The following is a 143,360-nucleotide window of genomic DNA, read 5'->3' as shown; positions in this document are numbered from 1 at the left end:
GGCAAGAAGAATTTCACAATGTCTCTGAGCAGAGAGGCCTCTGCTCAGAACTGGCCAGTTACTGTTGCTCATGCTCTGTTTGCTAAAACAGGTCATGGGGCCAAGCCCGGCCTCCCACGGAGATAGAGAGTGAGAAAGTGGATACTCAATGAACAACTATCTAATATAGTAAAAAATATATAGGTTCAATGATCTCTAAAAATCTTTGCCAGTTTTGTTTTTAAAAATTCAAATTCTCTTATTGTGCCTTTTTATAATTCACAAATATTAAAATGTACTATTTTATTACTCATGATATCTCCATTGCTGTGAATTTGCAGATTTATAGCTATTGCTTCTTTACATATTAGATTGTTGATTATTGTTTTATTGATTGGTACAAGCATAGTCTATTAAGTTTATTATATGATATAAAAAGGGATATATTAAAATATTTCAAACTTTTCGTATGACTTTCTACTTGCTTTTAAATTTAAATCTATTTCATTTTTGGTATTCACAAGTTGGGATATTCAAAAATCATCATAATGTCAGATCTCTCAATATTTTTCTTTAGAGTTTCACCCTTTCACATCATGCTTAGAAAATCCATCCCTCTGTTCCCCTCTACTTTAACCTCAGCTCCTTTAAGGAGAAAGTTTGTTAGGGGTGGGGCGGAGGTCTCCTTTTCCCCAAGATGGGTGCACACACCCATCCAAGTATGCTGGGGAAATTCAGAGAAGGGAAGGACTTCATCTTTCATGGCTTTGTTGGATGCAGACACCCAACTCTCCATCCTATCAGGCCCCTAGGTGACTTGTACCTTAGGATTGGTCACGAGGGACCTCTGAGTGCTTAAGGAAATACCGCCAGTGGATCATGTGGCCCTCAGACAACTTCTAAAATTGCTCCAAAATGAGTAATTCAGTTACTCGGACTCACTACGCATATATACTCTCAGGACATTTTCCCTTATAATGGAAGCCACCTAATTAATGGTATGAAATTTGTCCCTGGTTTTAGCTGAAGTGATCACCACCTTGGCAATGGAAGACATTCAGGGCAGCTTCAGCTCACTGGTTCAGGGTTATTACGGATAATGGAATCTCTCTAGACTTCCTCCGTGCAGGCCAACGTGGAGTCTGTGCAATCACTAGTACATGCCGCCATTCCTGGATTAATTAAGGCCTCTGGACAAGAGGAACAGTCGATACAGAAACTCAAGTCACATGCCTTTCTAAAGTAGGCCCTGAGAGTTTATGTGATTTGTTCTGCTATTTGGATCAAGGACCCTTGGAGGCATGGCTGTGGTCAGTACTGCAGGTTGGCTTCATCTTGCTGTTTGAAGTCCTTTCATAGTTGACTCAATTCAATGCTGTATGAGACACACTAAATGAATTTGGTCCCAGCTTCTGTCAGTCAGATAAATAGTCTCCTCTGGGGAAATTCACCAGAAGCCAAGACAGTATAGAAATAAGGGGTGGATGTTGTTGGGAGGCATTTTTCCTGGGTCTCTAGAATTCCTGCACATCTTCTGAGCAGAAGCACTGGCTGCCTGTGCTCCAGGCTACCTTTCCAAGGATGTTTGTATGATAAGCAGCCTTGACAGGTATGGAATCTCAATATGGGAGAGGGCAGGTTTTCTTCCAGAATTTGAAGGTAAGGATAGTGTTTTCCACCAGGGCAAAGGTCAGGCAAGCTTACTACCCCTTATTCAAGATTTGAGTTTCCTAACCTCAGGGCTCTTCACCTGTCCTCCTCATGTTTTCAGTGGGAACTGAGGTTTGAGGAATGGGTGCAGGTGCCGATACCCTGACTATTGCTATTGCTGTCAGTGCTAACCATCCTGTCCCTGATCCAGGAGCCTCACGCCTCCTGCCACATCCATGAAACGATGGCAGGCTAGTGTGTTAACTTGTAAGCAGGGTAAAATCTCAGACTTGATAATGCTTGATAAATGTATTTCGAAAACAAGTAAAATGTCTGCCTTTCCCATTGGTTCACCTCATGCCCTAAATACTTTTTCCTGAGAAAGCTACACTGAAAGGACCTGCAGCACAACTGTTGTCTCAGGAGCCATGCACCCAGAATAGCCAGGCCACAACCCTGCGTGGGGTACAAGAGTCAGTGTGGAATGCGGTACCTGTCATCATGAAACAGAATGTCAGGTGACATATCACACCTCCACTCTGTCATTCCCAGACTCTGCCTAGATTTAGGGCCACCTCTGTGGTGGGAGAGACTTTAGCTCCTCCCGGGTCAATATTAGCATGAGGACCCCATTCTTTTTTTTTTTTTTTTTGAGACGGAGTCTTGCTCTGTCGCCAGGCTGGAGTGCAGTGGCGCAATCTCGGCTCACGGCAACTTCCGCCTCCAGGGTTCAAACGATTCTCCTGCCTCAGCCTGTCGAGTAGGTCTCTGAGATTACAGGAGCCCACCACCACGCCTGGTTAGTTTTTGTGTTTTTAGTAGAGATGGGGTTTCACCACGTTTGCAAGACTGGTCTCGAACTACTGACCTCAAGTGTCTGCCCACCTCGGCCCCCTAAAGTGTGAGCCACTGCACCCGGCCGAAGACCCCGTTCTTGAAGGACACACCCACCAGGCCCATGACCAGTTGTGGTTCCACCACAACGTCTCCTGATAGAGTTCATGCTTGTCTCATAGAAATTCAGATCTGGACAAACGCCTAAAGACCGCTTTCCATCTCAGAAGGGAAACTCGGAAAGAAAGGCCTGTCCTGACATGTCACAGCAAATGGAGAGGAGTCCTTATGCCCATCATTCTCGTTCGCATCGCGGGGTCCTGCTGACTGCGCAGCACCTGCCGCCGACCAGCTTGCGGCCACTGGGAGGCGCCGGAGGGAGGCCCAGCCAGGGCGCTTCTCACCTCCGCCTCAGGCGGCGCAGCTGCTGGGTTTCAGCGTCGCCCGCACCGCCTCCCTCCGCAGGCCCAGAGCTTCCTGGGGATACTTCTCCATGTGGTTCCAGTTCCCACCAGGCGACTCTCCTTTGTCCCTGCAGTGCTAGGGATTTGAGCAGCAACTTGGTGCTGAGGAGTCCTGGGTTGCCTGCTGTTTCCTGTTTGGTGTCTCAGCTATTCCAGTACCTTAGTAACCAGATCTATGCAACAGCGACTCTGACGAACCACCTCGAGTGGGCACGGGCTGCCTCCCCGCCTCTTCCCCTCCTCCTCCTCTCTTCCTTCTCTCCTCCTCCTCTTTCTCCTCCTCCTCCCCCTCCTCTTCCTCTTCCCCTCCTCCTCCATTCTCCTCCTCTCCCCGCTCCTCTTACCCCCTCCTCTTCCCGCTCTCCTCGTCATCCTCATTCTCCTCTTCCTCCTCCTGGCTTTTTTTTTTTTTTCCTGACTGGCCCCTGGCAGAAACAGCCATGATCAAGAATGAATTTTTCTAAACCCCGTGCAACAGTCATTCCAGAAAGCTGTGTTTTCTCTCCCTCTGCGGGTGTTACTTTCCTCAGTTTTGTTCTCTGCCTTTTTTGTACCTTTCCCTCTTCTTGCCTCAAGTTCCGTGGATACTTGGGAGCTGTCCTCCAAGACAGCCTTCTGGGTCTAGGGAGGGCCTGAATGAAGCTGCTGTTGAGAACATGGTCATGGAACACCCATCGCTAAAGCCATCGCTCGATAGAAAGACAAAATTATGTTTGTTGTGGGGAAACTGCAGGCAGAGAAGCAGCAGAGCACACAGCCCGGAGTTGGGCCTGGGCTGGCACAGCTGTGCTGGGCGCAGGGTGGAAAAGCTCCAGAAGCACCACGCCCTGTAAAGCCCTTCACTCTATAGGCCAAATGGCAACATCTGGGCAATTAGAAAACACTGGAAGCTTCCCGGTCAGGAAGTGGCCTTGTGTGGAGAGAAGCCTCTGAAGCTTAGCAGCTAGTCTCAGTGTGTTTTACGTTGAGCAATTCAGAAAGCTAAGCCAGCTCTCTGCTAAATGAGGGAGGAAATAAGGCCCGAGCTGATCTATTCAGTCTGCCTAGCCCTGCTTTGAATAGAGTTGTTATTTAAGTGTTTCTTATAAGACTATGTGCTTGTGCTACAAGCACCCAAAAGATAATTTGTGTCTCATTAATATATGAGTGTTCCTGTCCCCACGGCTGTTCTGCTGCCAAAGCAGCTGAGATTTCTGCCCTCATATTCAGCCTCTGAGAGCCCTGAGGGGGTCCCGGGTCTTCCTGGCCTCACAGCTTGACTGTATAGTCACAATCTTCCTTTCACAGCTGCTCCCATTGCACGTCTTAGGTTCTCCCAAAGCTGGCTTCCACCCCCGCTAGGGGCTTTATCCTGGTGACCCTTCCATAGATTAGGGAAAAGGAAGCAGCTTCTGCTCATCTGTGGGGAGTCAAGGTTTCCAAGGAGCAGCAACTAGGACTATTCAGATCTCTGGGAGGTCACCGAGCCAATGGTGCAGAGTGGCCTGAGAGCAGGGCTTCAAGGCCTGGGTCAACCTCCAAGGCTATTTTGAGACTGTGAACAAATCAATCCTATGTTACGCATCTACCAGGTTCCACAGAAACATAAGTTCCTAGAACAGAACCACTGGAGCCTTAAAAATGATGAGTTTCATCCATATCAGTGAATATGATAATTTAACTTCATATGTCAGTCCTAATTGAGTAATTTCATTCTACTTGTATTTAGGTACTTTACAGAAAAGCACCTAAAACGTTTGTAACCAAAACGTACCAATCAATAAAAATCTATTCAATACACATTCAGGTGTTGGGACAGATATAGAGCTCTGAGAAGTCAGCAATGCTTGGGTATTTCAAAAAGCAGGATGCCCTTTTTAATACTCAGAGACAGAACACCCATAAACTGTTTCACCTGTCAGCACACCTGTAATAAAATCTTTCCCAATAAAACTGGCTTTCCAAATCCAAAACTTCTGCTCACTATCTCCTTGGCCATGGGTTCATGATTCTCCCTGAGGCTGACTCTGATGGATTCATGTGCTTGCCCTGGATACTGGCCTGGAACCAGCCAAGATTTCTATCAGGTCTCTATCCCCCATGAGGAAATCAGTCAGGCCCTGAGATACCCATTTCTATACTATATCTAGGCAGCGCCCTGAGGAGGTAATGTTCTAGAGTACCTGGGCAGCGACCTGGGAATAGAATTTTCCTCCATGCTCCTTGGCGCAAATTGCATGTCTCCTGGGCCCTCTCACTCATCATGCTTCTGATGTGTCCCCACCACCTCTATTCCCACATCGTATTTCTCCTTCATATTCCCTACCTTTTCACAGCCTCCAAGAACCTCTGCCACTTCTAACTCCCTGGACACACACCTCCTTCTGCACCCCATCACTCAGGGAGCTGTGCGCTTCCCTCCAAGATGGTCCTCCTCCTTGTCTACCCCTTACCTTCCTGACCCCACCCTCCAGGGCACCAAGGCCTCTCCCAGAGCCATCTGCAGGAGCTCATGACTGGCCTCTCACCTCTGTCCTCTCACCTCCTGTCTCTGGGCAGTGCTCCAGCCGTCTCCTTGCTAATACCCTTCAGGGGCTCCCTGTGCCCTTAGGCAAAGCTCAAATCCATCAGCCAGCAAGGCCCTGTGTGCTGTGCCTTCTCCACACTCCCACTCTAACTTTGCTGAATGTATTTCCTCAAAGTACCCAGGACCTGCCAGCTCTGAATACTCACTGCTCCTGGATCATGTGTATATGATCTTCCTTAGTCCAGAGTGTGTTCCCACAGGCTGTGGGCACCATGGCCTGCTGTGACTCCCAGTGGCTTCTTCCCTAGACTGTGGCTTCCAGAGCTAACACCTCTGTTTTTTTTTTTCTGCTGGATTCTGGTTGTCTAGCACAGTGCCTGGCATATGGTGAATGAGTAAATGCACAATGAATCTTCACCTGTATTTCCCGCCTCACTCTACTGCATTTCAATCCCAGCAATAGCATTTGCAGTTTGTGAAGGCAGGCCTTTGCTTCTGAGAGCCTCTCAGCCCCTCAAGCTATGACTTTTTTTCGACCTCTATTTAATTCCTACGTTCCTCCTACACCCAACAGAAATTCCTTCTTCATCTAAACATTCTCAAATTTCCCCAGCTTGAATTTGTAATTTATTAGTTGAATTGAATCCAAGATTGAATAAGAGACCATAGAGGGAGAGAGGGCTCTAAGCCCTGTTCCTTGGATCATATTAAGTGTGGAAGCTGGGGAAATACTCCCCCAGTCCTGCTTTCCTCTGGGAGGTTCCCATTGGCCTGATAAAGCCTAATGGGTTCCCTAGGGATGTGGATGGAAATACTTAATGCTGTATTAGGATACTTAGAAGACTGCAACACCACACTCACCACTGGCAGAATTGGCCAGCCTGACTCTCTGCATCTCCTAGTAATGTTATGTCAAGCCAGGCTCCTATTGACTCCAATGGAATGGCACCATGTCTGAGAAGACAAAGAAGACACTCAGAGACAGTGAATGAGACATAGGGTTTATTGGGGGAACTTACATAGGGATGGTCCAGTAGCAGTGGGCTGGACAAGAGAACCACTACTGTTTGTAAAAAGCATGCAGTTTATATAGCATTTTCACTTAGCACCCTCCACCCAGCAACCACCATCTAACCCAAAACAGAAGGCTTTCATCCCCTGTACAACCTACGTTCCAAAGGATGGCTGGGGGTTCAGGTGTCCTTCACAATTAAGGTATGAAACTCCCGGTTGGCCACTCCTGGATTCCTTAGCTTGGGACTCCGAACACACATTCTTCTTAGACCATAATGTCATTCTCAGTGTATTTGCTTAACTTATTATCTTGTTATTGCTGTCAGGTGCGTCTGCCATAAACAGTGCCTCTGTGTATAGTATATAAGGCCTTGCAGGTGCTGCTTACAGCCAGCAAGTACCCAGGACTTTATATCATTGCATCTCTTCTCCCTTCCCTTGGTTAAAATAATTGCCTCAGGCCCAGTTACAGTTTGCACTCTTGGAAGCATCAAACCCTGGTGCTTCTGAACTTGAGAGATGGCAAGGGAGCGACTGTACCATTTCAAAATCCAGAATCTGTGTGGTAAACACTCTGTGGAATGGCCAGATATGCTTTGGCTGGGCTGACAGAGAGCCAACCAGTGCAAACATGCAGAGATTAAAATAAAGCAATAAAATGAAGGCATGTGCATAGTGATGACAGGACAACCAAGCTTTATTAAAATTATTCTGATATTATTCTTGGTAAACATATTTTTGAAAAAGCTAATTAAATTTATATGAAGAAAAAAGAATATTAGATCAATTTATTTTCAAATTGTACTTTGACTATTGATAATTTGTTTTTAATTTCTGCAGATAGGTGCATTTCTCTTCTCATAAAAAGAAGACAAGAATTCCATAAAGCTGTGTTTCCTAGGTGAAATGGTGGGGCAATACCACTGTGCAGTGTTTAAAGTTTGACCATGAAGGTTGAGGATTCCTCTTGGTGTGTTTAGAGTTTAAAATATTTGGATTTCAAAATTAGAAGATAATTATATAGAAGCAAGGATTGCTGCATGGAGCTTCGATATTAAATAAGCTATCTTTAGAGACATTTGGGATAATAACCTGGCGCCCATGCACAGAGGACTGACTTGGCCAATAACTGCCATCAAACACTGGGAAAGGATTTACAGGTAAGTCCTCTCCCACGTGGGGAAACAATAGTGTGAGAGCTGATTGGTATAGCAAAGGGACTCAGGAATTTGCAATGACTTCTAGCAAAGTGACCTCAGTGTTTTGCATCTTCTTGTGTCAATGAAGCAGGAAGCTCTCAGCCAACATTTGTCCTCTTTTCAGTGTCCTCTGGATTGTTCCGCAGCCTCAGCTTTGTTTCCAGCCTCTGCTTCCATTCTTCTCTGAGCCTGAAAATAGAAACCAAACACACAGATGGAGCATTCATTTCCATGGCTCTTGGTTCAGGAGAGCTTTCTTCCTGTCCTCCCAGCCCCTGAAATTGCGTGTATGTGTTCAGGTTTTAAAAGGCATGCAGAGGACATGCAAGTTTAAATATATATATATATATATATATAATTTATTCATATTTATTTATTTATATAAGTGAGAGTAAACAGGCTCTCATTTTTGTTAGAAGTACTTAATCTTAATTATCTGGATTTTCCTTTGAAAATATATTTAAAGTCAGGGAGAGTAAACCTGTCAGTCTAGACTTCTTTACACAGCAAACCTATCTTTCAACAGCAGAGGTGAAATAAAGATATTTTTAGACATATGCAAACTGAAAGAAATCACCAGCAGACTGTCACTACATGACATGTTAAAGGAATTCCTTCAAACAGAAGGAAAGTGACACAAGATGGAAATCTGGATGTACACATGGAATGAAAAGCATCTGAAAAGCAACGATGTGGTTATATATTAGTACTTTTTAAAACTACTTAAATAGCTTTAAAAATAGCCCACTGTGGTCAGGTACAGTGGCTCACTCCTGTAATCCCAGCACTTTGGGAGGCCAAGGCGGACAGATCACAAGGTCAGGAGTTCGAGACCAGCCTGGCCAATATGGTGAAACCCCGTCTCTACTAAAAGCACAAAAATTAGCTGATCATGGTGGCGGGTGCCTGCAGTTCCAGCTACTCGGAAGGCTGAGGCAGGAGAATTGCTTGAACCTGGGAGGAGGAGGTTGCAGTGAGCCGAGATTGCGCCACTGCACTTCAGCTTGGGTGACCGAGTAAGACTCTGTCTCAAAAAAAAAAAAAAAAAAAAAAAAATAGCCCACCGTTGAAAGTAAAACTATTAATGACGTACTGTGGGGTTATAGCATATGTAGAAGTAAAGTTGTACTTTGTACAACAGCATAAAGGCCAAGAGGGGAGAAATGAGAATATACCATTTTAAGGTTCTTATGCTACACAAAAAGTGATAAAATATCGCCTGAAGGCAGGCTGTGATAAGTTAAGGATGTGTATTATATATCCTAAAGCAACCACTAAACACAAAGAACAATAGTTAAATAGCCAACAGAAGAGATAACATGGAATCATAAAAAATACTCACTTGATCCAAAACAAGGCATAAAAAGAGAAAAGGGGAATAAACAACAGATGAGAGAAATAGAGGACACATAGCACGATGGCAGATTTAAAACAAATCATACCAATTAATGTTAATGGTGTAAACAATGCAATAAAAATGCAAAGACTGTCAAATTGGATTTTTAAAAGACAATATCCAAATATATACCGCTTATAAGAAATCCACTTTAAATATGAAGACAAATAGGTTAAAAGTAAAAGGACGAAGAGATAGTCCATGCTAAACCTAATCAAAGAAGGCTGGTGTGGTTATATTAATATCAAAGTAGATTTCATAGCAAAAAATATTACCAAAGGGAAAGAGGGTCATTTTGTAATAAGGGGGTCAATTCATCAAGATGATATAACAATCTGAAACATTTATGTACCTAATAACAGAACTTCAAAATACATGAAGCAAAATGTGATAGAACTGCAAGGAGAAGTAGACAAATCTGTATTTATAGCAGAGATTTCAATACCTGTCTTTCAATAATCAGTAAATGATAAGGATATAAAACACTTGAACAACACTATCAACCAAGTTGATATAATCAATATTTATAGAATATTCTCCCTAACAACGGCAGAACACACATTCTTTTTCAAACATACATGGAATATTTACAAAGATAGAAAATATTCTGGGCTATAAAACAAGTCTCAATAAATTTAAAAGGGTTCAATATGTTCCCTGTCTGCAATAATTAAATTAGACTTAATAACAGAAAGATATCTGGAAAGTCCCCTAAACATTTTGAAACTAAATAACAAATTCTAAATAACCCATAAATCAAAGAAACAACCATAAATTAAAATTTAAAAAAAACAATTATAATAATATCAGAAATACAAAATAGAGGTAAATCTGACAAAAGATATATATGACTTATGTGCTGAAAACTGCAAACCATTGCTGAGAGATATTAAAACAGACCTAAATAAAGAGACGTATATATTGTGTTCATATATCAGATACTCTAAATATTATTAGGAAGTCATTTCTCCCTAAATTGACCTGTAGATTCAATTCCATCCCAATCAAACCAGCAGGCTGTTTTACATAACAGAAATCGACAAGTTGATTCCAAAATTCATATGAAAATGCAGATAACCTAGGATAACTAAAACAATTTTGAAAAAGTTGTAAAACTTACACCACCTGACTTCAAGAATTATTATAAACCTAAGTAATCAAAGCAGTGTGACATTGGGCCAATGGACAAATAGATCAATGGGACAGAAAAGGTCCAAAAACATTCCTACACATAGATGAGTTATTAATTTTCAACAAACGTGCAAAGACAATGTAGTGGAGAAAGGATAGTCTTTTCAGCAAATGGTGCTGGAACCACTGGATATGCAAAAAAAGTGAACTGCAGGCTGTACCTCACATTATATTAAAAATTAAGTCAAAAGATATTATTAATCTAAATGTAAAACTTAAATTCATAAGACTTCTAGAAATAAAACAGAAGACAATCTTTGTGACCTTGGGATAGGCAAAGTCTTCTTAGATACAACAAAAGCAAAATCTGTAAAAGAAATTTTTCTCAGCTGGGCGCGGTGGCTCACACCTGTAATCCCAGCACTTTGGGAAGCCGAGGCGGGCGGATCACGAGGTCAGAAGATTGAGACCATCCTGGCTAACATGGTGAAACCCCGTCTCTACTAAAAAACACAAAAAATTAGCTGGGCATGGTGGCGGGAGCCTGTAGTACCAGTTACTCAGGAGGCTGAGGCAGGAGAATGGCACGAACCTGGGAGATGGAGCTTGCAGTGGGCCAAGATCGAGCCACTGCACTGGGCGACAGAGTGAGACTGTGTCTCAAAAAAAAAAAAAAAAAAAAAAAAGAAAATTTTCTCATAAATCATAAATTAGACTTGATCAAAATTGAGAACATCTCTGCAAAAGAATAAACCCAAAGAAAATGAAAAGAAGACAATTATAAAGATGAAAGAAGAAACTAGTAAAATAGTTCTTATCTATTAAGGAGATATGGATATCAATTCAAAGAGTAAGAAAAAAATAGAAAGGAATACAGAAAAGGGAAATCATAAAGCACTCTAAGTAACTAAGATGGTAGAAACAAGCCAGTTACAATAAATGAAAAAGGACTAAACTCACCAATTTATACTAAAATATGTCGGATTAGAAAAACATCCAATCCAACTATGTAGTTTTTTTTTTTTGAGAAGGCGGGGGTCTCTGTTGCCCAGGCAGGATTGCAGTGGCACAATCATGGCTCACTGCAGCCTCGACCTCCCGAGGCTCAAGTGATCCTCCTATTTCAGCCCCACTCCCCCTTTCCCCCCCAGTAGCTGGGACTACAGGCTCGTGGTAGCATGCCTGGCCAATTGTTGTATTTTTTATACGGACAGAGTTTTGCCATATTGCCCAGCCTGGTCTCAAACTCAAGTGTTCTACCTGCCTTGGCTTCCCAGAGTGCTGGGATTACAGGCATGAGCCACCGTGCTCAGACAACTATGTGCTGTTTAAAAAAGACACATCTAAATTATAAGGACAGAGATAAGTTGAAAATAAGAAAACGGAAAAAAGATATATAAGGCAAATGCTAATAAAAACAAGGTTGGTTTGGCTATATTAACAGACTTAATATAAAGTCTGTTAATACAGTTATAAAGTCTGTTGATAAAAAGATCTTCAAACAAAAAATCATCAGGGATAAAGTCACTGCCTAATAATAAAAAGGTTCACCTCACCGTGAAGATATTACACTTCTAAATATGCATGCACCTAATAAAGCAGCCTCAAAATACATACAGAAAAAATTAATGGAACTACTTGGATTGTGAAGAGGTGGTGAGGAAGAAGGGAAAGGGAAATTGCACTCTTTTTTTTCAAGATAACGTTTTTTAGAAAACCTTTATGGTAGAAGATTTCAAGCATACAAAAAAGTAGAGAAACCAGTAATCTAAGAACTCCCCTATAGCCACTCCCCAGCTTCCTCAGCTTAAGGCTGATCTTGTTTCCCATATCTCCCTTCTCCTGCGTGTTAAACAAAATAACTGCATTTAGCTATTTTGTCCTTAAATATAATAACTCCTTTAAAAAGAAACTACCTTGCCATTATCACACTTAAAAAATTAACCAGAGGTACTTGATATCATCAAATAAATATTCCATTGGTTCACAATTCTGATTGTCTTTTAATGTTGAACGTTAGGTTGGTTGAATCAGGACCCGAATAAAGCACATACATTCCTATTTGTTGCTATATCTTTTAGGATTTCTTTAATCTGGAAATTCTCCCTCATCTTTCCCCTTCCCTTGCAGTTTTTGTTTTCTTTTTTTGAAACCAGATTGTCTGTTCTGCAGAGTATGCACAGTTTGAATTTTGCTGACTGTATTCCTGTGTGACTCTAACCCATTCTTCTGTTTCCTGTATATGCTGTTAATTAGTAGCTAGCACTAGAAGTTTGATTAGATCCGGATTTTTTTTTTTTTGACAAAACTACATTACGGGTGATATAATGGACGGCCATCAAATCTGTCTGGTTATAGATCACTTTTTTTGATGTTAGCAGATATTAATGATCATTAGATCCAATTTACTTTCATTAGGTGTTGCCAAATATCAATAGCTTCTTTCTACCAATCCCTTTTCACTTGTGTTTGGAGCCTGGAGTCATGGGGGAGTTGGCTCTGCAGCAGGAGCTGTAGTCCAGGAGAGATGAAGTCACTGCTAGAAAACAGGACCCAGGGCAGGAAGGGTGTGGGGAAGAAATAGGCAGACTTAGCCTCCAGTCCTCTCATCTCCTGTTGACAGAACCTAGCCAGAAGCTGAAGGACTGGTGATTCAAGGACTAGCATGGGAAGAGGGGTTAGCTGAGGGAGGAGAATTGATGGGGGTGGGGGTCAAAGGAGATCAGCCTGGCAAGGAAGCCAGGAATGGGAGTGAGTGCTTGGCCAAAGTAAGTAGGCAGCAAAGACCCATCCAAGAGCCAGTTCCATGGTTTTCTTGGATCCAGTCAAGCATGCTTTTCTTGAGCACTTATTATATGTTCAGCACTGCAGTAGGGACTTTGGAGAATACACGAGCAATATATTAAAATGGTGGTTTCTCCATTCCACAAATAGGGCAAGCTGTTCCCTTGCCTCGGGGTGTTTGCACATGGCATTTCTTCTGCCTAGAATGCTCTTGTCCATTCTCCTACATTTGCCCAACTCTCTCTTCCCTGAGAGATGAGATTGGAGGGTGCCATGCTAGTTACCTGGAGGGCTGGACCTCAGAGTGCGGGCTGCCAACCAGCATGCCAACACATCTGCACAGCAGCTCAACAAGCTGCTGGTGCCCAAGGGCCAAGTGAACCAGCTCTGAAGCTGGGACCCCCAGAAGACTGCAGAAAGAAACGCTCAGATCCTGTAGTGGACAGGCGGGAGATGGCAGCATCTTTGTCACCTCCCTGACCAGTTCCAAAATGGGGGAGGTTTGTACACACCCCTGTGTGCATCAGTAGCCCAGGTGCTCCATCTGCTAATGAAAGAAGATCAAGTCTACACTCCCTCTGCCCACACTCAAAGGGCAGTAACTCTCCAGCATCCCTCTTACTTCTCTTAGTGTCTGTTTCTCTATGATGAAAATAACAATGAGGACACTGAGACCCAGGGAGATTTGGTTTCTCACCCCAGGGACCCAAAAGGGTGAGCCCAGGCAACCAGCTGCAAAGTCTCTGCTGTTCACCACTATTCTGAGCTTGTTCCCACCCTTGCCCACTCTTGCAATTTTGTTTTCATCTTGTTTTTCTCCTCTAAGGAATGTCTTCCTTTGGCGTATTGCTGCTGCCATATTAGATCCTGGATTGTTAAATGGGAGTGCAGAAGAGGGAGGGGAACTAACATTCCATTTTGTGAAGGGACAACATAGAGTATTAATTAGAGCAGAGCCTCTGGAGCCTGGCTACCCGGAGTCAAATCAGAAGAGGGTGAGGAGAACAAATAAGCTAAAGTCTTCTGCCACCCTATCAACCAGAAAGTTTATCTCCTTGCATTCTTTTGTTATATGCATAGATAGGTACTGCATATGTGTGTGTGTGTGTGTGTGTGTGTGTGTGTGTGTGTGTGTGTGTATTTTTTTTTTTCTTTTTGAGACAGAGTTTTGCTCTTGTCACCCAGGCTGGAGTGCAATGGCAAGATCTCGGCTCACCACAACCTCTGCCTCCCGGGTTCAAGTGATTCTCCTGCCTCAGCCTCCCGAGTAGCTGGGATTACAGGCATGCACCACCACGCCTAGCTAATTTTGTATTTTTAGTAGAGATGGGGTTTCTCCTTGTTGGTCGGGCTGGTCTCAAACTCTCGACCTCAGGTGATCCGCCCACCTCAGCCTCCCAAAGTGCTGGGATTACAGGCGTGAGTCACCGCACCCGGCCGCATGTATATATTTTTAATGTTTTAACAGTCTGCACAATTTGCTTCAGAGGCTGTTTTGTTCACCCCTTGGCTTGTGCCTCTCTTGGAGCCTTTGGTTTCTGCATCTTCCTTGGGCCAGTTTCACTTCACCTGAGGCCTTTTGCCTGCTCCCCAGGGAACCCACAGATGGTACAGGACTCTGAGCGGCGTAGCCTGGGGGACGAAGATGGCAGGAACTGCAGAAATGACTGGCCACCCAAGTCAGCTTTCTATGTCCTACTTCTGTGCTTCAGCAGGTGGGATGGTAGTAGGGAATAAGGCTGAGCAGGTCTCTATAAGTGGGAGGCTGGGTTCCCCTCTAGGGCTCAGGAGAGGCTTTGGGAAGGCAGCAGTAAGTTTACCACCTGTGAATTAAGGCATGCCATCAGTCCAGTGGCCATGGAGTCAAGGGCCCTGCTGTCTGGACAGCACACAAGGTCTCATACTCCCTTACCACACATAAGCCATGGCCTCGTCAGACAACTGGCTGAGCTGTTCCCTTTGAGGGGACAGAGCTCAAAAGGGCGGTCCCTCCCTGCAGCCCATGATGGCTTTCTGCAGTGTGTGTGTGTGAGGGCAGTGAGCCTGCACTGCTTCCACAGCAAGGTGACCCTCGTTTGCCCACGGGAGTCACTGCACTCCACTGCTCGGCAGACTCACTGGGCCAGAACAGGGATGCACACAAGGGGAGACCCCGCCTTCCCCTCCAGGAACCACGCAGGCCATCTTGTGTTTTCATCTAAATGGGCGCTGAGAACTGGGCGCTGCTTCCTTTGCTTGATTGCTTTTCACAGACATAGTGTTTGTACCCCCACCCCTGCCCCATTTAGTGTAACCCTCATGTGCTAGAAGGTGACATGGTGACAGAGAGGAGAGAGTTTTCCGGTTCATAAAGATAAGAATTAAAGGAATGTAAGCATGGAAAATTAAAATAATTACCTCCTCTAAGATGCCCATCTGGCATTCTTCTGGGGAAATTAATTTTGCTCTTACAAAACAGACAAGATAATAATGACTTGAAAGTCAGTGAAAGCTCATCGACAGTCACAAAGGTACCACTGGTGCAGATGTTGATAGTGGGGCAATTGCGTGGGGGCTCAGGGAACTCTTAGTACCTTCTGCTCAATTTTGCTGTGAACCTAAAACTGTTCTAAATTATAAGATGTATTTTAAAAATTAATTATTTCTAAAAAGTAGACAAACAAGCCACATACTTTCTCAGTGCGCTTCTTCCCAGACGACGTTCCTCTGATTCTCGGTAGTAAGTCTGTTTGCCAATTTCCCTTTCCCAGAAACGCTTGAGATCATGGCAGGTGTTCCGGCAGAAGACCTCCCGACGGGTGTATTGATTGTTCATCCCCTAAAAAGGAAAATAGCCATACAAATAACCAAAAAACATATGAAGAAATGCTCAACATCACTCATCATCAGGGAAATGTAAATTAAAACCACAATGAGATACCTACCATCTTACTCCAATCCACCTTACTCCAATTTGACTGTTTAAAAGTCAAAAAACTAATAGGTGTTGGTGCAGATGCAGAGAAAAGAGAACACTTATATGCTGTTGGTAGGAATGTAAATTAGTACAACCTCTTTGGAAAACAGTATGGAGATTTCTCAAAGAACTGAGAGTAGATCTACCATTTGATCCAGCAATTCTGACTACTGGGTACCTACCCAAAGGAAAAGAAGTAATTATATAAAAAAGACACCTGAATGTGTTTGTTTATCACAGCACAATTCACAATTGCAAAGATATGGAGTCAAACTAAGTGCTCATTAACTTATGACTGGATCAAGAAAATGTTTTATATGTGTGTGTGTGTGTGTGTGTGTGTGTAATGGAATACTACTCAGCCTAAAAAAGAACAAAATAATGTCTTTTGCAGCAACTCGGATGGAACTGGAGGCCATTATCCTAATGAAGTAACTCTGGAATGGAAAACCAAATACTGCATATTCTCACTTACAAGTGGGAGCTAAGCCACGGGTTTATAAAGGCAAACAGAGTGGTATAGTGGGCATTGGAGGCTCAGAAGGAAAGAGGTTAGGGATAAAATGTCACTTACTGGGTGCCATGTACACTATTTGGATGACAAGTGCACTAAAAGCCAAGACTTAAACACTATACAACTTATCCATGTAACCAAAACCCACTTGTACTCCTAAAGCTATTGAAATAAAAAAAAATAGAAGCCGAACCCCCATAAACCATGATCCCTGAGACTCTGCAGGGTATAGGCATCCTGACCCTGCTGTTGACAAGAGACAGACCTGGCCAGCCACAGGACCTCTGCAAGTGGGAGGACAATGGTGGCCTCAGTGCTTGCTACTGGCTGGTTGTCAGGACACAGTGAGATGTGAGTGCAGACCTTCCACAAGCTGGCACCTGGCCAACGCCTCTGCCCTTCCTTCCTCCTCACAGAAGAATCGTTTCTCAACTTCCAGTAGCAGGAACATGCACCAGGAATTTTGTGCACCTAAGTCCATTTCGTTATCACAACATCCACATGAGATGGCCATGACCTTCTTCATCTTTTAGGTGAGATATTTGAGGAGTGACAGGCTTCAGACTTCTGAAAGTTTCCAGGCCCTTTACTAAAGGGGTTTATCAGAGAAAATGGTTCCAGTGCCTGACACCCCCAGAGCAAGCTGCTTTGAGGTGTGTGTGTGTGTGTGTGTGTGTGTGTGTGTGCATGCACACATATGGGCTCTTGTGTGTGGAATTATACATATCAGACACTCAAAATGCTCACTTATTACATGCAGAAACTCTGCTTAGCTTTCAGACCAGCTGAGTGGATATAGTAGAAAGCTCAAAAGCAGGGGCTGCAGATGTTCCTGTCTGCTGGTGGGAACCCCTGCAGAAGAGTGTGGGGAGATGGGAGCCTGGAGAAGCTGGCCTGGCATGCCCCAGAGAGGATTTGGACCTTATCCCAGGAAGGGCTTTCAGTGGGGAAATGGTGGGTCCAGACAGGCATTTTGCCAGATGTTCTGGGGGCAGAGACTGAAGAGGTGAGAGCGGATGCAGGGGGAGGAGGAACTGGGCTGCTGGAGGAGCCCAGAGAGATGCTGTGACCAGGGCGGGAGGGGCAAAGATGATGAAGAGTGGACAGATTCACAGGAAACTCTGCGTGGAAAATGAAGGAGAAGGGGTGTCAGTGGGTACTGCCCTGGCTCTGCCTGTGCACATATGGGAAACGGAGGAGGAGGAGGGCTATGGGGAGTGGGCTCAGGCTGTGCTGGATGGATGGAGTTTGAGTTTTCTGGGTGCCGACCCCCAGGGGGAAGCACTGGAGGGGCGCCTGACACATGGGTCTGGAACTCAGCGTAGAGGTCTGGGCCACAGCTCTCAGAAAGACAGACCGGGACAGTGGGGCAGGGTAGAAGGAGAAAGGGGTTTGAAGCCAGATGTTCACTCCAGACCTGTGTTTCCACTGCCTTGATGCGCCGTCTGTTTGTCACGTGGGTTCTCCTGGCCTCAGTTTTCTCATCTTTAAAATTTCTCTGAAGACCGAGTTTGACCCTAAGTGTGAAAGTGTTCTGCAGTTTATAAAGTTCTGAATAAATATAACTGATGAGCTTGGTCCTGGCCCACTCATTTTTCTGACTGTTGTCTGGCATAGGGATTCATTAGTCTGGCATAGGGACATCATTAGTCTGAGCTAATTAAATGTCATTGACAACCTTGAATAAGTGTGAATCTTTATTTACACACAATATTGAGTGTGTGGCTTCTTGGGTATATGACAGATTCATTTATCTCTATCCTTGGTCTGTTGGCCACCATTTAGGAAAGCTTGGATGACAGTAGAAGTTCTTAAGTTGAACCATGTCCTATGTAGGGCCATACCCAGAGGAGCACTGGGTAAGAGCGTTTGTCCTGTGTTCTTTCACTTCTGATACGTCAGAGATAAGCCTCACCATGCCCACTCACTGGGAGGTGTCCCACATGTGTAAAATGGGAGATATATGTTTTTCTAAGAAATAGCAGAGCTCCCTTTGGGTTGAAGAGTGACATCCATCTCTACCTCCATCTGCATAATGTTATTTTACAAACTAACCAGCTGTGTGTGTGTGTTTTGCTGGAAAACGCTGCTGACACAATGGTGAAAACAAGTAAAATCTCTAAGAAAAAATGCATTTCACTTTTAAACAAACTACCTTGTCTTCTTAACTTGTTTTAGTCATTGTCCTCACTATGAGCAGAACTGTAGTGGCTACTATCACCAATTTTGTAGCTTCAAAGAAACACAATTAATAATAACTTTAGAAATACACTTTTAGGAAAAGATAAAAATAAGGCAGAAAGAGGGGATTAAATATATTTAGGCCGGGTGCAGTGGCTCACACCTGTAATCCCAGCACTTTGGGAGGCTGAGGCTGGAGGATCACTTGATCCCAGTAGTTTGAGACCAGGCTGGGCAACATACAGAGATCCTGTCTCTATAAAAATAAAAAATAAAAAATTAGCTGGGCGTAGTGCTACGTGCCTGTGGTCCCAGCTACTCAGGAGGCTGAGGTAGGAAGATTGCTTGAGCCCAAGAGGTCAAGGCTAAAGTGAGCCATGTTTGTACCACTGCACTCCAGCCTGGGGGACAAAGCGAGACCCTGTCTCAAACAAACAAACAAACAAACAAACAAATATCTAATACCCCATCCTTCTTCACTCTAAAGGGCTGACACTGGGATAAGACAGGGCCCCTCCTCAGGGGACTTCAGATAACAGGGAGTGAGGCACTGGCACTTCATGTGACAGGCACTGAAATGGGACACACAAGGAGGGTGCCCTGACCTGGCCGAGGGTTTGGGGCTCCTTCTAGGGGGAGGGACTTGCAGGATGAGCGGGCAGGAGCACCCAGGGTGCAGGAAGTGACCTGTGCAGAGACCTGCAGTGGAAATCTTGCAGAACAAAGAGTTGCAGAAACAGATTGGGGATTGGCTGAGGTCGAGTTGGGGGAGGGGACTGAGGGCAAAGGAGCATGGGGGCACTTTTTAGGGTAATGGAAATGTTCTGTGTCTTGTTATTTATTTATTTATTTATTTATTTATTTATTTATTTATTTATTTATTAAGAACGAGTTTCACTCTGTCACCCAGGCTGGATTGCAGTGGCACGATCTCAGCTCACTGCAACCTCCACCTCCTGGGTTCAAGCGATTCTCCTGCTTCAGCCTCCCCAGTATCTGGGATTACAGGTGCCTGCTACCACGCTGGGCTAATTTTTGTATTTTTAGTAGAGACAGGGTTTCGCCATGTTGGCCAGGCTGGTCTCAAACTCCTGACCTCAGGTGATCCACCCGCCTTGGTCTCCAAAAGCGCTGGGATTACAGGTGTGAGCCACTGTGCCCAGCCTGTGTCTTGTTTATAGTGTTGATTATATAGCAGTATACAATTGCTAAAACTTACCAAACTCTACATTTTATATGAGCGAATTTCACTACACATAAGTTATTCCTCAGTAAACAAAGGTAAAAAGCTTCTTCTGTCTTTGGACTAGAAGTTCAAGTTCCCTGGCTCTAACCTACTGGGAGACTGTTAGCATCTTGTCATTAGGGTTTAGCCCATTCCTTCACAGGTAACGTGTTTCCGTGAGTATTTGTGTTTCGGTTTCCTGGTGTCTACAATGAGGACAACTGCTCCTCCTAGTAGAAGTGTGATGAGGAGACTGTCCATAGTTGGAAAGCTCTTGGTAAGTAAATAGCTCTATTCCTCTGTATCCCCTCTGCCCAAAACACCATCTAATCTTGTACTTGAGAGAATTCGTGCTGCTGCGTCCAGTGAATCAGCACCAACTTGGACAAACCATAACCTCCATAACCATTAGGAATTTTACTTCACAAAATCAACAAATTAGTTAACACTTACAGAGAACAACCGCATGAAGGGATGTGAAGACATTGATTCAGTCGAACCAAATGTGTCGCACTTGACCGCCTGTGAGGCATCTGTGCTGCCCCAGGAGCCAATTCACGTTCAGCAAATCAACAAGAACAAAGGAACATTTGTCCCTCGCAAGCCTTAACGCTGTGCCGGCAATTTGATTTCCCAAGTCTCAGTTACCCAGAGTATTAAACTCAAATTGAGAAATCTGAGAGTTGCTTTTTTAAAAGAGGCTTTTGGCTTACACTGAGCGTGCTTGTGGCTCTTGGCTAGGGAGGTTCAATGCACACCAGCTGACTGTACACACTGCTCATGTACTTCTTGCCTATTCAACACCTCCTGAGAGCAAGTATTTCATGATTATTTTTCACATATCCAAAAGTATGTTTAACCACCTTTTACATTTTTCTTTATGATTAGGGCTTGAAATAGAACAGAAGGGTTCCAGTTCCAAGTAAGATGGAGGAAGCATACCCTAACCTGTCCCTCCAAATAATGCAGCCTGGACAGAATGTGTGGCGCAGCTGTTTCAGGACTCTGAAAAGTAAACAGCAGCAGGTAGATTAGAGGAAAAACCCCAGAATTCCAATTACCATTGAACAGTGCTAAATTTTCTATTTTTACTCTGGTATCCCCAGTTTAGACTCAAGGCAACCCAGAAGTGGGAACAAGGGTAGAAAGAGCTCTGAGAAGTCCTCTGGTTCCAGGGAGAAAGGGAATTGGAACTCTCACACATTGCTGGCAGGACTGCAGACTGGTACAGGTATTACTGTGAAAAACAGTTTGGCAGCGGTTTCTTTTCTTTTTTATTTAATTAATTAATTTATTTATTTTGAGAAGAAGTTTCCCTCTTGTTGTCCAGGCTGGAGTGCAATGGTGCAATCTTGGCTCACTGCAACATCCGCCTCCCAGGTTCAAGCGATTGTCCTGCCTCAGCCTCCCAAGTAGCTGGGATTACAGGCACCCACCACCACACCTGGCTAATTTTTTATATTTTTAGTAGAGACGGGGTTTCACCATATTGGCCAGGTTGATCTTGAACTCCTGACCTTCGGGTGATCCACCCACCTAGGCCTCCCAAAGTGCTGGGATTACAGGCGTGAGCCACTACGCCCAGCCGGCTGTAGTTTCTTATAAAGTTAAACTATACTCACCATATGACACAGCAATTCTACTTCTAGGTATTTAGACTAGAGAAATGTAAACTTGTATTCAAGCAAAAACTTGCACACCTGTACACAGCTCTATTCGTGACTGCCAAAAAGAAACAACCTAATAGTTCTTCAATGGATGAATGGATAAAAATCTGTCAGACATTCATACAATGGAATGTTGTGCAGCAATAAGAGGGAACAAACTATTCAACACATGCAATAACTTGGATGAATCTCAAAGGCATTATGCTCGGTAGAACAAGGCAATCTCAAAATGGTATATATTTTCTTTCTTATTTTCTTTTCTTTCCTCTTTTTTTTTTTAAACTGAGACAGAGTCTCACTCTGCTGCACAGTCTGGAGTGCAGGGGCACGATCACGGCTAACTGCAGCTTTGACCTCCTCCAGCTCCAGGTGATCCTCCCATCTCAGCCTCCAGAGTGGCTGGGACTACAGGCGTGCACTACCACACCTGGGTAATTTTGGTATTTTTTGTAGAGACGGGGTCTTGCCATGTTGCCCGGGCTGGTTGGTATACGTTTTCTGTGATCCCATTTATATGGTATTCTTGAAAAGACAAAACTATCATGACTGCCTGGGATTAGAGGTTGGGGAGGGTATGACTGCAGAGGCAAAGCATGAAGGAACAGTGGGGAACCTGATGGAATTGTTCTGCATTCTTCATGGCGGTGGTTACGTGAAGCTGTATGTATGTTAAAATTCATAGAACTGAGTACACACAAAAGAATCATTTTTTACTGTGTGTTAATTTAAAAATAAAAACTTAAAAATCAGAACAGAAAATGCTTTTGGTAAAATGCATTTTGACTCTGCTGATTTGATAAGATTCAGGCATGGAAAAGTCTCAAAGATTATATACTGTCACTAAGACCCCAGTGAGCCCTGCCACCCGATTGTCCCGTGAACCAGCAGCACTGGCATCACCACGGAGTTGGTACAAGTGCAGAATTTATCAAGGCCCAGATCGGAATCGAACCCTGCATTTTCATCTCATCCCCAGATGACTAACTCCTGTGCATGACTCCTGTGCAGTTTAAGCAGCTCTGCTTTAGAATTACAAAGGCCGAAGCTAAGGTACAGCCTCCTCAGTGCTAGTCTCCCAAGAAGCCCACTGTGGTTGAGCATCTCTATTTGAACATTCCTTGAGGGTGTTCATTTCTTTGGGGTATTGGCATCTCACAATCCATATGTACTATTTTTCTCAGAGCCTGGTTAAGCGGACACTGGCACTGATTTCTGGCTTTCTCACAGTTTAACTTGTTTCGATTGCATCATCTAATTATATAAATTAGATATGGAAAAGCCCATTAGGATTTGTGAGTCATTCCCAAGCGGATGCAAGCAACGGGGTTCCGGGGGAAAGCTGAATCTCAGCCGCTGAGAAAGACAGGTTTACAGGCTTACAAGGGGCCCATCCACTTCCCTCCCTGCCGAAGAGTGAGATGAACCTCCGCCAGGTTCCCATCCACATCAAGTTCAACATCCTTTACCTTTGAGATGAATCTGCTGCTGCCTTGATGTGTTGTAATGGAAGGCAAGTATTGTAACTCCTGTTTCCTCAGCTCTGGGGCTCTCAGAGGCCACGACCTGGTCCTGAAACCTCAGGGTCTTAATCTTTTATATGCAGAGCGGAGGAGTTACAGAAATGCCTTCACCTGACAAGGTTACACACACGAAATTAGCACTAGATTCATAGAGATCTTATTCCAGGGACAAAGTGTTAAACAGTCCCCATCCCCTGCTCCCTCTGCCCACCCCGGGGGCAGGTAAGCTTCTGCTCTGGCAGGTTCCACAGAGGCCATGACTTGGCTGGAAGTAAAGTTAATGTTTAGAACATGCCCTGGATCATCTGTGAGCATGAATCCTTGGTGCATCAGGCCAGGCTGCCCTCCACGGCTCAGGGGGTAAAGAAGGCGGGATGGTGTGACAAGTCACACTTCGGGGTCACCTTACAGGATGACTTAGAGAGGCATGTTTTTCTTTGGAGCCGCCAATCCAAGGATAGAGCTGGGTGAGGACATTTCACAATATGCTCAGTCCTCCCCCAATGGGGGCAGGAACAGTGACCATTTTCCAGTAAAATGCATCAAACCAAAAAGTGAACCAAACTTTCACTTCTCAGTTGAAAATGCCCTTTAGGCATTTCAAGGAGCATGGTATGTTCTTGCATGAAACTTCTGGGGTGGTGCCTTGTCTGGAAACAGACCCAGTTCAGGTCATGATCACACCCTGCTTTGCCACTAATAAGCCTGCTTCTGACTTAGGTCACAGGAGTCATAGTGCTGATACTAAGGGCAACACTGATATCACTGGAATATAATTAAAGGCAACACAAATACCCACTTTGCTTTTTGATTTTTTTCTGCTGATAAATGTTATACACAAGCAGACAGAATAGGATAAACATGTTGTTTAAATATTTCTACTGTAAGTTTAAATACCCATTTCCTCTTTAAAAAATTAACAGTGCAACTGAATATTTAATAGGTAGAAGATCATCTTGAAGAATTGGGTTGTTTTGTTTTTGTTTATTCAATGACATGCTAAATGCTGGGAAAGTCTTTTTCATTACATTAGATTCCTTAAACTTTATTGAAGCCATTAGCAAGTCCTCCAGGAAAAAGCTTATAAAATTAAGCTTAAGTGTTGCTACTCCTCTTGGGCTCACAAATGATAAAAAAAACAAAAAAACAAAAAAACAAACAAAAAAACCCTAATCCACTAGCAGGAATTTCATAGCCTCCATAATTTGTTTACTTCAAAGCACAAACATTTACAGTTTTCCCAGTTCAGCTGAATTTTGAATCAACAACTTTCTGAATTTCCAAATTTTCATTCTGTTTATAATTTATTTAATGGACAGAGACTCCTACAAGGGTCTTCTCATTCAGACTGAAGCCAAGTATCTTATTTAGAGTTAGAGTATGTCTTTAATCCATGTTACCCACAGACTTTCTCTGAGAAGTTTAAGAAGACTCCAGAGACAGAAGAAAATTTCTCTGTGGCGGTGGGAGTGGGCTGTGGCTGATTCTGTGTCTCCGTAGTCAAAGTCGTTCCCTTGGACCTGTTCCTGAGGTGCTCTCTCACATTTCAGGGTTTACAGTCATATAGGGATGGAGGGAGAGATGTTTAGCGCAAGGTCCTTCCTGCTCTGACACTAGTGTTGTTCACATTATAGGCTAGGAAGCATTTAAAATTGTACTTAAAGATCTCACAGCTTGGGAGGGGCCTGGGTGATAATAGGGCATGAACATTTCCCAATTTAGCAAGCTCCCATCTAGCTTTGTGTGTGTGTGTGTTTTTTAATTTTTGCAACGTTTTGTATTTGCCGCTTCATGGCTTGATTTCAAATAGTTCTGGTTAGCTCAAGCTATTTACCCCACTGGAAACCAAGCTCCTACCTAATGAGAGGGATCCCACTAGAGGAGGGAGCTGTAATAAACAAAGTGGACAGGCCCTTTTCTTCCCCAGCTAGTCCTGGCAGTGTCAAGGTTCCTTCCCTGATGCCCAGACCCATGTGGAACAGGAGACCCTTCCTGGCACGCTTCCTGGACAGGGGATGTGGTTGCCTTTGCTAGTACTCACGGACATTTCTGGCTCCCCTCCCTCTTCCGGACACAAAGAGGATTGCTTTACCTGATTTCCGTGCAGAGCCATGGGACTGGTTCTAGCAAAGGCCTGGAAAGGAGGCAACTTGTCCCCTGGTGTGAGATTTTCCATGCTTGCTCCTCCTACTGCTGTGAACCCCAAAGCCTCAGGTTGCTGGAAGATTGCATAAGCCTGGGACTGAGTAAGACCTTGGATGGCCCTGAAACGTTGACTGCAAGTTTTGGGAACAAAAAATAAACTGCCACAGTTGTATGTTTCAGAAAACTTGGTGTTGCCTATTATGGCATCATAAACCAGCCTTTCTGACCGATACACACATATATCAAATATAATTGTCAAAAACTAAGTATGCTCTGGCTGAACCTTTGTAAGATTTGTGTTGTTGCCATGGCAAAACTCCGTCTCTACTAAAATACGAAAATTAGCTGGGCGTGGTGGTGGGTGCCTATAATCTCAGCTACTCAGGAGGCTGAAGCAGGAGAATCGCTTGAACCTGGGAGGCGGAGGTTGCAGTGAGCTGAGATTGCGCCACTGCACTCCAGCCTGGGCGACAGAGTGAGACTCTGTCTCAATAAATAAATAAATAAATAAATAAATAAATAAATAAATAAATAAAATAGATTTGTATTGTTGCTTAGTTTTAAAATTGACTACTATTTTGTCTGTTGATAAGGGAGTGTCAAAGAAGAAGGGTGCTTTTCATGGTGGGAGGAGGATACTGGTTAGTACCCAAGAGCCACTGTCCACTTCTTTCCTGTGACTCAACCTCGGTTTTGCTCGGGTAACCCACCCTTCTCCACACAGCCAGATGCTTCACTGAGCCAGTCATGACAGTCCATGGGCTGGTGACACAACTCAAACTAAGGCACTGGCTAAGATTTCCCTTTCTTAAAAAACACATGTTGGCACGAACTCCCGAGTCTTGACCTTCCTCCCCTCTCCGGGCTGCCGGGACAACTCGGGGCGGCCACTTCTTGCCAGGAGGCGTAAATGTTGGATGACAATAACCATCTTATTCAGTGTATAATGGACTCTCAGAATAAAGGAAAGACCTCAGAGTGTTCTCAGTATCAGCAGATGTTGCACACAAACTTGGTATACCTTGCTACAATAGCAGATTCTAATCAAAATATGCAGTCTCTTTCACCAGCACCACCCACACAGAATATGCCTATGGGTCCTGGAGGGATGAATCAGAGCGGCCCTCCCCCACCTCCACGCTCTCACAACATGCCTTCAGATGGAATGGTAGGTGGGGGTCCTCCTGCACCGCACATGCAGAACCAGATGAACGGCCAGATGCCTGGGCCTAACCATATGCCTATGCAGGGACCTGGACCCAGTCAACTCAATATGACAAACAGTTCCATGAATATGCCTTCAAGTAGCCATGGATCCATGGGAGGTTACAACCATTCTGTGCCGTCATCACAGAGCATGCCAGTACAGAATCAGATGACAATGAGTCAGGGACAACCAATGGGAAACTATGGTCCCAGACCAAATATGAACATGCAGCCAAACCAAGGTCCAATGATGCATCAGCAGCCTCCTTCTCAGCAATACAATATGCCACAGGGAGGCGGACAGCATTACCAAGGACAGCAGCCACTTATGGGAATGATGGGTCAAGTTAACCAAGGCAATCATATGATGGGTCAGAGACAGATTCCTCCCTATAGACCTCCTCAACAGGGCCCACTACAGCAGTACTCAGGCCAGGAAGACTATTACGGGGACCAATACAGTCATGGTGGACAAGGTCCTCCAGAAGGCATGAACCAGCAATATTACCCTGATGGAAATTCACAGTATGGCCAACAGCAAGATGCATACCAGGGACCACCTCCACAACAGGGATATCCACCCCAGCAGCAGCAGTACCCAGGGCAGCAAGGTTACCCAGGACAGCAGCAGGGCTACGGTCCTTCACAGGGTAGTCCAGGTCCTCAGTATCCTAACTACCCACAGGGACAAGGTCAGCAGTATGGAGGATATAGACCAGCACAGCCTGGACCACCACAGCCACCCCAGCAGAGGCCTTATGGATATGACCAGGGATAGTATGGAAATTACCAGCAGTGAAAAAGTACTTACATTCCAGTAGCCAGTATCTATTAGCAGCCATATTGTCACCTCAGCACTGTGGACACCTCCCTGTGAAGAGATCCTTCCATTCCATCTAGTTTTTGGAAAAACCTTGTGGATAAGTGGCTGTTTCATCAGTAAGCAGCCTTTGTGGTTTAGTTATAAAAGGCTTTAGTAGCTCAAAAATACTCTTGATTTCACATTTCTACTCTAGATGGCAACATTGGACAGAAAATGCAATGACATAACCAATTTGTAATGATTTTGGAACTGTGTTTCAAATGAACTGTTACAGACTGAAAGGTGTGAACAGCTTTGTATGTTTATGAAGGGTAAGGGAATTTAATACTTTTCCACAGATTTTTTTGTAAGGGGAAGAGGGAAATGTACACTTTTTACAGCAGCAATATTTTGTATATTATGTTTATTTCATGTGGTGAATATGCAAGGCGGTACACTACGCACTGGACAGAATCAGAAATCCTCTGTTAATGTGGACTGGAGCATGGTAGATGCTTGATTGTTTTGGTCTCAAAATGGTGTGCTATAAAGATAAAGGTGAGGGGAAGACAAAGCACACCATATGTCCACTGTTCTGTTCTTATAGAGGAAATTCAAATCCCTTTTATCTATTAGATAATCAAGGGCACTGTGATACAGTTTTGAGTAAAAAGACATTTTTTAAAAGCCTTCCAGTTTTGTGGATTAAACCTTTTTATAAAGATCATTTATAATACTGTTTTAAAATGTGAGGCAATAAGAATTACTTTGTGTTGGATCTGAGGAGGCTTTGGTAAAACAGTTTCATCTAAATGAAAGTGGTAATCCTCTTCTAAAATAGCAATAACTGAAAATGAAAGTGTTAATTTTACCTTGTTTGAGTTATCAGGGAACTTAGTAAGTAATATCAAAGCATTTTATAAATGATATCAAAGAAGAGTCAACATTGATCCAGTAATTTTATTTTGTAACATTGAGGGATAATTGGTTATTAAACTGAATAGTTCAGGAGACTTTACAAGCCTTTGTTTCAACTTTCTTATCTGGAAATAATATCATTTATAAAGGGACACTTTTATGTTTTTCCCTTTTTTATGTTGGTTAATATAACACAAAGAGATATTTAGGAAAATGGTTATTGATGAGGTTTATTCTATCTGTTTTTAAAGCACAGAGGTTGCATTCTAGATAACCTTGTTTATTAGCATGGCATATTTTAATCATTATTTGAGACTGTCCTGTGCCTGATTATTTTAGCTAAATTCAGGGAGATTGCGTGGGGCAGGAAAGCATGCATTGAAAAATTTCTAACCACAGTTATTTAAGCATAATCTGAAAACATCTAGCCCAAAGGTAAGTTGCTATTTTCATCACAGTTGCCTATGCCCAGGGAATAAGATGTATTCTTTATAATTGAATTGGTTTTTCCCATGTCTAACTGGAAACAAAACAGAAGGGGTGTCATAAATTTGAATAAGCAGAACATACTGTTCTCAACATACTGTAATCAAAAGGAGGAATTTCAGTGGGTCTCTGTGTGTGTATGAGAGAGAGAGTGTGTGCTTGTGTGTTTCAAGGTCAGAACAGGTTTTTTTGTTTTTGTTTTTTGTTTTTTGTTTTGAGATGGAGTCTTGCTCTTGTCGCCCAGGCTGGAGTGCAGTGGCGCAATCTCAGCTCACTGCAACCTCCGCCTCCCAGGTTCAAGCAGTTCTCCTGCCTCAGCCTCCTGAGTAGCTGGGATGACAGGCAACCGCCACCACACCCAGCTAATTTTTGTACTTTTAGTAGAGACGAGGTTTCGCCATGTTGGCCAGGCTGGTCTCGAACTCCTGACCTCAGGTGATCCACCCGCCTCGGCCTTCCAAAGTGCTGGGATTACAGGCGTGAGCCACCGTGCCTGGCCAGAATAGGTTTTTTCTTTCAACTTGATCAGTAGAAAATGGACATCAAGTTTGAACAGATAAATCATGGACAGCCTTATTGTGATTGAAATGCTTGTAGGTTCTGTGCCAATTTTCCACCACTGTGTACTTTGTTGCTATTTAAAACTGTATCAACTCTAACAGAAGAATAAATTATTTGTGATTAAAAAAAAAAAACACATGTTGGGAGTAGTCTTCCTTCTCCTTTGGATTTTGTTGTGTGGAAATAGTGCAGTCATGTTGGGACCACAGTGGGAGCTAAACCATCGCTAAAACCGGCAGAGCAGAGAGACAGAAAAACCCATGTTAGTGATGACATTGCTGAGCCACTGAATTCACCAGCCCCCAAGGCTCCCAAACTTGGACGTTCATGGTAAGTATAAAAATTAACTTACTTTATAGTTTAAGTCACTTGAGATGTTTTTTTACAGTGTGCCCTTGAACAACTTGGGTTTGAACTGTGCAGGTTCACTTACACATAGATTTTCCTCGTCTCTGCCACCCCTTAGACAGCAAAACCAACCATTTCTTCCTCTTTCTCCTCCTCCTTAGCCTACTCATTATGAAGGCAGTGAGGATGAAGACATTCATGATGATCCATTTCCACTTAATAAATAGCAAATATATATATTTTGTTGTATTTCATTAATTTAATTTTTAAAAATTTATTGTTTTTTATGAAGACATTTTATTTTATAAAGATTTAAAAAAAATTCTCATTCTATTGCCCGGGCTGGAGTGCAGTGGCATGAACATGGCTGACTGCAGCCTTGAACTCCTGGGTTCAAACAATCCTCCTGTCTCAGCTTCTTGACTGGCTGGGACAACAGACATGTGCCATTATGCCCAGCTAATTTTTGTATTCTTTGTAGAGATGGGGTCTTGCTATGTTGGTCAGGCTGGTTTTGAACTGGCCTCATGTGATCTTCCTATCTTGGCCTTCTATAGTGTTGGGATTATAGGCATGAGCCATCATGCCTTGCCAATAAATTTTATCTTATTTATGATTTTCTTAATAACATTTTTTCTCTATTTTATTGTAATAATGTAGTATATAATACACATAACACACAAAATATGTGCTAATATACTGTTTATGTTACCAGTAAGGCTTTGGGCCAACGGTACACTTGCAGTAGTTGAGTTTTGGGGGAGTCAAATGTTATAGGCAGATTTCGACTGCACGGGCCATCAGCACCCCTAACTCCTGTGTTGTTGAATGTCAACTGTACAATCTTTCTTCCTGGGATAGAATTTATTCTTTTTCTTTTCTTTTTTTTTTTTTTTTTGAGATGGAGCCTCGCTCTGTTGCCCAGGCTGGAGTGCGGTGGCACGATCTTGGCTCACTGCAAGCTCCGCCTCCCAGGTTCAAGCAATTCTCTGCCTCAGCCTCCTGAGTAACTGGGATTACAAGTGCCCACTACGACGCCCAGCTAATTTTTGTATTTTTAGTAGAGACGGGGTTTCACCATCTTGGCCAGGCTGGTCCTGAACTCCTGACCTCATGATCCACCCGCCTCGGCCTCCCAAAGTGCTGGGATTACAGGTGTGAGCCACAGCACCCAGCCTAGAATTTATTCTTTGTCCTTTTCTCTGCTTTCTGGATTTTTTTCCTTCTTTTGCTAGTAAGGTATCCATAGAGACTTAATCAAATAGGCATATTGAAAAGGGCATGAACTTTGTCCTGTGACTAGTGGGCCCATGCTAGTTAATTAGTTTTGCCAAGACCCAGCTTCTTCATTGTAAAATAGGAATGTTAAAACTTGTAGAGAGATATAATAATATTAAGCAGTTGTTTTTATGAGTATTATAAATAACAACTAATACTAACTCTTTCTAGGTGTCTGGTACTGTTCTAAGCTACATATACATGCACACCTCACACACACAGAATAATCCTATGATATGGGTACTATTATCATCCTAATTTCATAGATAAGAAAACTGAAACACAAATGGGTAAGCACTGTATCTAAGATTTTGTGAATGGTGACAGATTGGCCTTTGAATCCAGTAGCCTGACTTCAAAGTCGTAATCCAATGTGAGCTCCAGCATTTAGAGTTGATCCTGTGCTTAAAGGCTACACCCAGACTCTTGTGTGTCTCTGCCCTTGTACTTCCACCATCTGTTCCTACTGCTAAGATGCATGAAGAAGGGGGATGAGATCCCATACAAAGTTTTGAGAGTTGCAATAGTTTGGATGATTGTCCCCTGAAAACCTCATGTTGAAATTTGATCCTCAGTGTTGGAGGTGGGGCCTAATGGGAGGTGTTTGTGTATTAGAGACAGATCCCTCATGAATAGATTAATGCCCTCTCTCCAAGGTGAGTGAGTTCTCACTCTATGTTTCCACAAGAGCTGGTTGTTAAAAAGAGCCTGATTACCTCTTGCCCCGCCTCTTGCTTTCTCTTTTGCTGTGTGATCTCTACACACACCAGCTCCCTTCCACCATGAGAAGCAGCCAGAGGCCCTCACCCAGTGCGGATGCTGGCACCATGCTTCTTGTACAACCTGCAAAACCATGAGCCAAATAAACCTCTCTTCTTTATAAATGAACCAATTTCAGATATTCCTTTATAGCAACACACAATGGACTAAGACAGGGGTTATGAGACAAGATAAGACAAGATGACAGTCTGAAGGATAGACTCCCCACAGGACATCTCTTGGGAGCAGAGTCACCAGTGGTATAGCAGGGGAGTACACACAGGCTTTGTCTTAGACTTGCTTTTTTTATTTGTTTTCAACTTTGTGTTTTGGAATAGTTATAGATTTACAGGAAGTTGCAAAGAAATGTACAGGGAGGTCCTGCTCACCCTTCCTCTAGTGTTAGCTTCTTGCATAACCATAGCACAGTATCAAGAGCAGGAAATGGACATTTGTACTATCCGTAGGGCTTCTTCGGGTTTCTCACATGTACTTGTTTGTGTGTGTGTGTGTGCCTGTATAGCTCTATTCAACTTGGTCATATTGTAACCAACCGGTGGGTTCATTTTGCCTGCTGCCTAGATAGAGCTGATTTATCAAGACAGGGGAATTGCAATAGAGTTTAATTGCAAGAGTTTTGTACACATAGAGCTGGCTAAGTGGGAGACTGGAATTTTATAATTACTCAAATCAGCCTCCCCCAAAATTTGGAGGCTAGGGATTTTCAAGGATTTTCAAGGATATTTTTGTGGGCAGGGGGATAAGAAAGGAGGAATACTGATTGGTAGGGGATGCAATTAAAGGGGTGTGGAAAATGGTCCTGGTGTGCTGAGTTTGCTTTTGGGTGGGGCCACAGAGGAGCTGCCAGTCCAGGAGGAGCCATCGAGTCACTGGAATGCAAAAGCCTGAAAAGATATCTCGAAGGCCAATGTTAGGTTCGACAACAGTGATGTTAATTACAGGAGTATTTGGAGAAGTTGCAAATCTTGTGACCTCCAGAATAATGGCTTGTAATTATTTAACTATCTTAGAAGAATTCAGGCTCCTCTTGTAATGTGGTAGCCTTTCATGAGTTTTACAAAAGAGGTTTAATTTTGGGAAGGGGTATTATCATTTAAACTGTAAACTAAATTTCTCCCAGAGTTAGCTTGGCCCATGTCCAGGAATGAACAAGGGCAGTTTGAAGGATAAAGGCAAGATGGAATTGGTTAGGCCACATCTCTTTCACTGTCATAATTTTCTCACTGTTATGAGATTTGCAAATGCAGTTGCAGTATGTGTAGATTTGTGTATCTATTGCAGTCAAGCTACAGGCCCATTCCATCACAAAGGTCCCTCTGATTGCCCTTTTAGAGTCATATCCTCTTCCCTCCCTTCCTTTCTCCACATCCTCTAATAGTAGTTTCAGAGCACAAAAACTACAAATCTGCGCTCTGCAACATTTTGAGAACGTTATATAAATAGAATACTACTGTGTGTGACCTTTTTTGAGCTTGACTTTTTGTACTCAGCATAATTTCCTTGAGATTCATCCAAACCGTTGCATATACGAATAACTTGTTCCTTTTTATTGCTAAGTAGTATTCCACAATGCGAATATACCAGTTTGTTTAACCAGTCACCTGTCGAAGGATGTTTTGGTTGTTTCAAGTTTTTGAGTATTACCAATAAAGCTGCTAGGAACATTCACGTACAGGTTTTTAGTGGACATAAGTTTTCCTTTCTTTGGGATAAACACCCAAGAGCTCAATTGCTGGGTCATATGATAAGCACATGTTTAGTGTTTTAGGAAATTGCCAAACTATTTTCCAGAGTGTCTGTACCATTTTATATTCCCACCCTGCATATATCCTACTTAATATCTTCCTTTTCACTTGTCATGTTTTGCTTTGCTTTTTAATAAACTTGCTACTTTAAAATAATTTCACATTTAATAGCAAAGTTTCAAGAATAGTACATAGAATATCCTTCACCAAGATTAACCAAATGTCATTTTGCCACCGTTGCTGTAGCATTTCCTGACTCTTTCTCTGTCTCTTGCTATACCCACCACCTATCTATCCATCTAGTTCTGTTTTTGAGTCGTTTGAAGGTAAGTTGCAAACAACATGCCTTTTTACCACAAAATTCTTCATTGTGTATTTCTTAAGAACCTCTAGAATAACGGCTTGTAATTATTTAACTATCTTAGAAGAATTCAGGCTCCTCTTGTAATGTGGTAGCCTTTCATGAGTTTTACAAAAGAGGTTTAGTTTTGGGAAGGGGTATTATCATTTAAACTGTAAAATAAATTTCTCCCAGAAATTTAGGCCAGATCTCTTTCACTGTCATAACTTATATAACTACCATATGGTGATCAAAATTAGGAATTTAAACAAATGTTATCTAATATACAAATACTTTTCAGATTTGATGCAACTTATAGCAATTCTTTTTCCTAGGATTCAATCCCAGATCACACACAACATTCACTCGTCATGTCTCTTTAGCCACTTTTAGCTTAGCACACTTCCTCAGCACCTTTTTTTTCTTTTCTTTTTCTTTTTTTTTTTTTTCAGACGGAGTTTCACTCTTATTGCCCAGGCTGGAGTGCAATGGCACGATCTCAGCTCACCACAACCTCCGCCTGCCGGGTTCAAGCAATGCTCCTGCCTCAGCCTCCCAAGTAGCTGAGATTACAGGCGCACACCACCATGCCCAGCTAATTTTTGTATTTTTAGTAGAGATGGGGTTTCACCATGTTGGTTAGGCTGGTCTCGAACTCCTGACCTCGTGATCCGCCCGCCTCAGCCTCCCAAAGTGCTGGGATTACAGGCATGAGCCACCATGCCCGGCCTTTTTTTCTTTTGTGACACTGACATTTTTAAAGATCACAGGCCAGCACTTTGTAAGATGCCTCTTAATTTGGTTTTGGTTGATGTTTCATCATTACTAGACTCAGCCTGTGGATTTTGGGTGTGAGTGCCACTGAAGTGATGATGTTTCCCATTGGGGCATCCTCACAGGAGGCGTAAGATAGCCATTTGTTCCTATATTGGTGTCAACATTGATCACTTGATCAAGGTGGAATCTACCAGTTTTCTCACTGTAAGGTGACTATTTCTCCCTTCACAATGAATAAGCATCTTGTGGGGAGATGCTGTGAGACTAAGCAAACATCTTGTTGCCCGTCAAACTTTCAGACTCTAGTTTTAGCATCCACTGATGATTCTTGCCACCACCAATTTTTATTATGATGGTTACAAATGTAACTTTCCTTTATTTTATTTTATTTATTTTTTTTGAGACAGAGTCTCGCTCTGTCACCCAGGCTGGAGTGCAGTGGCTCGATTTCGGCTCACTGCAAGCTCCGCTTCCCAGGTTCACACCATTCTCCTGCCTCAGCCTCCCGAGTAGCTGGGACTACAGGCGCCCGCCACCACGCCTGGCTAATTTTTTGTATTTTTTAGTAGAGACGGGGTTTCACTGTGTTAGCCAGGATGGTCTCAGTTTCCTGACCTTGTGATCCACCTGCCTCAGCCTCCCAAAGTGCTGGGATTACAGGCGTGAGCCACCACACCTGGCAACTTTCCTTTATTTTTAACTTATTATTTTTTAGAGATGAGATCTCACTCTGTCACCTAGGCTGGAGTGCAGTGGCGCTATCATAGCTCACTGCAGCCGTGAACTCCTGGGCTCAAGGGATCCTCCCGCCTCAGTCTTCGGAGTAGTTGGGACTACATGTGTGCACCACCACACCCTGCTAATTTTTGTATTATTTTTTTTCTTGTAGAGATAAGATCCTGCTATGTTGCCCAGGATGGGCTCAAACTCCTTGCCTCAAGTGATCCTCCTGCCTCAGCCTGCCAAAGTGTTGGGATTACAGGCATGAGCCACTGTACCTGTCCACACATGTAATTTTCTAACTCCATCTTTCCTTCTTCATTTATTAGTTGACATCCTACAGTAGAGAAGTTTCCTCTTCTCAATCATCAGCCTATTGATCTATTTACCTAGATATCAATTTACTATCAGTATGAACTTATAAATTATTATTTTATTTAATAGCTTGTAAGTCATTATCACTTTTTTTTTTTTTGAGACAAAGCTCACTCTGTCACTCAGGCTGGAGTGCAGTGGTGGGATCTCGGCTCACTGAAACCTCTGTTTTCTGGGCTCAAGCCATCCTCCCATCTCAGCCTCCCGAGTAGCTGGGACTATAGGTGCATGCCACCATGTGCGGCTAATTTTTGTATTTTTTGTGGAGATGGGTTTTTGCCATGTTGTCTAGGCTGGTCTTGAACTCCTGGACTTGAGTGATCCTCCCATGTTGGCCTCTCAAAGTGCTGGGATTACAGGAGTGAGCCTCCGCTCCCAGCCATATCGCTTTTAATTTTGATGCTCAAGTTGTCTCACATTTGGCCAGTGGGAGTCACTTCAAGCTGGTTTCTGTGTCCCTTTGAGGTGTCCCCATCATTCTTTGTGCACATCTTTACTTTCTGGCACAAGATGCTTTAGTGTCATCTTGTATTTTCCCTGTCCCAGCCCTGGAATCAGCCATTTCTCCAAGGAGCTCTGGCACCTTTTAGAGGAGAGAGGAATTTATAAACAAGACCGGACACTGGGTGTGCCTGTGCCATGGAGGGGTCCTAGCTTCCAAGTCCTTTCAGTGCTTGGGTCTTGGGCTTTCTGAAGTGAGTCAGGAGGACACTGTAGATCCTGGTGCTGTGGTTGCTTTCTAATCACATTTACTACTGGGGCAGCCCAATACAACGGGCAGGGGACATTTTCTGGGTTGAGGGTTTCATTGACTCCTATCGTGGGCTCTGTTAGGCCAGTGGCAGCTGCAAGAGCTGTGTGGCTGAAGCAGTCCTTGGAGGACAGGAGAGAAGCAGGGGCCATAGCCGAGGGTGTCTTGTAAAATGCCCACAGGCAGAACATTTGGAAAATAAAGCTCCTGTCCCCGGGAGGCCCTGATAGATGGAGATTTTGCTTCTATTACCATTACTAGTGTCATTGCACAGAGCCTTTCTTCTTTCTCTTCTCTTGGAAATGAGAGATTTATGCTGCTTAAATGTTTGACCATGGCTGTCCCCAAACAATGGAAGAAAATTCCAGGGTTTGCCAAGGCCCAGGTGGATTTTGAAGCATTGCATTCAGCACGGCATATACTCTTGGCTCTCAGAGCTGACTGATTAGATGTGGTAGTGGGAGCGGGCAGGGGGAGAATGGAATAAATGGAATGAAAAGACGCCTGTCCTGTGGAAGATAAGAACCCAGGTTGTAAAAACCCTCCACCAAATCAGCTAACTAAAACCCAGCCTGCAAACCAGGAATCCTAACCATCGAGAGTTGATTCAGCTGCAAGAAAGTAGGAAGCTGGTCCACCTAGCAGATTCACATATGAGACTTTGCAAGTCATCCCATTCATATGGCAGGGGGCTGCTGGACTGAGTATGGGGACTGAGTGGGAGCAGAACAAGTTAGAAGTTGTTGGTCAGAAAGGGCTGGCAGGAAGCATGCTTGCCATCTAGTCTGTGGACATTGAAACAGCCCCAGGAAGGGCCATCTCTATCCTTTGTGATGGGAGCTCTGAGAAATCCCTCGTCAGAGGAAGAGGCCTTTGTTCACTGCTGAGATGCCAGGACAGCTCCTCAACGGTGCTTAGACCTTTCATAGGCAAGTTCAAGGTCAGTATGCCAGAAGCTAGGGGGTGCGAGGAGCCAACTCACTTCTTCAGCTGATTCCCACCTCTTAGTAGTGTTGGTTTTGTGACACTGGAAGTATCTATATGAGCCACACGGTGCTTCCAGCCTTCACTTGGCTGCTTTTCTGGCATAGGCTGACCAGACCAGGAAAGGCCTCCCCAGGGTTGGTAGCATGGACCTTACTATTAACCTAACGATGGTCTTTCTTCCTAAGGCTCCATAGGGTGAGCTCTGTTCCCTGCAGGACCCTATGATGACGTGACATTTACACATGACATATTAGTTACCCCATCACATCATAGTTGGAAGGAGAGTAAAAATGGTAAAAAGAATGTTTAAATTTAAGCATAGGAGATAAATTTTCTATGAAAGGGAGAAAGAGGAAGATGAAACTAATGTTTATGTACATTGTATCGTGAAGCACTGTATGTTATATTGTACTCTTCTCTGAAAGTCTTTACACGAGGTTATCTTCTTCTTCTTTTTTTTTTTTTTTTTGAGACAGAGTCTTGCTCTGTTGCCCAGGCTGAAGTGCAGTGGCGCAATCTTGGCTCACTGCAACCTCCAGCTCCCAGGTTCAAGCAATTCTCTGCCTCAGCCTCCCAAGTAGCTGGGATTACAGGCACCTGCCACCACGCCGGCTAATTTTTGTATTTTTAGTAGAGATAGGGTTTCACCATCTTGGCCAGGCTGGTCTTGAACTCCTAACCTTGTGATCCACCCACCTCAGCCTCCCAAAGTGCTGGGATTACAGGCATGAGCCACCGTGCCTGGCCTATCTTCCCTGTTTTAAAGGCATGAAAACTGAGACTGAGAAAGACTGAATCACATGCCTGTAACTGAATCACATGCCACAGCTTAAATGGCAGAGCTGGTACTCAAATCTGTCTGATCTCAAAGCATGCAAGTGCTCTTGAAGCTGTTATGCTTGTATCTTGTTGAAATTGATCCGTATGCTAAACACACTAAATATCAATGGTAAATATCCACATAAAACCTTATTAACATTGTGTAATTTGAACCAGACTTGACAAAAACATGTTGTCATTTCTAGTCATCATTTAACAGGGAGGAGGTAGGAAATTCAAAGTTAAATCTTTGATACTTAAATAGAAAATAACTATTAGCCAATGTGGTCAATTAAAAACAGATGACCAAATAAATGGCCAACTAAAATGGGATGGCTGAGCTTTGCTCAACAGAAAGTGAAGGAGTCTACAACTTGGAGTCTGCAAGTGTAGGTTCTGGAATCCAATTTACTCCATGCAACTCTTGACAGCTCAACATCACTAGCTGTGAAATGCAGAGCAAGGGCTTCATCTCTGTTATGATGTGGCCTGGGATTGACTGGAAAGCAAGAAACCCTCATGAATGTACAGCCCAAAAGACCACATCACCAAATATAGACAATTAGAAGATGCACATAACCAAGATGACAAAGGTATGGTCACCATTCCACCCAGCATTTTGAGGACAGACTTAACTACAGATATTCCAACTTCTTATCCCTGAAGGATGCTACTACTTGAAGATCATGGTATCTTTTTTTCTTGGTTTCTAAAAGATGGTCACCATAAGTAAAGAAATCTCTGGGCTGGGCAAGGTGGTTCACACCTGTAATCCCAGCACTTTGGGAGGCCGAGGTGGGTGGATCACCTGAGGTCGGGTATTCAAGACCAGCCTGGCCAACATGGTGAAACCCACTCTACTAAAAATAAAAAAATTAGCCTGGCGCAGTGGCTCATGCCTGTAATCCCAGCACTTTGGGAGGTCGAGGGGGCGGATCATGAGATCAGGAGTTCGAGACCAGCCTGGCCAACATGGTGAAACCCTGTCTCTACTAAAAATACAAAAATTAGCCAGACGTGGTGGTGCACACCTGTAGTCTTAGCTACTTGGAAGCCTGAGGCAGAAGAATCGCTTGAACCCGGGAGGCAGAGGTTGCAGTGAGCTGAGATCGTGCCACTGAACTCCAGCCTGGGACACACAGTGAGACTCCATTTAAAAAAAAAAAATCTCTGGATGGCTAGGCCAGATCCAAGGGAAGTCAGGAAATAACATCAGTGACTGACCAAGGGGCTGTGTCCCTTACTCTGCCATATCTGGGTGGCTTTCACCTTGGGCCATCTTGGGCCCCCTTCACCAAGACCATGGGGGACTGTTAAATAGGAAGCAGCTGAGCATCTGTTGTCTCCCTCCATCCCTCAGCAAGCCCCTTACCAGGCTGGACTCCTGGTCAAGAGTCCTGAGTCATGATTGTGAGTCTGCAACGATAAAAATTTAATACAGACTTTGTAGAACACTTTTTAGTTTACAAAGTGCTTTCAATTACATTATCTAATTTAATCAGTTATCAATGAGGATTTTGAAAAAGTGTTAAGAAATGCAACAAATATAATGAAAGACATAGACAGGCAGGGGAAGGCCCCCAAATGATGCTGCTCCTATTTCAGAGGGGGTGATGAGAGAAGAGCAGGAGGCCTGCAGGGGAGCAGGCCCATGTGTGCTGGGCCACCTGGGCAGGGCACTGGACTTGACAGAGGGATTGGGCAGAGTCGCCGACCCGCATACCCCACTCCCCCTGCCCACCACAGACCCCAACTGATACAGTGCCAGGAACTGGAGCTCCTCTGAGAAGCATCCTCTGCAACTCTGACAGAAGCCTCCCTCTGAGGCTTTAAGTGTCTTTGAGTGTTCTGGGAAGACTGTACCACTTTGTGATGCAGAAATCTGTGAGTAATTGGAAGTCTGTGCCACTGGTGATTTATCTTCAAGGACCTCATTTAAAATTGTGCATGGCAATGGATACGAATTGTGAAATTGACATGGCCTGGGCTTGTGTCTCACTTGGCCTGACATTTTCCAACCCCTTTATAAATTGGATCCATATTCCATTACTTTCAGATAAGCAGTTCCTGCTTGGCTGTTGAGGTGGATACTAGTTAGTAAGCCACCCTGGATTACACTAGCATTTTCACTGGAGTGTTCCACGTCATTCTCTGAAGAAAACATGAGATCGGGGAAGATTCTCCAGCAGTACTGTTGGGTAGATTATTTTGAGCAAGAGACTCTTTGGGGTCTTTCCAGACACTGAGAATGAGGCTACTGAGTCCAGTCAGGTCTGCCTGGGCACGTCCTTAGGTTTCAAAGTATACAGCTTGGAAAGGGTGGAGGTGGATCACAGAGCAGCTCTCTTGTCAGCCTCGAGGCGGGCTTCATGGAGAAGGGATCAGGCTGCAGTGACCACGGAATGGAACCCCCTCCACTCTGCAGCCCAGGGGTGGGTGAACAAACGTGTTCAGGTCATGGCGCGAGCTGACATCCTGGGTCTGGGGTGCAGCCTGTGATTTGTGAGTGACCACGGCACCAGCCAGGGCAGCTGCTGGACAATGGGGGGTGCCAGCAGTTGGACTTGAGGGCTTTGAGGACTTCCACCATTAATGCAGGATCGGTTCTTTCCAGGCTCCTCCCAGCTGTTCTACTAGGGTCTAATTACTCTTCTGTCAGTTAAGGACTTTTATGTTATCTCCTGATGAACAATGTGTCATCAGGGGACAGCCTAGGGGACTGGGAGAGTCCAGGGGCCGAGTTAAGACATGCTTTGGTGGAGTTGTGGCCTTGGAAACGCTTATCATTCTCAACCCTCCTATCATTCTAGATTCATCTGTGAAATGAGGGGATTTCAGGTCATCTCCACACATTTAACACACAGTGATTTCTGAGAGGGTTCCTAAGCCGAGGTCCATGGACCATGGATGGGTTTCAAGGGACCCATGAACCCTCTGAGCCTACATGTGCTCATCTTTGCATGCTCATATCTGCACAGGGCTCGGTGACAATGATACTGGCCGAGCATTCTAGGGAGATACCATTCTCATTCTTCAAATGAATGAACTCACATCCAGTCCTCACCTCAGCCTTCAGGGGCACAGAGAGGGTAAGTGATTTGCCCGAGGTCACACAGTGGGCATTTGGGCTCTGTAGCCCAAGCTTTTGTCCGCTTTACTACCTGTGGGTAAGCAATGGTCTTTCTTTTTTTTTTCTTGTGTCTGATAAAAACCTTCTCTTTTCACCTGAGGAGATGCTATAAAGACTAACAAGGTGTTTTAAGGTTAAATTCCTCTTCCGATTTAAATCACCAGTGCTGACTTAATCACTAATAATTAAACCATCAATACTGATTAAAATCATCGGCAATAAGTTAATTGTAATGCATCAATTGCAATAAATCAATGATTTACATCATTAATAATGAAACTTTATTAAGAGCTATGGGAAAATTGGTACATGAAAAGCAGTATATATGCATGACTTTCACACAATTCTTTTTTCACAGTAGGTGACTGATCTCAGATAATCACTATTTTTACAGATTCCTATAATTTTCAATTAATGTCCTATGGAAACCAGTCTATTTTATTCTTCACAAAGATGGTTAAAGATATTCCCAGGTCTTGCACTGGCAGATTAGTTTTTCTGTAGTAAAAATATATTAGCCTGTGGTCTGCTGTTACCCAAGAATGTATCTATAACAAAAATAAGCAAATTAAAAAAAAGGAGACATAAAAGATTACTCATTACTCATAAAATGTTTTTCTGTAAACACCCAACACGGGACAATTATTTCATAATAGTCAAGCCTGACAGCCTCTCTTAGCTTTATGTTTTTATGTGTTTATTCTGGAGGCAGTTTGACTTCCTCTTTACTAATTTGGATGCCCTTTCTTTCTTTCTTTTGTCTGATTGCTCTGGCTAGGACCTCCAGTACTATGTTGAATAGAAATGGTGAGAGTGGACATCCTTGTCTTGTTCTAGTTCTCAGGGGGAAGGAATGCTTTCAACCAAAAGCCAATTTTGACTTTTCTGAAGATGAAATGCTACAATAGCAATGTCAATTGTTCTGATTAATATGATGTAATGATTTATCTAACCCTTAGTTCTTCCTTTTTTCTTTTTCCAATTGAAAATAAATCTGAATGGGGACTTTATAATTTCCCATTTGCCTTTGATTCCTAGCATTGGCGTCTGCCATGGAGAGCTCACTATACGGAACTGGGACAAATCTGAGAACTACTGGTTTACACCACACAATCAGCATCAGAAATACCTGTGCAGGTCAGAAGTGCTGTATCACCAAGGAGAAGAATGTGAGCTCCCTCTTCTGTTTTCATTTCGCTCTCTCCCTTCTTTTTCCTTTAGACCAGTGTTGACCCCGGGGATGCGGCTGGCCAGGTCTGCAGGGAAGCACAGAGACTCCTAGGGGGTGACCAGACCTGACAGGGCCTGCTTCTCCTCTGAAGGAGCTCAGCCTCTGCACTGCCTTGTTCTTTCTTTACCATCTTCCCCGTGTTGGGGGATGTAGGAGACAGTCTAAGAAGTGCTAATTATTACATAAGAGGGTCTTGTCACTGTTAATGAGGAAGACCCTCTTCTTGCCCATCTCCTCTCTTCCACCTTCCCTCTCTCCCGCTCTTCCTTTTATCTTTCCTTCTGCCACTTATCAAGCTTCTATGAAATGGCCCTAGGATTCTCACAGCCAGCACACAGGTACCGAGGATGCGTACAGACCAGTCAGGCTGACAGACTTGAAAACATATCAGTGTGATGGAGCATAATGGAACCTAGAAGAGACTAAAGGTACATGAGGGGATTCAGTGGGGGCTCACAGAGTGGACCTTCTCCGATGGCAAGGGCAGGGGTCCGGGAGGTAGGAAAAGTAGGACGGGCATGTGGGAGCCCCAGACTGTGTTTCTCCCTCCCAGATGAGGATGCTTGTATTATACCCGTGCCAAAGTAGGCATTAGATTTAAAAAAAAAATTTCCGTAGGTTATTGGGGTACAGGTGGTATTTGGTTATATGAGTAAGTTCTTTAGTGGTGATTTGTGAGATTATGGTGCACCCATCACCTGAGCGGTATATCTTGCACCCTACTCATAGTCTTTTATCCCTCTTCTCACCCTTCTCTCCAAGTCCCCAAAGTCCACTGTATCATTCTTACGCCTTAGTGTCCTCATAGCTTAGCTCCCACTTATCAGTGAGAATATACGATGTTTGTTTTTCCATTCCTGAGTTACTTCGCTTAAAATAATAGTCTCCAATCTCATCCAGGTCGCTGCAAATGCTGTTAATTCATTCCTTTTTATGTCTGAGTAGTATTCCATCTACTGTTTTTTGATTTTTTGATTATGGCCATTCTTGCAGGAGTAAGGTGGTATCACATTGTGGTTTTGATTTGCATTTTCCTGATCATTAGTGATGTTGAGCATTTTTTTCACGTTTGTTGGCCATTTATGTATCTTCTTTTGAGAATTGTCTGTTCATGTCCTTACCCACTTTTTGATGGGATTGTTTTTTTTTCTTACTGATTTGTTTGAATTCGTTGTAGATTCTGGATATTAGTCCTTTGTCAGATGTACAGATTGTGAAGATTTTCTCCCACTCTGTGGGTTGTCTGTTTACTCTGCTGACTGTTCCTTTTGTCGTGCAAAAGCTCTTTAGTTTAATTAAGTCCCAGCTATTTATCTTTGTTTTTATTGCATTTGCTTTTGGGTTCTTGGTCATGAAATCCTTGCCTAAGCCAATGTCTAGAAGGGTTTTTTCAACGTTATCTTCTAGAATTTTTACAGTTTCAGGTCTTAGATTTAAATCTTTGATCCATCTTTAGTTGATTTTTGTATAAGGTGAGAGACGACGATCCAGTTTCATTCTCCTACATGTGGCTTGCCAATTATCCCAGTGCCATTTGTTGAATAGGGTGTCCTTTCCCCACTTCATGTTTTTGTTTGCTTTGTCGAAGATCAGTTGGCTGTCAGTATTTGGGTTTATTTCTGGGTTCTCTATTCTAGTCCATTGGTCTATGTGCCTATTTTTATACCAGTACCATGCTGTTTTGGTGAGTATGGCCTTGTAGTATAGTTTGAAATCAGGTAGTGTGATGCCTCCAGATTTGTTCTTTTTGCTTAGTCTTGCTTTGGCTATGGGGGCTCCTTTTTGGTTCCATATGAATTTTTCTAATTCTGTGAAGAATGATGGTGGTATTTTGATGGGGATTGCGTTGAATTTGTAGACTGCTTTTGGCAGTGTGGTCATTTTTACAATATTGATTCTACTCATCCATGAGCATCAGATGTGTTTGCATTTGTTTGTGTCATCTATGATTTCTTTCAGCAGTGTTTTGTAGTTTTCCTTGTAGAGATCTTTTGACTCCTTTGTTAGGTATATTCCTAGGTATTTTATATATTTTTTGCAGCTATTGTAAAAGGGGTTGAGTTCTTGATTTGTTTCTTTGCTTGGTTGCTGTTGTTGCATAGAAGAGCTACTGATTTTATATACATTAATCTTGTATCCAGAAACTTTGCTGAATTCTTTTATCAGTTCTAGGAGCTTTCCAGAGGAGTCTTTAGGGTTTTTGAGGTAAATGATCATATTGTCAGCAAACAGTGACAGTTTGACTTCTTCTTTGCCGATTTGGATGCCCTTTATTTCTTTCCCTTATCATATTGCTCTGGCTAGGCTTCCAGTACTATGTTGAAGAGGAGTAGTGAGAGTGGGCATCCTTGTCTTGTTCCAGTTCTCAGAATGAATGCTTTCAACTTTTCCCCATTCAGTATTATGTTGGCTGTGGGTTTGTCATAGACGGCTTTTATTACATTGAGGTATGTCCCTTGTAGGCCAATTTTGCTGAGAGTTTTTTTTTTTTTTTTTTTTTTTTTTTGAGACGGAGTTTCACTGTTGTTGCCCAGGCTGGAGTGCAATGGCGCGATCTTGGCTCACCGCAACCTCCGCCTCCCAGGTTCAAGCAATTCTCCTGCCTCAGCCTCCTGAGTAGCTGGGATTACAGGCATGCACCACCATGCCCGGCTAATTTTGTATTTTTAGTAGAGACAGGGTTTCTCCATGTTGAGGCTGGTTTCGAACTCCTAACCTCAGGTGATCCACCCGCCTCGGCCTCCCAAAGTGCTGGGATTATAGGCATAAGCCACCGTGCCCGGCTGAGAGTTTTAATCATAAAGAGATGCTGGGTTTTGTCTAATACTTTTTCTGCATATATTGAGGTGATCATTGATTTTTAAAAATTCTGTTTATGTTGTGTATCACATTTGTTGACGTGCATATGTTAAACCACCCCTGCATCCCTGGTATGAAACCCACTTGATCATGGTGGATTATCTTTTTGACATGTTGGATTCAGTTAGCTAGTATTTTGTTAAGGATGTTAGCATCTATGTTCATCAGGGATATCTGCCTGTAGTTTTCTTTTTTGATTATGTCCTTTCCTGGTTTTGGGATTAGGGTGATGATGGCTTCATAGAATAAATTAGGGAGGGCTCCTTCTTTCTCTATCTTGTGGAATAGTATCAAAAGGATTAGTACCAATTCTTCTTTAAGTGTCTGGTAGAATTCTGCTGTGAATCCATCTGGTCCTGGACTTTTTATTGTTGTAATTTTTAAATTACCATTTCAATCTCGCTGCTTGTTATTGGTCTGTTCAGGGTATCTAATGCTTCATGATTTAAGCCAGGAGGGTTGTATTTTTCCAGGAATTTATCCATCTCTCCGAGGTTTTCTTATTTATGTGTGTAAAGGTGTTCATAGTAGCCTTGAATGATCTTCTGTATTTCAGTGGTGTCAGTTGTAGTATCTCCCTTTTCATTTCTTAATGAGGTTATTTGAATTTTCTCTCTTCTTTTTTTGGTTAATCTTGCAAACAATTTATCAATTTTATTTATCTTTTCAAAAAACCAGCTTTTTGTTTCATTTATCTTTTGTATTTTTTGTTGTTGTTGTTTCAATTTCATTTAGCTCTGCTCTGATCTTGGTTATTTCGTTTCTTCTGCTGGGTTTGGGTTTGGTTTGTTCTTACTTCTCTAGTTCCTTGAGGTGTGACCTTAGATGTCAGTTTGTGGTCTTTCAGTCTTTTTGATACTGGCATTTAGGGCTGTGAACTTTCCTCTTAGCATGGCCTTTGCTGTATCCCAGAGGTTTTGATAGGTAGTGTCATTATTGTTGTTCAGTTTAAAGAATTTTTTTTTTTTTTTTTTTTGAGACGGAGTTTTGCTCTGTTGCCCAGGCTGGAGTGCAGTGGCGTCATCTCGGCTCACTGCAAGCTCCACCTCCCGGGTTCACGCCATTCTCCTGCCTCAGCCTCCCGACTAGCTGGGACTACAGGTGCCCGCCACCAAGCCCGGCTAGTAGAGACGGGGTTAGTAGAGATGGGGTTTCACTGTGTTAGCCAGGATGGTCTCGATCTCCTGACCTCGTGATCTGCCCGCCTTGGCCTCCCAAAGTGCTGGGATTACAGGCATGAGCCACTGCGCCCGGCCCAGTTCGAAGAATTTTTAAATTTCCATCTTGCTTTCCTTTTTGACCCAATGATCATTCAGGAGCAGGTTATTTAATTTCCATGTATTTCCATGGTTTTGAAGTTTCCTTTTGGAGTTATTTCCTGTTTTATTCCACTGTGGTCTGAGAGGGTACTTGATATAATTTCAATTTTCTTAAATGTATTGAGACTCATTTTGTGGCCTATCGTATGGTCTATCTTGGAGAAAGTTCCATGCGCTGTTGAATAGAATGTATATTCTGCAGTTGTTGGATGAAATGTTCTGTATATATCTGCTAAGTCCATTTGTTCCAAAGTATAGTTTAAATCCATTGTTTCTTTGTTGAGTTTCTGTCTTGATGACCTGTCTAGTGCTGTCAGTGGAGTACTGAATTCCCCTGCTATTATTGTGTTGCTGTCTATCTCATTTCCTAGGTCTTTTAGTAATTGTTTTATAAATTGGGGACCTCCAGTGTTAGGTGCATATATGTTTAGGATTGTGATATTTTCCTGTTGGACAAGGCCTTTTACCATTATATAATGACTCTCTTTGTTTTAACTGCTGTTGCTTTAAAGTTTGTTTTGTCTGATAGAAGAATAGCTACCCCTGCTCGCTTTTGGCGTCCATTTGCACGAAATGCCTTTTTCCATCCCTTTAAGTTTATGTGAGTCCTTATGTGCTAGGTGAGTCTCCTGAAGGCAGCAGATAGTTGGTGGGTGATTTTTTTTATCCATTCTCCAGTTCTGTATCTTTTAAGAGGAGAATTTAGGCCAATTACATTCAATGTTAGTATTGAGATGTGAGGTACCATTTCGTTCATTGTGCTATTTGTTGCCTGTGTGCCTTGTTTTTTTAGTTTTTTGTTTTTGCTTTATAAATTGTATATTTGTTTTATAGGTCCTGCGTGATTTATGCTTTATAGCGGTTTTGTTTTGATGTGTTTCCAGGATTTGTTTCAACATTTAGAGATCTTTTTCAGCAGTTCTTGTAGTGGTGACTTGGTAGTGGCAAATTCTCTCAGCATTTGTCTGAAAAAGACTGTATCTTTCCTTCATATATGACGCTTAGTTTTGCTGGATCAAAATGCTTGGCTGATAATTGTTTTGTTTGAAGAGGCTGAAGAAAGGGCCCCAGTCTTTTCTAGCTTGCAGGGTTTCTCCTGAGAAATCTGCTGTTAATCTGATAGGTTTTCCTTTATAGGTTACCTGGTGCTTCTGTCTGACAGCTCTTAAGATTCTTTCCTTCGTCTTAACTTTGGATAACCTAATGACAATGTGCCTAGGCGAGGAGCTTTTTGTGATGAATTTCCCAGGTGTTCTTTGTGCTTCTTGTATTTGGATGTCCAAGTCTCTAGCAAGGCTGGGAAGTTTCCTCGATTATTCCCCCCAAATATGTTTTCCAAACTTTTAGATTTCTCTTCTTCCCCAAGAACACCGATTATTCTTAGGTTTGGGCATTTAACATAATCTCAGACTTCTTGGAGGCTTTGTTCATATTTTCTTATTTTTTTTTTCTTCGTCTGTGTTGGATTGGGTTAATTTGAAGACCTTGTCTTTGAGCTCTGAATTTCTTTCTTCTACTTGTTCAATTCTATTGCTGAGACTTTCTTGAGCATTTTGCATTTCTATATCTAATGTTTCCTGAAGTTTTGATTGTTTTTTCTTTATGCTGTCTATTTCCTTGAATATTTCTCCCTTTACTTCTTGTATCCTTTTTGGATTTTCTTGCATTGGGCTTCACCTTTTTCTGGTGCCTCCCTGATTAGTTTGATAACAAACATCCTGAATTCTTTTTCAGGTAAATAAGGGATTTCTTTTTGGTTTGGATCCATTGCTGGTGAGCCAGTGTGATTTTTTAGGGTTGTTAAAGAGCCTGTTTTGTCATATTACCAGAGTTGGTTTGCTGGTTCCCTCTCATTTGGATAGGCTCTCTCAGAGGGAAGGTCTAGGGCTGAAGGCTGTTGTTCAGATCCTTTTGTCCCACGGGGTGTTCCCTTGATGTAGTACTCTTCCCCTTTTCCTACGGATGTGGCTTTCTGAGAGCCAAGCTGCAGTGATTGTTATCTCTCTTCTGGATCTAGCCACCCAGCAAGTCTTCCAGGCTCTGGCTGATACTGGGGGTTGTCTGCACAGAGTCCTGTGATGTGAACCATCTATGGGTCTCTCAGCCATGATACCAGCACAGTATTTGGGGTGTCTCCCAGGTCCTGCAGGAGCAGTCCACTTCCTTGAGAGGGTCTGTGGGTCCTCTCGGGATTGCCGGTTTGTTTTTGCACTCGTTCTGGAGCTAAAATTCACAATGTGAGCCTCCGCATGCTACTGTGTCCATCCGAGTTGGAGCTGCAATCTCAGCACTACATTTTAAGGCTCATAACCATTTCGTAAGGCCTATTGACATCCATGCCAGCTTTTAAAATGTGGGCTGTCTTTGCTGTGCTCCTTGAACAGCCTGTGAGGTTGTCAGCCCTGGGGTGCCAGTGGCAGCCCAGGATGCTTTCCCATTGTGTGTTGTGGGCTGCCTCTGATTAAATGGGGGTTCAAATCCTTTAGCTCCTGACTTCTCAGCCACACTCGCCAGGTTGGTAAAGCTTCCTCCACCTTCAAGTCTTCTCACGGGTTGTTCCTCCTTCCTCTATCTGGTCCTCAGGTGCTCATCAGGGCTGACCCTCAGCTCTTTCCTTTCCTTAGCAAACAGTCATAGAGGGCTCATCCCTGAGCTTCCAAGCCCTACCCTTGGCTCTAGTGCTGCCTTCCCCAGGGCCTCCCCTCCATTCCTCCTGTTGGCTCCTTTGATGAAATTTGGTAGTCTCTTTTTATTCTTTTTAATTAATGAGTGCATGTGCAATAGCTGACAAAATCTGTACAGCTGACTACTCTCCAATGTTGGTAGAATCAATGTAGGGCCAACTGGTTTTGTCAGCTGTAGAAATGTTTAAAGGTGAAGCTTTTACAAAATGATAGCTCCAAGATAAAACAGTGAGCTCACAGGTAACTGCATTCTTCCTGTTTGCTCATAGAAGGCACCTGGAAACTCCCCACTGGCTGGTAGAATTTGGAATGACCGTGTCCCTGCTCCCCCATTTATAGAGGGGACAGACATGGACTGTCACCCATGCTCTGGGGGCGCTACAGATGGGAGATGTTCTTGCAGAAAAGTGTGAAGAGTCAGACTCCCTGGGTTCTCCCCACGCAACCTTTTTTTCTTGTTTTGTTTTTTTGGTTAAGACTTTGCTGAGGCCAGAGAGGAGCCCTACCAGAGAATGTTGACAAATGGGAGTAGTGCATGGCTCCTGATTAATGTCTAAGCTAAGAAAGAAGCAGTTAAACATTAACTGTTGCAGGATTATTGCAACAGCTAAGTCCTGAGGTGACCTGTGAAATGGCACATATAGTTTCATAAAATAATACACAGTTGACCCTTGAGCAACATATGTTTGAATGGCATGAATCCACTTATACACGAATTTTCTTTCATCTCCACAACCCCTGAGACAGCAAGGCCAACCCCTCCTCTTCCTTCTCCTCCTTGGCCTACTCAACAGGGAGATGATGAGGATGAAGACCTTTATGATGACCCACTTCCACTGTATGAATAGTAAATATATTTTCTCTTATGATTTTCTTAATAATCTTTTCTTTTCTTTAGTTTCAAGAATGCAACACTTTATTTCAAGAATACAACATATAATACACATGACATACAAAATGCGTGTTAACTGACTGTTATCGGTAAGGCTTCTGGTCAACAGTAGGCTATTAGTAGTTAAGTTTTGGGGGAATCCAAAGTTATACATGGACTTTCAACTAAGCGAGGGGTCAGTTCCCCTAACCCCTGTGTTGCTCAGGAGTTAGCTGTGAGGTAGAAGGATAATTGTGGAGCACAGAAGTTGTGATCAGAGAAGCTAAATGTTCAGTTATTGAAGCAGCACGGGCCAGGCAGTATACATGTGAGAAGGTCATGGGGGCACTCCTTGGGGGTGGATTAGAGCATGTTGGCTGCTCCTGGCTTAGTGTCTGTCTGGGACTCACCCTTGACTGACAGGAACTGCTGAGGCCAAGGAGGTGCTTCCTCCCAGGGAAGACTCTAATGCTGTGGGGGTACAAAGTTTCAGCTCAGGTGATCCACAGGGGTATATTTTGGTACTCCCTGCCCAATTTGAGCTTGAGAAGGGCATGGGAATCAGGGATTTAGACCCCCTAGGGATGAAGGTTTGGTCACCCCCACCAGGTAAGCCACATACGAGAGCAGAGGTGCTAGCTCAGGGCAAGGGGAGGCAGAATGGGTACAGGAGGGAGATGTACCTCAGTTCTCTGTTGTGCTCTTAGATCAGCTGCAGGAGAGGGGACTGTAGTCTGCCCCACCAATCCTACTCTGTTAAAGTTCACCCAGGAAAACTGATCATTCAGAATCCTGGAGGAAATGGAACCAGCAGCATGAGCGGTGGACTGTGATGAGACCCACCTTCCCCCAGAGGCTGGGGGTGTTAGGTATGAACTGTCCTTAACTCAAAGGAGTCCACTTACCCAAGGCCATGCGCCCTCCCGGGGGCAGCTTGTGCTCCATTACCATTGATGCGTGGGGGGGGGGGGGGGGGGTAGAAAGACCTGGTTTCTTGCTTCAGCTGGGGACAACTCTGAAGGGCCACCCCAGTTCCAGAACTCCCCATGGCTCCAGAGCTCCCCATCACACACAGCAATGCAGGTGAGGTGTCTGCTGACTGCAGCATCAGTGTTGCCTCTCCCTGGCTGGCAAGGGCTGCACCCAGGGCACTCCTCAAGAAACCCCTCTGGGATGAGTCTCTTCAGGAACCTCATCTCAGACACGTTCTAAAGCAACTGCTTCTACCAGTGTTGCGTTTCCTCTAATTTTCTCTTTTTTTTTGAGATGAAGTCTCACTCTGTTGCCCAGGCTAGAGTACAGGGGTGGGATCTTGGCTCACTGCAACCTCTGCCTCCCAGGTTCAAGCGATTCTCCTGCCTCAGCCTCCCCAGTAGCTGGGATTAGAGGCACACACCACCACACTCAGCTAATTTTTGTATTTTTTTTTTAGTGGAGATGGGGTTTCATCATGTTGGCCAGGCTGGTCTCAAAACTCCTGACCTCAAGTGATCCATCCACCTCGGCCTTTTCCCAAAGTGCTGGGATTACAGGTGTGAGCCACCATGCCTGGCCTCTAATTTTCTTTTATTTAACATGCTATTGTTGTTTAAAAAATTTTTTGTTAAATTACCCATAATTATCCTATTCAGAACTGACCGCTTTAATGTTTTTATGTTTCTTACCTTTTAAGAATTCTAGTTGAGATCATACTGTCTTCTCCCTTTAACACCTGACATAGCATCTTAAGTATTTCTCCAGAGCATTAAAAATCCTTTCTAAAGATGATTTTTTAAAGGTGATGTAATATTCCATGGTGGAGGCTGAGCTCTGATAAGTAAACCATTCTCTGATGTCAGGCCTTTAAAACAGCACCCATTGGCTGGGCATGGTGGCTCACGCCTGTAATCCCAGCACTTTGGGAGGCCGAGGTGGGCGGATCACAAGGTCAGGAGATCGAGACCATCCTGGCCAACACGGTGAAACCCCGTCTCTACTAAAACAACAACAGCAACAACAACAAAACCCCAAAAAGTTAGCCGGGCATGGTGGCGGGCGCCTGTAGTCCCAGCTACTTGGGAGGCTGAGGCAGGAGAATGGCGTGAACCCGGGAGGCGGAGCTTGCAGTGAGCCGAGATTGCACCACTGCACTCCAGCCTGGGCGACAGAGCGAGACCCCGTCTCCAAAAAAAAAAAAAAAAAAAAAGCTTGACACATGCTACAACATGGATGAACCTTGAAGACACGATGCGACACAAAAAGACAAAGAGCGTATATCTCCCCCTACTGGAGGTATCCAGAACAGTCAAATTCAGAGACAAAGTAAGTGTGGTTACCGAGGGCCTGGGGAAGGGCAAAGGGGTAGTTAATGTTTAATAGGTAGAGTTTCAGCTTGGGATGATGAAAAAGTTTTGGAAATAGATGGTGGTGACTGTTGCACAACAATGCAAATGTACTTAAATGCTACTGAACTTACAAATGATTAAAATGGTAAATGTGATGTATATTTTACCACAATAAAAGTTGATATAAAGAAAAGCATAAGCACAGATGATGTGGCTTAAATCAAGAACCCACCTCTGTAAAAAATAAGCAAAATTAGCTGGGCGTGGTGGTGTGCTCCTGTGGACTCAGCTACTTGGGAGACTGAGGTGGCAGTAGTGCTTGAGCTCAGGCAGTCAAGGCTGCAGTCAAGACTGCTGTGAATGTACCACTGCAGTCCAGCCTGGGGGACAGCATGAAACCCTGTCTCAGAAAAAAATAAATTCTATTTATGGCCCCAAAAATGTTTTTAAACCCTCTGTGGTAAATATGCAGGTAAAAAGAGAAGAAAATGTGACATTTATTGAGAATCTATTTTGTATAAATGTTTTAACTATTTAACTATTTTATGTCACTTAGTTCTAATACTGTGATGTAGGCACTAATCCAGATTCAGATTAGGAAGCTGGGTCCCACTGTCAGTAAGTGGCCAGACCACCTTCCAAATTCAGCCTGTCTACCTCCTGATTTTGTGCTTTCTGGTACACCTCACTGCTTCCTGCTTATTCCATTTTACTTTCTTTCCATTGGGCATTGTAAAAAATGTCACCTATTTGGCAGTTTGCATCTGCAGGGAATTAATTTGGAGAAACACAAATTATGGTACCTAAATAATAGAAGCAAATCTTGTCCTTCACAGAAGAACACACACGTCAAAGCTAGAAACAGAACTGAGCACTCACCTGGGACTTGGCTCTTCTGGTTTCCTCTGTTTTGAGCCAGATGTAGTTACCATATTCCATATGAAATCAGTAAAAATCAATAAGGTGAAAGGGTTTTGTGACCAGTCATGGTAGGGTATGGGGAGGGAGTTGCCAGGGACTTTTAGGACCCTGGAAAAGATATAACACATCCTCACCATGGTACTTTGGAAAATGCAAAAAGGGCATTGAGACCAAAAACCTACCACCATAAAGCACCTCACCACCTAGAAATAACCAGTTCACATTTAGGTCAATATAGTTTCCATTTTTACTGTGCATACACATATATACAATGTATCTTAAAAATGGGCTTTACAATATGTAGTTTGATCACTTGGTTTACAACTAAATATATTGTGAACATTTTCTCTTCTACAACAGTTAAAGAATTGAATAGCTTGGAGGAAACACAATTTATTAAGCAATCTTGTTGGGGACATTGAGGTATAATTTTTTTTCTAAGGAGACTTCATTCTTTTTACAATGCCTTTGGGAAAAAAAAGGGGAGTTCTTGTCTTATATAGCTTTCTATAGATGATGGAAACTTGCCCTTCCATTTAGCCTTTTTACTTGCTTCTCTACCACCACCTAATCACCAATCAAGTAACCCATTTTGTTTTTCAACCTCTCTTCTATTTGCTTCCTCTTTCCTACCCAGTCTCCCTGCACACACGCAGGTGGACTTCCATTCCTTCAGCACTCTTGTTCCTCCCCTTAAAGATGTTTTCTTTCCTTTTAAAGAGACTATTTTAATTGATTTTGATCAACTCTACTCAAAACTGTATTCTAAGGTCCACATTAGAATTAGTCTTTAATAATCTGAAGATATAATTCAATCATATAAAAGAACATATTAAGAAGACCTTGGTAGAATTACATGTATCAAGAAACACCAGGCCTTGCACAGTTGCTCACGCGTGTAATCTCAGCACTTCGAGAGACCGAGGTGAGTGGATCACAAGGTCAGGAGTTCGAGACCAGACTGGCCAATATGGTGAAACCCCCATCTCTACTAAAAATACAAAAAAATTAGCTGGGCATGGTGACACATGCCTGTAATCCCAGCTACTTGGGAGGCTGAGGCAGGAGAATGGCTTGAGCCCCAGATGCGGAGGTTGCAGTGAACCAAGATCGCGTCATTGCAGTCCAGTCTGGGTGACAGAGTGAGACTCCGTCTCAAAAAAAAAAAAAAAAAGAAACACTGGACTTGGGCACAATGGAGATATGGCTGACTTTCTTTTGAAAAAAGAAGTAGTTTTTTGGGAGAGGGCAGGGCAAAGAGGTAAGAAGTAGTTAGTTCTGTAAGGAAATGTTAGAGACCATTTTGGAAATGTATTCATTATTTTAAGGCAACTACAAATGATCATCTTTCAGTTAGGACATTGTAGCAGCAGCCTTTACTGGTCATGAAATTTGCATGATATCTAAAATTGTATTTCTGGAAATAGGTCAATGTCGATTAATAGTAGCTTTGTATAGAAAGGCAGATGCCAACTAGCATAAAAGTGGTAGTACGTGCAGACGGTGGTAGTTCTGGAGTCCTGGAAGCCACGAGGTGCTCATCCATCACAAGGCCATCTGGAAGGTAGGGATGCTTGGTCATTAAAGCAAACCTCTCTGGCAGTTCATCCTGCTGCCCACAAATGTGGCATATCTATACACCTACTGTGAACCTGCTCTTCTCAGGACACTCACACCTGGAACCTAGCCCAGTGGTGATGCCTTCACTTGCAGGAATGAGCACAACCTGGTTAGATTCTGATTGGGCCCCATGTTCCAGGAAGAGAACATGTTCCCTACACATCCAATCACCCAACCCACACTTATCAAACACCTATCCTGAGCCTGACACCCAGGATGCAAATGGCAAAGACACAATCCCTGTCTGGATTGGGGAATTCCTTCCTGTTCTCAGTGAAATGTTTGCTTTCATTTACTTCCTGGACTTGAATATTTTCCATTTCTAACATCTCCAAGGCCCAGAACTATAATAGGTCTCTGAATTTGGGGGGCCCTAGAAACCTGGCTCAGGCTAGGGTGGAGAGAGGACTGTTGCCTCTTTTCCTCTCCAGGTGCTGCCCTTCTTTTCATTGTATTCCTCAAATCAGTAAAAATCAATAAGGTGAAAGGGTTCTGTGACCAGTCATGGTAAGGTATGGGGAGGGGGTTACCAGGGACTTTTAGGACCCTGGAAGTTTCTAAAGGACTAGCAAGGGGCCAAGCCTCTGATAGAATTTGTCGTCAGGGTGGGCTCTAAATGAGCTGCCCATCCTGGTTTGGGTCCCCCTACCCAAAGGAAAGGAACACCAGAGAACATCTCTTGGTTAAACAAGAGACCGAGACTTGTTTATTTTCCTCAATAGAAGTTCAGACCATAAAATGTCAAATAGACTTGAAATACATCTCTATCTGAAAGGCAGCAGGACTAGCCAGGTTCCCGAGGAAATAAATATCAAAGAGGCCAAGGCAACTATCTCATCAGGAGTCTGCGATGCTTTTATAAGCAGAACTTTGGCTGCCAGGCTCTAGCAAGACAAGAGGTACTAGGAGAGCCTGCTAACTAAGCACCCCCCAAGGCAACTACGTAACTTCAAAGGGCAAAAGAAAGAGAACCTCCGCTTACCACAGCCGGGTAGAAATGCCTGAGGAAAGCAGCGGAGCTGACCGTGCCAGCATTTACACAGGGAACACTTCTTGGGCAGCCAGGTGTCATGGGGCACAGACCCACAGTTCCTAAGAATGAACAGGTAAGGCGATAGCCTTGGGTCTGAAATTTCCACTTCCCTTTCTCTCTCCTCTCCACGGCTCCCCGCCCCTCTGAATTGCTTACTCTTTGCGCACATCGTGCTCACAGTTCCGTCCGTAGAAGGAGGGAGGGCAGGCACAAAAGGACCCCAGCATGCAGGTTCCCCCATTCAGGCAGCAGGTTCTGTTTAGCTCCTTGCCTGAAAGGTAAGAACAGATGACTGAGGGTGTAGGGATGGAAAAGTGCAAGGGCAATTCCTGTAAGCGAAGGTTAATACAACACTAATGTGTTGTATCAGAGTAAGACTCCGCGCCTTTGAGCAGAGAAGTCATTTTCATGCATAGGCCAGTGGTGGTTCTGGGTTCCCCAGCGTGAAGTGGACTCAGGTGAGGAAAACTGCACTCCAGGGAAGTAAAATACACAATCCCTGTCTCACTTCCAAAACCAAAAGCAGTCCAGCACCTGCCCAGTTCCAGAACCAGGTGCCCTTTTAGGTGAAAGAGTGTTGGAAAGATACTCAGGAGACACATGAAGGGCCAGGGCAGAAGCATCGAAGTCAGGCAGTTCTTACTGTGCTGTATCCCCATGGGCGGCACACGCTGGGAGGACCGAGGCCGAATTGCAGGCTCCTCCTGGGGCCAAATGCTGTCGTCTCTGAAGGCCAGGTCTCCCCGAGATGGACGAGCAAATTCCTGATGGCCCAGGCCTTAACGACAAAATCAATTCATGGAGTCTGTATTTTAGGCCACATAAAAATTGAGAGTGATCAAAAGAACAAAAGGTCTCTCACCGGCAACTAATCCCAGTTCAAAGGCTTTAGAAATGGCCATGATCCAAATCACACTAGGAAGAGGAAGTCAGACACGAGTTAGCCAAACAAAGGACATAAAACCTTACAAGTTAACACCTGGGTCCTCTCATCACAAGGACAAGACCACAGATCACTGAAAAGAAACTGTGGAGCACCATCTTTCTTTTTTTAATGGCTAATTCATGTAACAAAGAAAAATGTTGAAAAAAAGTCACCAATATCCAAGTCTTTTTAATATATATTATTATTTCTTAGGCCCTGTCCTCACATAAGTACCTAATTTTAAGTAGGTATATGTCTTTTATCTTCTATTTCACATGTTTTCCCCTGCATACAATTTTCATATAAGGATTAAAAAATAGCTGCATCCCATGTTACCGATGAATCATTTTACAAACTATTGTATTTATTTATTTATTTTTGAGACGGAGTTTCGGTTTTTCACCCAGGCTGGAGTGCAATGGTGCGATCTCGGCTCACTGCCTCCCCTCCCCGGTTCAAGTGATTCTCCTGCCTCAGCCTACAGAGTAGCTGGGATTACAGGTGCCCGCGACCATGCCTGGCTAATTTTTGTATTTTTAATAGAGACGGGGTTTCGCCATGTTGGCCAGGCTGGTCTCCTGACCTCAGGTGATCCACCCGCCTCCGCCTACCAAAGTGCTAGGATTACAGGCGTGAGCCACCGCACCCGGCCAAACTATTTTAACCAATCACTTAAAAGGTTTTTAGGTAAAAAATGTGGGTTTTTTTTTTTTTTTTTTTTGCTATTATCTTAATGGTTTTGCCAAGTATTGAATCTGCTTATACCTTTAATCTTTTCGGAAGATTTTAAATTTGGTTGTAGTATTAACCTTTATTTGTACAAGAATAAAGAAACACTATTTCATAGGCAGAGTCATTAACATAAAATGAAAATTAACATTAACACGAAAATGTTAAAAGCCAATGGCAAAGTTAGAAGTAACCATGTGAAATTCCAGGTCTTTCAGGAAAAACAGCAGTGCCGTTGGCAGCTCTTTTAAGGCTTGAGCAAGAGAAAAATCAAATGACAGGTGTAGAACATTATTTCCTAAGCTGGCAATCTCTAGCAATCAAAAAAAGTTCACATTCAAGATTAGCTCATACCTGTAAGAGAAGCGGGCCATCTTCCTGCAGTCCATAGCTTTTAACAATTAGGGAGAAAAGAGGCGTTAGCATCGCTTTAATTCAGAGTCATTGCCAAAACAGCCAAAGGAAAACATTCATCTCCTAAAGCGAAAATGGCAATTTAAGAAGAAAATGAGAAATTCGCGTTCCCCAGAAGGTCGTAGCAGAAGCAGGAGCAAGGCGTCCAGGGGAAACTGGAGGGCTTTCGGCCTTGGACGTTTTGACCTTGAGCTGGAGACTCAGCCTTTCCGGGGATTCTCCTTCTTCAACAACAAACCCCAGTCGGGGCGGGGAGACCTTTCAGGTGGGCGGGACGCCCACCAGCATGACAATGGCCCACACGCGGGGAGAGGAGTCTTATAAAACTGTGGTTAACTAGCCCTAATATCTCTATCATTAGTTGCAGGCTAAAATGATCAGATGTACTCTTTTGGGAAAAAAAAAAGAAAAAAGAAAAATCAGTTTCTCTAATCAAGTTGGTGATTCCAGATTGGAGGGGTGGTGGAAAGTAATTGCTTTAATTAGGAAAACCTGAAAATGTATGGGTCTCAAGGCATTCGATATTTTATTTTATTTCAGGAAGTTTTACTTCCTGAAATTTGCTTCCATCTTTGTTTTTCCAAAAGGGTGTTTTGAGCCCCGTACTCCCCCTGGGGGATACCCGGGTGGCCAAGGAAGGGGTGCTCTCCGCCTGAGGAGCTAGGTGTGTGTGTGTGGGGAAGACTAGGAAGCTTGAAACTGAGATAGAAGTTCAGGGTCAGGAGGGGTTCCTTGGGGGCTCCAGACTTGAAGTGCAAATTCCAGGCGGACGTGAATTCCTGAAAGGACGCGGGAGCCGGCGCCAGGTGCCCGGGAGAGGGGAGGGGCGGCCAGGGGCGCAGCCGCTGGGGCTCTCCAGTGGGAGTGCCGGCCTGTTCCAGAAAAAAGTTCTAGAACCACGGCAGTCCGGCATGGGAGGCCATTTCAGCCCCCAATCACGAGAATTTATCTCAGCCTCCCAGCTCCCACAGGGCGGCCTCTTCCAGCCCCTCGCCGTCCTGGCCCCACGACACCGAGAATTACCCCCGGATTCTGATGTGCCGCTTGCAGGGGTAAACGTGTTTATTGAGTGGTTCCACTAAGCGCCAGACGCCCCAGATGGAGAGGCGCGTCTATGAACCGGAGTCGCCTCACCTAACATTTCAATCCTCCGGGTTATTTCATGTGTTATTAAATACGCCCAAGGTCGTTAATAGTTTCTAAATCGCATTTAATTCCAATTTCTAAAGGAAAGCCTGACGGTTACTTAATGTTGCCAGGCACACAAATGCGAAACTTTTATTAGATAGTTGTTTCCATCCATCTCTGTTTATTGGATTTAGGCCTCGGCAGAAGGAATTGGTAGCATCTGAGGCCATTTCAGCGTCAGTGCCTACCTGTGTGAATGCCATGGATCCACAGGTGCTGGGAAGAGGTGTTATTTACTTCTACACATGATTTTTTTTTTTTTTTTGAGACAGAGTCTCCCTCTGTTACCCGGGCTAGAGTGCAGTAGCATGATCTTGGCTCACTGCAACCTCCACCTCCTGGGTTCAAATGATTCTCCTGCCTCAACCTCCTGAGTAGCTGGGATTACAGGCGCCCGCCACAAGGCCCGGCTAATTTTTGTATTTTTAGTAGAGAGGGGGTTTCACCATGTTGGTCAGGCTGGTCTCAAATTCCTGACCTCGTGATCCACCCGCCTCGGCCTCCCAAAGTGCTGGGATTACAGGCATGAGCTACCGCGCCCGGCCTTACACATGATCTTGGGAGAAGCAAACGTAAAATAATTTGTACTGTGGGAGTGAGGCCCCATCCAGTCAATGGTGGGATGCAGCAACATTTCCAACTCCACAGTTGACTGTTTCATTCCTGCTGCGCTTCGCCTCCTCCCTGTGTGGCCTTTTCAGGTGAAACGCTTCAGGTAGCATGCTGAGATTCACAGGGGACAGGGGAACATGGCCTGAAGCTCTAGGAGGCCGGAGGTGGGGGAGGGCTCCGCAAAGGAGAAGGCTAGCCCTGGAGCTGCAAGGAGGTTTAAAGATGTTACTCAGTGTGGTACATTTGTAAGGTAGCTTGTGCACCACAGTCCTCACCAGTCCAAGGTGCTAAGTAGATAAGTAGCGCCCACAATATTAGTCTCACTTTATGGACAAGACAACTAGTTCTATTTGGGGATTTGAATATCTTGTCTTTAGAGACTGGGCAGGCCTGTGGCAGAACTGGCAACAGAACACACCCCTGCGTTGCTATTTCCTTATCTAAAGCTCTTGCGGAATTTTTAGAGCTTAAATAGGACCCCTGGAAATCACTGCATTTTCAGAGGAAGTAACTGAGGTCTCCAGTCTGGCGATGTTGGCATTGACGGGACCAGAACCCCAGGATGCCAGCTTTTCAGCCACACAAAATCCCTTCTCTAAGGACCAGAACCCCCTGAAGAGATCCCCATTCCCCATAGGTACTGACTGCAGAGGAAGCCAAGTGGATCCAGGGTAGTCAGAGCCTGTGCCAGGTTTTGGGATGCGGGGTGGGGAGAAGCGGAAGGGAAGGGCTGTGGTGTTTAAGAGAGGTTAGATATTTGCCTTTGGGCTGGAGATGTAAGGGCTATTTAACAGGTATTTGATGTCTACTACTGGGCGGCCTGTAGAATGGAGTTTGGCTCTAGAGAAACAGTTGTGAGAAGTGACCCCACTGTGAGGCTGGAGAGAAAGAACAGTAATTGTTGATTCTAATTGTACTAACTGCAAAAAGTTGTTGCTGCCTCCAGGTGGGGGAAATGAATGACTACCCTAAGATGGCCACTGGTCACCTCTGCTTGGTCACTGTTGAAACTGGGCTGCTGGCCAGCCTCCAGGCCAATGAGTGCTTTGTGTCAAAAGGTCAGGCCTAGGATTGGGAAGTGCTGTGCAACGGGGGTTCCCCAATCACAGGCAGCCCATCTCACCCCTTACGAAAGGCACTGAGAGCAGAAAATGAAAAACAATGCTCTTGGTGTTGGCCATTTCTTGGTACTGCCCTTGAGACATTGTGTATTAAAAACTGGGGCAGAATTGTGTTTAAAAATCACACAAATAAGCATTTGACTTAAAACCATCCAAACAAGAATGGTGGAATGAAATACATCATAATCAAAGGACAGACTTCCTGTGTCTGCCTAAAATTCAAGGAAGAAAATAAACTTGGAGAATGGGATCAATTTTAGCTATCAAAAGCCAATTCGACCTTGTTTAAATGGTTGAGAACACGTAGAACAAAATTCCAACCAAAGAGTTAACAAAAGAATGCCATGTCTGCACTACAATGACGGTATTTCAAGGTAAAAGCCTCCTTTTATCATAGGGCGCTTAGGTCTTACCTCTGTCATTGTTCCCTTGAACATCCAGGCAGGCCAGAAGATAAGAGAGAGCAGAGGGGGCGGGGGAATTCTGTATACGTATGTACCCTCCAGCTGAGGAATGCTGGGGCCTCTAATTTCATCAAGCTTAGCTTCTGTTAACACCTGAGCTACACTCCTGCGGAAGCATTATCCACCCAGTGTGTCCTGGCCACACTTCATTAACAAGTTAATGGCTTTCTGTTTTCACTGGCAAACTTACAAATTGCAACTGGAAACTTATTCTGTATTTGCCAAAGGTCTCCGTGTGGGACATAAAAGGACAGATTCCTGCATTCAAAAATCTGCAATTTCAGTGGGGAAGACATGCTCAAGCAAGTCATTTTAGAGCCATATTGTTACATAAATGGCGTAAGAGGAATGGAGAAGGGCTTAAGAGAGGACTTCATTTTTTTTCCGTGCGCCATGGGGGCCATATCATATTTCTTCCTATGTAGACATAGTATACATTATTTTATCAATGAATAGACATGACATGTTTCCACGTTTTGTGGTGAACTTCCTTGTACATATATCTTGGTGAACGCTTGAGAGCATATTCCTCTTGTAAATTTCTAGCACTGGAATTGCTTGGTTAAAGGTTGGACGCTTCCAAATTATTTTCGAACAAGCCTGCACCAATCTCCTCTCCGCCCCTCCTCCCTCCCCCTTGAGTTGGTATTGAGAGCTCATCTCCCAAGTACTTACCAGGTCTGGCTGCAGCAAGCATCTTAAGTTTAGCTAATACAGTATGTGAAAAGTAGTATTTCATTGTTGCTTGGTTATTGGGTGTTTGTATTTCATTTTCTATGACCTGGCTGGTCCTTCTTACAAAGCACTTGGACTGGCTTCTTTGAGACTCAGCCCAAATTTCATTTGCTCTGGGAAGTCCTTGCTGAGACCATCCTCCCTACTCCAGCTTCCAGCTGTTCTGAGAGCCCTGTCCTGGCAACCACTGTCCCCAGATTTTATCTTGTCTTCACTGCATATATATATATACGTATATATATATATGTGTATATATATATACACGTATATATACGTATATATATATGTATATATATATACATATATATATACGTATATATATATTTTAGATGGAGTTTTAGATTTTAGATGGAGTTTCACTCTTTCTGCTCAGGCTGGAGTGCAATGGCGCGATCTCGGCTCACCGCCCGCCTCCCAGGTTCAAGCGATTCTCCTGCCTCAGTCCCCTGAGTAGCTGGGATTACAGGCATGCGCCACCACACCTGGCTAATTTTGTGTTTTTAGTAGAGACGGGGTTTTATCATGTTGGCCAGGCTGGTTTCAAACTCCCAACCTCAGGCAATCTGCCTGCCTCAGCCTCCCAAAGTGCTGGGATTACAGGCATGAGTCACCTTGCTCGGTCTCACTGTATTGTAAACTGCTTTGTGTGTGTGTGTGTGTGTGTGTGTCTTTCACCAACTCTTCCCCCTATCCTTTATTCCCTTGGACTAAGAGGTCCAGAAATCTGGTCTTCCAGAAACCTCAGCTTCTCCAACCTCTAGCGCAGTGTTTACCTGTGCTGATTTTCTTTTGGCTTAGTCTTTCTCCACCAGCCACATCTCTGACAGACACATATTAAATCTCAGCCCTATTTTCTAAAATGGGGGTGGGGCGAGGGCAAGGTCCTTGAGAGGTGCCACATGAAAACAACTTGTTTCCTCAAGCCTGATCCTAGAAATAAAACAAAGAATACCCTCTTCCCCCAGCAAAGAAGGGAAAAAAGACAAATTTGAAATATGTAACCCAAACCACCACTGATATTCTGGGCTGAATTCTGGGCAACTTGTTAAGAGTATTTACCATATACAGCCGGGCGCGGTGGCTCACGCCTGTAATCCCAGCACTTTAGGAGGCTGAGGCGGGCAGATCATGAGGTCAGGAGATCGAGACCATCCTGGCTAACATGGTGAAACCCCGTCTCTACTAAAAATACAAAAAATTAGCCGGGCGTGGTGGCGGGCACCTGTAGACCCAGCTACTTGGGAGGCTGAGGCAGGAGAATGGCGTGAACCCGGGAGGCAGAGCTTGCAGTGAGCCGAGATCGCGCCACTGCACTCCAGCCTGGGCGACAGAGTGAGACTCCATCTCAAAAAAAAAAAAGAGTATTTAACACATATAAGACAAGATAATTTTGATGTACTTACTGGGAACCATGTTAGACTATGGAAAATCTGATTTAACCTTTTTTTTTTTGAGATGGAGTTTCACTCTTGATGCTCAGGCTGGAGTGCAATGGCACGATCTTGGCTCACCACAACCTCTGCTTCCCAGGTTCAAGCGATTCTTCTGCCTCAGCCTCCTAGATAGCTGGGATTACAGGTGTGCGCCACCATGCCCGGCTAATTTTGTATTTTTAGTAGAGAAGGGGTTTCACCATGTTGGCCAGGCTGGTCTCGAACTCCTGACCTCAGGCAATCTGCCTGCCTTGGCCTCTCAAAGTGCTGGGATTACAGGCATGAGCCACCGTGCCAAGCCCTGATTTAGACTTTTAGACATAGCTATAATTTAGAATTCTTTTACACCAAAATCTTATTTTTTTTCAATTAAATTCAACAAATATTTACTGATCAGCTATCTGTGCTTAGCACGATGGGGTAGACAGAGATTTCCAAGGTAGGGCTCCTGCTCCCATCTTCCCTCCCCCGAGATAAGACAAGCCCAGTAATCTAAATGAAGTGCGATTTTACTGTGATCAGTAAGCTGCTGATGGTGAGAAGGTAGTCACTTCCTAATTTCCTACCAACCAAGTCAAGGCCATTTGGCCCCAGCAGACAAATAGATGGACAGACAGACTCCCAGGAGTTAGACTTGGGAGGCAAACTGGGGTCTCACTTGGTTTTCATGACCTGGACAATCTCATTTAAAAGTGCTTCTTAAGCCGGTGGGGTGGCTCATGCCTGTAATCCCAGTGCTTTCGGAGGCCAAGGAAGGTGGATCACCTGAGGTCAGGAGTTTGAGACCAGCCTAACCAACATTCAGAAACCCTGTCTCTGCTGAAAATACAAAATTAGCCAGGCGTGGTGGCGGGTGCCTGTAATCCGAGCTACTCAGGAGGCTGAGGCAGGAGAATTGCTTGAACCCGGGAGGCAGAGGTTGTGGTGAGCTAAGATCAGGCCATTGCACTCCAGCCTGGGCAACAAGAGTGAAACTCCATCTCAAAAAAAAAAAAAAAACAATAAAACAAAAAAACAAACAACAACAATTAAAAAAAGTGCTTCTTATGTGGTGGATTTTGTATTTGATCACGTACAGCTCTTAATGGCTATTTTATTTTTTTGAGATGGAGTCTTGCTATGTTGCCCAGGCTGTAGTGCAGTGGTGCCATCTTGGCTTACTGCAGCCTCTACCTGCTGCTGGGTTCAGGTGATTTTCATGCCTCAGCCTCCCGAGTAGCTGGGACCACGGGCACGTGCCACCACGCCTGGCTAATTTCTTTTCTTTCTTTTTTTTTTTTTGAGACAGAGTCTCAGTCTTGTCTCCCAGGCTGGAAGGCTATGACACAATCTCAGCTCACTGCAACCTCCACCTCCCAGGTTCAGATGATTCTCCTGCCTCAGCCTCCTGAGTTGCTGGGATTACAGGTGCCTGCCACCATGCCCGGCTAATTTTTTGTATTTTTAGTAGAGACAGGGTTTCACTATGTTGGACAGGCTGGTCTCGAACTCCGGACCTCAGGTGATCCACCTGACTCGGCCTCCCAAAGTGCTGGGATTACAGGCACGAACCACCACGCCCAGCCCTACTTTGATTTTTAGATCCCACAAAGAAGTGAGAACATGGGATGTTTGTCTTTCAGTGCCTGGCTTATTTCACTTAACATAATCATCTCCAGTTCCATTCATGTCATTGCAAATGACTGGATCTCATTCTTTTTTATGGCTGAATAGTATTCCATTGTGTATATGTACCACATTTTCTTTATCCATTCATCTGCTGATGGACACTTAGGTTGCTTCCAAATCTTAGTTATTGTAAACAGTGCTGCAACAAACAGGAATGCAGATATCTCTGATATACTGATTTCCTTTCTTTTGTGTGTATATCCAGCAGTGGAATTCTGGCTCATATGGTAGCTCAATTTTTAGTTTTTTGAGGAATCTCCAAACTGTTCTCCATAGTGGTTGTACTAATTTACATTCCCACTAACAGTGTACAAGGGTTCCCTTTCTCCACATCCTCACCAGCATTTGTTATTGCCTGTCTTTCGGATATAAGCCATTTTAACTGAGTTGAGATGATATCTTATTGTAGTTTTGATCTGCATTTCTCTGATGATCAATGATGTTGAGCATCCTTTCATATGCCTGTGTGCCATTTGTATATCTTCTTTTGAGAAATCTATTCAAATCTTTTCCCAGTTTTTTTTTGATCAGATTGTTAGATTTTTTTCCTATAGCGTTGAGCTCCTTATATATTCTCATTATTAATCTCTTATCAGATGGGTAGTTTGCAAATATTTTCTCCCTTTCTGTGGGTTGTCTCTTCACTTTGTTGATTTTATCCTTTGCTATGCAGAAGCTTTTTAACTTGATGCAATCCTATTTGTCCATTTTTGCTTTGGTTGCCTGTGTTTGTGGGGTATTTGTGTTGTTGTGGCCTGTGGTTATGGCATTGACCAGACCAAGGTCTTGGGGATTTTGCCCAATGTTTTCTTGTAGTAGTTTCATAGTTTGAAGTCTTAGATTTAAGTCTTTAATCCATTTTGATCTGATTTTTATATGTGGTGAGAGATAGGGGTCTAGTTTCATTGTTTTGCATATGGATATCCTGTTTTCCCAGCACCTTTTATTGAAGAGACTGTTCTTTTCCCTAGTGTATGTTCTTGGTTCCTGTGTCAAAAATGAGTTCACTGTAGGTGTGTGGATTTGTTTCTGGGTTCTCTATTCTGTTCCATTGGTCTATGTGTCTGTTTTTATGCCAGTACCATGCTGTTTTGGTTACTATAGCTCTGTGGTATAATTTGAAGTCAGGTAATGTGATTTCTCCAGTTTTGTTCTTTTGCTTAGGGTAGCTTTGGCTATTCTGGGTCTTTTGTGGTTTCATATAAATTTTAGAATTGTTTTTTCTATTTCTGTGAAAAATGTCCAGTATTTTGATAGGGACTGCATTGAATCTGTAGATTGCTTAGGGTAGTGTGGACATTTTAGCAACATTGATTCTTCCAACACATGAACATGGAATGTTTTTCAATTTTTTGGTATTTTCTTCCATTTCCTTCATCAGCGTTTTATAGTTTTTATTATAGAGATCTTTCACTTCTTTGGTTAAGTTAATTCCTAGGTATTTAATTTTATGTGTGGTTATTGTACATGGGATTACTTTTTAAATTTCATTTTCATATTGTTCACTGTTGGCCTATAGAAATGCTACTGACTTTTTTTTTTTTTTTTTTTTTTAGACAGGGTCTCTGTTTCCCAGGCTGGAGTGCAATGGCACAATCTCGGTTCACTGCAACTTCTGACTCCTGGGCTCAGATTATCCTCCTACCTCAGCCTCCCAAGTAGCTGGGACTACAGGTATATACCACCATGCCTGGTTAATTTTTGTATTTTTTTTTTTTTTTTGTAGAGATGGGGTTTTGCCATGTTGCTCAGGCTGGTCTCAAACTCCTAGGGTCAAGCAATCCACCTGCCATGGCCTCCCAAAGTGCTGGGATTACAGGTGTGAGCCACTGTGCCCAGCCTGCTACTGGTTTTTGTATGTTGATTTTGTCACTTGCAACTTTACTGAATTTGTTTAGTTTATCAGTTCTAATAGTTTTCTTGTGGAATCTTTAGGTTTTTCCAAATATAAGACCATATCGTTAGCAAATAGATAATTTAACTTCTTCCTTTCCAATTTGAATGCCCTTTATATCTTTCTCTTGTCTGATTGCTCTAGCTAGGACTTCCAGTTCTATGTTGAATAACAGTGGTGACATTGGGTATCCTTGCTGTGTTCCAGATATTAGAAGAAGGGCTTCCAGTTTTTCCCCATTCAATAAGGATACCAGCTGTGGATCTGTCATATATGGCTTTTATTATGTTGAGGTATGTTCCTTCAAAACTCAGTTTTTTTGAGGGTTTTTATCATAAAGGAATGTTGAATTTTATCCAATGCTTTTTCAGCATCAGTTAAAATGATCATATGATTTTTATCCTTTATTCTGTTAATCTGATATATCGTGTCAACTGATTTGTGTATGTTGAACTATCCTTGTATCCTAGGCATAAATTCCACTTGGTCATGGTGAATGATCTTTCTAATGTAGTGCTGAATTCGGCTTGCCAGTATTTTTGTTGAAGATTTTTGCATCAATATTCATCAGAGATGAATTTTGACCTGTAGTTTTCTTTTTTTTTTTGATGTGTCTTTCTCTGGTTTTGGTATCAGGGTAATACTGGCCTATAAAATGAGTTTGCAAGTATTCCTTCCTCCTCTATTTTCTGGAATAGTTTGGGTAGGATTGGTATTAGCTCTTCTTTAAATGTTTGGTAGAATTCAGCAGTGAAGCCATCAGGTTCTGGGCATTTTTTTACCGGGAGACTTTTTATTACAGCCTTGATCTTGTTACTTGTTATTGGTCTGTTCAGGTTTTGAATTTCTTCCTGATTCAATCTTTGTAGGTTGTATGTACCTAGAAGTTTGTTCATTTCTTCTAGACTTTCCAATTTATTGGCATACAGTTGCTCAATGAGTGGATTTTTAAAAGTAAAAGAAGGAGACAGAGAGGGATTGATATGAAGTTATTTGTTATGAATTTTCATTGGTTTACAGAAATAACATTGATAAGTGATTGGCTATATATCCTTTAGCTATAGGGTGTGGTTATAGTGTCTGGCGTGTTGCTATTAGGCTAATTTACGCTACTTGTGACAATAGCAAGTAATTTCAAGAGATGAAGACATAGCTCAAAGAGGGGAGTAGGGCATGAGTGCAGTTTCATTTTAATGTCTCCTTGGGCCTGATAATGAAAAAAACTTGCATTTCTCAGATAAAAGTCCTTTTTTTTTGAGACAGAATTTCACTCTTGTTGCTCAGGCTGGAGTGCAATGGTGCGATCTTGGCTCATTGCAACCTTGGCCTCCCGGGTTCAAGCGATTCTCCTGCCTCAGCCTCCCCAGTAGCTGAGATTGCAGGCGCCTGCCACTACGCCCAGCTAATTTTGTATTTTTAGTAGAGACGGGGTTTCTCCATGTTGGCCAGGCTGGTCTCAAACTCCCGACCTCAGGTGATCCACCTGCCTCGGCCTCCTAAAGTGTTGGGATTACAGGCGTGAGCCACCGTGCCCCACCAAAAAGCATTATTTTCAAAAGGCCAGGCACGGTGGCTCATGCCTGTAATTCCAGCACTTTGGGAGGCCGAGGTGGGCGGGTCACCTGAGGTCAGGAATTCTAGACCAGCCTGGCCAACATGGTGAAACCCCATCTCTACAAAAATACAAAAATTAGCTGCGCGTGGTGGCAGGCGCCTGTAATCCCAGCTACTGGGGAGGCTGAGGCAGGAGAATCGCTTGAACCCGGGAGGCGCAGGTTGCAGTGAGCCGAGATCACACCACTGCACTCCAGCGTGGGCGACAGAGTGAGACTCCTCTCAAAAAAAAAAAAAAAAAAAGAAAAGAAAAGAAAAGAAAAGAATGCTTTTTAAGGAAATGAATTTTAGAAGTATGACACATATATCACACAAAAGGTATTTTTCAGTTTAGGCTAAGGGATATGAGGAGCCATTGCCATTAAGGATCAGGACGTGGTCACATGGACTCCTGGGAGCAGCCAGGGAGTTGATTACTGATTATTAACTTGTCATATTTTCACGATGTCCGCTATCAGCAAAACATATTTGGCCAATTAGTAAAGTATCTAAAGAGAACCTAAACTCACATACATTTTAGGATATTAAAAAGATAAAATGTAACGGTGAATGTAACGGTGAAATTGAGACCTTCGATGTCTGCTGCTTCCAACACAGAAAACACTTTTACATTCCCTTGGTCATATGGCTTTCAAAGCCTGCGTCTGGCTGGGTTCCCAGCTTAGCGTGCTGAGCACTCGGAACCTGCTCCCTTCCATTCCACACCCTCCGGGATCTCCAATGTGAAAATGTCTGGCCCTGGGTAGGAGGCTGCAGATAGTCCCTGGGCCGGGGCTCGCGCTGGCCGGCTGCAGCGCGCAGGGTGCCAAGCCCTCCCCTACGAAGTCTGTTTTGTATCAGGCTGGGCTGAGTCACATAGAATAGATAGATAGTTGATTTAGCACATGTCCTCCAGATCATATTATCCGCCTACAAATATAGCCTGTTAGCGCACAGGCACGGGAGGCTTCTTCCGGCTCGGCCGTGCTGCTCAGCGGGTGTAAACAGCCTCTGCGGTGTAAACAGCCTCTGCGGTGTAAACAGCCGCGGCGGGCAGGCCAGGACTGTCAGTGCCCGCCCCTCGGGGCAGGTAAGCGCTGGGCGTCCGAGGTGGCCGGCGGGGCGGGAGCGGGGGCCTTGCGCTCCCGGTGGGAGGACGCGGGCGGATTGGCGGTGCCCCGGGCGCTCAGTTGTTTAATCCTTCCTCTGTGCCTTGGTGACCTGCAATCTGCCGGAGCGACAGGGGTAAACGTCCCTAACCGGACAGCGGCTGGGGCTTAGGCATCGACCGGTATCTGAGGTCCAGGACTATGGTGGGATGGCGAGAAAGGAGAGAGCGTGGGGAGGCAGGGGTCCCCGCGAGTGAATCTTGCTCCGGCTTAGCAGTTGCCCTGCGCGTACTGCTCCGGCGCCCAAGGCTGAGCCCAAAGCTTTCTGGTCCAAAGCGCTGTCCAGGGGAGATAAATCAACTTTGTTTGTGTCCTGAATGGTATGATTGACACATGGCCCTGGCGGGGAAGTCTTTTCTTCCAGCGTCTCACGCCCCCTGACTTGGGGTGGGGACAGGCCTGAGGCAAGGGTGGAAAGTGACTGGAGACCCAGAGGAGGAGGAATTGTCTGGCTTGTTAGCGGCTCTGCCCTGTTGCTAGCTCTTCTGCTGGACCAAACCCTCTCCCAGAACTCAGGGACTGGGGGGTTCACCCATTATTCACCCAAAGAACCTCTGCTAATCATGCCAGGTGGAGGAAAAACCCTCGGACGCTCACATACCTCTTGTTTTTGTCTTACATTTAATTGGTGACAGGGATTCTTAGTTTCCTTTCTTTTTTCTTTAAATGATTGAACTTTTTTTTGACCTTACTAGGTGCCAGGTATTGTCTTAAGCTCTTGACACAATGATCCTACGTGATGTTCTCGCCAACCTGTGAGCTCAGTGCTGTTTGCTCCATCACGTCCACATGAGAACATCAGGCTCAGAGAGGTTAGGCCGTGTTCTCAGGGACATGTGGCCAGAGAGTGGGTAGGCAGGGCTCCAGCCCAGGCAACTTGGCCTTGGAACTGCCCTCTTAATCCCGTCTGGACCCTCTGCCTCCCCTGGCTGGATTTTCTAGCTTAACAAATTACAATAAAATTAATCAGAAGTCCCCAGGGAAACTCTGATCATGTGGCATAAATGTCATTTAATTCAGGATTTGGCTGACTATACTGACCTTACTTGACTATTTAGCTCCTATTTACCCCCGTTTCTATCAGAAAACTCACTGCGTTCATTCCAATGCTGGTGTCCAGGCAGTGGCCTTATGTGAGGATAGAATGGAATTTGTGAGTCACCAAAGCTCCTTGGTTGTCATATTATTGCCCATTGTATCTTGGTGCCCCCAGAAATTCCCATGGGTTACAGTGGTTCTCTTGGATACCGCAAGGCTGATGATAGAGGTTTTCCTTACATTGATGACATGCCTGGAAGGGTGCTGTGGAGGGCTTGGAGCTGGGCAGCCTGGGGTGGAGGGGTCCTGGGAGTTCTGAGGGGCAGGTGTGGAGGAGAGAGCCTCTCTCTGCATGGCTGGTTCAGGTGACCTCTGGCATCAGCTCCATCCTCCTCTCCTGCTCCATCCCTTGCTCCTGTCCCCCTCCCAGCCTCCCAGTGGGAGTGCCAAGAATGGCTTGGCACCTGCATGATGAGGTGAGTCTCCTCCCAGACTTTGTTGAGTCTCCTCCCAAACTCCCCCAGATCCTTCTTAGGATGCTCTGAGAGGTTAACCCTGCCCCCACTCCACACCTCCTACCCAGCAACCTAGTGTAATTTGACAAGAAGGGAGAGGACTAGGTGACCGGAAAACCCCCCCTCCCCCTGGCATATGACTTCTGAGTGGAGACTAGTGCCCTGGTGCCAGGGGACATGTTTTTCCAGTCATGCCCTCTGGCTCTGGAAAGTGGATGGCTCTGTAAAGTGGTTCTGATATAACTGGGTTGGGGAGGGGGGTGTGGAAAGTTATTCAGCCAAACCTGCCCTGTTAGCCCTTTCCCCTTCCTCAAGGTCCCTGCAGGACTCTCCCAACCCCTCCCCCACCCTTTCTCTTTTGGCTTCTACAGGGGTTGGTTCAGCCTCTGTTGTCTAATGAACGTGCTGCGCTCAAATATATCCTTTGATGCTCTCCCCTCTAGTTTGGGAACTTGGAGGCATGGACAAGGCTTCTGTCTTTCTGCATTTAATGAGTGTCCATAAATGTCAGTTAGGGTTCCTAGGCATTGAAAAACAGAAATACACACTAAGTACACTGGCTCAGTACACACGGTTTCTGTGTTGAGGTTCAGAAGCAGGAGACTGGCATCTGTAGCCCTTGGACTACTCAAAACCCCCTCATTTGATGGCCATAGCACACCTCTGTCTGCAGGGGCTTGGACAAGGTGATGGAGAGGCCCCTGCAGTTCCCATCGTATGCTACAGTATGACCTGCTCAGCTGAACTCATGGGGGCCAGTGTGTGAACCCAAGTCTGGGGACTCCCAAGTGGCTGCTCCTGTCAGTAAACTGTGGCTCGTCTATGGCTTGGTCCATGGATAGACAAAATATAATGAATCAAATACTTTAACTTGCACGAAGTATTGTGATGCAAATAAACAGTAGACTGAGAAATAAAATAACAGGCGGGTTTACTTTAGATGAGGAGGCTGGGAAGGCCAGACAGGAGAAAACATTTAAGGTGGGTTCCAGGGGTGTGGGGAGGAAGCCATGTGACTTGGGGAGGAATGCTCTAGGCTGAGGGAGCAGTGTGTGCTGAGCTCTGAGGGGGAAGAGGCATGGGGTGGATAAGCACAGAGGAGGGGAGCAGGAGGGGTGAGGTGGGATGGGCTGGCCGAGGGCAGACCATGCCAGGGGCTCACTGCCTCTGTGGAAAGCTGGGATCTCATTCTCATTTCAAAGGCAGGCCTTGGGGAGATTTGTGCCAGGTGGTGGCATGATCTAGTTCTCATTGGAAAGTGACTCTCACTATTGAGTAGAAGATGGTTTGGATGGGGTTGAGTGGGAAGCCAGGAGACCAATTAGGAGGACTTTCCCCAACTGAGGCAAGGCGTGACACTAGTTGGTGGTGAGAAATGCATGCCCTCTAAGACGTAGGTGATAACTGGAGGTGTGGATGAATGTGTGTGTGTGTGTGCATGCACGTGTGTGTGTGTGCTTACTGTCTGCATAGTGGGTGGGCAGAGTGAGGAAACGAAGCAAAAGAAGTGACTTCTGGCTGAGTACAGTGGCTCATACCTGTAATCCCAGCACTTTGGGATGCCGAGGCGGGCAGATCACCTGAGGTCAGGAGTTCGAGACCAGCCTGGTCAACATGGTGAAACCCTATCTCTACTAAAAATACAAAAATTAGCCGGATATGGTGGCTTTTGCCTGTAATCCCAGCTACTCAGGAGGCTGAGGAAGAATTGCTGGAACCCAGGAAGTGAAGTTTGCAGTGAGCTGAGATTGTGCCACTGCACTCCAGCCTGGGTGACAGAGTGAGACTTCATCTCAAAAAAAGAAAAAAAGAAGTAACTTCTAGATCTTCTAGATTATGATGGAGTCATTCCTGAGGTGTGGAATTAAGGGAGGCCTAGGATGGACAAACTCTAAAGGAGCAAGTTTGGAGAACATCATGTTTCTTTGAGATATGTGTGAGACATCCAAGTGCATATTCAAGGAGGCAGCTGAACATGCACACCAGATGGCACCAGAAGTTAAGACTGATTTTTAAAGTGTCTTTTATAAAAATCCACTGTCTTGGTTATTTATTGCTGCATAACGAGTTAACCCCAGGCATAACAGTTTAGAATAACACACATTTATTATCTCACAGTTTCTGAGAGTCAGAAATCCAGGGCAGTTTAGCTGAGTGTTTCTGGCTTAGGGTCTCATGAAGTTGTGGTCAGGATGTCCACAGGGGCTGCCGTCATCTGAAGGCTTGACTGGGGCTGGAGGATCTGCTTTTAAGACAGCCCCCTCTCACGGCTGTTGACAGGAGGCCTCAGTTCCTCTCCTTGTGAAGCTTTTCCACAAGGCTGCTTGAGCATCATCATGACATGGCAGCTGACTTCCTAGAGTGAGTGATCTGACAGAGAGTGAAGACCTAGTCTCAGAAGCCACACACCATTACTTTCACCACATTCTAGTCATTAGAAGTGAGTCACTAAGTCTAGCCCATGCTCAAGGGGGGAGGAATTAAGTTCTACCTTTTTAAAGGGAAGAATGTGAAAGACTTTGTGGATATAGTTTAAAACCATCACATCCACCAAAGCAAAATATTTTACATTTTATTGTCCACTAAAGCTAGGATCAGTAAACTATAACCTGCAGGCCTGGCACCTGTTTGCATATGGAATGTGGGCACTGCTGGAGCATCTGGGGACCAAGCTGGAGTATTTTCTTCTGTTTCTATTCCCCCACTGCTCTCAGCTCCTGTCCACCTGGCCAGCTGTACCTTGCTGCAGCCCAGGGCCCACCCTGGTTGCCATCTACACATTGGAGACTCTATTGTTAGCAACCAAGCAATGGAATCTCAGTTCAGGAGCTGGTGACTGAGTAGGTCACCTTGCCTCCAGCCAGCTGTCCAACTTGTGATGACTGGAGGAGAGAAGGACACACAGGCACCTGTCTGGGTGATACTGGGGCAGAGAAAGAAATGGACTGCAGCAGGCTCACTCCCCGGCCCCTTCCCCTGCCAACCTCTCCCCTCTCTTTTTGTTTTTTTGAGACCCAGGCTGGAGTGCATTGGTGCAATCTCAGCTCACTGCAACATCTGCCTCCCAGGCCCAAGTGATCCTCTCACATCAGCCTCCTTAGTAGCTGGGACCACAGATGCATGCCACCACCCGGCTATTTTATTTATTCATTTTATTTTTTATTTTTGGTAAAGACAGGGTTTTGCCATGTTGCCCAGGCTGCTCTCAAACTCCTGAGCTTAAGCAATCCACCCACCTCAGCCTCCCAAAGTGCTGTGATTACAGGTGTGAGCCACTGCACCCAGCCACCCTGCCCCTTTTTCACCATACCTACTAGGCCTTTCCCTCTTGGGCTAGTCCCTCTTGTTCTGAGAATGTTTTTGGCAAGCAGCAGCTGGACATGAAACATGCTAACTACTCTGGATGGTTCTCTGGAGGCAAGCAGGGAAAGGCTCACCAGAGGGTTCTCCTTTGTTATGTAAACGCCTACATATATCTTCAATTTTGCTTATTGGCCTGCGAAACCTCTATTATTTACCATCAAGTTTTCTCAGCCCTGCACTAAAACAAAAGATTTTCCAGGCATTATTTTCCTTAATCCAACCTTTGAGAGTGTGCTGATGGTTAACATTTTCACTCAGGAGCGGGAACACTAAGTGTCTGGGAGTCCTTGGACTGGAGAGGAACATGGCTGATGACACTTTGTGGCCCCAGTGTTCTTTCCTTTACAGTGAGAGATGCCACCGTTCTCCTTCTGTCTCATCATTGCAGGTGTTTTCTTCTCTGGAAGATGCTCTGTGACTGTGGACAGTGTAGCCCAAATCGAGGGAGGCTTGTTCTCATAATTCTGCTACAACCACACAAAACCAGACCCACAGCAGGGAACCGGAATCAGATGCTGTCTTGGAACCATGACACTTTGCTGTCAAATTCAATGAGGGTCCAGGCTGAAGCTTTACACTTAGGCTGCTTTGTAGAATCTACTTCGTTGTAAAGTTTCCTATAAGAGGATATTGCTTTGTTTGTATTGAGGGTCTCTTGACTGGATCCCGTAGAGGTTAATTTTTCCCTTTTCTGTGTTGGGGTAGCATATGATGATGACATTTCTATAGTCCTAGAGAAAGTTAATGCTTAGGACATTGCATTCTATGTCTTTGCCTGAAAGATTGTGTTGACTAGAGTTTATTTTACAAAGAAGAGATTAGCTTTGTAAATTTGTGAGGAGATCTCTCCCCTGAGCTGCTGAGGGACTGGCACCTGTGTCTGTCCCTGACAACTGTGTCCTATGGGCTCCCCAATGTGGTTTCTCCCCTGGATGGAGGGTCTCCTACTTACCCTGGACTGACACATGGACTCTCATTTGAAACTACTTTCTCAGTCTCAGAACCCACCCATGAACTACTACCTTCTAGGTTAAGGTAAAATTTGTCCAGTTGTCTAGAGAGGTCTGGACTTATCTCTGTCCTACATGGGATGCCAAGGGCTGGGCTGGACCTGGCACTTAGGACCTTGTATGTCATAGCTTCCCAGCACCTCTGGACATCACATGTAAATCTCTAGCAAATGTGGTCATCACCTACTGTTCTTAGTCTCCAGTTTTCATTATATATGTTTGCAAACAAAAGTTCATCTTATAGGCAAGATGCTGATTTACATCCTGGCACATTCAACGCCCCCTTAATTGTATAAGAGAACTTCTTTTCCTGCTTTTTAAAAACACAGGGAAAATGGTGAACATGGTTAGATGACAGACAGAATATGCTCTTTCCCACCAAAATACCAAGAGTAGTAATGACTTGTAACTACTTAAAAATATGTCAGGGCCTTTGGTAATTAAATTTCATAATTCCAGGAATTTATCAAAGATGATTAAGCCATTTTTTGTTGACATGATCAAATATTTAGAACACAAAGACATTAAGAAGAGACCATTCCTCTAAGATGGGAACTAGAATTACATTTCTCTAAGTTAATAAATAGAAATTCATAAGCAATGATTTTAAAAATGTAGGGGCAGTTAATGTACAGCTCTGGCTACTTGCCAAGAGCTAACTGGCCTGAGGAAATGAAAGAACCTCAACAACAGAGTCTGTGATGTGTCTGGTTGATATAGAGAACACGAGCCCTGTGTGTAGGGAGTAATTCTTCCAGCTTCAGTTACTGTGGCTGGCTGGGCTGCCCACACTGCTCAAATACAGTTAACTTTACTTTGGCTTTTTGGTTTATGTGTAGACTTGGGATCTGTGCACAGATTTCCTCAAAAAAAACTAGGCTGACTGATTCTCTTATTAATGTTTCTTCACCACTGGTTGTGGACTTTGATCTTTATTTTCAGGATGATGCGTAGCGTTCCTTTATGGAGACTTTTAAGTCGAAAGCCATAGCCTTAATTAAGATCTTTGCAGGTTAGATACTCCTGAGCTGAAGATAACAGAGTAAGAAAAGTGGTAAAAGAAAAATTAAATGCACTTCTTTTACCTATCATTTTTATGGTAGACATTTGAAATTTACCCTTTCAGTGATTTTGAAATATGCAATACTTTATTATTGACTATAGTCGCCCTGCTATGCAATAGATTTCAAAACATTCCTCCTACCTATCTGAAACTTTGTACCCTTTGACCAGTAACTCCCCATTCCCTTCCTCCCCGGCCCCAACCTCTTTCTACACTCTACTTCTACGAGTTCAACTTTTTTAGATTTCACATAAAGTGGGACATGCAGAGAACCTTCCTTTTCTGATTGGAGGAGCTATAGCCCAAAAGAGTGGAGCAAACCGTCACGCTTTCTTACTCTCTTAAATCTTCGCTGCTTGGCCGCGACTTGTGGGTGCAGTTGTAGGAAGTGCACGGCAGAGCAGGGTAACTACAACACAAGTTTTTGGCCAGAGGCCCGAAAAAGGGAGCCCAGCGATCAGGAAAGGACCAGGGAGATCACAGAGAGGGAGGAATTTGGAGGAAACAGCTCCGTAAGTTTGTTCCTGGGCTCCTCCCCGAGCTGCGCATGCGTGGATCTGACCCTAACCAGCACTCCAAAGAAGTTAGACCTGAGCACTGGGATAGACCTTCAGCCACGCCGTAGACTGGCCACTGGGTGGCGCACACGGAACATAGCTGAATAGCACCACGAAGACTGAAAACTGACCTGACATGGGGCTCACACCCCACAGAAGGCAGGTTGGAATTTGAGGTCAGAACTCAACCAAATTGGTTACCCACGGTGTCAGTTATCAACTTACTGCTTCTCAGCTTTGAATGCGCCACTCAGTAAATATACCCTGTGTTATACAATGGCATTCCTTTAAATATTGGCCCTTTAAAGTGAGCGCAGTGCTGTGCTTTCTCAGTAGAAGGCACTGGAGGGGCAAGGTAGTAGGAAGAGGCTTCCTGCCTTTTTTTTGGCGTGGGTTGGGGATCAGCAGTGTGCATGTGAGAGTATCCATCGGAACCTGCCCCAAGCATGGGCTCAGAACAGTCCCTTTGCGACTTTGCATCTTTGGCCTTGCAGTCACCTTTCTACAGCTCTCTTGAGCCAGAACACAGAGCCCTTGTGCAGCCCACGTGCTCTGAAGAACTCCTGCCTGTGCTTGTATTTCGACTTTCTTCGCAAGCCTGCATATTACCTGCACACGGCCGCCTGTGCCCCTGAGGGTCACATGCCAACCTGCCATGCCTTCTGCAAGTGCCTGTGTGGTCCACACACTCTGAAGGCCATCTGGACTTCCATCACATGCCCATGCCACCAGTTGCTGATTGGCCATCCCTACCTGCACTTGAGGGGTTCTCCTATTAGTTACCCAGCAACTCCAGACTAGCCTGCCCAAACCAGAGGACTTACCTGCTATCTGATGGGCTGAACCCCTTCCAAGTTGGCCCTTCCTTGGATACGCTCCCTCAGCCCTGGGGTATGAATGGAAAGATAGAAAAATATCAACAAAGAAACAGAAGATATAAAGAACTAATTGGAAATTTTAGAAATAAAAAGACAATAATTGAAATAAAATACTGGATAGGCTCACAACATAATGGAGATGGCATAGGGAAGAGCTAGGAAACTTGAAGTAGATTACTGGGTTTCATGCGCGTCTGTGTGAAGAGACCACCAAAACAGGCTTTGTGTGAGCAATAAAGCTTTTAATCACCTCGGTGCAGGCAGGCTGAGTCCGAAAAGAGAGTCAGCGAAGGGAGATAGGGATGAGGCTGTTTTATAATATTTGGGTAGGTAAAGGAAAATTACAGTCAAAGGGGGTTTGTTCTCTGGCAGGCAGGAGTGGGGGTCGCAAGGTGCTCAGTGGGGGAGTTTTTGAGCCAGGATGAGCCAGGAAAAGGGACTTTCACAAGGTAATGTCATCACTTAAGGCAAGGACCGGCCATTTACACTTCTTTTGTGGTGGAATGTCATCAGTTAAGGCGGGGCAGGGCATTTTCACTTCTTTTGTGATTCTTCAGTTACTTCAGGCCATCTTGGCATATACGTGCAAGTCACAGGGGATTCAATGGCTTGGCTTGGGCTCAGAGGCCTGACACTGGGCATTACCAATCTGAAACAAAAAATAGAAGAAAAGATTTATCTGAAATGAACAAGCCCTCAAGAATCTATGGAACAATACTGAAAAGTCTAATATTTGTGTCATCAAAATTCCAGAAGGAGAGGAGAAAGAGTGTAATGCAGAAAAAATTTTCAAGAAATAATGGCTGGGGCTGGGCGCGATGGCTCACGCCTGTAATCCTAGCACTTTGGGAGGCTGAGGCGGGTGGATCACAAGGTCAGAAATTCGAGACCAGCCTGATCAACATGGTGAAACCCTGTCTCTACTAAAAATACAAAAATTAGCCAGGCGTGGTGGCACGTGCCTGTAATTCCAGCTACTCGGGAGGCTGAGGCAGGAGAATTGCTTGAACCCGGGAGGCTGAGGTTGCAGTTAGTGGAGCTCACGCCACTGCACTCCAGCTTGGGCGACAGAGCGAGACTCTGTCTCAAAAAAAAAAAAAAAAAAAAAGAAATAATGACAGAAAAATCCCCAAATTTGTCAAAAGATAAAAATCAAGTGATTAAAAAAGCTAAACAAATCTAAATCAGGATAATCCCACCCAAAATCCGTGCCCAGATATAATAATTAACCTGAAGAAACCCAAAGACGAAAAAATTTTGCCAGGTGCGGTGGCTCATGCCTGTCATCCCAGCATTTTGGGAGGTTGAGGTGGGAGAGTCACTTGTGCCCAGGAGTTTGAGACCAGCCTGGGCAACATAGTGAGACCTGATTGCTGCAAAAATATATTTTTTTAAAAATTAGCCAGATATGGTGGTGCATCCCTGTGTTTCCAGCTACCTGAGAGGCTGAGATGGGAGGATTGTTTGAGCCTAGGAGGTTGAGGCTGCAGTGAGTTGTGATGGCATCACTGCACTCCAGCCTGGGTGACAGAGTGAGATCTTGTCTCTGGAAGGGGGAAAGAAAAAAAAAAAAGAAAGTAGCAAGAGAAAAATGATGCATCTCCTATAGGAAAGTGTGATTCAAATTATTTCAGATTTCTAATCAGAAACTATGGATGCCAAAAGAAAGTGGCACAACATTCTAAAGGTGCTGATTAATAAAGAAAAGATTGCTTTCAAATTCTATATCCAGCAAAAATAGTATTTATGAATGGAGGTAAGAAAAAGGCATCCTCAGTTGAAGGAAACCAGAATATGTCAGTATATTTTCTCTAAAATAATTGTTAAGGCAAGTTTTTAGATAGAAGGGAAATGATAACAGATGTAAACTTGAACAGCAGGAAGGAAGGAACAGGAACATATAAATATCAAGATTAATATAATGGACTAGTTTTCTCCTCAGGAGTTCTTTAAATTTGATGATTGGAAGCCAAAAATATAACATTGATTGACATAATACATAAGACAACTGCAACATAAAGGTGGGAATGTAGCAGGACCTATATGGTGGTAAGATTTTTACATCTCACTTGAAGTGGTAACATACTGTTTCTAAGTGGACTATGAAAAAGTAAGTATGTGTAATAAGTCTTAGGGCAACCATAAAACAAGAGAAAAAAACTACCCAAAGAGACATAGTAAAATATATAATAGAGAAACTAAAATGGAATTCTAAAAAATGTTCAGAGAAAAGAAGGCAGGAAAGTGTAAAATAGGAAAATAAAAGAGGGACCAAATAGAAAAAAAGTAATAAAATTACAGATTTAAATCCAAATATACAAGTAAGTGTATTAAATATAAATGGCATACATACATCAATTAAAAGATAGAGATAGTCAGAATTGGTTAAATAAATGATCCAGCAATAGTCTGTCTACAAAATCTCACATCAACTATAAGCATATAGTTAGGATAATATAAAATGATGGAATCAAGAAAGTGAAAAGCAACTCACAAAATGGAAGAAACATTTTGCAAATTATATACCTGGTAAAGGACCTGTATCTAGAATATATAAAGTACTATTGCAACTTAACGATAAATAAAAAGACCAATTAACCCAATTTAAAAAGGGGAAAGGATCTGAATAGACATTTCTCCAAAGAAGATCTATGAATGCCTAACAAGCATATGAAAATATGCTCAACATCATTAGTCATCAGGAAAATGCAAATCAAAACAGCAAGATACCTCTTCACACCTACTAGGATGGCTATAATAAAAAAGACAGTTAATAACAAGTGTTGGTGAGGATGTGGAGAGACAGGAATCTTCATACACTGCTGGTGGGAATGTGAAATGATGTAGCTGCTTTGGAAAACAGTCTGACAGTTCACAGAAAGGTTAACTATAGAGTTATCATATAATCTAACAATTCTCCTTTATATTTACCAAGGATAAGACAACAAATGTAGACACAAAAACTTGTGCATCATTTTAACTTTTGTCAAAAATCTCCTTTAGGTAAAACAATTCTTCTTCTTCTTTTTTTTTTTTTTAAGACAGAGTCTTGCTCTGTCTCCCAGACTGGAGTGCACTGGTACGATCTCGGCTCACTGCAACCTCCGCCTCCCAGGTTCAAGCAATTCTGCCTCAGCCTCCCAAGTAGCTGGGACTACAGGTGTGCACCACCATGCCTGGCTAATTTTTGTAATTTTTAGTAGAGATGGGGTTTCACCATATTGGCCAGGGTGGTCTGGAATTCCTGACCTCATGATCTGCCCACCTCTGCTTCCCAAAGTACTGGGATTACAGGCGTGAGCCACTGCACCCGGCCTCCTTTAGGTAAAACAATTCTAAAGGAGGCAAAGGCAGTCTCAGGCTGGGCAGACTGTCTCATGCCGATAATCCCAGCACTTTGGGAGGCCTAGGTGGGTGGATTGCTTGAGACCAGGAGTTTGAGACCAGTCTGGGCAACATAGTGGGACCACCATCTCTACAAAAAATACAAAAATTATCTGGGCATAGTGGCGCATGTCTGTAGTCCCAGCTACTTGGGAGGTGGAGGTAGGAGGAATGCTTGAGCCTGGGAGGTTGAGGCTGCAGTGAACCATGATGGTGTCACTGCATTCTAGCCTGGGCAACAGAGTGAGACCCTGTCTCAGGAAAAAAAACAACAACAAAACAACAACAACAACAACCAATGAAACAACAACAACAACAACAAACAAAGGCAGTCTCAGACATCAGAAATCAAAGGAAAGAAGGAAATAAATTAGGTCAGCACTGTCAGCTCTTTAGAGTAAAATTATATACGTTCATATTTTCAGCTGCACAAACATAAGCCAGTTCTCCCACTCTTATTGGCAAGCCATTTATAGGGAGCACATTCTTGAGTCAGAAGATTAAATATTTTGGCCAGGCATGATGGCTTGTGCCTGTGATCCCAGCACTATGGGAGACTGAGGCAGGAGGATCACTTGAGCCCCGGAGTTCAAGACCAGCCTGGGTAACATAGCGAGGCCCCGCTTCTACAAAAAATTAAAAAATTCACCAAGTGTGGTGACGCACGACTGTGGTCCCAGCTACATGGGAGGCTGAGATGGGAGGATCCCCTGAGCCCAGGAGGTTGAGGGACTACAGACATGCGCCACTATGCCCAGATCCAGGTGCAATGAGCAGTGATTGCACCTGGATCACTGCCCTCCAGCCTGGGGAACAGGTAATACCCTGTCTGAAAGAAAAAGAAAAAGAAGATTAAATATTTGGCTTCATATCCATGACTGCTATTTAGAAGTGTCTGAAATTGGAGGAGAAAGTATTCACCAGCCCTACTATTTAGCAACTGACAATCTGTGTTTGTGCAAATCAGAGCATGGATTTAGCAAGACTTTGCTGCTGCAGTTAGGGAATTTCAAAACAATATCTAGAAAGTTACTTTACTTAGATAAGGGACATAAGTATAACTTACTGGAATGGACACTGAAAGGTACTTTTCTGTCCTGATAATTTTTTTTTTGCAATGATCAAATAATTACTTAAAACAAAAAGTAAATGTAAAGTAGGAAAATAAAAAAGAAGAGAGCTCATTTAGTGTCCTGAGAGTGAAGCAATATCTTTTCTTTACTCATTCATTCATTCACTCACTCATGCATCCCACAAATATTTATGGAGGGCCTACCATGTGCAAGGCACTATACTAGGTGCCAGGGATATAGACATAAAGTTTTGGTGGGCCTCTCATGTTTCATTTGGTGACACTGAAAATAGAGACTAAATCATCTCTAAATTCCCACTGAGATGTGATGGCCAAAATGTACCCAAGTTTGACTTTCCTTGCTCTTCGAAAACCAAGTAAACAGAGATCAATGGTTTGTGAAGGTTCAATCTGCAGGGAAACCTCAGAGGACATGTCTCCAGGCTGTGTGGTCAGTCTTAAGTGGCAGAGTGCTCAGTGGGGCTCAGTGCCATTTTTTTTTTAACTTAATGGTGGCTGGCCTGTGGCCTCAGATGATGAGGGCTGGGGATATTGGGGAGGAGAGGCAGAGACTGGTGGTGGCAGAGACTACCCTGGAGAACAGAAATGAGTTAGGTCAGCCGGACTGAGGAAAGAAGGCAGGAGGAGGATGGAAAAGGCAATCCCAGAGGGGAAGAATTGAGGTGATGGGTTATGGAAGAAAGTCGCTGTTACGTGCCTCATGTCCTATACTTAAAGGAAGGAAAGAACACTCAAATATCTTTAGAATAAATTTCTACCAACAAAAGGGGACTTTTAGAAAAGCAATTTTAACACCGCCTATGTGAGCTTTTTTTTTTTTTTAGATTTAAATACAACTAAGAAGTTATATTCCATTCTACTTGAGAGAGGAGAGAGGATGTGTGTGCATGCGTGCCTGCGTGTGTGTGTGTGCACGCCCGTGCCCTGTGATTAATGCATCTAACTTATCCTTGATTATGTAACAACCTACTGGGAATATTAGGTACATATACTAGTGAATTCAATACAATGTGGAACCGTGAAGTTTGAGGAATCCCCAGGGGGCTTTGGGAGCCCAGAGTCTATCTGAGGGTTAAGGAGACAAGTGTGACCATCTAGAGAAGGTGACCCTAGGGTGAGTGTTGAACTATGACTTACTTACACAAAGTACTACCAAACCTTAAGAACATTAGGAAACTGTCATCCTCCCAGCCTGGGCAATAGAGTGAGATCCTGTCTCCACAAAAAATTAAAAAATTACTTGGGTGTAATGGTGTGAGCCTGTAGTCCCAGCTGCTTGGGAGGCTGAAGCAGGAAGATTGCTTGAGCCCAGGAGGTTGAGGCTGCAGTTGGAGCTATGATGGTGCCACTGCATTCCAGCCTGGGCAACAGAGTGAGACTCTGTCTCAATAAAAACAAGACAAACAAAACCTAACCAGCCAAACAAGCTAAAAAAAAAAAAAAGCAAACTGTCATCCTTGAAGTAGTAAGGCATATCATCATTCCTTAAGCCAAGTGATTCATTCATATTTCATTTTAAAGTTTATGTTAAAACTGTTTTGTGTTTGTGTATCAAGCTTACATATCTATATATTTTTTAAATAGGTAATTTCATGCTCCCAAAATGGGACATAAAGTGGTTGTCTTCGACATTTCTGTCATCAGAGCCTTGTGGGAAACTCGTGTCAAGAAGCACAAAGCTTGGCAGAAGAAGGAGGCAGAAAGGCTTGAGAAGAGCGCCTTGGAGAAGTACGTGTTTTCTCAACCTAGTCTTGTAGCTTGTTTGGTGAATAAGGATTTGGACAGGCAACAGTTGCGTTGTGGAGGAGGATGCTTTTCTTCTGGGGTTTCTCACTGTTGGTAAAATTTTCCTCATTAAACTTCAGAGCCTTACACTGTTGCTCAGTACAAATACGCAGTTCCTGTGATAGCAACACCCATGGTTATAAGGACCACCCTTGTGGTAGGCATGAGGAAGACCGAGATGACACGATAAATCCCCCTACAGTAAGTGCTGTAGCAGGCTGCCTAGCTAGAGTTCACTGAGCTAACTCACTAGGCTGTCTGGCGCTCTGGACACCATCTGACTGCCATCTGGGGCAGCTTGGGGCTACTCTGTTGTGCACTTCAGCCCTCCCCCATTGAGCTGAATTCTAGGTAAGATTCATTGTGTTGGTGTCATTTTTACTTGGATGAAATGGTGTCATTTGCCTATCATATACGGCCGTGAAATATGAGTAAAAGAAAGTTATGTATATGAACACCAAGTTGAGTGCTCTGGAAAATCTACAAGGTAGAAAGGTTGCAGATGGCTTTGCATATGTCTGCAATTTTTATTCCCTGTGGAGAAACCAGAACTGGAACTCATGGATGATGCATTAGGGGTGCTGTTTATATAAGATTGACACAGTGGGATTCTCACTGGCAGACCCATTCTCAAAGAAAGTTCCAACCCTACATCAAGTTGGCCAATGATGGTATATTTGCACACTTTAAATTAAAAACAAGATGTGTAGGGGCTGGGCGCAGTGGCTCATGCCTGTAATCCCAGCACTCTAGGAGACCGAGGTGGGCGGATCACAAGGTCAGGAGATCGAGACCATCCTGGCTAACACGGTGAAACCCCGTCTCAGCTAAAAATACAAAAAATTAGCCGGGCGTGGTGGCGGGCTCCTGTAGTCCCAGCTACTTGGGAGGCTGAGGCAGGAAGGCAGGAGAATGGCGTGAACCCGGGAGGCAGAGCTTGCAGTGAGCTGAGATCAAGCCACTGCATTCCAACCTGGGCGACAGAACGAGACTCTGTCTCAAAAAAAAAAAAAAAAAAGACGTGTAAGGTGTGAATGTATCTACATTCTTGGTTCTCCACCTTCATTAGCTTTTTGGATTAAACAAATACCTATTCTGATCATGCTTGATAATTAAGCTGCTACTGTATTCATCACAGTGGTTTCAGGCGGTTACCACCCTCCCTAATTTGCAGATGAGGAAGTTGGGACTTAGGTAAGTTGCTCAAGTTCACACAGATGGTAAGCGGAAGATGTGGCCAAGCCCTTGCCTCTGTATAATGCTGTAATCACAGGTAGTTAGAACGTCTTTTCTCTTGCCACTAATCTGAGATTGTCCAATATGAAGTAAAGGATTGCTTGAGGAGTTTGAGACTAGCCTGGGCAACATAGTGAGACTCCGTCTTTACAAAAAAACAACAAAAAAGAATTACAACCCTTAAACCAGAAAGCTCACATGGCAACGCATCCAAGAGACCTACACTCACATAAATCATACAAGGTCCCAGAGCCCAAAGTAGCTCTCAGCCCTGCTTTGATTTCCTCCGCACACCTAGCATCTGGGGTTACTCCACAGCAGAACAAGCTTGCTGCATGGAGGCCCACGCCCTTGGCAGTGGGGAGGGGAGTTAGGGAAGCACCTGTAGCTGATGCAACTTCCTGAGGTTCTTGGAAGAGGAGCCATTTGCAGACACCTGGGGTCTGCAAACTGTGCTCTCTCATCTGCTTTGGAGTGGGATCTGCCCCTTCAACGCTGTCTTTCTTTGAGGTGTTAAACAGTTTCACGCATCTCATGTACATAGGATTGAGCTTGACTTGGGCTTAGTGTCATTGAGCTTGTGCACTGTCTCATCTTAACCTAAGACAGAAAACTTCTTGGATATTTGTTTGGCTTTTCTAGCCCAAGATAAGGAAAACAGCCACCAAGTTGGCTGGGCAGATAAGGAGGAATGTGAGGTAGGGCTGGGGAGGAATGTGCACGTTTAAGAAAGGAACTTAGTTTCTCAGCCTCCTCAGAAATGGGGGTAGTAAATTTGCCTTCTTTACAGGTGTTTTTGAGCTTCCATAATATAATTCATACTGTGATCATTAGTACTATTTGAGGGTTAACTTTTAGTTTCTCAGGATCTGTTTACTGTTCAAAGGAGTAATTAATATGTTGAAAAATTAATGCCTGCCTGATTATAAAAGGCAACTATTTGGTTAATTTAAATTTACTGAAACAAATAAAACCTCCCAGCTTGTTCTGTTACCTCACTTTAGGGTATCTCATCCTGTAATGCTGTAGTTGTTATGAAGTATATACCGATACTTAAACATTATAAGTAGAGATAAAATATGAAATATCACTCTCTCCGAATGAAACTTGATCATTTGGAGCGGAGGTTCCCAAGCCCTGGGCTGGCCTTTTAGGAACTGGGCCGCACAGCAGGAGGTGTGCAGGGGGCAAGCGGGCATTACCGCCTGAGCTCCGCCTCCTGTCAGATCAGCGGCAGCATTAGATTCTCATAGGAGCACAAACCCTTTTGTGAATTGTGCATACGAGGGATCTAGGTTGCCCACTGCTTATGAGAATCTAATGCCTGATGATCTGAGGTGGAACAGTTTTATCCCGAAACCATCCCCCCAACCCCTCATCCATGGAAAAATTGTCTTCCATGAAACTGGTCCCTGGTGCCAAAAAGGTTGAGGACTGCTGATTTAGAGGGAGAAATAAAAGAGCTATTGTTAGGCTGTAAGTGAAGAATTTCTTCTCCATTGAGGCTGTTTGCCATCTGGGCTGGGATTGTGGTTTCCTTTCCTAAGGAAACGGTATTTTATTTACACATTTATTGATTTAATTAGAAGAACTCTAATGGCATTTTTTTGTATGTTTATTGCATATTTGGCATTCAGCTAAAACTGAGTTGAGAGGAAGATTTCACATTCAATTATATGGGTGATAGAGTGAAAAGACAACGAATTTTATTTATTTTAATTACTTTCAAGGAAGAGAATGGAATTAAAAAAATAGTTTATATTTCCTTCTTCATTTTCCTTTCATCAGGTTTCAGAGGGAATAAGACATAAAATATTTAAGAAGGAAAATAAGACATAAAGAAAATAAGACAACAAATATTTAAGAAAGAATACAAAATAGATTTGGTATATAATTATTTTTAATGGGGTACATCTAATTTTCTTTTTTCTCCATTTTATATTGGCTGTACCAAAATATGTGAAATATTTATAACAATTTGTAATATGTGCTATAGGAATGATATATTACATAGGGATGAGCCGGTATCATCTCATTATATTGCTGGGATCTGCCTTCAGGTTCAGTCTAAGAAATGAGGAAAGAAAAGTTAGAGACATTAATCTGAAAAGTGCCCAGTGAATACAAGAACTTGCAGTGGCTGTGCTGTTGGTTTTAAAAATTTTGGAGGTATTGCTTCTAACAGAAGTTCTAGCAGCATGTCTCTGACCTAGAGTCTGCCCCTTGTCCTGACTGCTACAGTAAGATCTAAATCTACAGGTAGATATTTAAAATTCATTTTTATCATATGGTTATAAAACTAAATCACACAGAAAAGCTAATAAGGAAAAGCAACAATTCCAAGCCACTACAACATCTCCCAGAAGAGCCCACTTCTCTTTCAGCACTTTCTTCTGCTTTTAAATTCATATCCCTTCATGTGCTGACACACACACACACACACACACACACACACACGTTATATATATATACATATTTTTCTTTTAATTTTTTTGAGACAAGTCTCTTTCTGTTGCCCAGGCTGGAGAGCAGTGGTGTGATCATAGCTCACTGCAGCCTCGACTTCCAGGGCTTAAACAGTTTTCCTAGCTCAGCCTCCTGAGTAGCTGGGACTACAGGCATGTGCCACCAGCCCCGCTTTTTTTTTTTTTTCTTGTATTTTTTGTAGAGACAGGGGTCTCACTTTGTTTCCCAGGCTGGTCTCAAACTCTTGGCCTCAAGTGTTCCTCCTGCCTGAGCCACTGCACCTGGCAATATTTTTAAATTTATCACTTTTGTTATATTACTTATAAACTTCATATGTAGATCCTGAAGCCCTGACTCATTGATTGCTGGGTGGTTTTCCCCAGCGCAGCTCACTGGGACTGAGACCTATAGAGCTGTGCCAGCCAGTGCTGTCAGCAAAATGTTTTTCTTCAAATGTTCCAGCTTCCCTCAGCTGAATGGCAAGCATGAAACTCCAGCAATATCTGAAATGGTTTCTTAAAAGCAAAACATCTGATTAAGAAGGTGACATTTGCATGTAGACCTGGGGAGCCAGCCCTGCAGAAATCTAAGAACAACGGTTCCAGGCAGGCATAACAGCAAATGCAAATGCCACTGACAGCAAGAGAGGGGCAAGGGAGTTAAGGACGGATGCCAGGAGGTGATTACAATGGGAGCCATGAATATGTTTTCCTTTCAAAGCCAGACCAGTGTGCAAGGTTATGAGTTTTCCTTCATCTCATTTACTGTGTGGGGGCAGGTGTAGAGCAGGGAGATAATGGGATATAAACTAAACTGTGGCAGGCATCTGTAATCCCAGCTACTGGGGAGGCTGAGGCAGGAGAATCGCTTGAACGTGGGAGGTGGAGGTTGCAGTGAGCTGAGACTGTGCCATTGCACTCCAGCCTGGGTGACAGAGCAAAACTCTGTCTCAAAAAAAAAAAAAAAAAAAAAAAAAAGGAGCAAATTGGTGTTTCTGGGGCTGGGAGAGGGTTGTCCCTCCACTGGATAGAATTTCTGTGTGTTTATGGATAAGAATTATTTGTATGGCTTTCCGTTTTCTACAAGTTAACTTTACTCTCTACAGAGTTATAAAATAGCTTAGTCAAAGTCAAAGGTACATACCTATAGAATCGGAGAATCCCCTGGAGGCTCCGGCATTCCAGGAAAAGGCTATCCATCTGTGTCTTGCTTCTTTCAAAATCTGAAATTTCTCCTTACACTTGACAGTACCTGGTGGTCCAGACTGGGACTTCCCGCATGCCCAGTCCTAGAAGCTGGTCTTGTCCCAGGTGCAGTAAACCTTCAGACCCCTCCTAACCACTCCAGTGGCAGGCTTGCCTGTGCCCCACAGTGCCACCCTACAGCCTGACTGAGACTCTGAACCACCCTTCCTTCAGATAACAGCAGAGAGTTTTCATACTAGGATTGTTCCTTGACCATGGGGCTTATCTCACACTTATTTAGTGTATATACTGCCTTGGGCCACGTGAAGACCAAGTCTGCACCTGCAGCTTGTTTCTAAAGTAGCCCCCAGAAGACCTGAATCCTGACTGCCACCAGGTTCCCAGTTGGGCTGAGTAGGGTGTGGAATGCTTTTCAGAGTGTGGAATGCATCTAAGCCCCTATCAAAGGTGGGCTACCTTATTTTGAATCAGACAACATCTGTGTTTGATGGTTTTGAAGGAAAACCGCAAAACATCTTGTTTTGCCTCACATAGAATATGTTAAAGGCCTCAAACAGAAAACAAATTCCTAAATGAAGAAAGGCCCACCAGGTGCAGAGCCCTGTTCTGACAGCTGTGTGGGCATCTGAAGGGCTGTGAGACACACTAGCTGTCATCATGGAGCTTAGCATCAAGCTGGGGGATAAGCTATGGATGTGGAAAGCTCTAAAAGATAGGTCAGAAAATTAGCGACACGTCGGGTGGTGAGGTTTGGTGGGGATGCTGAGTCCTCAGCCAGCTCCAGTGTCTGAGTGGACCTCAGGTCCATCTACAGGAGTGAAATTCCCCAAGGTGGCTGATGGTGACATTCCAAAGTCAGGTGTTTTATACACTGAAGCTCCTCTGTATTTCTATTCAAATACCCTTGAAAGATCAGTGAATCCCTGTGGCCCTGCACTTTTTTAAAACTTAGGTTGGCATGATATAATTTCAAAGGAAATTATAATTAAACGCATAGCCAGAAATTCCATCTAACCCATCTTCTCTACTTTTAAAGTTGAAGTTACTAATAATTCACAAAAGGGTTTAGGGTTTCCCCTGCACCCCCACAGCAGGGAGGAAAGAGGAAGGGAGTGCTTACATAGGCCTGGGAATGACAAGGAGAGCACCTATGCCCAGGTGGCTGACTCACTTCTCTAGGCAGGTGATGGCCAGTCCCCAGGAGAGTAACTGTGACTCCTGCTGCCTGTTTTAGGATAAAGGAGGAGTGGAACTTTGTGGCCGAATGCAGGAGGAAGGGCATCCCCCAGGCTGTATACTGCAAGAATGGCTTCATAGACACCAGCGTGCGGCTTCTGGACAAGATTGAAAGGAACACTCTCACAAGGCAGAGTTCACTTCCCAAGGACAGAGGCAAACGGAGCAGTGCGTTTGTGTTTGAACTTTCTGGGGAGCACTGGACGGTGAGTCGAGGCAGTTCTCGCCCAATGCAGTGCTGTGGTCGATGACTGCTGCTCGCCTGAGCCCAAGGATGAATGAATGAATGCTTTTGCCTTTAGAGGAGGTTCTCCTGTCCCTTCCTCAGTGAAACGCAGCGCAGTCCTGGAAGCAGTGATGGGACCCACTTGGATACCTCTGTGGCTGAGCAGCTGGGATGCACGTGCCCTCTCCTGGACAGCACAGTCTTTCAGGATGTGTTCCTCTCCTGTTCCCCGCCCTAGACCCTTAACATAATTCTTTGTCTTTAAAAAACATTAATTTAAGTGATGGCGCCTTTCATTCAACTAACACCCTGGCAGTGGGCAATTACTTACTTGCCGAAGTGCCGAAGGGCAGCAAAGGAATTTCTGCAGATCCTTTTTCTGGTTTTCCTGTCCTGAGATTCTGAGGCCAGGGCAAAGACAATTCCATCTTTCTTTCCTCAGGTCCCATAATAACTTGGGCTATTGCCCATTTCATTGGGACAGGGTTCCCTGGGACCCTCCGTCCATCTCTTTGTATCTTGCCATTTTGTGTCTTTTTTGTTTTGTTTTGTTTTGTTCAAGAGTCTTGCTCTGTCACCCAGGCTGGAGTGCAGTGGCGAGATCTTAGTTTCCCGAGGAGCTGGGACTACAGGTGTGCGCCACCATGCCTGGCTAATTTTTGTATTTTTAGTAGAGACGGGGTTTCACCATGTTGGCCAGGTTGGTCTCGAACTCCTGACCTCAGGTGATCTGCCCGCCTCAGCCTCCCGAAGTGCTGGGATTACAGGCAAGAGCCACCACGCCCGGGCTTTGTATTTTTTTCCTAGAGGTGGGGTTTTGCCAGGTTGCCCAGGCTGGTCTCGAATTCCTGAGCTTGAGCCTATTACCCTGCCATTTTGTGACTAAAAGGACTCGGTGGAGAGACTAAATATTTGGCGTGACCTGGGGCTGTCTTTTATTAGCCATGTGATCCGAGGCGGTTTTTATCATTTGATAAAAATGCATATCACTTTCATGGGTTTTTGTCATTCTTATCAGTAAAATGCTGCTAATGCTTGCCCTGACCCTATGTGAGTGCTATTGAGAGGATGAAGTGCATGAATATTCTGTAAAGTATACAGTTCTCCAAAAATGCAAGAGGTTATTACTGTAAACCTCTTTACTGTTCTTTCCCTTGCATCCCCATCATTGAGATCAGTAGGTAACAGGCTGCCTATTCTGGGGCACGAAGGGAGGCATGTCTGGATTGTTAATTAAATACCATTGGCCAGTAAACACGATCCTGGGTGTGGCACTTACCCTGTAAGGGTGTCCAGTTCACCTGGAGAACCTGTCACGAGCCCTCATGTTTCACAATCTATCTTTTGAAAATCATTGTAAAGCGTATTTTTTATTATTATTATTATTATTATTATTATTATTATTATTTGAGATGGAGTCTCGCTCTGTCGCCCAGGCTGGAGTGCAGTGGTGCGATCTCAGCTCGCTGCAAGCTCCGCCTCCTGGGTTCACTCCATTCTCCTGCCTCAGCCTCCTGAGTAGCTGGGACCACAGGCACCCGCCACCATACCCGGCTAAATTTTTGTATTTTTAGTAGAGACGGGGTTTCACCGTGTTAACCAGGATGGTCTCGATCTCCTGACCTCGTGATCCGCCCGCCTCGGCCTCCCAAAGTGCTGGGATTACAGGTGTGAGTCACCGCACCTGGCCTGTAAAGCGTGTTTAATGTGCCCGGTATGGTAAGGGGAGTGGGAAGACGGTTAGAATTCAGCAGGCTCAGAGAGACCTCCATTGTGAACCAGGTGGATGGCGTCCTCAAAACTTGCAATCTCTTTGTCCCCATACGCCATCCCCTAAGCTGTACTCTGTTGTAATTGAGTACAGGAGAGTCCAGGAAGACTCTGGGCCCCACATATTCTTTAGAGTGAATTTCAGTTACCGTTTTCCTCCCCCAGAGAGCTTGTGCTTCGGCCTCACCTCTGACTAAGGAGTGAAAGGCTGTGTGTGCTAAGGGATTTTTCAACCTCTTAGAGTGCTCTGTGGCAGTGAGGGATTTGTGGCCTCCAAAGTCACACCTGGCAGCCTGCCTGGCCCCTGCAAGAGGTCAGGAGGGAAGGAATGGGCTGTGGAGCTTCTGGGGCCTTAGGGACTAGGTAGAGAGAGATCTGCTGCGGCCCTTAGCGCTGGCTGAGGCTGTGTGGCCAGCTTGGGCTGGGGGCTGGGGCTCCTGTTTTGAGTCAGAAGCTCTCAGACCCCGGACCCTGCTCTTATAGGGGAGATCCTCAATTTTATTTTCCAACCCTGTAATAGAATTTTTCATTTTTACTACCACATGTTTAATTTCCCCGAGCTGTTTGCTGTTTGTTTTTTCAAGTGGATGAATTCTGTGAAGTGGCTTTATTTTTCCACTTTTACAGATATCTCTTAATCTTAGCTTTTAAAATTTTGTTCCGTTTTTATTTTGCGGGGTAATGGCTTTTCTTAGCTATCTTGGGATCAATCTTTTTTTTTTTTTTCTTTTCTTCTCTTTTTTTCTTTTGTTTGTTTTTTGAGATGGAGCCCTGCTTAGTCACTCTGTCTGGAGTGCAGTGGCATGAACATGGCTCACTGTAGCCTCTATCTCCTGGACTCAAGTGATCCTTCCACCTTAGCCTTCTCTGTAGCTGGAACCAACAGGTGCATGCCACCACACTCGGCTAATTTAATTTTTTTTTTTTAAAGATGGAGTCTCACTTTGTGGTCTGGGCTGGTCTTGAACTCCTAGGCTCAAGTGATTGTCTTGCCTTAGCCTCCCAAAGTGCTGGATAGTTTTTTTTGGGGGAGATGCTTTCTTGTTTCAGAGTTTCCTTTTTCTTTTAGGGTATGTGTCTTTATCTTGCATGTTGGGACTTTTCTTGGAGGTCTGGAGACACTGGGTTGTCCAGAGCACTAACAAGCTGACCAGAAGCTCTGAGTGTGTGTCGGGCACACTTAGCTTTTGAGGAAGTTGCTGTAAAGTCCCCATCTCACTGGTGCCTCCCCTCTCCTATTCATGATTATTCATGAATGTGCATGAATGCACATTCATGATTTGTCTGGAGCTATGGGAGCATACAGAGAAGGATCTTCTCAGTTCCTGGGGCAGAGAGAATCTCAGCATTCATCACTCATCATCTGATTGCCACCTCCCCTGCCTCAGCTGTGCTTGAGGTACCCCAGTTCAGGGACTTTGTTGAACCTCCTCCAGTGAATAAGCCTCAGCTTCCTACTGGTGGGGAGCAGAGGTAATTGCTGTGTGGCATGGATGGGGGTCAAGGTTCTGGTCCTCAGACTTTGAACCTGATCTCTTTCTTTGGGCCGTGACTTCAGCTGTCACTTCCAGGGGTACCAGGCTCTTCTACTGCCGAGTCTCTGGTGGCTTCTGGTGAGAAGCCCAGGTTGTATCTCAGTTGTTTCTGCTGCTAGTCTAAGATTGAGCAGCTCTGGGAAGCCAGGTTACCATCTTCCGGCTGTCTGGTTATCCACATTTTGCAGCTGATGTCTCCTTTCCCTTTCTCTTTGCCCTTCTGCAAGGTTTACGGCACCTAAAAAGTTCCTGTACTGTTGTCTTTAATGGAATTTTGGAGAAGAGAAAAAGTACATGCATACATTCAATCTGTCATTTTTACTCGATTCTTTTCATTTCTATTTCATATGATATCCTAATATTTTTCTTTTTTTTTTTTTTTGAGATGGAGTCTCGCTCTGTCGCCCAGGCTGGAGTGCAGTGGCATATTCTTGGCTCACTTCAAGGTCCGCCTCCCGGGTTCACACCATTCTCCTGCCTCAGCCTCCCGAGTAGCTGGGACTGCAGGCGCCCGCCACCACGCCTGGCTAATGTTTTGTATTTTTAGTAGAGACGGAGTTTCACTGTGTTAGCCAGGATGGTCTCGATCTCCTGACCTCGTGATCCACCCGCCTCGGCCTCCCAAAGTGCTGGGATTACAGGCGTGAGCCACCATGCCCGGCCTATCCTAATATTTTTCTTGTTGAAAATAGTCATGAACATAATTTTAGAAATTTAATAATCTTTCATGTGTGCCATTATTGAAAGAGTGGAATGAGGTTATTTATGAGAGAGTCAGTACGTTGAAGTGTCAATGAAGAGATTGTGATTATGAGCCTGTGGTCAGCTCCCTGATGACCCAACTCATTTTGTCTCAGTTCCAGGAGGCAACCCTCTGGTGTGGTGTGGGTTCCATTCAGATCAAGAGGTGTCGGGACAGTTTGCCAGGGCCACGAGAAGGGGGCAGGTGGTAACTAGGTAGTCCGCTTCAGAAGCAGCGGCACAGGGCCCTATGCTTGGTTTAATGCTCTGTGCTCACCATCTTGAACTTCTTAATTTTTAACAAGGTGCCCGCATTTTCATTTTGCACTAGGCTCTGCAAACTCAGTAGTGGATCCTTACTGTAAGTGATTCACTTAAATGTCTTTGGGGTTTCAGCTTTCCTCTTCCAAAGGGGCTCTCTTTGCCTATCAATTTTTTTTTTTTTTTTTTTTTTGAGATGGCGTCTCACTCTGTCACCCAGGCTGGAGTGCAGTGGTGCTATTTTGGCTCACTGCAACCTTCGCCTCCTGGGTTCAAGCGATTCTCCTTCCTCAGCCTCCCAAGTAGCTGGGATTACAAGTGCATGCCACCACACCTAGCTAATTTTTGTATTTTTAGTAGAGATGGGGTTTCACCACGTTGGCCAGGCTGGTCTCGAACTCCTGACCTCAGGTGATTCACCCGCCTTGGCCTCCCAAATTGCTGGGATTACAGGCATGAGCCACTGTGCCCGGCCCACTTTGCCTATCTTATGGTACTGTTGCATGAGATAATACTAGAGTGAAAGCACTTTTGCAAGTTAACAGCTTAACCCACACACAGGAGGGCAATGGTTGTAAAGCACATTACAAGTACCAAGTACAAAAAAGAAGGATCACTATGGACTCCATTGCTCCCTCCACCTCCCCTTCAACTGCCATGGAGTTTTCCACACCTCATCCCACCTCCACCCTGTGCTCCAGCCACTTTGCTGATGGTGCGTTGTGGTCAGCTTCTGAGGTCAGGGGACCTGTGTGTCTCGTCTTTGCCCTACCCCTCAGTGCTGAGCACCCCTCACCTGCAATGGGGGCTCAGTAACTCTCGGTGAATTAGATTTATTCAGCTGGACAAATAGCCTCCTTAAAGTCTTTAAACGCTTCTTGCTTGACACTTACAGTTTTATCCCAGAACACTTGAGCTAGGGGAGGCCTTGGACACTGAGTTCATCAATGTCATTTCAGCAGTGGAGACCTAGGGAGGTGGCGTGACTGGAAAATGGCAGGGCCTGGGCCGGAACTCAGGTGTCCCAGCTGACTGTCTTTCTCAAGCTTTTTCCCTTTCATAGACTCTTAAGAATATTTGGAAATGTGGTGCAGCAAATATTAGAGGTTTATCAAGTATTTCTAAAAGCAACTACAGACAAAGGGAAACGAAGCACAAATTTTGAAATCGAATGTATAGACAGACCTTAGGGGATGTTAAGTTGGTATGTTGCAAATAAATAATACATATTGTGGCTCTAAGTGTGAGTCTGGTTTTTTGTGTTCACTAGGATTTAATTTTAATAACATCATGAATTCACGGCAGTTTTGAAATAGGGCTAATATACTGTTGTGAAGTTGACGACAACTGCGGTATCTTTGGTTTCTTTTTGAAATGGCTGGAGTGCTGGTGGTTAAGTTTTATGCTTTCGTGTCTGCTTTCTCACTTCCTGTTTTAAAATAAATGCTTGGTTTTACACGGCTTTGTGCATACGGAGGGGCTAGTTCTGATTGATGTCATTCTTTCTATTTTAGGAGCTCCCAGATTCATTGAAGGAGCAGACACACCTGAGAGAATGGCACATAAGCAATACCCTGATTCAAATCATTCCTACATATATTGAGTTATTTCAAGCGATGAGAATTCTGGATCTGCCAAAAAACCAAATCTCACATCTTCCAGCAGAAATCGGTATGTCAACTTAGCAGGGGTCTTCGGGCCTCTGGTGTGTTAAGCAGGCAGCTGTCAGGCAGGTGACAGACACTGTGCAGACACCGTGTTTCCTCTCCAGCTTCCCCAGGAAGTGGCTGGGCAGGGCCGTTTCGAGGCTCCCCAGAGCTGCTTGTTTGCAGCATCCCTTTGGGTGGTGAGGTCGGCGTCTCGCCTGTATAACTCAGCACATAGGACACTTGCCAATTGCTCAGAAACCAGAAGTTTCATGAGTGAGCAATACTTTGTTTAGGAACTCTGTGTTTATTTTCTTTTTGTTTTAAACCTATAAACATGCAGTATGCTTATTAGAAATGTAATGTATTGCTCCTATACATTAGTCCATTGATAAATCTAGTTCAGCTTATGATGTCTTTTTTTTTTTTTTTTTCCTTGAGACAGAGTTTCGCTCTTGTTGCCCAGGCTGGAGTGCAATGGCACAATCTCGGCTCACTGCAACCTCTGCTTCCCTGGTTCAAGCGATTCTCCTGCCTCAGCCTCCCAAGTAGCTAGGATTACAGTCACGTGCCACCAGCTGATTTTGTATTTTTTTTTAAGTAGAGAAGGGGTTTCACCATGTTGACCAGGCTGGTCTCAAACTCCTGACCTCAGGTGCTCTGCCTGCCTCGGCTTCCCAAAGTGCTGGGATTACAAGCGTGAGCCACGGTAACCAGCCTGATGTCTTTTTGATGGATCAAAATTTTATAATTCTCAGTCATTATTCAGTTGTGTTATCTTAAAATGAAAATGACAGTGATCATTATTGCTTCTCTTTTTCCTGGGGTGCAAGGAGTGAAGGTCTGGAGCTGCATGGAGATCCATTCTTACACATGTGCCCTGGGACCAGTGGTTTCGCATAGTTACGTGAAAATTTACCAGAAGCCAAGACCCTGTGGGACAGGTGGCTTGTGGAGCCTCTGGTGTTCATACATGTCTTGCTGGCTGTGTCAAGACTACAAGGCTCTGACCATCCTCTTACCCAGGCCAATCTTGGGGATGTTTATGCACGTACTAACCTTGAGGGATGAGGAGACACCTGCTCCCAGGCAAAGAGCTGCCTTGCTAACCACTTGCTGTAAAAGTGGTGGGTTCCCCAAGCTCAGGGTTCTCAGCTGTGATGTATATGTGCATAGCATCTATCCAGGCCATCTGCATCACGCTTGGTAGACTTAGCTGTGAGTGCACCTCACATCAGTATGCTGTGTTGGACCAGGAGCCTCGTGTCTTCTGCCGGTATCCATGAAACAGGAATAGGCAAAACTTATTAGCTTCTAAGCAGGGTAAAATCAAATTTTAGACCCAACAAGGATAAGTACTTCTGTTTCCTTGCCTAGTTTCTGGAAAGGTAGAAAGGACCTTAGAATTTCTATGACTGAAAAGTACCATTTTTGACATGTAAGGGGTCATTTACCTCCTGCCCCTTTATTTTGCAAATTGGAGAGACCCACTGACTGAATTATTATCATTTGCATGTTACACTAAGGAACTTCTTCAGAGCCTGGGCTAGAAGCCAGATTTCACTATTTGCAGGTCATTTTTGGGCAAGCTCATGGTATATTTAAATAACTGGATAGAGTTTCTGAGGACTGAGTTACTTTTAAAAACCCTTTTTAGGCTGGAGGCGGTGGCTCATGCCTGGAATCCCAGCGTTTTGGGAGGCTGAGGCAGGCAGATCACTTGAGCCTAGGAGTTTGAGACCAGCCCGGGCAACATGGCAAAACTTCATCTCTACAAAAAGTAAAACATTAGCCAGGCATGATGGCATGTGCCTGTGGGAGGATCGCTTGAGCCCAGGAAGTTGAGACTGCAGTGAGCGGTGATGGCACCAGCCATCACTCCAGCCTGGGTTACAGGGTGAGACCCTGTCTCAAAACAAACAAACAACCCTTTTCAAGTAGAAAGGTTCTGTCCTTATACATTTGAGAAGCCACAGTGGTTGACCTAGACTCGGGGATCCTTGCCATCGTGCCACCTGGGCTTGGGAATCCAGTGGTTGGCAGCAAGATAGATGGGGTATTAAGCATGGAGCTGTCAAAAGGTGGGGCATCAGAGCATCACCATGGGATGAGTCATGCTCACAGTTGTCTGAAATGTCATCAGAGGTGCTCCATTTAATATGTATCTTTGTTCATCTCTTGAAATGTCTTCCTTGAAATTATTGCCAGCCAGATTAACACCTGTTCTTTTTTAACTTCCCACACTACACCAATGTACTATTCATTCTTTTCTTGTGAGCCAGTTTGATTTGAGCAGTGGTTTTCACCCTGGCTACACCTTAGAATCCCCCAAAGAGCCTTAAAAATCTAAACGCCCAAGATCCACTGCAGACCAATTCCATAGGAATCTCTGGGTACAGGGCCAGGAATCAGCATTTAACAAACTCCCTACATGATTCCCATGTGCAGCCACGGTTGAGACCACTGGTGGGGGAGTGAGGATGTTATCCTTGCACACTCGGAGGAGGAGAAGAGATTGGTGGGTGAGGGGTATCCGTGGGGGACCAATGTGGGATTGGGACACTATACTTAATCTCTCTGCTCTTCAGTTTCTTCATCCGTAAAGTGGGGATAATAGTTGTTGCTGTCATTTAGTGGTTGCGAGGATTAGATAAGGCAATAAACACCAACATATTGGGTACATAGTTGTTATTCCAAGCGATTATTCAAGTGATTATTCCAAGGCACTCGAATCCTGTTGGAGACATGATGTCATCCCCACAGACCTCATTCATGTGCAGGGAAAACTATTCAAACATTCTAGAAAAGTGTTAAATGTAAAATCAAGCCTCTCAGCAAGCGCTAAGTTTCCTGGGTATTCACACTGTACATACACTCATGCTCTTCTATAGACCTACGTTGTAGCTGTCTATTTATAAACAGACATGTAACCATGCATGTTAAATATACTTACACACATGGGCTTACACTGTGTTCTTCAGTCTGTGCCTCACATGTTTCCCCCGATCACACCATGAAGGCGGAGGTGGACTCTAGGATCAGGCTGCCTGGGTCTTCGACTTACTGGAAGGTCACCTTGAGCAAGTCATTTACTCGTTTTCAGTTTCCTCATCTGTAAAATGGGGATAATAATAGTACCTAGTTCACAGGGTTGTTGTGAGGATGAAATAGATAATACATAGAAAGCATTTAGAGTAGGTGAATCCCTGGCATTCACTAGCCATTATTATTATTATTGCTATTATTAGCATCATCTTTATGTTAGTGTTATTTTTCAGTATCAGAACATCTAAACCTTCCCCATTCTCCCTAGTAGCTGAGTGATGATTATGGCATGATTTATTTAACTTGTTCCCAAAATATTTTAAAATTAAACTTAGTGAACTGAAGACTGACCTAAGGTTCTGAAGACACAGATGTTATCTAACTTTGAGTAACTTGAGCACATACTTTAATTTTTTAAATCTTAGTATTCTCATTTGTAGGATAAGGGGTCAGAATGATCTTTAAAATATCTGCCACCTCTAAAATTCTCTAGTTGAATTTTTCTGTGAGTTAAACTATGGGAAGGAGGGGGACAATAAATCTCAGAGGCTTTAATACTCTTTCTATACCAGATTTAAGTCATATATGTATTTTATCCAACTTATAATTTTCAGTCTATTTCAAATCAACGGAATATAATTTATCCAAATACATCCATAACTTAGGCAAAGACAGACGATTCCCTTCTCACATGGCTGAGACATATATCATATCTCCAGTTTGGAAATTCTTATGACACGTGAGTATCACAATTTTTCATCATTATATAGGAAATCTTAAGAAAAGAACACAATAATAAAAAGGGAGATGTTCTTAGAATGATTTACATAAGGTTGTCACCCTAATTTTCTTCTAGTACTTGCTTCTTGATACCCTGAGTTATTAACATGGAGTATTTTGAACAAATCCTCTTTTTTACCAAACAGAAGTATTGAGGGCATCTAGAATAAATCGATTTTCACATGTGGGGCAAAATGAAAAGAAATGAAAATATATTAGTTCAGGGCATGTTTCTCTCCTAGAGGAGCAGATATAGCTCCTTACAAACTAGGGACAAATGAAGAAACACTCAGCTGCAGGATCTGATGCTCAAGCATAGTGAGGAACGTGGGAATGAACAAAGGATTTTTAGCTCTTTTATGTTGAGCAGCTGAATTTTGTAAAGGAGGTGGGGTTTGATCTCTTATCATATTGTCTTTAGATCTACTGAGGGCTGATGAAGGGGAGGAGTCAGGGAGGTGTGATTACTAGACAGGGTATTCTTTTTCTCATTATTAGAGCAGTTATTTTTGACATTTGACATCAAGGAATTAAGAATGACAATGAGTGGTGCTCTTAACTTCTTTGTGAAACTCCCAAGAAATTATCATTATATGGATTTAAAATAGCTAATTATTGGAATTACAGATGATCCCAATTTACAATGGTTAGATGTAAGGTTTTTCGGATTTTTGATGGTGTGAAAGTGGTGTGCATTTAGTAGAAACTGTACTTTGTTCCTAGAAGGGTGCGGCTGCTAGAAAGAAAGAAAGAAAGAAAAGAAAGAAAGAAAGGAAAAGAAAAGAAAAGAAAAGAAAGAAAACAAAAAAGAAAAGAAAAGAGCAGCACTATTTACAATAGTAAAGACTTGGAACCAACCCAAATGCCCATCAATGATAGACTGGATAAAGAAAATGTGGCACATATACACCATGGAATACTATGCAGCCATAAAAAGGAGGAGTTTGTGTCCTTTGCAGAGACATGGATGAAGCTGGAAGCCATCATTCTCAGCAAACTAACACAAGGAACAGAAAACCAAACACCGCATGTTCTCACTCACAGTGGGAGTTGAACAATGAGAACACATGGACACAGGGAGGGAACATCACACACTGGGCCTGTTGGGGGCTGGTGGGGAAAGGAGAGGGAGAACATTAGGACAAATACCTAATACGTGTGGGGCTTAAAACCTAGATGATGTGTTGATAGGTGCAGCAAACCACCATGGCACATGTATACCTATATAAGAAACCTGCATGTTCTGCATATGTATCCCAGAACTTAAAGTAAAACAAAAAAAATTAAAAAAAAAGAAAAGAAGGAAGGAAGAAAGGAAGGGAAAGAAAGAGAAGGAAAGAAAGAAGAAAGAAAGACAGAGAGAGAAAGAAAAAGAAAGAAAGAAAGAAAGAAACAAAGAAGAGAGAGGGAGGGAGGGAGAGAAGGAGGAAGGAAGGAAGGAAGGAAGGAAGGAAGGAAGGAAGGAAGGAAACTGTGAGTACCTATACAAACATTCTGCTTTTCATTTTCAATGCAGTAGTCTATTTATTACAGGAGACATTCAACACTTTATTATAAAACAGGCTTTATGTTGGATGATTTTGCCCAACTGTAGGCTAATTTAAGTGTTCTCAGCACATTTAAGGTAGGCTAGGTGAAGCTACAATGTTTGATAGGTTAGGTGTATTAAATGCATTTTTGACTTATGATATTTTCAACTTATGATGGGCTTATTGAGGTGTAATTCCATCGTAAGTTAGGGAGAATCTGTATTTAAACATTTTTACTCAAATATTGTAGGATATGGTAATTCCTTAAGCTGCTCCTTGGGCTCTAGAAACAAGGAGCCTCTATAGAATTCACTGTGCTCCAGTTGCAATTATCTTCCCCTTACTGGAAATTAGGTCTGAGGGCTTTGGGAGAACAGGGAGTAGGTAGCCAGCTTCATTTCAGTTGGAAAAGATCCCTGGGCATTTCAAGAAAGAATAGACAAATCACTTATTTAAAAATATGACACACTGAAGGCATGAGCCTTAAAAGTTTTGTTTCAGATTCTGTAATGTTGGACCCTTATCACACTGAAAAACTCTGTGATTTCCAGAACCTCGGGGTCATGATGCTACAAGATAATGTTCATCAGATACACCCCCCAAAACCCAAATACTAAATTATGTTTAGTTCCTTCCCCATCATTATTTACAGAGCTGTTTACTTCTTAGTTTTGTTTTTTGTTCTTAAAAGACCTTAAACGACCTATTCAATGGATGTTAACTTTTTCTGATGACAGGTTGTTTGAAGAACCTGAAAGAACTCAATGTGAGTTTCAACTATCTGAAGAGCATTCCTCCAGAATTGGGAGATTGTGAAAATCTAGAGAGACTGGATTGTTCTGGAAATCTAGAATTAATGGAGCTGCCCTTTGAAGTAAGAGATAAAAATTTCTGTACTACGGTTCACTTTTATTTGGTTTATGACATAGAATGGTCTATAATATGGCAAGAAGTTTTAACATATGAAATCTATCTTTATTATATCACCTTTTCCTGACATTTCAATCACCGTATACTGGTCTTTAAAAACTTTTTTTTTTTGAGGTGGAGTCTTGCTCTGTCACCCAGGCTGCAGTGCAATGGTGTAATCTCAGCTCACTGCAGGTTTTGCCTCCTGGGTTCAAGCAATTCTCCTGCCTCAGCCTCCTGAGTAGCTGGGACTACAGGTGCACACCACCACATCTGGCTAATTTTTGTATTTTTAGTAGAGGTGGGGTTTCACTATGTAGGCCAGGCTGTTCTCTAACTCCTGACTTCAGGTGATCCACCTGCCTTGGCCTCCCAGAGTGCTGGGATTACAGGCGTAAGCCACCGCACCTGCCCTTCTTTAAAAACATTTTATACTATGTCAGAACCCGAATTTAAGTTTAGAAATGCTATCAAAGGAAAACCAGGCAAAATTTCACACAAGAAATTTTTATTTAATGCTTGTTGATGCTTGTAATATAAGATGCCTGTTGTCTCTAATGCAGATCCTGATTTATATATCCACAATGGTAAAGTTGAAAATAAAAGGGGTAAAATTTTTTATATACTCATAGCAAAACTTGTGGATGATTAAAATAGTCCTACAGATAGGATTTAAGAAATCCACTAATTTAAAAATATTCATTAGTTTCTTTTGGCCTGTATTCATGGAAAAATGATTTTAAATCATTTTCTGATAAAGTGGAGCACATAAAAGTGAACAATTTTTAATGCCAAATTAAACTCAATAAGCATCTCGTGCTGGAGCGAGAGAAGGATCTCACAATCCTACTGGTAGTGAATGGGCTAAACATGGTGATTGCTGGTGACAAGGCAGTGGACACCGATTGCCATCCTAGAAGGGACATTATTTTCCTTTCCTGAATGCTGCAGGGTAGGAGGAAGTGGCTGCTTCTAAGCTGTTAGCACCCATTCTACCCTAGGAGATGCACAGCAGGGGTCCTGGTGAGGGTGCATAGCCAGGGGTCATGGTTCCCCGCACAGATCCACTCATCTCCCAGTCTTTTCCAGTTCAGGCAATGGCTCAATCTTCACACAGATGTTAAGGCTGGAAGTAAATTAAGTCATCCTCTCTTCTCCCATGTGCCATATCCAATCCATAAATAAATCCTGTTAAGCATGCCCTCCAGAATATATTCTGTCTAACCGTTCTCATCACCTTCCCACTGCCACCCTGGTCAAGACAGTGTTGTCTGTCATCTGGACTGGGGCAACAGCCTCCCTGTTTGCTTCTCTGCCCCTTCTTCTACCTTTTCCTCCTTTATTGAAGTGTAATCTACATACCATATGACTCACCCATTACAAGTGTACAGATTCAAATTTAGGCCATTTCCATCACTCCTCCCCCACCCACTACCCCCAATTCTCTCTTGCTCCTTTGATATGAATCCCCATTCCCACTCCCAGGACTAGGCAACATGGGAGGTGGAGGCTGAGATCTCTCCACTGCACTCCAGCCTGTGTGACAGAGTGAAACTCCATCTCAAAAAAAAAAAATCTAACTATAATTGTTGAATTGTCTCTTTGTCCTTTTAATTCCATCAGTTTTTACTTCATATATTTTACGTTGTTAGTTGCATGTACATTTATGATTCTTGTATCTTCCTGACATACATCAGGGGAGCTCCTGCTATTGACCCTTTTATTATTATGAAATGTCCTTCTTTATCCTTAATGATATTATTTCTTAAATATAATTTGTCTGATATTAATATAATCACTCTAACTCTCTTGTAGTTATGTTTTACATGATGATATGGTGATATGGTTTGGCTTTGTCCCCACCCAAATATCATCTTGAATTGCAGCTCCCATAATTCCCACACGTCGTGGGAGGGACCTGGTGGGAGGTAATTGAGATCTGGTGGTTTTATAAATGGGAGTTCCTCTGCATAAGCTCTCTTTTTGCCTGCTGCCATGTAAGACGTGCCTTCGCTTCTCCTTTGCCTTCCACCATGATTGTGATTCCTCCCCAGCAATGTGGACCTATGAATCCATTAAACCTCTTTTCTTTATAAATTACCCAGTATTGGTTATGTCTTTTTTTGTGTGCAGTGGCATAATCTCAGCTCACTGCAACCTCCACTATCCGGGTTCAAGTAATTCTCCTGCCTCAGCCTCCCAAGTAGTTGGGATTACAGGTGTGCACCAGCACATCTGGTTAATTTTTGTATTTTTAGTAGAGACGGGGTTTTGCCATGGTGTCCAGGCTGGTCTTGAACTTCTGGGCTCAAGCAATCTGTCCACCTCAGCCTCCCAAAGTGCTAGAATTACAGGCATGAGCAACCACGCCCAGCTTGCACTGATAATTTATAGCAATATAAAATCCTGGAAGGCAGCCGCAGTGTATTATTTATCTTAACTTCTCTACATGTGCACGGTGAATGACACATCCGAGGTGCTCCAAAATACATACTGTATTGATCTGCTTTGCATATATTCATAGAAATGCCTTTGGGGAAGAAATATCCATCTTAAAATTATTAGTTGAACTTAATTCCCACTCTTATAAAAGTAATTAGAACATTTTGTTATTCATTTCTAGTTAAGTAATTTGAAGCAAGTTACATTTGTAGATATCTCAGCAAACAAGTTTTCCAGTGTCCCAATCTGTGTCCTGCGGATGTCGAATTTGCAGTGGTTGGATATCAGCAGCAATAACCTGACCGACCTGCCGCAAGATATAGACAGGTAGCTACTTGCATTCTAAGGTGAGGTGTATATATTAGTTACTAACGCTTCAAACACTGTTAACATTTGAAACATGTATAGTACATGAATGTTCTTTGGAATCAACTAATTTTCCAGAGTTTCCTTTCCAGGAAATCAGTTTCCGAGGAAATTATAGAATAAGACAATTTCCAGTCTGCATCATACATGTATGTGTTTATGTGCATTTGAACACCTCTTCATTGTCTTGATGAACTTTAATTTGCTTTAGTCTCCATAGAATGGCACCACTAACTTTCCTTCACTCTACAGAAGTGGAAAAGTTAATTTATTAAGTATAGAATAGAAACATATCACTGTATGTTTAGAATATCAATGAGGACAAATTTTATTAGTTTCATTTATTGATTCATTATACATAAACTTTCAAACAAAATTGATATGCTTAGCCAGGTTTTCAAATTATATTCTTTCAAATTAAAAATATACATATTTTTAAATTTTTATTTTTTGTTCAGGCAGGGTCTTGCTTTGTTTCCCAGGCTGGTCTCAAACTCCTGGGTGCAAGCAGTCCTTCTGCCTTGGCCTCTCAAAGTTCTGGGATTACAGGCATGAGCCGCTGTGCCTGGCCCAAATTATATTCTTGCAGCTATTTCATGTTTTTTAAAGTAAGAATTATCATGTAAGTTTCAGTCATTCACTTATAATATTATTAGACTCCTGTATGGCAAGCCTAGAGAATGGGATGGGTTTAAAGTGGTAAATGAAACACAATCTCTGGCATCCTGGGATCTACAATTTTTTTTTTTTTTGAGACGGAGTCCTGCTAGCTGCCCAGGCTGGAGTGCAGTAGTGCAGTCATGGCTCACTGCAGCCTCGACTGCTTGGGCTTAAGCAATTCCTCACCTCAGCCTCCCAAGTAGCTGGGGCCACAGATGTGTGCCATCATGCCTGGCTAATTTTTTAAAATAATTATTTGTAGAGATAAGGTCTTGCTATATTACCCAGGCTGGTCTTGAATTCCTGGACTCAAGCGATCCTCCTGCCTCAGCCTCCCAAAGTGCTGGGATTACAGGCATGAACCACCGTGCCTGGCCTACAATCTTTTTTATAAAGAAACACAAGCAAGCTATGATGACACAGAGGCCAGCAATGGCTTAGGCCTGAGTGCCATCTTGTAAGACTTTTTTTTATTCCTGGTACATGTGATGTGTATTGATGCTTTCTAGGCTTTTGAGGCTAAGAGGGAATCTTTTAGTTTGCAACATGGGAACTTTATGAAATATTTGTATGATAATCCAAAGTTTTGGAAATAAATGAAAGAAAAATTCCCAGGGGGAGGCCACTGAGTTAGAATAAAATGGAAAACAGAATAAGACATATTTGGAACATATTTTGCTCATTTACTTTTCACTCCACAGTTGCCTTCCTGTTTTAAAGTTGGAAGACGTGATGAGAGAAGGATAATAACTGGGCTTTAAAGATATACAAGAGGAGGCTGGGCACAGTGGCTCTTGCCTGTAATCCTAGCACTTTGGGAGGCCAAGGAAGGAGGATTGCTTAAAGCCAGGAGTTCAAGACAAGCCTAGGCAACATAGTGAGACCCCGTCTTTCTCATTAAAAAAAAAAAAAGTGTACCAAAGGAAGTACATTGCTAAAATCTGTTTATTCTCATTTCAATTGTAGTATGATTGCCTTCCCATGCCCTGTTAACCCTTGTAAATGCAGTAGACACTCGGAAGGGACATACTGATGTTTGAGGCTCCATCATGGCCTAGTGTGTATTGTGCAGTATGCTTATCCCGCTGCTATAGCTGTGTCTTCAACTGGTGATTAAGTCAGTAAAAACTTACAAAAAAATCACGTCACCTGGCATGACTTTAGTTATTTAAAACTTAGGCAGAGCATAGTGGCTCATGCCTGTAATCTCAACACTTTGGGAGGCTGAGGCGGGCAGACTGCTTGAGCCCAGGAGTTCAAGACCAGCCTGGGCACTATGGCAAGACCCTCTGTCTCTACAAAAAATACAAAAAATAATTAGCCGGGCATGGTGGCATGTGCCTGTAGTCCTAGTTACTCAGGAGTCTGAGGTGGGAGGATCATTTGAGCCCAGGCAGTTGAGGCTGCAGTGAGCTGAGATTGTACCACTGCACTCCAACCTGGGCAACATAATAACACCCTGTCACAAAAGAAAAGGAAGAACAAAACTTAGAATAAGTTGGTTCTCATAAAGGTCACATGTATAAAATAAAGTAGGGACTTCCTATTAGAATTTATTTGTAATTCGTGTTGGTTTTCTTAGCTATGATGCTAAGTCCAGTGCTATGATTGTTTTTACCTCTTCTTAGGCTAGAGGAGCTGCAGAGCTTTCTCTTGTATAAAAACAAGTTGACCTACCTTCCCTATTCCATGCTGAACCTGAAGAAGCTCACTCTGTTAGTCGTCAGTGGGGACCATTTGGTGGAGCTCCCAACTGCCCTTTGTGACTCGTCCACACCTTTAAAGTGAGTAGCCCAGAAATCCCAGTAGACACACTCAGACACAGGTAAGGAGTGAGAAGTACCAGAGCCTGGGCAGCTGTCTCAGGACCCGGATTAGATGGCTCTCGTACTCTGAGAACCTGATCCCAAATCACAGAAGTTCTGGTGACTTTTTACAGGATTTTGGAGTTTGTGGCATATGACACGAGGAAGAGGCATAGGGTTCAGAGGATTTCTGCACAAATGCATGCTGGTTGATGGTGTTGCGGGACATATGTCCAGGGCCTGTGATCTCTTGCTCAGTGCACACGTCGCTGCTGGCCTGGAGGGGTCAGCAGATGTTGAAAGGACCCTCCCTGGTTGCTTCACCCTTCTTTAGGTTTCCTTAAGTGAACCTATAAACCACCCACAACTAAGAAAAACCATCCATGCAAATGTACTCCAAACAGCCTCCAATCTGGAGATGTGGAAGTGGAATTGAAAAGTCCTGGCTCCGCCCTCCCCTGAAATGACTCCAAGGCAGCTGATGGCTCCCTGGCAGCACATCCTCCCAGAATCTGGAGCTTTGGGGTCCCCCCATTAATTCTACCATTTTTGTCCATCCCTAGCGGTTTGGGCCCTCCCCACATTATTCACACGAGGCTGCTCTAGTAAGAGCCATCTTCTCTCTGTCCAGAGACCTATTGGCCTTGAACACCAGGTGGCTGTTAACACAACCACTAGCGAGAATATTTCCCCAGGACTCCTAGTTCTTCAGTGGTAAGTGCTTACTATCAGCAGAGTTCAATCTTATCTTCCTGTCCTTGCAATAAATGCATGGCAAACAAATAAAGGTTTGACTGCTGGAAAGAAAGAGACCAATTCCATATCTGTATAAGCACAAGATAAACAGGGTGTAAGACATCTCACGCATGCCCTACTCTGCTCCTTCCACTAGAATAGGTCTTCCACTGTGCTTGGCTGTGTGTGGAATATTGTTTGAATAAGAAGAGGACCACTGGTGAGAGGGGTAGCAGGACTCCTTCCTAGAGCCTCTTCCACATCCATCTCCTGGAAGCAGGCTTGGCAGCTTCATGTCTCATAGCAGTCAGGGTAAACCTGTCTGCTTATAGGACTCAGACATCTAAGAGAATCAGATGGAAGCTCTTTGAATTATTGAAATTTCAATAAAAAGAATAGATAACAGGTTTGCATAAATATTTAATAGCTTACTGATTCTTAGAAATAACCTGTAGAAGTTCAAGACCAGCCTGGCCAACAAGGTGAAACCCCGTCTCTACTAAAAATACAAAAAATTAACTGGGCACAGTGACGGGCACCTGTAATCCCCGCTACTCAGGAGGCTGAGGCAGGAGAATCGCTTGAAATCGGGAGGCGGAATTTGCAATAAGCCGAGGTTGCGCCACTGCAGTACAGCCTGGCGACAGAGCTAGACTCCATCAAAAAAAGAAAAAAAAAAAAAAGAAAAAAAGGAAATAACCTGTAGAAAAATAGTGGAAGAAATGATGACATTAATAATAATAACCAAAAATCTAAAATATCTAGGAAAACCTCTAGTGAAAATAGTTCTCTTACATGAAGAGTATTAAACAGTCTTCCCAAAGAATAATAAAGAAGTCTTGAATATTTGAAAAAGGTATAATGTATCTTTTCTGGGTGAAAAGGCGGTGAAGATGTGATTTCTTCCAAAAATTATACTTAAGTGTAATATAATTCCAATCATAACTCTAATGGAATTTCTTTTTTGGAGCTTGAAAAATGGATTTGACAGTATATGTGGAAGGACAAAAGCTAAGGACAGTAATAATAATTTTAGAAAACAAGAGTAATGTGACAGAACTTGCCTTATCAAGGATTATAGTGTGGCCAGGCACAGTGGCTCATGCCTGTAACCTAACCATTTGTGAGGGTGAGGCAGGAGGATTGCTTTAGCTCAGGAGTTCGAGATCGGTGTGGGTAACATAGCGAGATACTGTCTCTACAAAAAATTAAGAAATTAGCCAGGCATGGTGATATGCCTCTGTAGTCCTAGGTACTTGGGAGGCTGAGGCAGGGGGACTGCTTGAGCCCAGGAGTTTGATGTTACAGTGAGTCATGATTTCACTGCTGCATTCCAACCTGAGCAACACAGCAAGACCCTGTCTAAAAAAAAAAAAGGGCCTGGCATGGTGGCATGTGCCTGTAGTCCCAGCTACCTGGGTGGCTGAGGTGCAAGGGTCGCTTGAGCTTGGGAGGTCGAGGCTGCAGTGAGCCATGATTGTGCACCACTGCACTGCAGCCTGGATGATAGAGCAAGACTCTATCTAAAAAAAAAAAAAAAAGAAAAAAAAGAATTACAGTACATTTAGAAGGGGTGACCTCAAAATGATGCCATGCTGGGCAATGATTTATAGGTGAGTTATTAGAAGAGAATAGGTAGTCCTGAAATCAATGCTAATACATGATATAGGAATTTTCATAAGCAACTGGGGAAAGTATGAATGACTTCATATGGTATGAAGAAACTGGCTAGTGATAAAGCCTGTTCTTCACTTTATAGCATAAGAAATCTTGGAGTACATCGCTATATATGCCATATATAGTTAATATCACAAATATATGGTGTAAATAGCATATAGAAAGAAAACTAGACCAAGAGACAAGATAAATATAAAAAGAAAGTTATTAAAAGAATAAGGAATGCCATGTTAATCATGATGGCTTGATCCCTTTTAACGCTTATACACTTATCCTTTATAACAGCCTATTAAAATGAAAGGAAAAAATTTAAAATATGAGAAATCTCAACATTTTTATGAGATACATCAAGTAGACAGAATATAACTCATTGAAGAAAGTAAGGTGGAACAAACCAAATCCCAGAGAACAAGCCGAGGTGCAGGCCACTCTGTCCTGAAGATGTTGGTGGCCAGAAATTTCGGTACAGGGAGGTGTAGACAGAAATATGGTGCTTAAAACAAGAGGAAAAATGGAAGAATTTTTATATCAACAGGCACCCCCCAACCTCCTCCTTAATTACAATGGGCAGACCACTCTGTACCAGCAGTCCAGGCCCCAGACCAAAAGCCTGAGATTTTCTCTAAGGTAGCCCTGGAGAAAAGACCCCAGAGTTCTGTGTTTGGCGACTGCCCTGGGGACCTGCTAGCTTTGTGCTTGAGTGATCACCCACAGTGAGGCCGGTACCTTGGCCAGCACTGCATACATACTCAGGGGCCCAGCCAAATTCTGCTGTCTCATTCTCAGATATGAAGGCATTACCAAGCCTTACCAGATGGTTGTCACAAAAACGTAAATATTATTTATTGATTTTCAGTTTTAGAATCAAGCTGCAGGCAAAAGAAAAGTGAGATGTGATTACACAAAAATGTAAATATTATTTATTGATTTTCAATTTTAGAATCAAGCTGCAGGCAAAAGAAAAGTGATATGTGATTACACATCAGAATGGGTATAGTATTGACCTTAACAAAGTAAAAGGACACAATGTCTGTGATTGTGCTTTGAGATGCATCAAAAAAAATGAGATGTCCGATGTGTGGTTAGATGGGTGGATAGATGTGTGAACAGATGGGTGGGTAGATGGGTGGATAGATGGGTGGACAGATGGGTGGACGGATGGTTGGATAAATGGGTGGATAAATGGGTGGATAGATGGATGGATAGATGGGTAGATGGATGGGTAGATGGATGGGTGGATGGATGGGTGGATGGATGGGTGGATAGATGGGTGGATAGTTGGGTGGATAGGTGTGTGGACAGATGAGTGGATATGTGTTAAAGCAAGTATAGCAAAATGTTAAACATGGAATCTAGGGGATTGTACATGGGTGTTCACTCTGAACTTTTTTCTACTTTTGTGAATATTTAAGAATTTTCATAATAAAATGTTTAAAAAGTAAAATAGTAGGTAAAAATTTGGAAGTGCGAAGGTTGGGAAACTGGAAAGAAGGGGAGAAATCCCACCACTTGATTGAATGACAGGAAAATATTTGTCCTAAGGTAAAAGGCATTTTAAATAGATTAAGGAAAAACAGTGATAGACCAATGAAAAAAGATTGCTTCTGGGATCTGAAGAGTAATTAAAGGGAGGGTGAGAGACTATTGCTTCACAAAGAAGCACGATTACATTCTGCAGGTTTAAAAATATGTACAATGATTACTTGATTAAAAATGTTAAGAATGATAAAATGTAGGTATATTTCTTATTTTTGAATAGGGAAGGATGATAAACATTAACTCAATGAAAAAATTATAAAGGAAAAGTTGAATGGTTCTATCTACATTAAACATTACAACTTTTAAACTCTCTCCATGTTCAGACATTAAATAAAATTAAAAGGAAAATGAACTGGGAAATATATATATATACTAAAATATAACACTCGTGGCTCATATCTTCCATATATACAGCTCTCATCTATAATCCAATGAGAACACGCTAACATCTCAAGACAGCAGGGCCTGCAATTGCAACCAAAAACTATTTAAGAGATTTACTGTTTTTGAATTGAAATAATTACAATATTTTTCACATCAATACATCTTTGAAAATTGTGAAGACAGAAGATCAAATACTATTTGGGTTTCCCCCGTTTAGCTTGTGTGTGTGTGTGTGTGTGTGTGTGTGTGTTAGCAGTAGTTCATCTTTTATTCAATTTTATTCTTATATTTTCAGAGATGGGGTCTCTCTCATTCTGTTGCCCAGGCTAGAGTGCAGTAGTGTCGTCATAGCTCACTGGAGCCTTGACTTCCTGGGACTAAGCCATCTTCTTGCCTCAGCCTGCCGAGTAGCTGGGATTACAGGCATGTGCCACCACACTCAGCTAATCTTTTATATTTCTTGTAGAGATGGAGTCTCTCTATGTTGCCCAGGCTGGTCTCCAACTCCTGGCCTCAAGCATATCCTCCTGCCTTGGCTTCCTAAAATGCTGGGATTATAGGCATGAGCCTCTGTTCCTGTCCTATCGTTTGTTTGTTTATTTATTTATTTATTTATTTTTGAGATTGAGTCTCGCTCTGTTGCCCAGACTAGAGTGCCATGGCGTGATTTCAGCTCACTGCAACCTCTGCCTCCCGGGTTCAAGCAATTCTCCTGCCTCAGCCTCCTGAGTAGCTGGGATTATAGGTGCATGCCACCACACCCAGCTAATTTTTGTATTTTTAGTAGAGACAGGGTTTCACCATGTTGTTTAGGCTGGTCTCGAACTCCTGACCTCAGGTGATCCACCCGCCTCAGCCTCCCAAAGTGCTGGGATTACAGGAGTGAGCCACTGTGCCCAGCCATGTCCTATCTTTTAAATACCCATTTTGTGGGGATTTTCCTTGAGTCCTTTGTAATTTGGACACTTCATTTTAAAGTTGGATGTCCCTTACTGGGAGTAACATCAAACATTGCATGACGACATGCAGCTGTGAGGATCTGCCTGAGAGGAGGTGTTAGTGTCCACTCCATGGCCTCCTGTCCTCTCTGCCTATGACTAGGGAGCTCTCATTTCCCCATCAGGCCTCTGAAAAGTCTATACTTTAAAACTGGCTCTATATTACTGTTGGATTATTCCACACTGGAATTCCACTGGTGATGCTGATATCATGTGGTCAATTGTGACTTTTAAAGGTAAGCCAGAACTTGGGATAACAGAGGTTATTTTATGTGAGGAATTTTGCAGTTTAAAATGCACAGGTGATAATGTGATACTTCCCATGCTTTCTCGAATAGATTTGTAAGCCTTATGGACAATCCTATTGATAATGCCCAATGTGAAGATGGCAATGAAATAGTGGAAAGTGAACGGGATCGCCAACATTTTGATAAAGAAGTTATGAAAGCCTATATTGAAGACCTTAAAGAAAGAGGTGGGTTACTCATATTTAAAATTATTTAAAATTAGTGTACAGACATCCACTTATGTAATACATTTGTTAATAGAAGTCAAATTGACAAAAAGTTTATTGGTTGAGGGGCACGTTACTTTGTAAATTATTTTTCCATTTACCCTCCAACACACTCCAAATGATACATTTCCTTAAAATATCAAATTGTGCTAGTCCATTTGAATGCTTGATGAATCATCCACTGTTTGACAGAGAGGCTGGAAAACGTGCACTTAAAATATTAGGGTTGCGTTACTAACCATACGTGAGTTTTAACTAAACGATATTGACAAAATAGTATCCTAAGTTACTAGAAAAATAAGATGTCGTTTCAAAATCCATTTACATTCAACTTTTGAAAAAGTTATCTCACATAAATCAAGAACACTTATATAAAAATCACAAAAGGGAAAGCACAGGATGGCCAATTTGCGCATAGATGCATTTAGTTTTGGTTCCCATAGGGTGGTGAGAATACAGAGGGGCGAGGGGGGTCAAGTACCTCAGGAAAGGGTGGGAAGACTTTTTCCCAGCGCCAGATTCCGGCGGCTGTTTCCAAAGAAGTGGAGAGATCCTAATGGTGTTCTGGAAGCCTTAAGCCCTTCCTTCCATCACAAGACAGCTTCCCCAGGAAAAGGGCATACATCAGTCTTTGGTCTTCTAATCACTGCCTCCTTTCTGGGTGTGGATGCCTGAGAGTCATTCCTTAATTTTTCAGTTCTTTGATGAGCTAGGTGCAGACCTGGCAGGAAGAGAGATGTCCCGCAAGTGGATTTAGGGAGAAAGCAGCACTGGCCCTGGGCCTCTGATGATGAGCATCTGTGGGCAGGCTCCCTCAGCCACCCTCAGAAAATGGCATGCGTGAGCATGCCTCTCCCTCATCAGTAGATGTCTGAAGACGATTAGTCACATTCAGATAGTCAGAAATGATGAAAAGTGTCATTTATTGGGCAAATTAAAAATTGTTTCAGCTAAACTAAAATTTCTATATGGTTACTTTTAATCTGTTTGGATATCCCTAATTTTGAATTCTGAACTAATATGAAATAAATTAGAAATTTATCGTAAATGTGAAACTGAAATTACAGAGCCATTTATTTGTCAAAATTTACCTTTGGGTTGTACGGTTTTCCTCTTGTGAGAACCTTTAGTGTTCCATTTTATTCATTTATTTGTTCATAATTATATTATAGTGCTATTACGTAAAACTACAAGAAAGAAAGAAAATAGGTGTTAAGTTATGGATCTATGTGGCCAGCAATAATAATTTGCTCTTAAAATTAATCAATTTAAATAAAATAAATATACTTATCTATTATAAAATATCATTTAATAAATATATTATTTACTATTAATTTTATCGATAATATATTATTAGTTATTATTTACTTAAATAATTTGTTTTAAAATAATTTGCTTTTAAAAATTAACTTTAGAGATGATAGATTTTTAATTTGTTTACTTATTTCTAAATAATAATAATAATTTTATTCTGTATATATTCATATGTATTAGATTGAACACATGATATTGCTAATATTCAGCTGGTTTTGTCCTACAGAAATGACAATTTTTAATGTTTCAACCTAGATGTGGTCAGGCATGTGCTCTGAATTTTAAAAAATTTGCTCGTTTTCTTTTCTTTATCATGGTGTCTTCCGTTTTCCTTCTTTCCCCATCAGACCAATGTCTGAGTGAAAAAATAGTAGATTTAATCTGCCCACAAGGGCCTACAACTTTGTGTGATTCAAGAAGGATGAGGATGTGAAGCCCTCACTGGTCCTCAAGCTTTAGTGAACATAGGAGTGAGAGTTTTTACTCATCAGGCCTGGGGCAGGGCCTGAGAAAGTACACTTCTGACCAGCTCGCTGGTGATGTTGATGCCTTTTGTCTGAGAAGTACACTTTGAGAGTCATTGGTATAGACCATCCTTTGACAAAATTTTGGCTGTGAAGGGAGAGAGAAGAGGGGTCAGCAACTAGTGGGAAGAGCCAGGCTGAGAGAAGGTTTACTTTCAAAGATGGTGTATGGTTTAGGAACAGCCCAAACTTCTCTTATAAATGGTACCCTCTGCCACCTACTAGCCACAGTCCCAAGTCCATGACCATCTATTTCTATTTTGTCAACTATTAATACTGTAGGGTCATATAGCTTCCAAGATCTTGATGGAGCTGTGAGTTGGCTGGAAAGATGGCAAAAGAATGAAAGTTAACGATTCTTAGATCTAAACATTTCTAAAGTTTGACTGCACATTTGTGATGACTTACTTAATGGTGACAAATGCATTATTTATCACCTATACAGTATCTCTATACTTAAAACATGAAGTGACAATAATGGGTGTATTGACGTACATTCATTATGTATGTCATAGCACGTAGCTAGATTTCATAATAAAATGGTGAATGATTGAGCATACTTTTTTCTTTCTGTTACAGAATCTGTTCCCAGCTATACCACCAAAGTGTCTTTTAGCCTTCAACTTTGATATCCATCAGAAGACTGCAAATCTCACTATTCTCTGGAGCTATATATAAATCTTTGTTATGATCATGTCATATAGGAAGAATGGCTTGTGCTTAAGGACAAAGTCTAGAAACCGCTATCGTAGTTGCTAAAAAAAATGGTTTTCAAATGTCAAATACATAAGTATCTCCCTCCATGGACTGGAGAATTGAAAAATTGGTTTGTATATTGATATTTCCAGGTTCATTTGCATACACTTTTTTCCAAATAATGCACATTTAATATGTTTTAAAATGTCTTATTTTTAAGAATTATAACTAAAAGACCAAATACTGAAGTTAAGTGCATTGTTTTCAGGAATCAAAAGATAAAGGGGCCGGGTGTGGTGGCTCACACCTGTAATCCCAGCACTTTGGGAGGCTGAAGTGGGTGGATCACCTGAGGTCAGGAGTTCGAGGCTGGTTTGGCCAGCATGGCGAAACCCCATCTCTACTAAAAATACAAAAAATTAGCTGGGCATGGTGGCAGTTGCCTGTAATCCTAGCTACTCAGGAGGCTGAGGCAGGAGAATCGCTTGAACCTGGGAGGCGGAGTTGCAGTGAGCCGAGATCATGCCACTGCACTCCAGCCTGGGTGACAGAGCCAGACTCTGTCTCAAAAAAAAAAAAAAAAAAAAAAAAAAGAAAAAGATAAAGGGATTGTGAAAAGAGCATTTATATTGGACTAATCAGATGAGAGTATTTTGTTATTTTGAAAGAGTTTATTTCTTTTACTGAGAATAATCTTCCTTGAGTTTATATAAACTGCTATTTCCATATGTTTTAAGTTATATTTTGGCAAGTGTAGACTCCTAGGAGAGACTTGTAGGTACAATCTAGGCCTTGAAGAAACAAAGGCTGGAATATCTGCCCATGCTTTGGGCATGAGATGCTCAGATGGTGCGTGGGTAGATCTACTTGAGGAAGTGTGGCCTGGCTGTTCATGGGAAGTCTTCAGTGGCCTTCATGGATGGCCATCCTGTCCTGAGTGGTCACCCTGGGGGTCCTGGGACACACCTCAGTAAAGAGCAAAGGCAACGCCCTCAGGGTCCCTTCCTCCAAGATGGCCATGTAGGGTAATGGAGATGACCAGTCCACACTGATAAGGAGTTCCTAGCAAGGCTTCCTTGTGGGTACCACAGGACAACTCTGCCCATAGCAAAGATGCTTCAGTCCAGAGGGAGCCCATGGGCTGTTTGAATTTGGGAGAGGTGGGATTCATTACAAGACTTTGGGCTCTTATGTCACATCACATGATTTGGAGAAATTAGACACAATCTCTTATTTTTATACCACTGTCTTGGGCTAAAATAAACAGGTTGTGGCTGATGGTGTTGAAGATAAATAAGCTTAAACAAATAACTTTGGCCGGGCACGGTGGCTCACACCTATAATCCCAGCACTATGGGAGGCTGAGGCAAGCAGGTTGTTTGAGCCCAGGAATTTGAGAACAGGATTTTGAGAACAGCTTGGACATCATGGCGAAACCCCATCTCCACAAAAAATTCAAAAAATTAGCCAGGTGTGGTGGCACGTGCCAGTGGTCCCAGCTACTCAGGAGGCTGAGGTGGGAAAATCACTTGAGCCCAGGAGGTCGAGGCTGCAGTGTGCTGTGATTGTGACACTGCCCGCCAGCCTGGGTGACAGAGTGAGACCCTGTCTCAAAAGCAAAACAAACAGCAATAACAATATTATTATTGTTATAACTAAAAAAAAAAAAAAAAACAAGCAGCTTTTGTGACTAAGACGGAAAATATGCATATAGTGGCATCTTTTTACATGAATCATCTCCTCTGTGGTCTTGCCCAGTACCATCCAGTGGAGCTTTCTGCAGTGAAAGAAATGTTCTGTGTTTGCGTTGTCCAACGTGGTAAACCAGACACATGTGATTCTTGAGCACTTGAACAATGACTGATGTGATTGAAGAACCCATCTTTCAATTCAATTAAATTTAAATAGCCACATTTAACTCCAGCCTTGGGTTTGACCTGATGGAAAATTCCCATGAGAGAGTGCTCCAAACCGTTCCAAGGTAGGGCCAGTTGCGATTCTAAAGGAAGAAGCACTAAATGGCAGGGTGATCAGTCCAAAGCATTTATGAGGGGAGCTTACATACAGCGTGGGCTGCAGCGTCCTTGTGATGGGCAGTGAGACAAGGGATGTTGTACCTGGGCATGTCCCCAGCGAGGGGGTCGGGGGATGGAGTTCACATGAAGATGTAAGGAATTTGGGTGGGGGCTGGGCTGGCTTCTACATGTTTAGCAACACGGCTGATCTTTCAGTGTTTCCAGCAACAACCTAAACACCATTATCAGTGTCTAGGAATGTTCAAGGCCCAGGCTGGGGTTCAGACCTGCAGAGGAAAACATCAGCTGGCTGGGTCAAGGCACCGTGTGTTTCTTGGTCAGGACAGAGACAAAAATGAGGAAAACTAGGGGACCCCACACACGTGTGGCTACCATACTCCCGAACAGGTCTAGCTAGTTATTTGTTTTTTTGGAAGTTAATCTGGGGTAGAAATGTATGGTGATTTTTATTTTCTCTGTCTGAAGAATCAGCCATTTTTAAAAAGATTATTATTGACATCCCAATATTTTATCTTGATGGGCTTACTCATAAGTCCAAACATTTTATTAACAGGTGTAAAACAGGCAGAGCATTCTAAAACCACGTGGTAGTGCTTTGGTGGAGGACTGCTTCCACTTAGAAACAAACTCTGAGAAGTAGGCTAAGAGAAGACAAGAGGGCCGGGCGCGGTGACTCATGCCTGTAATCCCAGCACTTTGGGAGGCCGAGATGGGCGAATCATGAGGTCAGGAGTTCAAGACCAGCCTAAACAACATGGTGAAACCCTGTCTCTATTAAAAATGCAAAAAATTAGCCAGGCGTGGTGGTGGGCGCCCATAATCCCAGCTACTCAGACGGCTGAGGCAGGAGAATTGCTTGAACCCAGGAAGCAGAGGTTGCAGTAAGCCAAGATCCCACCATTGCACTCCAGCCTGGGCAACAGAGTGAGACTCCATCTCAAAAAAAAAAAAAAAGAGAGAGAGGTGAAAAGAGTAGGAAAATGAGAAATCACCTTCGTTGAATCTTAAATAGTTACATTTTTTTCTTTTTAACACTAAAAATACAATTCAAATTTATTAGCTGTACTACTTGAATGATTTTGGAATTTTATGTCATGCTAAGGTATGTGTTACATATGGCCAAGTGGAAAATATATCTGAAGAGGGGCTTTCATACAAATAGACTGTTCATAATTTATGTAAATTTTATTTTAATAAAACCAGTTTTTTGTTTAAAAACCTTGTTTCACTGTCACATATGAAAAAAATACTGCATTGATATATAATTATTTCATGTTACGTAATAACCCAAAACAAATATATTACTTGAATATGTTTGTAGAGATACTATTTAATTTATTCATATAAACGTGCAGAAAGATTCCAAAGGGGAATATATATCTTGTGAAAATATGGAGATTTGAAAATTTGACATGATGCAAATAGACTGATACATAATTTGGAAAGGTTATTTACATGGCAGAATACATGTATGAATATTAAAGTAATATGAATGAAAGAATAAAATATTCTTAGAAGAAAAATGTCCTGGTTCTAAAAGCTTTTTATTAAACCTATTTTTTATATGTTGGAAGTGTAGGGGGGAAAAGATTTTTTTTTCCTCATCTGTTGCTAGGTTCATGGCTGAGACTCCTGTAACAAAAGATGGATTAAGAAGTGAAAATAGCATTCAAATATATTTAATATAAGTTTTATGCAATATGGGAGCCTTCAAAAATGAAGACCCAAAGAAACAGGTAAATTTGTGTTTTTATTTTTTTGAGACAGAGTCTCGCTCTGTTACCCAGGCTGGAGTGCGGTGGTATAATCTCGGCTCACTGTAACCTCCACCTCTCGGGCTGAAGCGATTCTTCCACCTCAGCCTCTTGAGTAACTGGGATTACAGGTGTGCGCCACCACGCCCAGCTAATTTTTGTATTTTTAGTAGAGATGGGGTTTCACCATGTTGGCCAGGCTGGTCTTGAACTCCTGACCTCAAGTGATCCTCCCGCTTTGGCCTCCCAAATTGCTGGGATTACAGGCATGAGCCACTGTGCCTGGACAACTAGTGCATTTTTTAATACTAGGTTTGATAATGAAGTGCATAGTTGTGGAAAAACATGATTGGAGGACAACACGGTGTGATCTAATAGCAATACGCTGGGGGAAACTTAACGAGGCCTGTCAGTTCAATTCTTCTTGGTGTCCCTGTGTCTTTGAGGGTAAGGATGTTCCTATAATTCAGATACAGGCAGGATACCTCTGGAAGGGGGGTCTTATGACCGACTGCAGGGAGGAAGGTCAGATAATTCTGTTATGGCCTACTTCAGGGGTGAAGGCTGAGAGGAAAGTCAGAGATACCTTCCTGCTTCTGCAGTTTTCTCAAATGCCAAGGCGCCATATTTTGGGATAGAATGTAATGAAGCCCATCAGAAGTGAAGGGGAAAAGGCACTTAGGTGAAATCCTTAAGTAGTGTATTGTAATTAATAGCAAGACTCACATCTGGTTTCTTGACTGTAGCTTTAATTTTATTTCCACTAGAATCTCTTTTAAATTTATTGATGGTTCTAGCCACCCTCCCCACCCACATGTTTCCTTGTTTGGGGTGTAATGGATCATGGAGCTAGTAAGCTATAAAGTAGTGAATTAAATCCTTACTACCGTATTCCTCCCAGTTTGAATTGTGGAAGAATCCAACAGTCTTTTTTGTACAGAAAGAGACAAAAGGTCATTTTAATTTTAATAACTGGATATGGTAGGAGATGGTTCCTTCTTACTTTCTCACTTTTCTGTAGAAAAACCCAGCAAGCTTCTCAACTCTCCTTCTGGCTTAGAGATGCCTCCTTCTGAAAGCTTGGCTGGTGTTTATCTGGGTCGTTAGAGCAGACATTCACAAAATGGTCAGTTTTGTAAACTTTAAAAGGGAAAGGTTGAGGAAGTGGATATCCAATCCTATTGCTTACTGAGGTATGTATTCTAATTGGCTCAGAATGGATTATGTTTTCACCCAAAGAACATTCTGTATTTGAGCCAAAGTTTAGTGCTTTATAATTGTACTGAGGGTACTAATCCTTTTTAAAATGAGGATTTGGTTTTGATACGTAGATGACTTATGTTTCTTACTCCAGCTTTGACCTTTAATATTGGCACCTGTTTCTGGTTTCTCCTCTATAGGGCAGCTCCACTTGGGAATCCCATTGACATCTAAAAGAAGTGTATTACAGGTGTGTTTATTTTCTTCCTCCATTTTCCAAAGTTACATGACCAATATTTTATGGGTCTTACAAATGTGTAATTCTATCTAATTTTCTTTTTGAAGAATTGCCTATTTTAAAAAATCCGCAGATCTTACTCATTTCTCTTTTCTTTAAAATGTTTACTTGATTCTAATTTTTCCTGATTAATAAGGAGGACTTTTTTTCTAGTATCTCATCTTCCAGCTTCTCCCACACTACTTACTTGTCAGTGGCAAGATCCGTCATCAAAGTCAGTTTAGACCACATAATAGCATTTCTTAGGATTTTGAAGGGCTTTCCAATTCTTTCTTGAGATTAAAGTTCTTGGCTCTAGTCTTCAGTGAGCTCACAAATAATCTAACTTCCATTTCTTTTATTGTTCTAATTATCCAAGTTTAAAAAATTATTGTCTAGTTTGTTTTCCTTATTTAATCGGTGCTATGATATATAAATATTTTTTGTGATATTGCCTTGAAAGTGTGAATGTGCATCATAAAATAGCATTTTCTAGAAATGCAAATCAAAATGACTACAAGATATCACTTCATACCCATACGTATGGCTATGATAAAAGAAAACAAAAGCAGAAACTAACAAGTGTTTGTGAGGATGTAGAATAATTGAAACCCTTGTGCACCGTTGGTGGGGTTGTAAAATGGTGTTATCACTGTGGAAAACCATGATAGTTCCTCAAAAAAATTAAAAATAGAACTACCATATGATCCAGAAATCTCACTTCTGGGTATATACCCAAAAGGATTGAAAGAAGGGTCTCACTTAAAGTAAAATAAAAAAAAAAAAAAAAAGAAGGGTCTCAATGAGGGATATTTGCACATTCATATTCATAGCAGCTCAGTTCAAAATAGCCAAGAAGAGTAAGCAACACAGATGTTTATCAATGGATCAGTGGATGAATGGATAAACAACATGTGGAGTATTATTCAGCCTTAAGAAGGAGGGAAATTCTGACACGTACTGCAACATGGATGAACCTTGAGGATGTTAAGTTCAATGAAATAAGCCAGTCACAAAAAGACTAATGCTGTGTGATTTCACTTATTTGCAGTATCTAATGTAGTCAGATTCGTAGAAACAGAAAAGTAGAATGGTGGTTGCCAGGGGCTTGGAGGAGAGGAAATAGGGAGCTGTTTGTTAATGGGTATGGAGTTTTAGTTCTGCAAGATTAAAAAGTTCTGGGGAGCTGTTTCACAACAATGTGAATCTACTTACATGACTGAACTGTGCACTTAAATATGGTTCATGATTTATGAGTTTTTTACCGCAATTTTTAAAAATTGCATTTTCTTACTTTTGTGAAATCAGATGTCAAGTCTGGCTTACAAGCACATTCTGTGTGCACCGAAGCTCTCTGAAACCTTGCGTTAAGTTTCAACTCTCCAGTGAGCCAAGTGAGCATACTCTAGGGCTAATTTCTCATCTTTACCTTTGTCAATTTTACTTTAAAAATCCTCTCATTATAGAAGAGAGGATGGTATGTTCATTAGATAACACTGTAATTAAGGGGACATTACAACTGAGGTAATTAGAACCTTGCAGAAGCCAAATTGCTTGGGGCTGAGAGGAGACAACTGGCAGGCTGCATGTTTAATAATTTAATCTGAGAAATTAACATAACACTCCTTCACAGAGGATTATGTTAATCTTCTAAAGTTCTCACTTCTATCTCTAACGTGTCTAGTAACCAGATATTTCTTATTTGTTCAAGTGCAACTTGCTGGACCAAAGGTCCTCAATCCAGCTTGCTGTCCTTCCCATCTGGGTTCTGGGGGTGGGTTTGGTGGGCGGGGGTGGGGTTCCCTTTTGATTCCCCGACCTGTGCCACTATTTCCAACATTCCTACTGAATAAGAATTTAGGAAAGGGCAGTCAGAAGCTTAGATTGTGACTTAGGATGGGGCCGGGAGACAGTCCCTTTGCTTCTCAGGTAGGGAAATTAAAAAGGTATGAATTCCCTATTGCTGCTGTAACAGAACCACAAATTCAATGGTTTAAAATAACACAAATGCATTCTCGTACAATTCTGTAGGTCAGAAGTTCAACACAGTTCTCACTGGGCTAAAATCAAGGCAGAGCTGCGTTCTTTTCTAGAGGCTCTTCTAGAAAATCTGTTTCCTTGCCCATCCCGGCCTCTGGAGGCAACCCCCATTCTTTTGGGCTCCTGACCTCCTTCCTTCATCTTCAAAGCCAGCAACATTGCGTCTCTCTAACTCTTCTGAAGTCACATCTCTCTGACAAAAGCCAGGAAAGATTCTCCACTTTAAGGACTCATGTGATTATACTGAGCCCAGCTGGATGATGGGGGACACTCTCCCCATCTCAAGGTCCTTCACCTCAATCACATCTGTAAAGTCCCCTGTGCCACGTAAGGTTACATGTTCACAGGTTCTGGGCATTAGGACATGGGCATCATTGAAGCACATCACAGAGGAATTTACTCATTTTTTCCATGTACTTACAAGGTTTTATTATTTCCATTTAAGTCTCTAATTTGTTGGAAATTTATCCTGGCATATGGCTTGAGGAATGGTTCTAATTTTATCTTTTACCATAGGGCTGGCTAATTATCCTAAAAACACTTACTAAAAAGTCTGTCTACTCTTTCTGCACAGATTTGAGATGATGCCTTTGTTGTATATTAAACATGCATATGAGTCTGTTTATCTGTTTATGGAATTTACATTTTGTTTTAACGGTCTTGAATGCCCGTTCTTGGTTTCAGAATACTCAATGAAATAGAAATTGATGAGTATTTTCAAAGCCAACATTGTACCTAATGAGGAAAATTTGGAGACATCTCCTCTAAAATCCCTACTACGACTACACAATTAGAGAAGAGGAAGAAAACAGAGATATCAAAGTTAAAAAGGAGGTAAAACCCACGTTTTGCAGACGATGTGATTGCCTACCTGGGAAACCCAAGAGAATCAACTGAAACATTACTATAAAAAATAACAGAAGTCAGGAGAATAGTGGCATATAAAATAATATATGGAAGCCAAAGGCCTTTATACATAGCAATAACAGCTAGAAGATATAATGAGAGAGAAACCAATTTGTAATATAAAATATTCCTGATAACATATATACAAAACCTACATACGAAAGACTTTAAAACACATATGAAAGACCCAAAAGACATTTACAAAGGGAATGATGTACCATGTTCTTGGATAGGAAGATTTAGCATGATAAAGATTCCAATTTTTTCTAAATTAATCTATAAATTGAATGGGATCACAATAAAACACCCTCAGCATTTCTTGTTTTTCTTTAAATTTCTTTCTTTTTTTGTCAGGTTGATTCTAAAATACACATGGGAAAATAAAGAAGCAAAATAGCCTGGGAAACCCTGAAAAGAAGAGTGACAATTGTGAAAGCACTAGTCGGTTTTTTATCTCTTAGTAAGTTTGAGGAGATGAAACACAAGCTCAGGACTTAGTGAGACTTACGCTGGGAAGGGAAGTCTAGGAAGGTGTGAATGGTTAATTTTAGGTGTCTACTTCGCTTGTCTAAGAGATACCCAGATATTATAGCTGGTGAAACGTCATTTCTGGGTGTGTCTGTGAGGGTGTTTCCCAAAGAGGTTTACATTTGAATCAGTGGACTGAGTAAAGAAGATTGCCGGCCGGGCGCGGTGGCTCACGCCTGTAATCCCAGCACTTTGGGAGGCCGAGGTGGGCGGATCACGAGGTCAGGAGATCGAGACCACGGTGAAACCCCATCTCTACTAAAAATACAAAAAAAAATTAGCCGGGTGCAGTGGCGGGCGCCTGTAGTCCCAGCTACTCGGGAGGCTGAGGCAGGAGAATGGCGTGAACCCGGGAGGCGGAGCTTGCAGTGAGCCGAGATTGCACCACTGCACTCCAGCCTGGGCGACAGAGCGAGACTCCGTCTCAAAAAAAAAAAAAAAAAAAAGAAGATTGCCCTCCCCCATGTGGGTGGGCAGACAGAATAAAATGGTGGAGGAAAGGCGAATCAACCCTTCTGGAGCTGAGACATCCATCTTCTCCTGCCCTCTTGCTCTCAAATGCCAGAGCTCTCTGGCCTTTGAACTCTGGGACTTACATGTGTGGCCCCACACCTCCAGTTCTCAGGCCTTCAGACTCAGACTGAATTACACCCCTGGGTTTCTGGTTTTCCAGCTTGCAGACTGTGGGACTTTTTGGCCTCTTTAATCACATGAACCCATTTCATAGTAAATCCCTGTCACAGGTGAGTGGTGACTATCTGGGCTGGTGGTGAGGGGGTAAAAGAATTTACCAAAACAGTTGTAGGTGAAGAAAGGCAGATTTATTACAGAAAGTATGAAAATACATTGCAAGAAGGCAACGGGCAGGATCAGCAGAAGAGGAGCTGACTGCAAGGAGACAAAGGCTTGCTGGAGATTTTATAGAATGGAACTTGGGCTGGTTGATAATGCCAAGGCAGCAGAGAGCTTAACTTGCATTCTTCTGTCAGCCGGAGTGTTTGATAAATTGAGGCATTTGATGGTAAGCAGGAATTTTTTGAGTTATGTACGTCATCAGGACATATGGCCATATGTCCTGCACAGATAAATCTTGTAACTAAAGGAGATAGGAGTGACTTAGGGATAAAAGACTTATCTTTATGGCCCAGGACATATGGCCATATGTCCTGGGCCATAAAAAAAGGCAGACCTATAGCTCATTTGCTTTATCTCTTTGTTTTCCCCTGGTCCCACCAGCCTGACTCCTTTTCCCTAATTAGGACTCCACATTCCCCTTATAAACCTGTATACAGATGGCCCCTGACTTAGAATGGTTCAATTTATGATTATGTTTCACTTTACAATGATGCAAAAGTGATATATATTTAGTTGAAACCATGGGAATTTTGATCTTTTCCCAGCTTAGCCATAGGCAGTAAGATACTCTTCCCTATTGCTATTCTGACCATGTTAAAAGTGGGCCAGGGTAGGCTAAGCTAAGCTACGATATTTGGTGGGTGGGGTGTATTAAATGCATTTTTGACTTATGATATTTCTACTTATGGTGGGTCTATCAAGACATAACCCCATCATAAGTTGAGGAGCATCTGTATATCCCAGTGGTTCTGTTTCTGCGGAGAACCCTGATTACACAGAAGGCTACTCTCAACCACATATGACATGAATTTAGGAAGTGATGTCTGAGCCCGTAAGAAGGGGGAAAATCTTGTAACTGAAGGAGATAGGAGTGACTTAGGGATAAAAGACTAATCTTTAGGAGAAAACTCCTTGGGGGAATTCCTTGAAGAATAGTGACCAAATTATTTTTAAGAAAAGATCATTTCCTACGTTAAACTTGAACTGTTTCTAGCCCTGTGTTACTGTTAGCATATTTTGTTACTTCCATGAGTTCAAGAAAATAAGAAAACCCAACCCACTAACCAGTGTTTGGAGTCACCCAAGCAGGTCTGGTCTTCCCTAGTCACCATGTTCTCTCTGTGTTTATCAGCAAATATTAGTTGCCTTCCTCAGAACCTCGCTACCAAGAATTCTGCAGGGGAGTAAACTGTCATTGGCAAGCAGGTCCCCTGTCATACCACCTGGTCTGTGAGTCTTTGGGTTTTCAGGTGGCCCAGACATGCTCCTGTATATGCCCTTTCCAGGCAGAGAGGAATGTTCTCTGATGGCGGGAACACTGTGTCAGACTATGGTGTCCTCTGTTTAGTGGGGAACACAGGGCCAGGATTTTAAACCAGGGCATGGTTCTCAAAGTATGGGACCACTGGGCACTTCTGATTCTTCTACCACATTCATGGGAAAGGGGGAAGATACCAGCACAGCCCCATGTGGTGAACATCACTTATTTCACCAATACAAGTAGTTTCTGATATGTTTTATGCAAATTAACAATGACCCCTTTGCAGAAATATTTGAAACTTAGCACAGCTGTCTTGAGTGAGGATCCCAATTAGTTGCTAATGAATGCTAATTGACCACCTCTGGGATGGGGGCAACAGCCCACAGGGTATAGATGGCACAGAAACACACACACACCCCCCAGTATCTATACTGAAGTGTTTAGAAGCAAATCACAATGAATGATTGGGTGTTCTGTGAAAAGGCTGTACATGGAAAATGACCCCCAAATGACACAGGATCCAAGAAACCAAAGAAAGAGGCAGACAAATCCAGTTTGTCGGTATTGGGTGATTTTTTAGGGGGAATTTACAGATAGAAGTGTGGTCTTTTGCGGTTGCAAGACAGGCAGATCTCCGCATTGCGATCCTCCAGACCCAGGGCTTATATCTTCGGTAAAAAGCGCATGTGCTGTAGAAGGAATGTGCAGGATGCTACAGGCATCTCAGTCTATGATTTCTGCAACAACGAGGGTTGTTTTGGAGGAAACTTACAATGAATATGTGTTCCTACATAAACATCCAGGAGTTCAAGACCAGCCTGGGTGACAGAATGAAACCTTGTCTCTACCAAAATAATAATAATAATAATAATAATAATAATAATAATAATGTGGCTACTGAAAACATTTAAGTTACCTATGTGGCTGACATGCTCTAACTCTACTAGATAGCACTGCCAAAATGAAGGTGATGTTTATAGAAGAGGAAGGAAATTCTCTAAGTTGGCTGGCTTTGCGTTCACCTCTAGTCCCATATTAGAAGACAGTAGCCTTGACTGTATGTGAGAAATTTGACAATTCTATTGAGATTTTGGAATAACAACTGCAAAATTCTTTCTGATTCTGGCCACTGCAGAGTAGCTAGGTTTGGACCCTTCCTATCACCAAAAATAGCTATAAAAGCTAGGCAAAAACAAGAAAACAAAGGATGAGATGCACTGGAGAGTAACAAGCATGGATTGGCTGTGAGGAGCTGGTCCTCTGGAGGAGGGACGCACATAAGGCAAGCCCCATGTGCCCCGGGTTTACTCAAAGACAGTTTCTGAATTGCAGCCCAGGAAATAAAGCAAAGCAAAAAGTGATTATTTCAGTTGACTGAGGAGACAGAAGTCAGAATTTGAGGCTGCCTAGGCACCTGAAATTTAAAGGCAAACTCCCAGAAAGAAGGGAATTGAAGAGAAGAGGCTCAAAATGCTGCATTCCATTTTTCTTTCATTGGCTGATTACCAAGATGTGCTGTTCTAAGGGAAAACAAAGCCAGGCTCTGGGAGGCTAAAGGCTTGCATGGGAATTTCGGCAGCCATGCAGCGCTGGGAAGTCAGAAATGGGAGTGAATGCCTAGTAGGGAGTGTGTATGGGGGTGGGAGTGGTGTTGGTAAACACCCGTGGCTTCCAGGCGAGACCACAGAAAACCTCGGCCTAGGATTGACGGTCTCCCCAGCGTGGGCTACACAGCCTATGAGTAAGTGCAAAGGTGAAGTATGCCCCAGCTTCAGGTAGGTCCCAACGATGTTTAAAACCAAGCCAAATTGTCCAGCCTGCCGCTCTCACCCCTCTCCAAGCACAGGGACCCTCCTGCAGTTCGCCCTGGCCCTTGCCCGGCTTGCTCTGCAGTGCTGCCTGTCCTGGAGCCAGCACTCTATATGCTAATTACCACAGTAGTGATGTCTTCTAAGGCAAGGCCCACCTGTGGTCATTTTTTCCTGACTTGTTTATCAAGTTTCGGTCACTCATTCTTCCACATGAATTAAACACACATCTTTTTCAGTTTCAGAAACAGTGTGTCCTTTGCCAAAGAGTGAGCTAGGATCACCCGTGAATACACATGAGTAGAGAAACGGCAAATGGGTAAAGTGGAAAACACCATTTTCATTTCTAAGCTGTTCATGGCCAAATGGCATGCAGAGAGCCTAGCAGTGCTCAGTCCAGATGTGGCAGGCTCATTCACCATGCAGCCCTTCTTTCAGCTCACACAGCTGTGCAGAGGCTCCTCCCTGGGTTAGGAAGCAGGGAAAGGTGAGGAGAACCGGGCCCTGCCTCAGACACTCCTGGTTCACTAGGAAGCCAGTCAGCACTAGAACTGGGTGGAATAGAACAACCAGCACTAGTGGAATGAAACCCTCACCAGAGGGATGAAAGGAGGCATCGCAGGGATACTGGCACTTCAGTAGGGAATTAAAAGATGGACATGGTCTCATGAGTAGCTAAGAAGAAGCAGAGGGAATTTGTGAGCAAAAGCCTAGGAGTGGGAAAGATAAATTAGCCAAGGCATGGTTGTAGGTGTGGTTTGAGGGGACAGGTGGGAGATGTGAACTGCCAGAATGACACTCCAGAAGGACAATGTGAGGACGCAATGTGCCCTAGAGGGAGCACTAGGATGCAGGCAAGGCACAACTCCAGTCGATGGAGGGGGGCAGATGGGGAGAGGATGGGGATGGGGTGAGTGAAAAGACGTTATTGGCTGTAAGTGACTATTACACTAATTTCCATTGCATAAATGGAAGGATTCACATTTCTAGTTTTTTAAAAAAAAGGTGTGAGAAGGAGTCTTAAAATTAATGTCATTAATCAAGACAGAGCATGTTCAGAAGACTGCTTTGGTTTCAGAGTCCTGGTGATATGGTTTGAAAGTGTCCCCACCCAAATTTCGTCTTGAATTGTATTTCTCATAATCCCCACGAGTCATGGGAAGGGTCCAGTGGGAGGTAATTGAATCATGGGGGCAGTTACCCTCATGCTATTCTTGTGATAGTTAATGGGTTCTCACGAGATCTGATGGTTTTATAAGGGACTTTCCCCCCTTTGCTTGGCACTCATTCTCTCTTTTGCCACTCTGTGAAGAGGTGCCTTCTGCCATGATTGTGTTCTCGAGGCCTCTCCAGCCATGTGGAACTGTGAGTCAATTAAACCTCTTTTCTTTCTAAATTACCCAGTCTTGGGTATTTCTTCATAGCAGCATGAGAATGGACTAATACACCTGGTAAGAATCTGTCCACAGACTTCTACATTTTCTCCTTTAGAATGGGAGTCCTCAGTATTTCTTTTTTATTATTTTTATTATTTTTGTGATCATCCAGCCCAAAATGTCAAGTCTCAATGTTTTTTTTGTTGTTGTTGTTGTTTTTTGTCTTTTTTTTTTGTTTTGTTTTATTTTGAGACGGAGTCTCTCTCTGTCACCCAGGCTGGAGTGTAGTGGCGTGATCTTGGCTCACCAAAAGCTCCACCTCCCAGGTTCACACCGTTCTCCTGCCTCAGCCTCCCATATAGCTGGGACTACAGGTGCCCGCCACCAAGTCTGGCTAATTTTTTTTTTGTATTTTTAGTAGAGACGGGGTTTCACTGTGTTAGCCAGGATGCTCTCGATCTCCCGACCTCGTGATCCTCCTGCCTCGGCCTCCAAAACTGCTGGGATTACAGGCATGAGCCACCGAGCCTGGCCTCAGTCCCAGTGTTTTTGATTGCACAACGGGGTTAAAAAAAATTAAGCATGCATTCCAAGTGTGTGTGTATTTGTTATTCGTGCGTCCTCTGCATACTTATGCATACCATTATTCTAATATATTTGCATACGTTATAAAAACATACCATAAGAAATAATAAACTTTAAAGAAAAACTAAACAGGATATCTCTCCCTCCTCAGTGGTGCATCCTGACTCACCCCTCAGTCACAGGTGGCCCCAGGGAGACCACTCCCTGAGAACCCATGTTTTCAGCCTAACTGGCTCCTTCCTCAGCCGACTCACACTGTGGCAGTCTCCCCTCATCTCCACCAGTTTTGTTTCTCAATATTACTTTGCTCATCTCAAAGGTTACCTAGATTTAAGGGCCCTCTTAAATTCTCCCTTTTGACTATTTCTTTTCTTTCAGCCTGTCTCTCTGTGCTCCTCCCACTGACTCTCAACTTCAGGGAAAGGGGGAGGGTGCAGGGGAGAAAATCTGGAATAGAAGTCCTAGAAGCTTCTGGCCTTGGGCTCTGAGCAGCTGTGGACAATGTCCCAGCCACTGCGGGTATTCCGAGGATGAAGAGCAGCTGTTTATGTGGAAGGGTGCTAGGAACGTGCTATAGTTTGAATATTTGACCCTTTAAACTTCATGATGAAATTGGACCCCCAGTGTTAGAGGTGGGGCCTAATGGGAAATGTTTGGATTATGGGGACGAATCCTTCATGAATGGCTTGGTGCCATCCTTGGTGTAATGAGTGAGTTCTAGCTCTTAGTTCCTGCCAGAGCCAGTTGTTAGAACCCGGCACCTCCCCGCACCTCTCTTGCTTCCTCTTTCCCCATGTGATCCCTACTTGTGCTGGCTCTCCTTCACCTGTCATGAGCAGACACAGCCTGAGGCCCTCACCCGAAGCAGATGCTAGTGCCATGCTACTTGTACACTCTGCAGAACTGTGAATGAAACAAGCCTCTTTTCTTTGTAAATTACCCAGACTCAGCTATTCCTTTACAGCAACGTAAACAGACTTAGACAGTATGCCTGTGCAGAGAAGGGCCCATAAGCCAATGCTGGTCTCTCATCTGCTTGAGCTTGACAAACATAATTCCAGGATCTATTTGGAACACCCTCTACTGTCACCCAGGCCTACCCACTCTGGAAACAGATATTTATCAACATAAATACCAGCTTGCATTACCATCCCTTATCTGGCAAAGCCAGGGCAGGCTTGGTACTCTCTTCCCTTCCCCTAGGGGGTGGCTTTGTCATGACCCTCCATACACTCACCTCAGTCTTCCAACCCAGAGGCCATTCTCCTTGGAACAGGGTCAGTTCCCAGCCTAGACACTCACTGTCAACTCTTTCTGAATACTGGACTGGGCCTTCGTGTGTTGCTGGGAGGAGGCCATCTCTGGCCTTTGTATACTGGGAGATAGTGGGAGCTCAGGGAGGGGTGTGGGTCTCCTTTCACTTTCCTGCTGACCTGCTGGAGGCCTTAGGTCAAATTTTAATTTGCACAGGAGCAATACCAGTATTCATCCGGTTCAGGTCATGCCCCAAGCCCACCACTTGGACACCCCCTTCCTCTTCCCTGCAGACACTAGGCAGCAGCTGTCACTGGTCAGACAATATATTTGTGAGCAGGTGTATGTATGTCAGAGGGTACTTTTTTTTTTTTTTTTTGAGACTGAGTCTCACTCTGTCACCGAGGCTGGAGTGCAGTGGTGCAATCTCGGCTCACTGCAACCTCTGCCTCCTGGGTTCAAGTGATTCTTGTGCCTCAGCCTCCCAGTAGCTGGAATTATAGGTGCATGTCACCACATGTTTGTATTTTTAGTAGAGATGGAGTTTCACCATGTTGGCCAGGCTGGTCTTGAGCTCCTGAGCTCAGGTGGTCTGCCCAACTTGGCCTCCCAAAGTGCTGGAATTACAGGCGTGAGCCACCAGACTTCAATTACTTCTTTAGAAATTAGGCATCCCCTTAGCAGTGATAGATTTTTATGGTTATCTGGAATATTTAAAATCAGAACTTTCTATCTAGCCAGGTAACGTGCCCCCTTACATCCATCTTTCAACGGAAGTTTTATAAAGTCAATCCTTTGTTCGATTTTACTAGGAAAAATCTCAGCTTTGGTTCAGTCACTGGGAGGACATGGTCTAAGGAGCAAATAGTTTCTGAGACTCTGTCCTCTGAACATGAAAAATTCTGGTTAGCTAGTAGGAATCCCAGAGCTCCAAGCTGACAGCCCTCACGTGAGCCTTGTGGGTGAGAACTCCACATGTGGACCGCATGTGTTAGTAAAACAGAGTCATTCACAGTTCAAAGCCATTTGAGAATGCACAGGTCAGCCCCATTATTCGTGGAGTCTATTTGTGATTTTGCCTGCCTGATGAAATCTATTAGTAACCCCCAAATCAGTACTCATGGTGTGTTTGTGGTCATTCACAGACATGTGCAGAGCAGGGGAAATTGGAGTCACCAGCACCTGTGTTCCCAACTGAGCCAGAGCAGGGCTTGTGTGTTCCCTGCCTGTTTGTTCCAGCTTTTGTACTATAAACAAGCGTCCTTCTCCTGATCTATTTTGCCATGCATTTCACATTTTTGTGCTTCTGTTAGTGATTTTGCTGTTTCAAATGGCCCTTGAGCATAGTGCAGAGTGCTGTCTGGTGTTCCTAAGAGTGAGAAGGCTATGATATGCCTTATGGAGAGAATATGAGAATATGTGTGTTAGAGAAGCTTCCTTCAGGCCTGGGTTATGATGCTATTGGCTGTGAGTTCCCCGTTAATCAGCAATTTATACTAATTACATTATCTTTAAAAAGGAAACACCCGGTGGCACATCCTGCCTTTCCCCCTCAGCAGCATACACACTTCCCTCCATGGAGACAACTGTTTGAGAACCCAGGTTTTCATCCTGATGCTTTTGCCCTCACAGTCTGACCTCAGAGGGTCTGTGCAAAATTCCCTGGTGAGGGGGCCCACAGGCTTCACAAGATTTCCAAATGGTTTATGAATCATGGACACTTCAGACTCAGTTCTCTTGAGAGTGAACACAATTGTGAAGGCCTTTTTAAAAAATACTGAAGTGAAAGTCACATAACAAATTTAACCATTGAAAGTGGACAGTTCAATGACATTTAGTGCATTGACACTGTTGTGCAACCGCACCTCTATCTCAGTCCAAAACATTTGCATCACACCTCTCTCCCCCACAAAAAAAACCCCATCAGGATTAGGTAGTTGCTTCCCATCTCCCACTATCTCTAGGCCCTGCTAGCAATTCATCTAATAGATTTGCCTATTCTGGACCTTTCACATAAATGAAATCATACAACATATGACTTTTTGTATCTGATTTTTTTTCTGACTTAGCATCATGTTTCTAAGGCTCATATAGCAGTTTTTACAACAATCACCACGATAACAATGAGAATGACACAACAGCAGAAAATGCTTAAGTTCCTACAGATGTGGTTTTGGCATGTGTAGGAATAGACATTCTCTCCTGAGGCCCAGGGCTTAACTACCTCCTCCACCTTGTAAATGGAGTGTACTCTTGGGGTCTGAGATGGGGGGAGGCTTGTAACCTGTATGGGCCCAGCACAGAAGCCCTGCAGACATGCCTCACAGTTGTCACTATTGTGTGGCCCTTCAAGAGAGATGTCCTTGATCATAGGAACCTCCTCTATCAACTGAAATCTTCCTCTATAGCATTTCTTCAGAATTCGGAACACCAGGTTTTTCAGGATCCTTGAGATGTTCTCTTGCGTGAACTCAGGGTCCTCAAACAGAGGTTGGGGGCACTTCTTACATCTCTGGGTAAACACCCTCATCTTCACCTGGCCCCTGGAGTTCTCCTCACTCCAGTTCATGTGGAACAGGACCAGAACTTGGGCAGAGGCCCAGTTACGAGAGCAGGAGGAGCACTGGAACCTGTGGAGACAGAAGAGAGTCTCAGCCTGGCTCTATGTGACCAAATCACGGGGAACTGCCAGAGAGAGAAAGGAGCTACCGGCTGCACAGAGACATGACTTGACTGGGGCTGTGGCTCAGGGGTGGAAGAAATTGCTAAGACCTCGTTCCCATCTCCATTGTGCCACCAACACGCTGCATGCTGCACAGTGTCTGCTATGAAAACAGTGAATTGCAAGCTGTTAGATCTGGGAGGGACCTTGGGCATCTTCTAAGTCCAACACGTTCATTTTAGAGATGAGGCACACTCTGGAAACTCCTCATGTCCAGAGACCCAGTGGGTGTAAAAAGGCATGACTGGGACTGTGGTCTCCCTATTCCAAAGCAAAGCTTCTTCAAATGTAGATTCAAATGGGTCAGAGGCCACAACTGCAACAGCAGCCAGTTCAGTTCAGGACCCTGAAATCCACAAATGCCTATAGGTGGGTGTTGATTAAGTTATAGACTCATGGGTTGAGCCTGAAGTGTCCAGGGTTCTCCTAGAGGAAAGCCTTTGCCTTTCTCTTGGCTGCCAAGGGTCCCTGGTCTGCAGTATTGCAGGGAGATCACAGTGTCCAGCTCTCTCTTCATTTGTTTCCCCTCCAACCCAGATCCGTTGCTCAAGGTAGCCTGGAAAACTTCATATTCTGAATGCCACTGGCTTCAGACAGGGTACAAGATAATACACCTTGTCTCAGCAGGGAGGAGGGCAATTTTTGAGCTAAGGTATCTGGACAAATACATGTCAGGAGGTAGAGAGAGAAGAAGGCAGGAAGCACATGGCTGCACCTGGGAAAGGAATTATGGGAGAGGCAGAGAGCTGCACTGTGGCGGAGACATTTAGTGCTCACCAAATTATCCATGCACTCCCTCCCACTTCCCAGCCCCTTTGCTGTGAGGTTGGGGCCATGGGACCAGTTGGGCAATGAGATGAGGCCAGCAGTGATATATGTTCCTTCCAGATATGGTCACAGAAGCCCTGGTAAGACATTCCAGCTCTCTCCTCCTCTGCTTCGGTGATCTTGGGAGCCACGTGTAAGGTTAAATCAGTGATATTTCCAGGTTTATTTGTCACTGTGGCTGAGCCTCGCCTTGGCTTGATGCCTGGATACAGAGAAATTAGGCTGCAGGTGGTGAATTGGAGGGGGCTGGGAAGAGGGAGTTAGTCCAGGGTGTGCTCCTGTATCTTGACTCTAGCCGCAACCCACAGGGTGAATGCAAGGTTGAAATGAGAGGGAGAGGCCAAGAAGCTGTGATCACTGTGAGAGGACCTTGCTGGGAGTCACCCAGAGTCAGCAGTGCAGAGGGGCCTGGGCCGTGTTCTGAGCAGAAGTCCACTGCCATCCCCTGGGTCTCAGTGCTCTGTTCCTGTGCTTGTTCAGAGTTCAAACTTCCCACGGATAAACGGACTGAGACTTTGGTGCAATGCTCCTTATGGCAGCTCCTGGCCTGGGATAGCCATAGGCCAGTGGGAGAGCTCTGCCCCCTCTATGTAGACTCTCCCTGGGAGGGGACAGCGGGTGGGACAGAGTCTCCGGACTCCACCCTCTGTGCACTGTGGGCAATCAGCCCCAAGCCTTGGGGCTCCCCATTTCCACCTGGGAAAGAGAGGATGAGGCTTAGGATGATTTCTAAGACTCCTATTTTAAAAAGATTCTATCAGCTCAGAGTAGAGAGGGGCAGGATTGCTGCCTGTTGCCCAGGCCCCCTGCTCCTCCGGCCTCCCCCGAGGGTGTCTGCTCAGTGCCGTGAGTCTCTTCTCCTAGGGGCTCCAAGGTGGGTCCAGCAGTCTCCCTAGGCATGGGGCACATGCACCGCCCGCGGGTGCAAAAGCTGCCCTTCCTCCCCTCCCCTTTCCTGGCTGCTCCCTCTCCCCACCCCCACAGACTGATTTCTCTGTATCCAGGCATTAGCTCACAAGGGTGCTCAGGCCTGCTCTTGCTTTGGGGTTCATTGTAATAGTGAAAAGACAATCTTTAATGAAGTTACAACTTCTTGGATGATGGGCATCTTATTACCCATAGTCTTCAATTTGAAAGCACAGAATAGAACAAGAAAAGTAACAGGTATACCTAGTAAGAAATGCGCAAGAATTTTCTGGAACATGTACCATCACATTCCCCCTCACCTGGCGAAGGTCCACTGCTGGTATTGCATCCAGCCTGGCTTCAGGACGTTGGGAAGAAGGCCCTTGTCTGGTCTCAGGGTCCACCTGTGCCATGGCTTCACCTCCTGCATTAACTCCTGAAACATTTGCTTCCACACTTCTGTGTCCCCAGCCATCTCTGCTGCTATGGTGTGCCTGGGTGGATCGAGCTCTCCTGGGCCCTGGCAGGTCTGTAGTGGGAGATGAGGTTTCTGACTTCAGAGGGCAAGGACTCAGACCTGCCCTCCCTTTGAGGACCTGGATTGGGCCCATGAACCATGTCTCTGCCCCAAGGACAAAGGTCAGTTGGCTCCAAGTTCAGAGGATGGCACTAGGCTCCACAAGGAATTTCAAAAGACACAGAACTTGTGATTTTATTCATCAAAATGTTGCCAAAGAAGAGCTCTAAACTCCAAATCAGGAGGAGTGAATTTCAGTCTGGCTCCGCTGTCTACCTGCCTGTGACCTGGAACACATCTTTTCACTTCCAGCACCACTGTAAACGGTGGAGACAGGCTGCAGGTGTTCTTTCCAGTTCTAAGATTGGAAAATCCTTCTCCATCAGGCTGCTGTGCTCATGCTGGGGAGGAGAGGCACAGGGAAGAAGGATGAAGTGGTCCTGGGACCTCAGCGGGATTCAGATTCCCATGTCCTTGCTCCATGCTCTTTACGTTCCGGCAGACAGCCAAGGCTGCCCACCCATGAGAAACCAAAGCTGATGCAATCACTGTTTGCCCAGGCGACAGGTACAAGGGCACAGGTCGGTGAGAGGCCATTAGCCCTAGGCAAACCCAGAGTCACTGCCCTCCTTCCTGAGGGGGTTCTCCATCCTCTGCTTCCTGCAAGAGAGGATTGAGGAGGAAGAGGGGAGATTAGGGAGTGGGTACTGGAGTGGGCAACACTCCAGGAAGGTGCACAAGACTCTGGGTGTCCGCATCCCAAGACCCGTCCACAAACTGCATGTGTCTTCCTCGGGGCCAGGAACTGACCTATGTCCCTGGCCACCTCCCAAGAGGAGGAGAGGAAGGAAGGGAGCAGAGCAGGAAGGAAAAAGGAAAGGAGGCTGGGGATGCAGGGGGATGAGGAAGTCTTCCAGGGCAGTTGGAAACAAAGCCACCTCCTTCCTCCTCTCCAGCCCAGCTGCCTGCAGCTCTTGCCCTTGGGTTTAGCTCCTCGGCAGGCTCAAGTCCTGGGTCTCCCCTCTTTCCAAGCCAGTTTCGTTTCTCAGCATTAGAGCTGTCCCTCAGTTCCAGGTGGATTGGTTCCAGCGCCCCCTGCAGATAGCAAAATCCTCAGATGCTCAGGTCCCTTATACAAAATGACATAGTATTTGCATATAATCTATGCACATCCTTCTGTATACTTTAATTGATCTCTAGATTACTTATAATACCTAATACAATGTAAATGCTATGTAAATAGTTGTTACACTGTATTGATTTTAAACTGCTAACTAAAAATAAGTTCCTAAGCCCCCAAACCAACTGAATGGACTAGCTTTTGGCCAAGGGGAACCCTGAGAAACCTGAAAAACTAAATTCTCAGCTATGACAGGAGGGGAGGTTGGAAACACCTTATAATACTCCCTCCCTTTGACTTTAGGGACAACTGACCAGCATCAAGGTTAAAACAGAGATCATAAGACTGACAAAATAGACTGCTTGTTGCAATAAGATAACCAATTTATAAACAAGACCTAAGGCCATGCATGGTAAAAGTTATGCCCTACAAACCATAATATCTCATTAAAGGGAGTTTTATTAACCTGGTATAATGGAGCTACTTTCCAACCTGACTCTGGTATAGCATCGCATGACAGAGAGCAGACTCCCTTGACTTTAGCATTCCTTTTGCTGACTTCATCTGTATACAAGGCTTAAGTCATTGCTACACCCCGAAAGAGATGTCCACCTTTGAATGTGACCATATTTGGAAAAAGGGTTTCTGCAGATGTAATTAAGTGAAGGATCTAGAGATGAGGTCAGTTTCATGAAATTTAAAGTTTCTTTTGATGGCAGGACACAACACAATGACACGAAGATAGATAAAAGGCAGAACTATTTGTTAGTTATACCTCCAAACAAGGCAAGGCTGCCAGGCAGGCCCACACAGGGTGCCTGGGGGCAGAGCAACAGCCAGCTGGAGCTGTGAGGGACAGTTTATGGGTAGGAAGTTGGGGAGTTGCGTGGGGCTAGCTAGGTTTCATGGGCTCCCTGTGGATTGGCTCATTTAAATAATTCTGAGTGCTCCAGGGCATAGGGACTGCCTCTAGTTCTCTAGTACTGTTACAGACAAAGCTGGTTCCCCCACAAATGGGGTCTTTTCCTGTTTAGTGCTGCAAAGCCAATATGCAAAACCAAAAGTGAATCTTAAGCAGCACAAGTTTTATTCAATGGCCATGGAATTGAGAAGCGGGAGCTTGGCTCACAAATCAACTTCTCAACTAGTGAGGGAAGAAGGATTTCTCTAATGAAGGGGTTGAACATTAGAAATGAGGGGAGGAATATTCAGGTCTTTTCTGGAGATGGGTGGCGAACTTCTTGGAAGTGGAGTGCTGCTTTCCTTTTTGTCCTTTTATGGCCTCTTTTGGTCATGGTCATGGCGATTGTCAACTGTCGTGCTTGTGGGAGGATCATTTAGCATGGAAATGACATTATAATAAAGCCTCAGATCTTTCTGAAGTCATTTGATTGTCTATCTTGGTTCTAACCAGTCTTAGTTGGTCTGGTTACAAAGGGAAATTTGTATCACAGGTGTCCTGTTTCTTAAAGATAAGCAGAGGTAGAATGGGGTAGAAATTCAGCTATGTCACAGAGGCATTACACCAGGTATCAGTTCCTGGCCTTGGGGTTACTAGGGCAGGTGCACAGTGATCAGGAGTGTGACGGCCAGATAACAAAAGTGGTTGGAGTGTGGACTGACTCCTCTTTAGCCAGGGCCTCAAACATCATTAAAAAACAAAACTAAGCTATATTGCAAGACTGTCCTGGATTTGGGGTAGGCCCTAAATCCAGTGACAGGTATCTCTATAAGGGAGCGGCAGAGTGAGATTTGAGACACAGAGACCTAGGGGAAAGCCATGTGGAGACAGAGCAGAGACTAGAGTTAAGCTGGCACAAGCCAAGGAACACCTGAAGCCCACAGAAGCTGGAAGAGGCAAGAAAGGATTCTCTCTAGACCAGCCTTTATAGGATGCATGGCCCTGCTCACACTTTGATTTTGGTCTTCTAGCCTCCAGAATTATGAGAGAATTCATTTGTATTAAGGCGTCCAGCTTGTGGTATTTTGCATGGAAGCCTTAAGAAATGATACACCGGCGTTTAAACCCTCCTTGACTTCCCAGCTGTCCTGAGGGTTGGAGCCACCTGCCTGCTCTCTACAGCAGGTACAAGAATAGGGAGCAACTGCAGCTATACTTGTGCTAGTGTGGACTTTCCTTTTCCTACCTGCCACCACTTCCTTGGGTTCAGGTCCTCAGTATTTGACTGGACAATTTTGGTTTATATCCCCGAGTATTGTCTTTCAAAAATCATCCTTTACAGAGCGCCAAAGAGCCTTTTAAAAATTCAAATGCCACCCCCTGGCTAGGCTGGCCTCCTTGCTCTTCCTTTCACAGAATAACCTGGAGCATGGCTCATTCTGTCAGCTCCTCTGGGCCTCCTCTCAAATTATTAGGGAGGCCTTCCTTAAATTCCCTCAATAAAGTGGCAACTCTCTCCCTCTCCTTCCACACTCTCTTTCTTTCTCACTATTCTGTTTTTCCACATTTGTTTATTTTTTAATCACCTCCTGACATAGCCTTGGTTTCTAGGAAACTGCCAGTCTTGACATAGAAAAGCAGGGAATTTTTGCTCATCTGAATAGTGCCTGGATATTCAGTAATTATTTGAATGAATGTTGAATGAATTCTGTCCCAAATTCTGTTAACTCTATAGAACTATCCCAGTCTGGGGTTCCAGGGGTGGGAGGAGGGAGGACGGGGATGGTCTTGCAATTGCTCTTATTACAGTTTTTATGAGGGCAACTGTCCACAGTTTTCTGGATCTATGCATTCTCTGGGGAATCCTCCATTTCCTCTCTGATAACTTACCTCTTTTTCTGTTGGGGCTTGCTGGTGTGTCATCATCTCAGACCTAATGACACTTAAATAATTCCCTCTTTTAGTTTCCCAACTGTAAGAGCCTTTGGGTCAAGGTAAGCCTCTTTTCCCTTTCAAATGTGGCCAGCCTACCCTCTGTGATCTTATTCTCCAAAGAAATTGCTCTCTCGGTCAAGTTTAACGAAAATGCTTTCCACTATTTTTCTTTCCTTTTACACTGTCCCTGTGCTGAATGCAAGATCAAAAGTTTTACAAGCCAGTTTAGTTCCTCCTTGAAGCTGAGATGTGATTCCTAAGAACAGAATTTTTCAGGGCTGGTACTTTTAAAAGTTTCCTTTGAATGACTGGTTTTATGATTCAACTGAGGATTTTTAACTGCAACCCAATGAGAAGCCTTGCCCTCCATGTTCTAAAAGTTCTCATTTCTGATGACCTGCTCATTGGCTGAAATACACCACTTCCCTGAGATAAAATTCGCAGCCTGCGCCAGGGCTTATGTAAACCAACAATCCAGAATCAATTTGAGACCATGTGAGTTTGGAAGTCTGTGGATGGCCACAGGAAATCCCTCCTTGCCCAACAGTCGGGGCAGCTCAGGCAGCGGCACCTACTGAACCTAGACCAGATATCCACGTGTGTTCCCAGGCTGCAGAGGTTCCTGACAGGCAGAGCTCCTGGGGCCTGCTCTTGCCACGAAAATGGAAAACCTCCAAAGTGGGCAGTGGCCCTTGCTGTTCCTGGTCCTTCTGTCTTCTGGAACTTTTTTGTCACTTGTGTGTTTTGAATTTGTTTTTTTCATAATTCTGTTGTCAATGGCATAAAAAAGGCATACATATAAATGATTATTATTTTTATTACGCGGTTTTGGTCTACACAGCCTCCTCCCAACCCTGTGGCAGGAAACATGAAGCGCCTTCAAAGGGGTGTTGGAAGAGCCTGCTGACCAAATACCAAATGTTTATAAGCCTGTGGAGCAACAGGGACAAATATAGCTGCCACTCTAAGAAATTAGTACAGCCACTTTGGGAAACAGTTTGGGATTAAAGATACACATGCCCTGTTCAGCAATTCTACTTGTATGTATACCATCCAGATAAACATTTGCACATATCGTATACTGATATGTATTAGAATACTTATAGAAATACAATTTTAAAATAGAAACAACTGGAACACTCCTCTCTCCTCCCAGTGAACAGATAAAACCTTTTGTTAGAGTCATCCAGTGGAATTCTATGCGGCAGTGAAAATGAATGAACTAGAGTAGGGTTTGGTGAACTTTGGCCCACAACCAAATCTGGCCCATCACGAGTTTCTGTGTGGCTCAAGAACTAAGAATGACTCATAAAGATGGATATTTGAAGTAGATAAAAAATAGTCACTTTGATATTTTCCCCAAAAGAATTTCATTATTCTAGATCTGTATTACAAAAAACTGATTTGATTATTATTTTATTATAATATTACATTTTGAATTTCATCAACAAAGTTTTGTGGTAATTTGTCTTCATTCTTATACCTAGATAAGGACCTACATAATATCTTTGATTTGCCTCTTGGTCCACAAAGCCTAAAATATTTATTATCTGGCTCTTTACAGAAAGAGGTTTGCCATTCCCTAAACTAGAGCTACATAGATCAACATGGGCTTATCTCACAATCACGGC

General features: G+C 43.5%; 5 protein-coding genes and 1 long non-coding RNA gene across 7 annotated transcripts; 2 read left to right on the top strand and 4 right to left on the bottom strand.

Moving 5' to 3' along the window:
- Positions 1-6,417: 6,417 nt before the first annotated feature.
- Positions 6,418-15,775, bottom strand: FAM240A (family with sequence similarity 240 member A). Its single transcript, XM_019023162.4, has 2 exons — positions 15,630-15,775; positions 6,418-7,835 (listed from the first exon to the last, which is right to left on the bottom strand). The coding sequence occupies exons 1-2, from the start codon at positions 15,770-15,772 to the stop codon at positions 7,745-7,747; spliced, it is 234 nt and encodes a 77-aa protein (XP_018878707.2). The 5' UTR covers positions 15,773-15,775; the 3' UTR covers positions 6,418-7,744.
- Positions 15,776-26,015: 10,240 nt separating this feature from the next.
- LOC109026103 (protein SSXT-like) lies at positions 26,016-27,359 on the top strand. Its single transcript, XM_031009781.3, has one exon. It carries the CDS (start codon positions 26,076-26,078, stop codon positions 27,147-27,149), a length of 1,074 nt encoding a protein of 357 aa, XP_030865641.2. The 5' UTR covers positions 26,016-26,075; the 3' UTR covers positions 27,150-27,359.
- Positions 27,360-53,630: 26,271 nt separating this feature from the next.
- CRIPTO (cripto, EGF-CFC family member) lies at positions 53,631-58,404 on the bottom strand. The gene is made up of 6 exons (XM_004034026.5): positions 58,059-58,404; positions 56,913-56,965; positions 56,694-56,828; positions 56,207-56,321; positions 56,000-56,109; positions 53,631-54,954 (listed from the first exon to the last, which is right to left on the bottom strand). The coding sequence occupies exons 1-6, from the start codon at positions 58,091-58,093 to the stop codon at positions 54,836-54,838; spliced, it is 567 nt and encodes a 188-aa protein (XP_004034074.1). The 5' UTR covers positions 58,094-58,404; the 3' UTR covers positions 53,631-54,835.
- Positions 58,405-69,583: 11,179 nt separating this feature from the next.
- On the top strand, positions 69,584-119,926 carry LRRC2 (leucine rich repeat containing 2). Of its 2 annotated transcripts, XM_019024647.4 has the most exons (9): positions 69,584-69,916; positions 84,481-84,624; positions 90,823-91,030; positions 96,872-97,028; positions 103,095-103,231; positions 105,890-106,035; positions 108,363-108,518; positions 114,211-114,347; positions 116,804-119,926. In XM_019024647.4, the coding sequence occupies exons 2-9, from the start codon at positions 84,500-84,502 to the stop codon at positions 116,851-116,853; spliced, it is 1,116 nt and encodes a 371-aa protein (XP_018880192.1). In that variant the 5' UTR covers positions 69,584-69,916; positions 84,481-84,499; the 3' UTR covers positions 116,854-119,926. The 2 variants fall into 2 exon arrangements, with proteins under 2 accessions (XP_018880192.1, XP_055238167.1); XM_055382192.1 differs by lacking the exons at positions 114,211-114,347; positions 116,804-119,926 and adding an exon at positions 109,171-109,247.
- Positions 73,636-77,520, bottom strand: LOC109026387 (uncharacterized). Its single transcript, XR_002005408.2, has 3 exons — positions 77,322-77,520; positions 75,133-75,528; positions 73,636-73,918 (listed from the first exon to the last, which is right to left on the bottom strand). It is a non-coding gene; the product is annotated as an uncharacterized lncRNA (long non-coding RNA).
- A 14,631-nt stretch (positions 119,927-134,557) lies between the features above and the next one.
- RTP3 (receptor transporter protein 3) lies at positions 134,558-138,108 on the bottom strand. The gene is made up of 2 exons (XM_004034025.5): positions 137,577-138,108; positions 134,558-135,430 (listed from the first exon to the last, which is right to left on the bottom strand). The coding sequence occupies exons 1-2, from the start codon at positions 137,729-137,731 to the stop codon at positions 134,887-134,889; spliced, it is 699 nt and encodes a 232-aa protein (XP_004034073.1). The 5' UTR covers positions 137,732-138,108; the 3' UTR covers positions 134,558-134,886.
- Positions 138,109-143,360: the final 5,252 nt, after the last annotated feature.

This window comes from Gorilla gorilla, chromosome 2 (genome assembly GCF_029281585.2).
Source record: "Gorilla gorilla gorilla isolate KB3781 chromosome 2, NHGRI_mGorGor1-v2.1_pri, whole genome shotgun sequence".
Lineage (NCBI taxonomy): Eukaryota > Metazoa > Chordata > Mammalia > Primates > Hominidae > Gorilla > Gorilla gorilla.
This window is presented reverse-complemented; position numbering and strand designations above follow the sequence as displayed.

Bases quoted from the DNA above. Each gene is read 5' to 3' on its own strand.
- FAM240A (XM_019023162.4), bottom strand. From the start codon at position 15,772: ATGAACAATCAATACACCCGTCGGGAGGTCTTCTGCCGGAACACCTGC. The intron at 7,836-15,629 runs GTATGTGGCTTG...TTCTATTTTCAG, and splicing joins GGAAGAAGCGCACTGAGAAA to GCTCAGAGAAGAATGGAAGC.
- LOC109026103 (XM_031009781.3), top strand. From the start codon at position 26,076: ATGTTGGATGACAATAACCATCTTATTCAGTGTATAATGGACTCTCAG.
- CRIPTO (XM_004034026.5), bottom strand. From the start codon at position 58,093: ATGGACTGCAGGAAGATGGCCCGCTTCTCTTACAG. The intron at 56,110-56,206 runs GTAAGCAATTCA...GTTCATTCTTAG, and splicing joins GAGCACGATGTGCGCAAAGA to GAACTGTGGGTCTGTGCCCC. The intron at 54,955-55,999 runs GTAAGCGGAGGT...CCTACCTTCCAG, and splicing joins GGCATTTCTACCCGGCTGTG to ATGGCCTTGTGATGGATGAG.
- LRRC2 (XM_019024647.4), top strand. From the start codon at position 84,500: ATGGGACATAAAGTGGTTGTCTTCGACATTTCTGTCATCAGAGCCTTG. The intron at 97,029-103,094 runs GTATGTCAACTT...TTCTGATGACAG, and splicing joins ACATCTTCCAGCAGAAATCG to GTTGTTTGAAGAACCTGAAA. The intron at 114,348-116,803 runs GTGGGTTACTCA...TTTCTGTTACAG, and splicing joins TGAAGACCTTAAAGAAAGAG to AATCTGTTCCCAGCTATACC.
- RTP3 (XM_004034025.5), bottom strand. From the start codon at position 137,731: ATGGCTGGGGACACAGAAGTGTGGAAGCAAATGTTTCAGGAGTTAATG. The intron at 135,431-137,576 runs GTGAGGGGGAAT...CTGTCTCCACAG, and splicing joins CAGCAGTGGACCTTCGCCAG to GTTCCAGTGCTCCTCCTGCT.